Raw genomic sequence first — 121,395 nt, 5'->3', positions numbered from 1 at the left:
GGCTATACCTGCTTCAGGCTATATTGTGCCTGATAAGCCCTTTTCTCCCTGACCTAATCATTTGTCTGACGGTATCTCGTCTGTGAAATTATACGTGCACGCGGACACATTGACAAAATATCAATGCACAAATTGCAACACACGCACATGTATGCATTCCGTACGCACACGCAAACATGCCTGCCCACATTCACATGCATTTTGAAATGACAAAAGTATTAAAACGTACCATTGCCCTATAGCCAGTCTAAAGGGTCATGTGGTTATCCCAGCAGTGAGAATGCAAGTTCCTGCTATCAAACCACTGCATTACAACTACAGTGCCTAGATGGAGGAAGATGGTGATACTATACAGTGCTGCAGTGATCGCCATAGTGATGGGGGGTTATGGGGTTGTTCAATGATCTAAAAGTACAGTAAGAGGCTGTAGGCAGAGGTTCAATGGAACCTAAGACATGGCAATTTATTGAATACAGGGACACATGTCTCTTCATGATATGAATATGAACAGCAAATGAGTATGAATGAAAGCAATATACGACCTGTTATATTGCGAATTAACAAAGATTCGCTCCACATCAGTTTGTTGGTTCAAGGGGCGCCCCTTGAAGCACGGATCAGCGCAGATGTCTGTCTCTACTTTTCCAGAAACTATATAGCACGCTGTGTCTGCATGTGACCTTGCTACGCACAGCTAGTGTGCACACTTTTTTAATAATGGTTGATGCTCTAAAGGTCTACTTTTTACCATCAATAGTCAGCTGAGCTCACATGTGGGGTCAACTGACAGTGAAAGAAGTGAGCTTGTGAAAGGACTCAAAAAGAAAGAAATACTATTGATCTTCACTTGCCACAGTCCTTGTAATCATTGCTAACCACGTTTTCCTTTCTGGCAATGTCTGAGCCATAGCTAGAGTGCTAGACTCAATTGCTTTTATGTAATTTATGATACTTTTCAACCACAAATCAAGAGAAAAAAGGAGTGACAAAAACCTCACAGGGAGGAAATACACATTCCTCATAACATGTATTCATTGGCAAACAGAGGGATGATGTAAGTGAACAAGATGCATAAATCAAAATGACAAAATAAGCCTGTTGTTCTGTCAACATTCTCATTTATTTACCTTTCTCAAAGACCCAAACAACACTTCCTCACTCTACAGCTCTGACCGCCTTTGTATACATTGCTGACCTGAATAGGCTACTTTACTAGCTCAGAAGGCTCCTCTAGCTGTGCATGCCGTTTTTGCATTTTCTATGTGAGCCAAATAAAAAAATCACAGGTATTGGATTTTGGGTTTAGCACTCCACTGGGAATCCCATTGTTAAATCACAATCTCCTTTTCTAAGGAGGTTGTTTTTCACGCACGCACGCACGCACGCACGCACGCACGCACGCACGCACACGCACACACACACACACACACACACACACACACACACACACACACACACACACACACACACACACACACACACACACACACACACACACACACACACACACACACGGCGACTGTGGCTCAAGAGGTAGAGCAGGTCGTCCAATGATCCATGGGTCGGCGGTTCGAATCCCGGCTCCTCCTGGCTACATGTCGAAGTGTCCTTGGGCAAGACACTGAACCCCAAATTGCTCCCGATGTGCTGGTTGGTACCTTGCATGGCTTCCGCCGCAATCGGTGTATGAATGTGTGTGTGAATGGGTGAATGTAATGCACAATCTATGTAAAGCGCCTTGGATAAAGGCGCTATATAAATGCACCATTTACCATTTACCACACACACGCCTCTCCTTTGGGTGTCCTTCACTCTGTCTGTATTATGTTTCCCCACTCTTCCCAACTCATTATCCTGCAGGAGCTTCACTCCACTGGACTGCATTGTCACAACGCACCAAGACGAGATCGCTATGCCTGATGTGCTGTCGCTTCCTCGCACCTCCTGAGCTTTGATATGCAAAACCCTGTTCTGGGTTTCCTTCTCAGGCTGGCCCACTACCGCACAGCTGGCTGCTAATCTGCATTACACAGCGATTGTTTTGAAATTCAGCCAAACGTTCCAGGAAAACACATGCTACTTGAACATCCACCTCGTCTGTCAGCCTGCCAACTCTCCTGTGTAAAAGGTGTTATGAATTTCTGAAACCCTCGGTATCTTCCCAACAGTACTGGGTGGTGTGTGACAATTCAGTTGAAGTAAAACTCTGTAAAGCTTCAATGTTTACAGTCTCTCTATGGTGTAAAGTGGTGGGTCCGGGAAAACAAGATGACACATGACATAAGCAGTATCACGCGACAGGTTCACAAAGTTTATTACAGGGAATACATATAGGGCTGGACACAAGGCGTGATCAGAAGATACGAGACATAGAAAGACAGAACGAAATAGGATAAGAATAAGGATGACCTTACTGTAGGCATCTAAAGTAACAGATGCATCTTGTATCAATAATGCATGCTGTATTAGGACAACAAGATGTGTCTCGTATCAAGTACATATCATCCATGGAAAAATCATAACAGGTTCGCCTTCACATTCAAAAATCTCACAGGAGTGGAGTTAAAGAACTATACTGCCATCCATCCATACAGTGTGTTTATATGCACACAAGAAACCAAGACACTGTGGGTACTCTGGTTAAGGCAGGGAATTGGGAAACACGTTTACATACAGTGTTTCTCTGGTTACTCTAAAATCCCAGTTTTACCATACAATTTGGTCAGATATGATTTTAACGGGTAACCCACCTTAAGTCAGAGCACGGTGGTCACATGAAGAGTTATCTAATGTCAGCCTACTGTAAATCTATAAATAAAGGCAGAAAAAGCCCCCAAAATAACTGAAAGAAGTAGAAGACATATGCAACAGGACAATATGTACTGTGAGTGTGTTCCACATCCAGGTAGTCTCAGGATGTGGGAAATGCCAAGGCTGCAGCCTGTCTGCGGCCCTGGCATTGGTACTATCCCCCCAAAACAGACAGCAAGGTCAAGCAGTACGAACAAATCGCAGCTGTCGCGTGGATAGCCCTCCAGCTTGCGTTCAGAGCAGATGATATGGTATAGGTGAAGAAAACTAGGCTGACTTTGGCATTCGGAGTGAGGAATGATCACCTTGTTGTAGGGGCTGCTGGGTTAGGATGGAAAAAGGTGGGGGATTGGGATGGATGTGCAGCCTGAGGGACAAGGGATGAAACAACAGACAACAATGATGATAACAGGGGGTGAGGTGCAGGCACATGGGTTGGAATGGTCGATATGGCTGAAATGGGTGTTAGACTGGGTGGTGGGGGGGGGAGAGGTTGTGCCAGTAGCTGAAGTTGGTAAAGGTCAGGATGGTTGATAAAGGATAGCATCCGTAGCTGGAATGGAATGTTGGGGACTGGGTGTGGAGAATGATTGAGCCGGAGGCAGCTCTGGAGTAACCTAGCTCTGAACGACATCACCCTGCACATAGGGCAGAATGCTGGCCCTCAGAAGAGGCAGTGACGACGTCAGCACCGGAGAATGGAGCCCTGTGGCTGGGCTCTTTGGCCAGTCGATGTGGATCAGATCCTGGTGCAGGGGTTGATGTGTCGGGAACACTGATGGACATATCTCCGGCATAGAGCAAGACTCATGTTAGAGAAATCAGGGAAGGTATTCTTCTGTGGAGCTCCGGCAACAGGTGCATAAGTGGATGCGAGAGCACAAATAATTCAGGTTTGTATTAGGTTATTGTGTCTGGCACTTAAGTTGAACCCATGATTCCTGAGCAGGGAGATGTATGTAGGCCTATATAATGTATTATATATTCATCTGTAGTAATAGGAGGAGCTAGAGGCATTTAAACCGGTTATTTAAATTATAGCGCAAAAGTGATTTATCTTTTTACATTTCTTAAATGAGAAATGAAATTGGTATCAGCCTCAGGTCTTAAAGGGAATGTGTCTAAGATGGCATATAGTGTAGATAAAATGGAGTATCTGAAAAGTGTTATTTTCTCTTCATTCTTTGAAGAAAGCAGACTGAAAATGGATTTACTGTGCTAGTGTTGTTAATGTTTTCGTTTTATATATATTTTATTTGAATGATTCTTTTTTTTATGTGGAGCGAGAGCTTGATGTCTGCTTGCCTTGAATCCATCAAGTTATAATTGCCCATTTCTGCACATAGCCCACACTATGTCTTTGATTTTGCTCGAGCAATCTCTGTGTGATCACTGTCTGCCTGTCTAGATAGTAGATAGATACCTTTATTTTGGCATTAAGAAGAGGATTTGTAGTGATCCCCAAGGGGAAATGACCTCTCGGCATTGACCCAGCAGCGGCTTGCCCAGAGTGAGCGCATGGGGGAGCAGTTGGGGGTTAAGTGTTGCTCAGGCACACTTAACCAGGCGACACAAAGCCTGGAGGAGCCAAGAATCGAACCGGGGACCTTCTGATTACGATTATTATTTTTTTTTTAACAACTTATATTTTCTGATAGTATTGCTATTGAGTGTTTATAGCACAGGTCTTCCCGTCTACCCAGCTCTTTATTAAACAGATACCTGAAATAGAAAATGTCATGTCAGGAGAGAGTACCCATTTATCAACTTTTTGTCTCCACCAGGCCGAAGGCATGGGGAGAGAGTATGTTTTGCACTCCGTCCGTGTGTCCGTCCGTCCTTCCTTCCGTCCGTCTGTGTACAGCTAATCTCCGGCACCGTTAACCCGGTCGATGCCAAACTTTGCACACACACTCCCTGGATGCCAACGATGAACCTCTGCCCCACATTTTCCAGAACGGCCTGTTATAGCGCCACCATGAGGCAGCTTTTCACATTTTTTACCTAAAACTGCACAGATCTGCGTGAAACGTTGCATGCACACTCCCTAGAGGCCAAGGACAAACCTTTGACCTGCATTTTCCGCATCTGCCTTTTATAGCGCCACCAGGAGGCCGACTTTTGTAAAACACATTTTTTGATATTACTCCTCCAGATTCTGTCCAAAAATCTCACAAATTGTTACACAGTATCTCTATGGTCATGTGCTCAAGTCGGATCTGTCTGATATTTCATATTCCATCCTAATTGGCTATAATTGGCTTTCACAGTTTGCAAGATCTTTCACACATTTTCTTACTAGGCTGAGGAATATATCCCACCCTTTTCACATTGGCCTGTTATAGCGCCACCAACAGGTTGATTTTTGCAAAACACATTTTTGGACAAAATGCCTCAAATCATCCAATTGCCATCAAAGGCGTATGAAGAAATGGCAATCGGTACACATGATCTCTGTAGTCATGTGATCAAGACGAGTCTGTTCGATTTCTCAGATTGTACACTGATTGGCTAAGATTGCCTTCCAAAGTTTTCAGGAGTGGCCCGTTTTGTACAAAATGCTGCACATGTCTTGCTCATCCAGAATTCTATCCTCAGAGATGCTATGAGTGATCTGGCTCTGCATTTCCTCAACAAAATGAAGCAAATTGTTGCAAAAACAAATACAAAAAAACATCCTCCTAAACATTTTGCCAAACATCACACACACTCCTATCCTCCTGGTGGAGACCTGTGCCCGGAAGGGCACTTTTTCTAGTTGTATAGTGTTCCAGTTCCAATTTTGCCTGCTCACTGCTCATCACGCTCACTTGTTTATCCTGTATCCATATGTTTATCCTGTATCCATATGTTTATCCTGTATCCATATGTTTATCCTGTATCCATATGTTTATCCTGTATCCATATGTTTATCCATATGTTTATCCTGTATCCATATGTTTATCCTGTATCCATATGTTTATCCTGTATCCATATGTTTATCCATATGTTTATCCTGTATCCATATGTTTATCCATATGTTTATCCTGTATCCATATGTTTATCCTGTATCCATATGTTTATCCTGTATCCATATGAGTTCTCTCTCCTGATTCATTACAATTGTGATCCCGACAGTGTTACTGAACAAACACGCAATGATTGCAATCAGAATATACAGATATTCAACACTTATTTTTAACCCATTTCAAGGTTTCAAATGTATTAAAATCTTTTGAAAATAGCCGATCTACAAGCTTGTGTTTATGTATGTTTTGTAATAATATTCAAAGTAACTAGTAAACAAAAAAATTCAAATAAATGTAGTGGAGTAAAAGTACAATATTTGCCTCTGAGATGTAGTGGAGTACAACTAAAAGTATTGGAAATTGGAAATAATAAAGTACAAATACCTCAAAATTGTACAGTACATAAGTAAACTCAAAAAAGTACAGTACTCAGTTACTTTCCACCACTGCTTATCCCATATTATCAGTGATCAGTGATCACTCATCTCAAGAAAATATGTAACTGTATTTCTGTCTGGTTCTACAGTATCTGAAAAGTAATTTGTCTTTGTGCAGGAGGTTCACCAAGATCAGATGATGACAAATTAGCTTGGGAGGAAATAACAAATGCAGTCCAGTCAGATGACTCACAAATTCTGTAGACTGAAAAACATTTTATTTATGTAATGTAAAAACAAGTGTGAATATTATATTTAACCATGAGTTCAGGTTCTGCTACATATTGATTCCTGCTCAGCACATTACAAAACCAATAGAGCAAGGAGATATCACAACCCAACCCAGGAAAATTCATGAATACCCTTCCGTGAAGCAAACAACTATACATAGATATTCCTTAAATATTCTATGTGTCACATCAATCACTGAAAATTGTATGCATTCCAACCTGTGAACATTTTCACAGCTTGAGAGATTCATATTTACTGTAAGTAAAACAGAGAAGCATATATAAAGTGGGTTTGTAATGATCTGGGAGAGACTAAAGTGGCAAATGGCCACAGACGAGTGCATATGCCTCGCAGTACGTCAGTACTTGGGCCAAGCAGGCAGGTGGCTCACAGTATGGCTATACGTCAGTACTTTGTCCAAGCAGGCAGGTGGCTCACAGTATGGCTATACGTCAGTACTTGGTCCAAGCAGGCAGGTGGCTCACAGTATGGCTATACGTCAGTACTTGGTCCAAGCAGGCAGGTGGCTCACAGTATGGCTACAGGCTATACGTCAGTACTTGGGCCAAGCAGGCAGGTGGCTCACAGTATGATGATCCCTGGATTTGGGACCATTATAACTTGGTCCCAATTAAACACAGTCAGTCTCTCACTAACCCCAACTGTACAAAATGAAACCAATAATAAAAACTATGAAAAACTCACCACTGTACCTGCGTTGAACATATCATGTCCTGTCTCAAAACAGGGTGATTACTGATTACCTGGGCAAACGCAACTCATACACTACTGAAATAAATGGAATCCAGCCAATTTTTAAAATGGTCAAAGAGTCGCTGCCAATGGGCAAAGACTAAGTGGCTAACCCATCGGTATGGGCCTTTAATCAAGCATGCCTCCTCCAATATGAAGGGCTCTGCAGCGGATTCAGAGAATAGACTCCCCAATGGATCTCTATAGGTCGTTCTCAGACAAGCCCACCTTCGTCGCTTCTAGTCGTCCCGGTTCTCCATACATCTGGCCAGCTCATTGGATCTGCATCTTTCTAGAGTACATCCACGTACGTTAATGTGTGACGTTCTTGTGACCAGTGCCCATGCATGTGTTGGTTCCCACGGTGCCCATGCATGTGTTGGTTCCCACAGCAGTCATTTGCTGGCTGGCAGCTCTTGGTGTCTTTGGCAGTGCCCTGCTAATTTCATTCTCCCGGCTGGGGCTCAACCTTGGCATTCCATCATACAGATTCGTGTTGGTAACATGTGTATACTCTTGCTGATGTTAAGTATACTGCACGCAACATTCTGGTATATCACCCATCTGGGGACTTCTGACTTCTGACTTCTGTATTATTTATTATTTATTATTCTGCAGGGTTGGTTTCAGGGTTTCATTGGATGGTGTGTATTGGTAAATGTGCAGGGGCGCTGTGGGATGCAATCTCAGCAAGCCCTGGTTTCGTTGACAGCTGTTATTGACTATTTCCAGTCATTATAAGAGCGGGTTGTTTCTCCAACACCACAGCTAAATGCTGTGTTTTCTGAAAGGGAGACAGAAAGCATTGGCTTATTTTCCAACCTGACGCTGAGCCAGTGATATGTATGAGTAGCCTGCCTTGACTTAAACTGAGCACCGCAGGGCATTTGACCTGGTGTGAAACATATTACACACAGCAAAAACACACAGGTAACGAGAGAGGATAGAGGTGGGATTTCTAGATTTCACCCTTTGTCAGCTTTCTGATTGGTCCCTGACTGACTAACCAGCAGGCTCTTCTGCCTTGTTCCGCCCTGGTTCCGCCTAGTTTATGTTGAATTTGCTAAAACATCCTTTTTGGAAAAACCTAAAAACAAACATGATATGCCCAGACCATGCTGCACCTGTGATGTTCCTTTTTACTGACAGTAGTTTAAAATATGAATTGAATGCACAGAATTTCAATACGAAGCAACTGAAAAACCTGTTATTTCACTGGTAGTGGATTTTTGTCCAACCATGACACAACAACCAATGGGTGCGAAGAAGGGCAGAACCACGGGCGGGACTTGACAAAGGGTGAATTGATGGACAAGAAAAGCCAAAGAAAACAATTCAACAAGTTTACTGACATATTATACAGTATCTTGCCCTCTTTCTTTCTTTCTTTCTTTCTTTCTTTCTTTCTTTCTTTCTTTCTTTCTTTCTCTTTCTTTCTTTCTTGTCTCTGATGCTAGACAAGGCTGACAAAATTAACATCACTTTGCATTATCCTTTCCCGTTATGTAACTATTAAATAAAAACCAATAATAACCATCATATCAGCGGAGCAGAATCTCAACCAGGTTATGGATGAGAAACAATATCCTCAGTGAGCACAGACTGGAACCCAAGGGAGGTTTTCCTCCTCCCGTTCTCACATTATTATGCGCAATATGTATGAGATGTTATTATCAAGATATTCAAAAGTACCAGTTATTAGAAACATTTTCTACTTTGGGCCCATCATGAAACCCAATAAAATGTCATAGGAAAACCTGTATCCACTTAATTCTTCCAATTTATAAATTATATAACAAGATTTTCTCAGGAACAATATCCTCATTTCCCAATCTCCCTTCATCATAATATAGTCATGAACCATTTTTATACATTTAGTTCATGTCATAAAAACATTTATCACATCTAGTGTCTGAATAGTATTTGAAAAAGCGAACCAAAAAAAAACTAAAAACAGACACAGTTTGACATGCACAGATTATTGTCTTTGTTGTCCAGCTTGTCCAGGAGTAGGCTACAGTATAACAAACACTGGCATCCCTATTTTGGGCATGAGAAGTGTTAGATCAGACCTTTTCTGACCATTAGGGCAATCTGGAATGAGGGAAGCAGAGGCAGGCCAACACAATTGGCGTCATATTTAAGACCTAGGACCGTCCCAGGTTGGGAAGACAACGCCTTGGTAACTTTGGTTCCAACATTAAGAAGAGGATTTGTAGTGATCCCCAAGGGGAAATGACCTCTCTGCATTGACCCAGCAGCGGCTTGCCCAGAGTGAGCGCATGGGGGAGCAGTTGGGGGTTAAGTGTTGCTCAGGCACACTTAACCAGGCGACACAAAGCCTGGAGGAGCCAAGAATCTAACCGGGGACCTTCTGATTACGATTTTTATTTTATTTTTAACAACTTAAATCTTTTCTGATAGTATTGCTATTGAGTGTTTATAGCACAGGTCTTCCCGTCTACCCAGCTCTTTATTAAACAGATACCTGAAATAGAAAATGTCATGTCAGGAGAGAGTACCCATTTATCAACTTTTGTTGAATAGTGTTCCAGTTCCAATTTTGCCTGCTCACTGCTCATCACGCGCACTTGTTTATCCTGTATCCATATGTTTATCCTGTATCCATATGTTTATCCTGTATCCATATGTTTATCCTGTATCCATATGAGTTCTCTATAGTTTATCCTGTATCCATATGAGTTCTCTATAGTTTATCCTGTATCCATATGAGTTCTCTATAGTTTATCCTGTATCCATATGAGTTCTCTATAGTTTATCCTGTATCCATATGTTTATCCTGTATCCATATGTTTATCCTGTATCCATATGTTTATCCTGTATCCATATGAGTTCTCTCTCCTGATTCATTACCATAGGCCTATCTCACAGCCCGCTTTCCACGCCCACTTCCGGTAAATAGTGGTGTCTTTAACATGAGCATTTACACGTTTTTTTCTCTGGAGAATCTAAGTACATTTTCTAATGTAAAAATGTGACAGACCAATATTATTATGAAGCAAACAAGATGGTAAATCAGGTCGAACAGATAGAACAAACCTTACCTTGAGAAAACAAAAGTTGTAGACTTCTTAAATTACCCCTGTTAACATGTAGCGTCTATGGAGTGACGTCACGCTATCACCACTAACCCCGAAAGGGGGCGTATTTAGGGGGGCGGGGAAATTCTGTGAGATAGGCTTATTGTGATCCCGACAGTGTTACTGAACAAACACGCAATGATTGCAATCAGAATATACAGATATTCAACACTTATTTTTAACCCATTTCAAGGTTTCAAATGTATTCAAATCTTTTGAAAATAGCCGATCTACAAGCTCGTGTTTATGTATGTTTTGTAATAATATTCAAAGTAACTAGTAAACTAAAAATTTCAAATAAATGTAGTGGAGTAAAAGTACAATATTTGCCTCTGAGATATGGTGGAGTACAACTAAAAGTATTAGAAATTGGAAGTACAAATACCTCAAAATTGTACAGTACATAAGTAAACTCAAAAAAGTACAGTACTTAGTTACTTTCCACCACTGCTTATCCCATCTTATCAGTGATCAGTGATCACTCATCTCAAGAAAATATGTATCTGTATTTCTGTCTGGTTCTACAGTATCTGAAAAGCCTCAGAAAAGTAATTTGTCTTTGTGCAGGAGCTTCACCAATCAGATGATGACAAATTAGCTTGGGAGGAAATAACAAATGCAGTCCAGTCAGATGACTCACAAATTCTGTAGACTGAAAAACATTTTATTTATGTAATGTAAAAACAAGTGTGAATATTATATTTAACCATGAGTTCAGGTTCTGCTACATATTGATTCCTGCTCAGCACATTACAAAACCAATAGAGCAAGGAGATATCACACCCCAAAGGAAAATTCGTGAATACCCTTTCGTGAAGCAAACAACTATACATAGATATTCCTTAAATATTCTCTGTGTCACATCAATCACTGAAAATTGTATGCATTCCAACCTGTGAACATTTGCACAGCTTGAGAGATACAGAGAAGCATGTATAAAGTGGGTTTGTAATGATCTGGGAGAGACTAAAGTGGCAAATGGCCACAGACGAGTGCATATGCCTCGCAGTACGTCAGTACTTTGTCCAAGCAGGCAGGTGGCTCACAGTATGGCTATACGTCAGTACTTTGTCCAAGCAGGCAGGTGGCTCACAGTATGGCTATACGTCAGTACTTTGTCCAAGCAGGCAGGTGGCTCACAGTATGGCTATACGTCAGTACTTGGTCCAAGCAGGCAGGTGGCTCACAGTATGGCTATACGTCAGTACTTGGTCCAAGCAGGCAGGTGGCTCACAGTATGGCTACAGGCTATACGTCAGTACTTTGTCCAAGCAGGCAGGTGGCTCACAGTATGGCTATACGTCAGTACTTGGTCCAAGCAGGCAGGTGGCTCACAGTATGGTGATCCCTGGATTTGGGACCATTATAACTTGGTCCCAATTAAACGCAGTCAGTCTCTCACTAACCCTAACTGTACAAAATGAAACCAATAATAAAAACGATGAAAAACTCACCACTGTACCTGCGTTGAACATATCATGTCCTGTCTCAAAACAGGGTGATTACTGATTACCTGGGCAAACGCAACTCATACACTACTGAAATAAATGGAATCCAGACAATTTTTAAACAAGCATGGTTTGGAAAATGGTCAAGGAGTCGCTGCATGCATGCCAATGGGCTAGGTGGCTAACCCATCGGTATGGGCCTTTAATCAAGCATGCCTCCTCCAATATGAAGGGCTCTGCAGCGGATTCAGAGAATAGACTCCCCAATGGATCTCTCTAGGTCGTTCTCAGACAAGCCCTCCTTCGTCGCTTCTAGTCGTCCCGGTTCTCCATACATCTGGCCAGCTCGTTGGATCTGCATCTTTCTTGAGTTCATCCACGTACGTTAATGTGTGACGTTCTTGTGACCGGTGCCAATGCATGTGTTGGTAGTAGTGTTATAATGTGTGACGTTCTTGTGACCGGTGCCCATGCATGTGTTGGTTCCCACAGCAGTCATTTGCTGGCTGGCAGTTCTTGGTGTCTTTGGCAGTGTCCTGCTAATTTCATTCTCCCGGCTGGGGCTCAACCGTGGCATTCCATCATACAGATTCGTGTTGGTAACATGTGTATACTCTTGCTGATGTTAAGTACTGCACGCAACATTCTGGTATATCAGGGGCGCTGTGGGATGCAATCTCAGCAAGCCCTGGTTTCGTTGACAGCTGTTATTGACTATTTCCAGTCATTATAAGAGCGGGTTGTTTCTCCAACACCACAGCTAAACCCTGTGTTTTCTGAAAGGGAGACAGAAAGCATTGGCTTATTTTCCAACCTGACGCTGAGCCAGTGATATGTATGAGTAGCCTGCCTTGACTTAAACTGAGCACCGCAGGGCATTTGACCTGGTGTGAAACATATTACACACAGCAAAAACACACGGGTAACGAGAGAGGATAGAGGTGGGGTTTCTAGATTTCACCCTTTGTCAGCCTTCTGATTGGTCCCTGACTGACTAACCAGCAGGCTCTTCTGCCTTGTTCCGCCCTGGTTCCGCCTAGTTTGTGTTGAATTTGCTAAAACATCCTTTTTGGAAAAACTTAAAAACAAACATGATATGCCCAGTCACCATGCTGCACCTGTGATGTTCCTTTTTTACTGACACCAAGTTTAAAATATGAATTGAATGCACAGAATATCAATACGAAGCAACTGAAAAACCTGTTATTTCACTGGTAGTGGATGGAGAGAGAGGATTTTTGTCCAACCATGACACGACAACCAATGGGTGCGAAGAAGGGCAGAACCACGGGCGGGACTTGACAAAGGGTGAATTGATTTGAAAAGGTTATTCTTCTGAATATGAATATTTTACATCACTGACAAGAAAAGCAAAAGAAAACAATTCAACAGGTTTACTGACATATTATACAGTATCTTGCCCTCTTTATTTCTCTTTCTTTCTTTCTTTCTTTCTTTCTTTCTCTTTCTTTCTTTCTTGTCTCTGATGCTAGACAAGGCTGACAAAATTAACATCACTTTGCATTATCCTTTCCGCTTATGTAACTATTAAATAAAAACCAATAATAACCATCATATCAGCGGAGCAGAATCTCAACCAGGTTATGGATGAGAAACAATATCCTCAGTGAGCACAGACCTGAACCCAAGGGAGATTTTCCTCCTCCCGTTCTCACATTATTATGCGCAATATGTATGAGATGTTATTATCAAGATATTCAAAAGTACTAGTTATTAGAAACATTTTCTACTTTGGGCCCATCATGAAACCCAATAAAATGTCATAGGAAAACCTGTATCCACTTCATTCTTCCAATTTATAAATTATATAACAGGAACAATATCCTCATTTCCCAATCTCCCTTCATCATAATATAGTCATGAACCATTTTTATACATTTAGTTCATGTCATAAAAACATTTATCACATCTAGTGTCTGAATAGTATTTGAAAAAGCGATTGCACAGATTATTGTCTTTGTTGTCCAGGAGTACAGTATAACAAACACTGGCATCCCTATTTTGGGCATGAGAAGAAGTGTTAGATCAGACCTTTTCTGACCATTAGGGCAATCTGGAATGAGGGAAGCTCGAGGCAGGCCAACACAATTGGCGTCATATTTAAGACCTAGGACCGTCCCAGGTTGGGAAGACAACGCCAAGACAACGCCTTGGTAACTTTGGTTCCAACAGCCAAGAACCTTGGTGTTGTCCTGGACGTTCAGCTCTCATTCAAAGCACACATTACAGGCAGCGGTCACTCGATCCTGTAGGTTTACACTCTATAACATTCAATGAATTAGACCCTTCCTCACCCAGGAGTCAGCCCAGGTCCTTATCCAGACATCAGTCATATCAAAAGACTACTGTAACTCCCTCCTTACTGGCCTACTGCCGGCATGCGCACTTAAGCCTCTCCAATTGATCCAAAATGCTGCGATGAATGCTATGATGTTTCAAACACTTTATGATTTGACTATTCTAGTGCCTGGAGCAAAACAACCAAAAGGTAAGCACTGACAGTGTGACAACCTTTATCTACCTAAAGCAATGTCCTGCCATTTATCACATCAAAATTACAACTTTCCACATTCAACTGCCTGAAAGTTAAGAAAGGACTCCCCCTCCTACATCAGACATGTTTGTTGATAATTCTGGTGTTTCATACAGAAAGGAATTGCTGGCTGACAGATGTCTCCAGACAATTCATTGTTCTCCGTCAGACACGGCTGGCGTTTACCAGCGGGGGGAGAGATACACAGATGCCTGTCTTGACTTTTAATGAGCCCCTAGAAGAGTATCCATTATCTTAATGCATTTAGTGACTGACAATAATTACCACAAATTGAAAGAAAGTATCTTTTGAATGCATTTGTTTTATTTATTTACTTTTTGTTTGTTGATCATTTATCATAGCATGAGCTACTGTGGTATTGTAATGAAGAACAATAACAGAGGGGGTGCATACTTAGTTTAGACTAGTCATTGGTTAGACATGGGTTAAGGTTAGGTTTAGGTGTGCTGCCCTGTGGGAGGTTAGGGTTAGGGTGAGGGTTTGAGATAGGTTGTAGTTGTAGGACTAATGACTGGTCTAACCAAATGACTAGTCTAAACTAAGTAGGCCTACTGTCTAAACTAAGTACTGCATTAAACTGGACATGTTATGTTTTAAAAGAATATATAGTATTTGTTAAGGTCCTTAAACATGCTCCAAACGTTTTAACTTAAAGTCATAACTTAAAAAATCGGACCGGTCTGAAGTGAGTGGTGCAACAGTTGGTACTCTAAACATAGGGACATTGCGGTTCCTTGGAGTGGTTGTGTAGAGGGTTCAGAAATAGCCTCTATTATAGTTTTGCACTAAAACATACACCCCCCATTTTTAAAGATTTATTAGAACTATTCTAACATTATTGACACTTTTCTATGAGATGCCACATCTTATTAGACTTCCTAGTCAATAGATGGCGCTCATGCGCTTCTGTGAATCATAGAGGAACTGCCTATAGTCTCGGTCCCGCACATGCGCAGTCAGTAATAAACCGCTGCGACCGAGCTACGCAACACTAAAGAATGTGTCCCATTCCTCGTTTTTCACAGATCCACAGCGCATTCAAGCCTGTGTATCGCTTGTGCCGACCCAGACTCCCCTAGGTCTGAGGCCGGTAACAATTGGGGGCTCGTCCGGGATACAGCGCCACCTAGCTGGGAAAGTGGGAACTGCCACGGAGAGAACCTGTGTCTAAAGCTTCAGGGAAGGCTGCATTGCTGTGCGTCATCCAGAGAGTAGAGACCACGGGCGCTAAAGATGGCTACTACCACAACCCCACGAAGGATGCTGATATTCACGATCCAAAAGAGACTCTTAGCTTTGAGTACCAGTCAGCTACAGACTGTTGCCAGTGCTGTTGATGAATACAGAGAAGCTGAGGAGCTTGCGGCTTTGAGTGAACCAGAACTGTATGATTTGATTGTCGACTACCTGAAAGGTGACAAGTTGAAAGAAATGGAGGATGAAGGCATGTCTCAAATCCTTCCCCTCAACGACATGATCGATGACATGTTCCGACTCCTGGATGGAAGAGGTACTGTGGAAGGAGCTGACGTGAGAGTGGTCGAGGCTGCACCCCTCCAGACAGAAGATGCAGCGACTCAACAGACCAGTTCAACTACAGCGACCATGGACAGTCACCTGCTGTCCCCACCCAGGGAAAGAGACATTCACGCACCTCCACCGACTATGGACAGAGACACTAGCACACCAACCAGGAACCTTGCCACTACATCGCCAGCCAGATTCATCACCAACAGTGCAGGTGGTGCCACTCCTGGCCGTGCCAGTCCGTCCTCCAGTAGTGGTGAGCAGGTGGTGAGATTGACTGATGTAGCTGCTCTGTTTCCACGCAGAGAGTTTAAACTTTATGGTGGACAGATTTCTGACACAGGGTCTGAAATGTCATTCAGTAGCCTTTGTAAACAGATGGATGAAGGGTTACATGAAGGGTTTAGTGAGTCAGAAGTTATCCGCACTGTGCTTAAGATAACTAAACCTGGTACATTCAGAGAAATGTTAACTAACAAAGATGACCTTACTATGAGTGAGTTAAAACGGTTTCTCCGTTCCCATATCAGAGACAAAAACAGCACTGAGCTTTTTCAGGAGCTTAGTACTGCCAGACAGCAAGACAAAGAGGGCCCACAGCAATTTTTGTATAGAATCATGGGTCTAAAACAGAGAGTTGTTTTTGAGTCACAACAGCCAGGTGCAGATTTTTGTTATGACAGAAAGCTTGTTCAGGGTACATTCCTTCACACACTCTACCAAGGGTTGAATGAAAAAAATAACCATGTCAGATGTGATCTCAAACCTTTCCTCACAGACTTGCAGGTTAATGATGACCTTCTCCTAGAACAGATCACTAAGTCCACCAGTGAGGAGGCAGAGAGGTTAAGACGCCTTGGTACTGTGGTTAAACCCCGACCAGTGACTGTAAGTACAGCTCAGACTGAGCAGACTGACCAGACTAAACAGACCAAAGTTGACTCTGTATTACAGGCTAACCGTGCTGCCATTCTAGAACTGACCGCACAAGTGTCCTCACTGACCAAACATTTTGCCCAGGTTCTCAAACCCACAGAATCTGCGACTCCTGTGAACCCAGATCCACCCCCGAACCGACCCTCAATTCGACCCCAAACAGCTGAGACCAGGGGCCGATGTCAGGACTGTGTGCAAAAGAACATTAAACATTGTCCTCACTGTTTCATATGTGGTCAGGAAGGACATAGAGCCGTTGGCTGTCTGCAGAGAAAGGCATCGGGAAACGAGAGGAGGTCACTGGAGTGAGGCTGCCAGTGACCGTCGCCAGTAACAAGTCTCCAGTACAGGTTAACTCAGTTGAAACAGTAAACCCAGGAAAACCAACTACTCAGTGCCAGCCAACACCAAGAAAACGTGTAGCACAACTAATTGGCAAGCGATGTATGGTCTCATGTACAATCAATGGGGTCCCTCTCCAAATGCTGCTCGACTCAGGGGCCCAAGTGACTATGGTGGGGAGAGCGTGGGTAGAGGAAGCATTGCCTAGTGTCAAAATACAGCCACTCTCATCCCTATTCACAGATAAACCCCTCAAAATATCTGCAGCAAATGGCACGGCGGTTCCCTTTGATGGATGGGCTTACGTTGACTTACAGATACACAGTGAGAACCATGGACATGCTGACATACAGGTGCCCATACTAATCAGTCAGAACTGTGTTAACTGTCCCCTGTTAGGTAGCAATGTCATTGCAGAGATGATCAAAGAGAACACAGAACAGGTGGATCTGACTGCAATACTGAAGGAAGCCATGAGTGTCAGTGAAAGCACAGTGGAAACCCTTATTTCTGTTCTCCAGATGCTGCCCCCTGATGAAACACCTCCTCAGTACACTGTGCGAGTTGGAAAGAAAGGACTAACTATCCCTTCTGGTCAAATATGTGAGGTGAAGTGCAGAGTCAGAGCATGGCCCCGTGGCGGAACAATGCTATTTGAGCCGAGCCCAGAGAACAACTGCCCTGAGGGTTTAGACCCCTTTCCCACTTTAGTAGATGTCCCCAATGGCTCATCTAAAACCGCCAAAATCCCTATTCAGAATTTCACTAAACATGACATCTATCTGTCACAGAGAACCATTTTAGGCACACTAGAGGAAATTACTGAGGCCAAACCCATTAACCACTCCTCCAACAACCCAAAGCCCATCAACCATTCCACTGTTCAAACCTGCTCCGCTCTGACTCCAGATAAATGGCATCCACCTATTGAATTGTCACACCTCGAAGAGGAGGAACAGGAGATAGCCAGAGACATGTTATACGACGAGTCAGATGCCTTTGCAAAGGATGACTCTGACATAGGTTGCATCCCAAACCTGCAACTCAAAATTAAGCTAAATGATGAGACACCAGTCCAAAAACGCTACAATGCAATCCCGAAACCCCTGTACAGAGAGGTAAAAGAGTATGTGCAGAACCTGCTTGACCATGGCTGGATAAGAAAGTCCACTTCACCTTACTCATCCCCCGTGGTTTGTGTCCGAAAAAAAGATAAGAGCTTGCGTCTATGCATTGACTTCAGGGAGTTAAACCGCAAAACTGTCCCTGACCGTCATCCGCTCCCACGCATTCAAGACCTGCTGGATAACCTGGGAGGCTACTCCTGGTTCTCAATACTCGACCAAGGCAGCGCATACCACCAGGGCTTTGTTGATGAGAGTTCCAGGCACCTGACCGCTTTTAGTACCCCGTGGGGATTATATGAGTGGCTTCGCCTACCCTTTGGCCTTACCAACGCCCCAGCGGCCTTTCAAAGATGTATGGAGGGTGTCTTCGATGGCATGAGGGATGAATGCTGTTCTCCCTATTTGGACGACGTTCTTTGTTTTTCTAAATCATTCCAAGACCACGTGGAGGACCTGAGGCGAGTGCTCCGCCGCCTGCGAGAGCATGGCATCAAGTTACGTCCAAAGAAATGTGAGCTGTTCAGACGAGAAGTGAGATACATCGGACGCCTAGTGACAAGTGAAGGTGTCCAGATAGACCCTAAAGACCTGGAAGCAGTGCTGCAGCAAAAAGAGAGAGAGCCAAAGAATGTGGGAGAAGTCAGAAGTCTGTTAGGTTTCCTAGGCTATTACAGATCCTACATACAGGACTTTTCCAGGATTGCACGGCCACTATTCAAGCTTGCAGAGGGTTCCAGTCTGCCCAACCAGAGACCCGTTAAAGATAACATCAACATTGCACACAAAAGAAAAGTCACAAAGTCTGGCCAGCTCCCCTCTAATACACCTGTCCAGTGGACCCCCGAACACAGTGCTGTCGTCTCTCGCCTCGTAGACATGTTGACCAATCCACCCATTTTAGCCTACCCAGATTGTAATTTGCCCTTTGTGTTAAATACTGACGCATCCAATGAAGGTCTGGGGGCTGTGCTCTATCAGCAGCAGGGGGGGAAACTCCGCGTCATCGCTTATGGATCCAGAACACTCACGCCTGCAGAAAAGAATTACCATCTCCATTCTGGCAAGCTCGAGTTTCTGGCATTGAAGTGGGCCATCTGCGATAAATTCCGGGATTATCTCTACTATGCACCCACGTTCACCGTGTACACAGACAATAACCCCCTTACTTATGTGTTGAGCACAGCCAAACTCAACGCCGTCGGACATCGCTGGGTGGGTGAGTTGGCAGATTTCCACTTCACCATAAAATACAGGCCAGGCAAGTCGAATGCTGACGCCGACACACTGTCACGGTACCCAGTAAAGCTTCATGGTCACATAGGGGAGTACACTGAAACTCTGCCCCCAGATGTAGTTTCCACCATATGGCAGGGGAACAAAGCAGTGGCTGAGAAGGATGTGCCATGGATGGCTGCACTGCAACTCTCTTCTGGTGGTGACGACGATCCACCTGTGACAATCCCCACTATCACCCCAGAAGACATCAGAGCTGCCCAAAAGGAGGATGCAGCAATCTCTGAGGTGATGACATTGAAGAGGAGGGGATGGAACCCCAATGACAAAGACAAAAGACAAATGCCACAAGAGACAAGGAGACTAGTACATGAATGGAACAGACTCAAACTAGACAAAGGAATTCTATACAGGCAAGCAGGAAAATGGAAACAGCTCGTTCTACCCAGTAAACTGAAGTCTACTGTGCTCAAACACCTGCATGACGACATGGGTCATGTCGGGGCTGACAAAGTTATCCACCTGGCAAGGCAAAGGTTCTATTGGCCATTCATGCAACGTGAAATAGAACATTATGTCATCCGCCAGTGCTCCTGTATTAAGCAGAAACGACCCACCATCCCAGAAAAAGCACCCATGGGTTCAATCACGACCAGTGCCCCATTTGAGCTTATTTCTATTGATTACCTCCACCTAGAGCCAAGTAAAGGAGGCTTTGAGTACATTTTAGTCCTGGTAGATCACTTCACCCGCTTCGCACAAGCCTACCCGACTAAGAATAAGTCAGGCAAAACAGCAGCTGAGAAAATCTTCAGTGATTTTATCCCACGTTTCTCTTACCCTGAAAAGTTACACCATGATCAGGGACGGGAATTCGAGAACAATCTATTCCAGCGACTCCAACAGCTGTCTGGCATTTCCCATTCTCGAACCACCCCATACCACCCGCAGGGGAACCCGGTGGAACGCCTGAATAGAACACTGTTACAGATGCTCCGCACTCTCCAAGAGGAAAGAAAAGCTGAGTGGAAAGACCACTTGCCCCACATCGTCCATGCGTACAACTGTACGAGACATGAAGCAACTGGCTATTCGCCATTCTTTCTCCTCTATGGAAGATCCCCACGTTTGCCTATTGACTTAGTCTTTAATCTGAGAACGGAGGAAGAAGTGTCGAGTCGACAGGAGTTTGCACAGAAATGGGCTTCTCGGATGCAGGAGGCTTACAGGATCGCCTCGGAGAATAGCCAGAAGAGCTCTGCAAAAGGAAAAAAATACTACGACCGTGGTGTTAAAGGGATTGCACTTCAGCCAGGAGATCGTGTGCTTGTCAGGAACCTGTCCGAGAGAGGTGGACCTGGCAAACTCCGTGCTTACTGGGAGGAGAAAGTTCACAGAGTCATTGAACGGGTGGGAGATGGGCCTGTGTACAAAGTTCAAGCAGAAAAGGGAGAACGAACTATCCGCGTTCTGCACCGTAACCTCCTGTTATCTGTAAATGACTTGCCATTCGAACAAGATGAGCAACCCTGTCATGCGCAAAAGAAACAGAGAAAGCAGAGAGACAAACAGACTAACAACAGAGAAGCAGCTGAGCAGGAATCGGATGATTCTGCTGAAGAGGAAGGATATTCCTACAACCTCCGACCGTTACCTGTGTACACAAGGAGGACAGTCAGACATCAGGCGCCTCAACCTGAACCACACAGTCATCTCAGAGCTGTAGCACCAGAATTCCAACCTCTGAGACAAACAACAGAACCAGATGATATGCATCGGCAGGAGGAAGCTGTTCCAGTTGTTGTACCAGCATCAGCACAAGCACCAACACCAGCTGACACGCTGCCTGCTGAGAATGTCCAGGAACAACCTGTGATGGATGACAACGAGGGTGATACAGGTCCAGGGGTGCCAGGGGATATGGTTGAACCTGACATAGAGCCACGAGGTGGAGAGGAACTGCCCGCGAGGAGGTCCACCCGGACTGTAAAACCCAGAGACAGATTAACATATGAACATTTCGGACAGCCGTCATACCAGAATTGGAGGCCCGAAGCAAACGCCATGTTCACATGTGTGCCTTACCCCATGACCCCTTACCCAGTCCTGCCCCAAACCTACTACTACCCTACCCCAACTGAATGGACTTATTAGATTTAGGACAGAGGACTTACATATGATTTGACTGACATTCACTGACATTGACTGACAGACTTTGACTAACTCCAATGAACCTCACTAGACACTACACAGACTAGACTGATGACCTTTTTCCTGACTAACTTGACTACTTATTGTTGTTTAGTTCTAGATGTCAGGAGACATCTCTTAAAGCAGGGGAGAGTGTAGAGGGTTCAGAAATAGCCTCTATTATAGTTTTGCACTAAAACATACACCCCCCATTTTTAAAGATTTATTAGAACTATTCTAACATTATTGACACTTTTCTATGAGATGCCACATCTTATTAGACTTCCTAGTCAATAGATGGCGCTCATGCGCTTCTGTGAATCATAGAGGAACTGCCTATAGTCTCGGTCCCGCACATGCGCAGTCAGTAATAAACCGCTGCGACCGAGCTACGCAACACTAAAGAATGTGTCCCATTCCTCGTTTTTCACAGATCCACAGCGCATTCAAGCCTGTGTATCGCTTGTGCCGACCCAGACTCCCCTAGGTCTGAGGCCGGTAACAGTTGCGCCACTCAAAAATATATTAAAGCATTTATTTTTTTCCTCTGCATGTTCTGTATGTTCAGAGTTTCATTTCATTTCATTTCATTTCAGCCTTTTTTATCTGCAAATCTGTTCTGGACGCTTGGCCCTTCACCACGGTTAGGGCCAACCGGCCAAGCACATTTTCTTATCCAGTACAGCTGCATTGAGAAATAGACCATTGCAGTGCACATTTTGGCGATCTTGTAGTGTGGGGTGGGGGGGGGGGGGGCATATGGTTACTACTAGTGAAGTGAACAACTCACTATTTCATGAGTCGATGTGGTCGAGGCTTTTTTTTTCTTCTTTTCTTTTGGTTGCTACGCAGCAGGAGAGGAGAACGCAACTGTGCATTCTTTTAAGCACTACATTTTGTAAATATGTAAATAAAACAAAAGATAACACCACAACTGGCTTTGTCGTAAAACGTATATAAAACAAATGATAACGCCACAACTGGCTTTGTCGTAAAACGTATATAAAACAAATGATAACACCACAACTGGCTTTGTCGTAAAATGTATATAAAACAAATGATAACACCACAACTGGCTTTGTCGTAAAACGTATATAAAACAAATGATAACACCACAACTGGCTTTGTCATAAAACGTATATAAAACAAATGATAACACCACAACTGGCTTTGTCGTAAAACGTATATAAAACAAATGATAACACCACAACTGGCTTTGTCGTAAAACGTATATAAAACAAATGATAACACCACAACTGGCTTTGTCGTAAAACGTATATAAAACAAATGATAACACCACAACTGGCTTTGTCGTAAAACGTATATAAAACAAATGATAACACCACGACTCACTGCGCATCTGTCGTATCAAAACAAAACACACAAGGCTGCTGTCTGTATCAGAAATGACTTTGGACAGGTGGAAAACTTGAGTCCATGGGATACAACCTTGGGTTATATCTTCTGACAGTTGTACTTGAATGTTGACATGAAATAATAATCCTGTTTAGTGTCTCATGAGCGCGAACGTGAAACAATACAGCTTGTACAAGCAACGCTGCTGATCAACGCATGCTGAGAGGCTAGGATAAAGATACCAAGGATTTGACAGTGATGTCACTTTTATGTGACACTGACGGAGCACGGACGCAGTACTGTATGCCATTATGGTCAAAGCTGGTTATAAAGATACCAAGGAATCTGATTACATGCCTGCAAGCGAGTCAACAGTGGATGCTTCTGCAAACATCGGCCGTTAATTGCCAACACGTCATGGCTTCCAGGTCACAGAGCCCACAATGACTAAGGGTAACAACGGGTCAGTCTGTGAGAGCAATAACAGCATTAGCTCTCCACCGCTTCAAACAACCAGCGCACCCCCACAGATCAACGCAGCCGACCTTGTCGAAGCCACACAGATCCAGGCATCATCCAGCGAACAACGGGGGAAAAGATTTTTTTATTATTTACTATTTGTTTAGTCGAGATGAGCATATCATATCCCTAATGGTTACTCTCTGAGTCTCTCTGAGTTACGAATCTGGATAAAGGAACTCTGAGGATTGGTGTTACAGTAGCCTATATTGGTGTAACACCTCAACATGGGCCAGCAGGCCTCAGCGGGTTAATCGAAATGACACGTAACAATGTTATCTTCATCATTAAGCATAAACAAATGCAAAAACAATGTTGGTGTAACTAACAGAGTTGCTCATATATTTTTATATACACAGATAAAAAGAAAGACAAGATCATGGGAGAGTATTTATTGCCGATGCAAGAAAACATGTCGGACGGGGAGAAAATATTCTCAAAGAGTAAACAAATAAGGAGCGCCCCAGAAATGACTGGTCAAATTTCTTGTTTTGGTAGAATGCACAACACAGAACCCCAAAAATGCTGCTTAGTGCTAGCCTGTACAACATATATAGCACTGACGAAGGTCCTAGGACCGAAGCGTTTGCTTTTTAATTGCACTTTGAGCACAGAGCACTTTATGAGCATGATAAAATAAAGAAAAAATATTTTTCTAAGTCTCAGTTTAAGGAGTTTACTTCTATTTTCCATATGGTGAGCGAGTCTTTTCCTGTCAAAGTTTCCCTTATGTTTTTGAGACCACCGCTACCGTAGTCAAGTTTGGAAAGAAAAAAGGACGAAGAACAGTTTTCTCAGTGCTTTAGTGCTGTACTACAGAATGAAATGGAGACATTCAAGTCTGCACTCTAAAGTGGCACATTTTGGCAAACAACAACAAACAACTTTGGGACGTATATTGAAATAAGTATCCAGATGTATAGTATCCAGATGTATTGTAAAACACAGAATCTGTTATAGTAACAACTGAAAACTGTGTGGAGAGATATAGAGATATATGGAGAACCATACTTTGAGCCGGGTGATGACGAGTGAGTCTCATCAGCCATTTAAATGAAACACCAGTCTGAACATCTGATTCATTAAGGCACTCTTTCATTTTCATTCAATTAAAGTCCAAAGGGAGGAAAATATTCACCAATCCAATTTATTTTCTATCAGCCAGATTTAGAGGCTCAGAACAGGGGACGCTTTTTTAATCAGATCCACTTATATTAGCAAAGTGAGAAACCTCAGACTCCAAAAACAAAGCACAGTCTGTGCTTTAGCTAACGCTCTCTACTCTGTCTTGTATTTTTATCAGTACTAGACCGGTGCCCAGCTGTAGAGCACCAGGTCTGTAACGATGGAAGTTGGAGCTCCATGCCCCACCCGGCTACCCATTGTACCCATGTCAGAGTACCTGTTCCACCCATCCGTCTGTGTCCCTTTTATGCCCATATATGGAGATTTCTGTATCTGTCTCTCTGTGTCCCTTTATTCCTATATATGGAGTTCAGGCATGCCCAAATATGAAGTGTTGTGATGTCAGAACAGGCCAGCTCCATATATGGAGATATATGGGTGATCGGGTCCAGATCCCATGCAGAGGCTTTTGTGCTGGTTCTGGACAACCGGCTATCCAACGGACTCGACACCGGGCACTGCACTCCCTGTGGTGGTGTGGAACGCGTATGTCAAATTTGAAGTTGGTGGGGCTAACGGTTTTCGAGTTACGTGGATTACAGACGTACGTACGTACGTACATACGTACGTACACACAGAGACTTGGTGCATTTATAGATAGATAGATGAGAGACAATGCAATATCAATTTGATACTTCTCTCTATCCGGTTATGTCACATTCATGACCTTATGTCAACAATGCAATGACATCCTCTTCTGTTTTGCCCAATGTTGTCAAGAGAGAGAGAGAAGAAAACCAGGAAGAAGATGAGTGTCAGTATATAAAGACAATGATTGAGAAAGACAACCCAGAATACAGCATGAGGAAAAGAATGACGGTCAGGAATGTGAAACCTAGTTTATTGGTGGCACATGCATGGGCGTGTTGCTCGTCGAATTTTCGAAAGATTTGATTGGCATTTTATGCTTTATTTCGGATAGGTGGAGAGAGTGACATGATAGTAGTGGAGGGATACATGCAATACATTATAGGGGTTGTATTAGGTTCAAACCTACGTCCTCATCACACTCTCACAAGGAGCATGATCTGCCTGAGCCACCAGGCACCGCAGAAAAAGGTTTTTAATATGATTGATTAATTGATTGATTGATTTATTGGCTCTAGGAAGGGCAAGGAGGAGAAGAGCAAGACAAATAAAACTACAAAGAGAGGGGTTGAATTTGGTCGATGGGAGACAGTACCGGGTCAGGGCTACCATCACATCTCAGGCTTGCTCTGGAGAAGCTATACATCTGCTATACATCTCTTCTAATGATGCCTGCCTGACCAACAACCGGGAATTAAAGCAGCTAAATAAGCTCAGATATAAATAAATCCTACACATCTGTTGCAATCAGTCATTTCCTGTCTATGAAGACAGACACTAATAGATACAGTTAATGGTGCTAGCTAGCCTTGATGTTTCTGTGTAGGAGTCACCACTGCCCACTCCTGCTACTGAGATCCTGGAAACAAACTGTTCAATCTTCCCACTGGCTGCCATGGACTGGTGCAACCTGACCATACTGTCTTTGTCTTACTCGCCAATTGTCACCCAGGGGGACCGGGCTTTTGCGGCCCAGGCACCTTTGCTCTGGAACACCCTGCCCTTGGGTTTTGGGATAGCAGAGACAGTGTCCTCCTTTAAAAAGCTGTTAAAAACACATAGGCCTATGTGTGTTTTTCCTAATAGTCCAGTAAATTAAGTAAAAAAATCCTCTCAGGTTGGACAAAATTGGATTTTTTTGTCCAACCTGAGACAGGACATTAGGTCTACTAGCCAGGATAAAAAAAATCTACCATAATCTGCTCACTGCTAAATTGTGCTAATTTGATGGCCCTATTGATAACCTATTAAAGGCAATATTTTCTAAATTTCATTATGTAGCATGTGACGTGTCAAACTAGGGGGTTTTCATGATTGGATTAAGGCAAATTTAGGGTATTTGCAGTGAGCAGATTAGGGTAGATTTGTTATCCTGGCTAGTAGAACTAATGTCCTGTCAGAATCAGGTGAGAAACAAAAAAATCCAATTTTGTCCAACCTCTGCCATTTATTTATTGACTATAAGGATACGTGATCTTATAGATCAGCTTTGGTTGCACAAACTTGTTTACCAGCCGACGACAATGCTGTTTTATAATGTCCTATTATTTGTTTTTCAATAGTTTTTTTCTGATGTTTTTTCTTTTTTTTATGTTTCTGATGTTTGTCTTTGATGTCTTTGATGATTGCTGTTTTTTTACCCGTCTGTAAAGCACTCAATACCTTGTAACCCCCACGGCCCCACAGCACTAGACTAGACGCTACATTTCTCTGTGATGGTGCATGCTATAGCTATGTTTAGTGAGTGCAAAATGTATTAGCAGAAACAACCAAAGTAAAACTTATCTTGTTCTGTATAGTTGATGGTCAGTTGAGAACTCTGGACAACCATGTATACCTTTAGGTAAGACCAGGTTTAGGCTATTCTTTCAGTTTTCATTGGGGCTTTGGTCGCTCTGTTATTTACATGAATGACTAAAAGAGATAGATAGAAAGAGAGAGAGAAGATGCAATGTCAACCGGGTCAGCGTCATTATTCCGACTGGCCCCATTACTAACCCTGTCCCGGGCCAATCCTAACTGCACGCGAAGCCACGTTGTCGGACTAATGCGCCGTCGGAATTACGAGAGGATCCCATGTCAACCAATATGTAATTTTATGTCATTTGTAGAGCACATTTCAACAATAAGGCAATAACAGCGTACAAATAAAAGCGTAACACTGTAAATAGAGCATGCGCAAAAGTTGAAACATATTAAACTCAAGCCAAAGCGCGAGAAGAGCAATATGTCCGTCCTCTCTTTGCTTTCTCTTATCTAATTAAAGCATGTTCTTGTTTCAAGGTGCCGAGTGAGTGCCGACCACTGTGTCTGCTGATACAGATGCAGTTTATTGGATTTCTGACAATACTACATACAAGACAATAAAGCACACTATAATAGAAGTAGACCTATTGATTGGGGCCACAGAGATCAAGGTGGCTTCACTCAATGTAGTAGAAAGAGGGGGTTGATAATCCCCCACACTCCTGAGCTGGGATGGGTTTCGAAGCCAACTATCAGTAATTCTGAACATCAGGTTCACTCCATGTTCTTGAGCTAGAGGCATGTTGGTGTAGCCTGGCTACACCAGATATACAACCTGCTCTGACAACTGCACTGCAGTGCCAGTGATCAGCTGCTCCTCTGAACCTCACACACACACACAGATAAATCAACCATCAACATTCAACACTCCTGCCAGGACATCTGAGGACTCTTGAAAGTAATTTCTCTTCCCTGGATACTTGAAGAGGTGTGAGGTAGCATGTCCCGAACTTACCGTGTCACTCACCAGAAAGAAAAATATATCCTAGAGTAGCAACCAACCAATAGAAAGAGCCAATACACAGTAACCGTTATGGAAAGATATTTCTCTCCAGTATGTGGACAAATTGTTACGGCTTGCCTGTCCTCGCCTCCACATCTAGGTGCTGTGGGCCCTCTGCACTCATCAGCGCCCCAAGACAGCTCCACAGCACATCTCAGCACACCTGCCATTCATCTCTAATCACCTCCAAACTCTGGACTGCATGCCTCTCTGCGCCAGAGCGTAACCAGCCTTTCGTATGGTAAAGTATAGCCAGCCACCATTGAGCTTTCCAGTGTTGGCATTCAAAGCCTGTCCTAAACTGTTTCAAGTCTTGTTTTTCAGACAGAACATTCCTAGTCGAAATAGCTGGGAACTCATCATCCTCCATCACCCCCAGGGGTGGATTCTTGGTCTCATACTGTTCTCTGTTCTCACTAGATGCTCCCGTTAGGCTCCATCATCAGAAAACATGTCATCTCCTTCCATCTTTTTTCAACTTAGGCAGATCGCCAACTTCAAACCCTTTCTCACGATGCACGATCTGGAGAAATTCATCCATGCCTTCATCTCATCAAGATTAGTCAACTGCAACTCTCTTTCTGTACTAGTTGCTAAAGTATAGCTCATCCCTCTCCAGACTACAACTTGTCGTAAATGCAGCTGCCAGACTCGTGACTGGCACCCAAAAGTGTGAACACATCACCTCCGTTCTGGTCTCTATTCATTGGCTGCCAGTCAAATTTTGAATCAAAACGGTTTGTTTTTTAAAGCCCTACACGGCCTGGCACCTCCTTATATATTTGAACTAATCCAGCCTCCCGGCTCCATTAGGCCACTCGGATCAGCTGACCAGATGTCCTTAAAAGTCCCACGCACACGACTGAAGTCAAAAGGCGACCGTGACTTCTTGATCGTGGCTCCGAATCTGTGGAACAACTTGCCACTAGCTGTTACGAATGCATCCTCTCTGAACATTTTTTAAATCCAGACTAAAGACACAAATGTTCTCCCTGACCTTTGAAATCAAGATGTCCCACTGCCTCCATGGAGTAAATGCTTGAACTCTTATCTTGTGCTTTTTTAAACCTACATGCTCTCCTTCATTGTTCTCCGCCTATGATTATACATTTTTGTGTAAGTTTATTTCTCTTGTATATTTCTTGTTGTGATGACCCATCCCAGCCTGCTGAGGTGTGTCCCCTTGGGTATAAAAGCAGGCTGGCAGAGCTAGGCTCTCTCTCTCTCTGTCATGTGAGCCAGTTCTGCTGTGCAGCACTTTGGTCAACCCATGGTTGTTTTTAAATCTGGTTTATATATATATGGCTGTCCCTTGCTGTGCACCTGGGCCACACACAATCCATTGATTGTCCAGTGAATAAAAAGCACTGGTGAAATGACTGCAATCTGTTATAAGATCACTTCAAGTTGCCTTACTGCTCTGCTTTCATATTATAAACAGTACACAGTCAAATCCTCAGTAATCAGTTGTACCCAAATGTTTACACAGAGTTAAGGAGTATTTTACAGCCCTGTTTATTTCCCTGTATTTATGATACATGATTCAAGACAGATTAACTGACATTCATAGTTGAAATGTTGGATTCGCCACAATTTCCATTTTGTCTTGAAATGTGGCTTTGCACTGACCGCTGTCCATCATTCCTGTGAGAAAACTATTTTAAGATTTGTATAAGGCCTCTAGAGATAAAGGGTGTCCACGATTCCAATTCACAGCTCAGAGTGATGTGGGGGGAAAAGTTAATGGGAAGAAAGGCCAAACACCTCCACAGTGACTCCACTGTGCGAAGGCGTGCATCTGTGGCGTGTGCGCGTGCGTGCGTGCGTGCATATGTGCGTGTGTGTGTGAGTGTGTATGAGGTGTATGAGAGTGAGTGTCAGGGGTTATCTGCTAACATGAAGTATCGTGGGATGATGTTTTGTCAGTGCATCAGTACATGTAGCACAGGCTGGAGTGTCAGAGATTCACACACTGCGTGAAGTAGCTAACACAATTGTGAAGGAGGTGTCAGCGAATTAGACAAGCTATAGCAATGTGTCATTACAAGTACAGCAGATTTTGTCCCTCTCCACAGGACGGTGTGGTTCACTACATTAGAAGCGAAAGGTTATCTTTGCCTATTTTAGTCAGGGCTGTCGGCGCTCCCCGGGGAGAACATTGGAGCGTGATATTAACAGCATGCCAAGTTGCTCAAAAGCGACTGCTAATGCTAATATCCGAGAGGCTCAGTAGCACTGAAAGCTGTGCCCTAGTTCAGATTCAAAGTAGGCCTGTGCCCACTCTCCAGGCCATCTGACCAGTGGGACGCTAGCCTCGGAAACAGACAGGCAGACAGGCTGCTTCACATTGAATAATCAGTATGTTTTTAGAGGTGAAAATGTTAGAGAATATTATTTAGAATGATGATATACTGTTACTGTGTAATCAAATCATAATACATTGAGTCAGATATAAAAAAAACATGTCTTTATTTAGTGATACTGAAAGGAAACTTTTGCTTCACCACTCACTTACTGCAAGAGCAAAAACACACAAACTAGTGTCAGAATTAAACAGCCAGGGGCAAAGTTGGAAAAGGAAAAGGAAAACAAAACAAATATCCAATTAAATCCTTTAAATGTTATGCTCTGGCGGATATTAAAGTGCAAGTTCACCCTCAGGAATGACAACTGAAAGCAGAGTGAGGCAACTAGGTTGTATATGAAAATGTGACAGGAGGCACATACCTACTCTAGATTCTACTTAATAGAGATACTGGAACAAAGCGCACTGATTAGAAACACTAAATGCTAATTTGGACTATGAGTAAACCAGAACCTTCCATAACTGAAACTTTCCAGAACCTGTGAAGTTAGGGATCCGCACGCAATTCAGAGTGCTTGCGGTTATGGTTAGGTTAGGGTTTGAGTTTGTTTCCAGTATAACCACAACCACCACTGAAGGGGGAGAGACATCATTTAAAAATAAACTAATAAAATAAAGTAAATAGTGAAAATAGCGTGGTTTTAGTTTTAGTTTAAAAAAACTAAAACTAAAAAAAAAGATCGAAATATCTGGGTTCCCAGAGCAGGGCAGAGCAGGGCCCAAATTAGGTTCTGAGAATCTAATGAAAATGAAATCGTAGTGTATGGAAACAAATCCTGTGAAATATGCTCCACAGGACGGCACGTTCGCTGAAAAGTGCCATAATTAGAAAGGGTATACACTGACTTTTAATGTGTCGTTTGCTCTTTCATGATTTATCCTATAACATGGCACCTAGCTGTGCCATCCAAGTGCAAGCCAGGAGCTCAGGGAAGAGATCTGGGGCACAAAATCAATTTCCTCTTTCACCTCCCCAGGACCGGCTGTTCCCCTGAACCACATAACTTGAATCCTGCCATGACCACCTCAATTTAAAAAACTAAACTAAAACTAAATTATACTGTGAATTCTCCCTGTCCTTTTTCAAAAGGAGATTAAATGTGGCAGAAAGGAATTAGAATAGAGAGAAAGATACACTAGAGTTCTATTCTTCCTTAACTCACGGTGTGATATCTGCAAGCATGGTTCCTTCAGCGGGTTTGAGTAAAAGGCGACGCCCCCAGTCCCGCGTGGGAACGGCCCATAGATCCGAAGTCCCGTTAGTCCGAACATGCATTAAGGTTGGCGAACATGCACTGCTCCCGTGCTTGCGGTTATGTTTAGGTTAGGGTTAGAGATAGGGATAGTAATTTCAAAACAATGAACCTTCTGACTAATGACACGGCACCGGCAGGCGTCACACACCCCAAGGCTCCTAGGGTGCGCTCGTTTTACTCCGCCGGCTACTACTAGTAGGGCGGGCCAAGCTCCTAGGGTGCGCTCGTTTTCCTTCGCCGGCTACTTATAGGGCGGGGCCCAAGGAAAGCACCGCCCGTGCGGACGGAGATTTGCCTTCTAATACAAACACAAATCCCAATTCAGCCATCTGCCTAGTCTAGTGGACTACTACGACGTCTTGCAATCCAAGCTTCGCGGATTCAAATCCTCCTGCCACCACTGTTTTTTCAACAACCGCAGACTTTTTTTATTCGTTGGACAAGTTTGCAGAATTACAGTACATTTCAAGCACAACTCAATACAAAGAATGTTAACTGTGAGTGGACGACCCAATAAAGCATTAGGGTCCACCTTGTTCAATTCATCAAAACATTTAGAGACTTTCAAATAGACACTTCTATATAGCCAAAGAACAGAAAAGGAATTCATCATAAAGGAGGTAAAAAGGGAAAAGAAAAATATACAGTGAGGGGAAAAAGGGATGAGGGATGCATTAAAAAGACTGGATTAAGGTTGGTGAGGGATGCGTTGCTCCCGTGCTTGCGGTAATGTTTAGGTTTAGAGTTAGAGATAGGGTTAGTATTCAACAGTCAACACAGAGCTGAACATTCATTTAAAAGGTCGGTAGGGCAGAATTAACGACCCCCCAGAGGGGAATAAATGTCATGGCATCAGTAGCTAAATTGAATATTAGTATAGCACCCTGAGCTGGAGTCGAACCCCGGCTAGCCCCCAACTCAGTAGACAAGGCAAGCAACAAGCCGCGCTAAGAGAGCTAGCTCCCTTGGAGGAGCAAGTTACGGCCGGGTCTTTCGCAGGGTCGTTACACAATTTACACTATATATTTGTGCGTGCGTGTGTGACGATATTTATACTTAGGTCCAAGTTTATCCATTAGAGCAGTGTGTATAATAATTAATAAACGGTATAGTGCTGTTGTTTAAGTGTAGCGAAATTAATAGTACAGGCGAAAGATTAATAGTACAGTGTTGAAATACTCCTGTTTCCTGGGTAGACGGTGACGCGAGCCTTGGGGTGTGTGACGCTAGACTTGGGGTGTCGCCTTTTACTCAAACCTGCTGAAGAAACCATGCTTGCGTGATAACTACACATCAGTCAGTGTCAGACAAGCAGTCAGGCTGCATCGCCATCTAGCAATAAAACATCCAAATTGAATAATCAGTAGACCCATCTTTTTAGAGGTGAAAATGTGGCTGCAACGCAGTCAAAAATGATGATAGACTGTTACTGTCAATAAACCATGATAACTTGAGTGCAGACCTGTATAAAATAATGCATTTTGCTTCACTACTCAAACATTCACAACTAAACTGTCAGAATTAAACAGCCAGGGGCAAAGTGGGAAAAGGAAAAAGGAAAACAAAACAAATATCCAATTAAATCCTTTAAATGTTATGCTCTGGCGGATGGTAAAGTGCAAGTTCACCCTCGGGAATGACAGCTGAAATGGAAAGCAGAGTAACTAGCCAAGGTTGTAAATGAAAATAATACAGGAAACGCATACCTCCTCCAGATTCTGCTTAAGCTAGAGAGGACTGTGTGGCCCCTGACCTGTCTCTGCCACAAAGCCACAAGGCTGCTCCACCCATGAGAGGTGACGAGGGGTGAAAGATGATGGCTCTTGGGTCTATTACGCTGTCACACAACTCATCAATGGAGAGAGAAGAGGCCGGAGCAAGGGCAGAAAGGAGAGGATGGCAGCGGAAGGCGTTGAACTTGACATGCATTGTAAAGGATGAGAGAAAAGATCATGTGGAGGCCCAAAATGTATATTGAGTATGTTGGAGTTACAGTGTAATCTTTTGTACTACAATTTAGACATTTAGTAGAAATTCTTATCTAGAGCGACTGTGAGATCAGAGTAAACTATGAGCCCTATAGTCAACGACAACATTCTCCTTATTTATTGATTACTATTGATTCAGAAATATATCACTGATATTTACCGTATAGTAGCTTCCCCAACGCTAGGCAACGCTCGCTTCTGCTGTGGTCCATCAATAAAATGTTTCCCCGCCCTCCACTTTCATTATAATTGCGATCTTTAGCAGCGTTTTTCTCGGAATTGAGGCTCAGACGGAGGTGATTGAACAGAACGTTGATGTTAGGAGCTCATTAAAATTATTATTATTATTATTACCCTTATTACCTGCGCAAGCAGAGCGTGCAAGTCATGTTTTCAGTCAGGTGCTACCATGCGCGTGTTTGGGGCCAGCACATGTTATGACGTCATATGCTGGCCCCAAGCTGACCGTGCAGGTGTGTTTTTGTCATGCTACGAAGCATATGTCCCATGACGTGATGAAGATATGTACCAATGTTCCTTAGAATGCACGTGATATGATGTCATACGGACATACGGAAGCTGACCGTGCAGGTATGTTTTCCGTGAATCGTGATGAAGATTATGTACCAATGCCAGGGTATAATTGGTTGACGATGGTGACGTAATGATGATAGGTTTCAGTGTCAAGTACATACGCATCAAACCACCCAGCCGATCACATTATACCACCAACCACTCAGAAAACTACATATACATACATATAGACATATACATATAGATATATGAGCATATGACGTGATGAATATATGTACCAATGCCAGGGTATAGTTGACGGTGACGTAACGATGATTTTACCATACTTAAAAATACTACATTTTTTCCTTCAGAAGCAAGGTACGTAGCAAATAGCTAAATCTAATAATTCAATATGTGAGACTAAGATTTGAAAGTTTATAGCGGTCTACAGCACTTGCACGCTCTGCTTGCGCACTAGTAGGCCATTTATGGCCTACTTGTGTGCAACGAGCAAGTAAGCACTCGACAGAGTGCAGTTCTAGTTATTATTGTTATTAGTATTATTATTACCCTTATTATTATTATTATTATTATATTAAAAACAGTTTTAAAATGCTTGTTGTAGTTCCTTTAATGGTAGACTCATACACTAGTAGGCTGTGCAGCCAACAGCATGCAGGGCAGAAAAAAACATATTTGGATGAGCAATTATTATAAGAAGGAATCTGATTTAGACCTCAATAAGTGTCACTATGCATGGCTGTATACCACAGAAAGTCTGTTTGCAGGCAGAGGTGACCAGGTTTATGTTCAGCATGAATCATTTTGTTCATTGTTGTGCCAATGCATTGACCACTCTGGCATAGTGAGAATGACTCACACCTTTACTGTTTGAACTGCCCAGCCTCACAGGCTCTGGTAAATATTGGTATTAGCATTTTGACATTTCCAGTGTATACATGTGTCTTTCATGTGTGATTTGCGCTGTGCAAGAGATTGTGCCAAGAGTTTTGAGTAATTATAATTGCAAGACCTTTTGTCAACAGTCATCATGGTTTTCATTTTGGCAAAAGAAAAAAATCTCTTGCTGTACTGAAATCGTGGAGTTGACCTGAGCAGATGAGCGAGGAGTACAAGAGTTTTCGACCAAAACACCGTCACTAGATTCTTAACATGTTGCCCACCCTTTTCAGAGGGTCTAAAGCTCACTTTTCACTGATCTCATTACAGACAGTGGCATTTCATTAGCCAGGATCTATCATAAACCACCATTATCTCTCCATCTGATGGAGTCGGCTCTTTACAGCCTCCCAGGCCCGCTATAAATGATAGCTAATTTAATCCTGTAGCCCTGTAAGACCCAGGAGACAAGAATGAAGAGGGGGCGGGGCAGGGGTAGTGAAGAGTGATGAAAGTGATGAATTAATCAAATTAATTTTAGAGCATAAGGTGGCAGAAATATTCATGAAAGTAAAGTAAGAACTTCACTTACAGCCTCAGTTGGCTATTGTGGGGGTCTTAAGTGCTGTGGTAGCCTATTCGGGAGCTGGAAGAAAGTAACTGCAAACATTAATTAATCACTAGCCGTTTCCAAGACAACTCTGTATACAGGACTATTTTGCTCTGTCAGTCAAATACATCTTTCACTGTAGCCAAAATAATAACTGTGAGAGACATTTATACAGAATTTGCAGAGGTTCAAGTCTCTTCCCCCAAAATCCACTTCAATTGTAAATGGGACTCGATACACGGCGCAACAAAGTGACGTCCCACGCTGCTGCGTCAGGGCTCTCCAGAGAGAACTATGCTCTGGTGTAGGTGTGTGCGTGATCTCTGAACCTCTCTCTCTACCCGTGTGGGAGGCACTGTGAACAGGCAAGCTATCACCATAATTAACTCAATTACATAGAAAATCCTGCCACACCATTACACTACGCTCTTTAATTAAAGGCGGAACAATGACCCCCACACCCCCTATGATTTATGGGTCCTTCAGACAGTGGAGGCAGATATGTTGATGCGTGGTGGGCTGGCGTCATCCTATGTTTGCCGCTCATAATTAACCACTTAAAACCCCATATGGTTGAGTGCCTCAGTCCCTACTTTATACTATATAGTGTCTTTTCTGTTTTCTGTTATTGCGGGGAATACAGATCGACAGCGAAAGCCTTCTACACAATAAGGATGCTGGGTTTTAAGGCTGATTTATACTAGGTTGCGATCCAGTGTCGCACAGCGCAACGAGTTTTGTGAGCTTGTAGATCTGCTATTTACCGGCAGATGATAACCGCATGTAGTCTCACCATGGCTGGAAACGTTATTGTATACCGATCCATTCATCGCGATAGATGTTGAATACTCAAAATGACACTATTCATTCTCTGAATAAACCTAAAGCACTACATTGGTCATCTTAAAATAAAGTTTTTTGCATCGGGACTACGGATTATGTGACCTCTCCTCCTTTCTGTTCACGTTCATCTCCCATGGTCAGCACCTACCCACTATTGGTGTGCGCTCCTACCTCTTTGTTCATTTGCCGGCACGCAACAATTATAACAGGGCTTTAAGAGCTCACGGAACCTTACAGTGGAAGACACCCAACAGGCTTACCTAGGGGGAGGGGGCAGGGGGGTGCAAGGTTGATGGACCGTGAGAATATGTTCTATAGTTATCATAATATGCTGTCATGCACGGGCTGAGGTTTTTTCCATCTGCCAGCTATCTACAGAGTGACAGCCAATCTATGGAAACCTTTGAAGTGTGAAGAGCCAGTGTTTGTATTGTGTTTAATTATGGCTGCAATGCCTTCTTGTACTTCCATTTTGTGGATATGAAGTCCACCTCACTTCCAAAGACAGCATGGTGGTGCGGCATCAACTTGATCTGGAAGAAGAAAGCCTTGCTCTGTATGTCCTCATGGGACACAGAATTCCTATGGATAGAACATTTTGCTGTGATTGTAAAGCATCATAGTGGCAAAGAATGCAACACAGAATAGTGTACAGTATGTTTTGTGCATTTTCACTCATGGGCACAGGCACGCTCCCTGCATCTACATCTGTCTCCTTAATGGATTAAGCATGTAATATGCATTCACTGTCCAATGTCCATACGTGGATGCCCATAACTCTTCATTTTATCGTCCAATAGGACTAAATACAATTAACCATCGAGACGGCAGTCACATCACGATCTCCCCTCCCACCCACCCTCAACACCCACACTGTCTACTTTTGCAGTCATGGATAATAATCCTTCACTGTTATTAACATCATCAAGAATAGCGGATAGAACGCCGTGTTCCCTCCTCATGTGAGTACGTTAACAGTGCAGGACAAGCTTGTACAATTTAGGCTCTCCCCAAATCGTTTTGATTGATTGATTGATTGAAATATTTATTAACAGTTTGCAGAATTACAGTACATTTCAAGCACAAACTCAATACAAAGACTGTTAACTGTGAGTGGACGACCCAATTAAGCATTACACTTGTTTACAAGAGGGTCCACCTTGTTCAATTCATCAAAACATTTAGAGACGTACAAATAGACACTACTATATAGTCAAAGAACAGAACAGGAATTCATCATAAAGGAGGTAAAAAGGGAAAAGAAACATACAGTGAGGGGAAAAAGGGGTGGGGGGGATTCAGATTTTACGGGGGCCAGTTTCGAATTGCAGTCCGTAGGTGCCCTTTGAGAGTGGTTTTGAAGGAGTAATGGCATTCGCATGTCTTAATGACTGTTGGTAGGGCGTTCCACATTTTGGTGGCATAGAAGCGAAAATAATTTAGTCCCTTGTTTGTGCCGAATCTGGGTTGTACATGGTTCGTTGCACTCCCCATCTAGACAGGTACATGGGTATCTTGGTGGTGTATCGAATCTTGTGGACCAGACCCATTGCAAGATGCTGTACTCTGTCGTCGACCCTAAGCCATTCCAGCCTGTCAAAGTGGGCAGGGGTGAGGTGGGTTCGGGGGTGAGGCCAAGTAGGAGCCTGACCAGTTATTTGCCACTGTATTTTGTGAAACGCTGTGTTTGTAGACATGTTTTCCAGGTGAGTTGTTCCAAGTCAGTTTTCCAAAATTATCACAAAGATGAAGAAGAAATAATTCAATAAAAAAAAGTTCAATGTTTCACAATGGCACTGGTTAATCCATGTAGAGTCTACATTGTAGACGAATCCATGGAGCAGTGCCCTTTAGGCCAGGTGTAGCTAATCAGTGCTGCGGTGTAAAGCTGTGCTAAATGGTACACCGCAGCTATGGCCGCGCCCAGGGCACCCCTCCGTGTCTATAGGGCAGGGGTGCCCGCACTTTTTTGAATTGAGAGCTACTTTCCTACCTGCGTGAGGCCAAAGAAGAACACCTGACTATGGCATACAGGCCCTGTATGCCAGAGTTGGGTGTTCTCGGAGTCGGTGTCTTCTTTGGCCTCACGCAGGCAGGAAAGTAGCTCTAAAGTCAAGAGGGTATAATGGTGGGTGAGAAACCTGCAGCCAGTGGCAAAGCTTAGGGCACTGTGATATACCGTATCCAGCCAGCCAGTGCAAGCATTTGGCAGTGGCATGCATGTAGATCAGATCACCGTAATCCAGTAGTTGAAGGAAGGTACCTTCCACCAGTTTTTTGTTGGCGACAAAAGAAAAGCAGGATTTATTTCTATGGAAAAATCCTAGCTTGTGCTTGAGTTTTCTTTACCAGGTTTTCAATATGACATTCAAATGTTAAAGTTATCAATTAAAATACAGAGGTACATACGTACTGTGAAACTACTTCAATTTGATTGCCCTTTAAATCTCAGAAGGGGAATTGAGAGCACAAAGTTTCAAGCTAAGCAACTGTGATTCCACGACATTGAAAGCAGATACTAAAGGACTGAGCAAGAGTGGCACCACAGGAGTAAATAACAGTATCGTTAACAGTATTTCCACCAAGATTGTTTACATAGATGGTAAATAACAGAGGATCCACTACAGAACCCTTGGGTTACACAACATGCTGGACCATATGCCATAAAATTTAACACGCTTTGTTCCTTCTGAGAGGTAATCATCAAACCACCCAACGGCCTGTTCAGATGACCCAATTAGACTAAGTGTTTGACTGTACTCTGTGCCGTTTACATTTCTGTCTAATAAAGTAGTCAATCAATCAATCAATATCCTCAGAATCTGATGATTGACTGTATCAAAGGCCTTTGAAAGATCAATAAAAGGTTAGTACATTGTACACCTCTGTATTTACACTACCATTACATAATAAACCAGTGACATGACACATGCATGTATCCTGATTACATCATCAGGTGAATAGCATGTCTTTTGAATTCAACACTCACAGTAAAGGTAACTACTGTGATGTAATAGAAAGTGATGATGACCACAATCCACTGTCCACAATGGCAGAAGCATATTGTGACAGTCCAGAGACAGAGAACCATGGCATATGATGAGCCAGGAGCATGTTTGTTTTTGAGTGGCGGAGCTATGTGTATGGGTGGGTGGGTTGGTTGCCTGGGTCATAGCACGAAAACAGCATGGCTGTTTTTCACCACCTAACACACACAAACACAGACGCACATATTAACTGTATATATGATGATTTCGGGTGTGCCAGTACAGTAGAGTGACAGTACAGTACAGTAGAGGGTACAGTAGAGGGACCGTTGCGGACGTGGGGCAGCTTGCCGGAACCGGGCCGGTACCCTGGTTGTGGTCCTGTGGGTCTGGAACTCCTGGGGACCCCCCGGGGACCCCCACCCAGAGTTGCACCACTCACTTCACATGGGTGTGATTTTTTATTATTTAGCTGCTCAAACTGCTGCTTTTGTTGGCTGTCCAGTACTATTCACCACCAACAGCCAATGACACATTCAACTGCATAATCTCCATTCTCAGCGCCCACTCTACAGCAAACAGACTTCCTGGAAAGTGTCTGCTCTCTCCTTTATACTTTCTTGCATGGTCTTTTCTGTTTAGAGAGGGCTTGCTATAGCACTCGAGCTATTGTTGATTGCCAATTAGAGACTGCGGCTGCTGCTCCCATGATGGTTCCAACCAGAAGAGAGGGGAAGATGATGGACGCAATGTGGTGATTAAAGTCCCTTATTCCCTTCCATCAAGCATGCCTGTCTGTAGATTACTGCAGGAGTGACAGCGTGCACATCGTGTGGCACGCCCCCACAACCACAGACAGGCAGGGTCGTTGTCGACCTAACCGCATCTCTGCTATATTAGTATCCGGAGCACAGGAGGAAGACAATCATACTGGCCTCAGGTGAAGCTAATCATGAGCGGAACTCACCACACTGGGAACATGATTGTCTGAGGACTCTGGGGTTACTTTAGTGGGAACTGAGGAATTATACATCAATGACAAACCAGGTATAATGAGAAACAGTGGACCCATATTTCATGAAAACCTACACATGGGATGAGGGAAAAGTGCAGAGTGGAGGATAAAATAAAATAAAAACAGCAAATTATAAATTCAAACTTTAGCAGCTTCAATCTAGAGGGAAGCTCAACAAAGTTGGATCTAAAAAAGAATAGCCTCAAGCAACAAGACACATGTGCAAAACTAAAATGAGAAGAACGTAATACACATAGTACTGATTATGAGGACACAATAACGAAATTAATCAGAATGTACACACAACTACAGCATCCCCGTAGTGTAGAGAGTACAAGTATGCATGGAAAATATACAATCCGTTGCTTTATAACACCACTGCATCAAGCTAAATATAATTGAAAATAACTGCTGGAGGCATTGAGCATTTAGCCAGAGTGACTATAGCCCAGCTCCAGACCATAGACTCTGCCCACTCACTGACCCCCCTGGGCACACTTCAGCGGACAGCCGCGGACAGAAGAAGCTGTGTTTTACGTCATTTCCGAGTTTTTAGACAGCTGGTGGATGGAAAAGAAGCTCCACCTCCGCGGCTGACTGCCGTGGCGGACAGATTCCCGGAAACGCTCTCCTCCGCGGCAGTCAGCCGCGGAGGTGGAGCTCCTTTTCCATCCACCAGCTGTCTAAAAACTCAGAAATTACATAAAAGACAGCTTCTTCTGTCCGCTAAGGTGTGCCCAGGGGGTGTGTGGACTATAGCTTCAGTCTGAAGTATTGTCAGCCTTCTGATTGGTCCCTGACTGACTAACCAGCAGGCTCTTCTGCCTTGTTCCGCCCTGGTTCTGCCTAGTTTATGTTGAATTTGCTAAAACATCATTTTTGGAAAAAACTAAAAACAAACATGATATGCCCAGTCACCATGCTGCACCTGTGATGTTCCTTTTTACTGACACCAAGTTTAAAATAAGAATTGAATGCACTGAATATCAATACAAAAACTAAAAAACCTGTTATTTCAATGGCAGTGGATGGAGAGAGAGGATTTTTGTCCAACCACGAAACGGCAACCAATGGGTGCTAAGAGGGGCAGAACCACGGGCAGGACTTGACAATGGTGGGTGGAGAGGAGATGGGTGGTTTCATGGGCCTGTGGTTGAATATGTTGAATGTTCGGGGAGTGTGTATTGAGGGGTGATGCAGAAGCAGAAGTGCAGTGAACAAGAGCACAAGGAGGAAGGTGGGACATTTTTTATGAATTTACCGTATGGATATCACAGATTTTCAAATATGAAATATGGATCAAAAACGTTTCTATGGCATACTGTAATAATTTGAATCGCTACACTAAATATTATCATTTATTTTCATATGATTGTTATGATTTATCACTCGGTGACACCTCTTCATGACTTGTGTAAGATGAACAAATGCAGTATACTAGTCTGAATCGTATGTAGCATGAACTTTTCACAGATTCCAAGTACCCTGTCAAGGGGGTAAGAGCAGATAATCGAGCTAGAATGCCCCTGAATCGATCATAATCTTTCAGTGGGGACCACCCTCCCCCGACCCCCGAGCCCCCCCATGGTCTTTTCTCTTTAGTGAAGGCTTGCTGTAGCACTCGAGCTATTGTTGATTGCCAATTAGAGACTGCGGCTGCTGCTCCCATGATGGTTCCACCCAGACAGACACACACACACACACACACACACACACACACACACACACACACACACACACACACACACACACACACACACACACACACACACACACACACACACACACACACACACACACACACACACACACACACACACACACACTGTTTTGAAGAAGAAGAAAAAAAAGTGCTTGTAGAAGCAGGAAGACACAAGCCTATTCAACGCCATCATGATTAAGAGCTCACCCAACAATACATCCTCTCAGTGATCTATCACTGAGAGGTGTCGCTACGGTCCACTGATAAATGGAGGTTAGAGGAAACCGTGCAATAAAGATGAGAGAGAGAGAGAGAGAGAGAGAGAGAGAGAGAGAAAGAGAGAGAGAGAGAGAGCCACAACCTTGACCCAAGGAAAATCACCTTCTCGAACAGCACCAACTCAACTTCTTTATATTCATTGGAGTTTCTGAGCTATGGGTTGTTACTGTACACTATTCCATTAAACACACAGTTGTGTTTTTTCCCATGCTTGGTCAGCTCAATCGTTGACCGCATTCACAAAATACACACAAACAGACACAAGGCAAATAAATGATGAATTCAATACTGTTTTGAACTTTGAGCGGCGCCCTATGCCTATGGGACTGAATATATTGGGGCAAAGAGAGATCCTAGTGGTACACAACAATCTGACGTTTCTAAAGTACAGTTGTCCAAATACTATAAGCTTTTTTGTGTCCGGGTAGCTCAGTCGGTAGAGCCCTCGCCTTTGGACCACAAATTCATGGGTTCGATCCCGGGCACCGCCAACTCAGCGTATGAGTAGCACGGGTTGGTGCAGCAAGTCGTGCGGGAAGTACTGGGAGCTGATGGTAGGTGTGGCGCTCCACCTCAGCAATCCATCTCCCAGGGGTCTAGCGCATTGTAACGGGGACAGACTTCCGCGTGTTACTGGCTGATACCGGCGACAATAAGCCACTCCTGACCATCTTCTTCTATATGCTCCAGCCATATGGCTCCATCTCATTTGTAAGTTAACTTTGTAGGTAAGGTAGCCACTTTTGGGGTAGGTCTACTCACTGAGGGGTGAGTCTCATAGAAGACGTATTTGTCCATATGTATACTGTTTATCCCAAAGGTTTGTGTCGTGTATCTGCGGCTAATCTAGCAAATCCCTACATTGATCAGTGTGAAATGTGTGACACTGCTGACAGGCAGAGGAAGTCAATCTACAAATATTTTTCAATTCAGTCAACAACAACTATGTTTTTCTATGAAATGTTTTATCTAACATCCACCATCCCTCCAAGATAAGGCCAGTCTTGAGCCGTACGTACCATCAATATTATGTCAGAGACTCGCAGGGAAGCGATAACGTTACCGGACTCCCGTCTTGTTAGGAAATAATGTGCCCACTTAAAGGACTCATAGGATGCATGATTAACATTGTCACGTTGATCTCTTTCTCTCTCCTCTCTGCTGGGGATGATGAAGTAATAACCATGGTTGGTTATGGTTCAGTAATAACTGAACCATTGTTCAGTCTCCATCCAAACATCCACGCACACCCTTATACAGGAAGGGAGAAGCCCCCTCACAGCAGGACCAACATTCAGAATTCAACATGTTTTTGGAGGTGCGCTCTATAGACGAATCCGTGGAGGCGGAGCGCTTCCCTGTAGTTGCGGTGTTGCTCTATTCAACCGCAGTTATGATTGTCGCGATTAAAGCCAATCGTTATGGAATGTGTATCACATGACTCCGCTAATAATGTGTACCGATTTGAGTGATGGCAAAAAAGATCATGGCAAAAAAAGTGTGTTTTGAAGTCTTCTTTGGCCTACTGGGAGAGTGCAGTGAAGTTTGATGCTGATCAGTCTAGCACGTTACTAGTTGCACAAAGTCACACAGACACAGTGGTTGTGACATAATCTCCGCCTCCCAGTTTTTTGGCCTGTAAACCATGTAAACCATTAACCAGACATATAGGAGAGTTGGCACCGCTCAAAAACATACAATTCCCACAGACCTCTAGCCCACACCAATCGCATAAAGTGGGAACAGTGTTTGAAGGAGAGACTATAATGGCCATTGAAAATGATGGAAGCATCATCCTTAAAGTGATTTTGTCTGGTTTCACACAAATAATGGGGACAGTGTGTTCTGGCGACAGAGAATCAAATATGTTTAAGAAGTTCTGGAGGAGCGTCACAGCCCTGATTACAACTGTGAGAATCAGATCGGCCACAACCCCCACAATAAAACATCAAACCGGCTGATTAGTCTGTCAAAAATGAGGGAGAGAGTGCGTGGGCGGGAGATAGGAGAGAATGAGATTAAATAACATCCTGCGGTAGTCAATTGAGGTGATTGTGCAGCAGAAGAAAAAGAATATCACACCATTAATGTGAAGTGAGCAGAAGGATGAAGAGGGAGTGACAAAAAAGTGCAACACATTAACCAATTCTGGACGGGAACCCCTTTTGGTGTTTTAACTAAGCATTATGTTATACTTTAGCTATTGAAAAATAGCAGATCTACAAGCTCATAGCGCGCCACCGAGTGGCGCGCTACGAGCTTGTAGGTCTGCTATTTTTGAAAAATCGTGAAAATGTGGCACAAATCTTTGAATATATATTCTTTCAGAAGACTTTTTTTTTATTTCTACGTCAGGCCTAAATGAGTTAAGACAGATAATTAGCACATGTCACTGTACGGTCATGGTGCCAATCCTCTGATACGTTCTCTGTATGAGACAATTAACAGACTTGTCACACTTGACCATTGACTGACACTAGAAGACACAGTCAAATCTTGCATCCATTCAGTGGATACTCCGATATTTTATACACACTGACTGTAGGTAAAAGTATCAATATCACATTGTAGAAATATAATGTTACAAGTAAAAGGCCTGTATCCAATTGTTATTTTAAATGTACCGGTACATACGTAAAGTATGTATGCAAATGTACTTGTTTTCCGCCACTGCTTCTCATGTGTTTTGCTAGTTCAAAATCCTTTATTTTGTGAAACGTATCCAGCCAGTAGCCACGGATGCAACAGTCTCGTAGAGTCATTTATACCTCTTGCATGAGCATTACGTTGACTGTTTATGCAAAGTGTACAAATTGCATGCAAATTGAAAGAGAGAAAAGTAGCCAGTTCAAAAGCCAAAGCCATGAACGATATTTGTTAGGAGGTAATTGGACAACTGGTCTGCTGTGGGAAGGCAGAGGCACAACACAAACGAAATCCACATGGCTTCCTGATTAAAGAAAAGATTCCCTTCGGGCGTGTGTACGTTGTAGCAATGACAAAATGTGTATAAATGCATTAATAAGGGTAGGTGACTGACTATGGAAATGAGGTAGCATGTGGTGTTAGAGTAGCCCTAGAATGCAAAGCATGATGTTACATCCAGTGTTGTTTTTGGCAGCAAATTTAGATTTTAGTTGATTTTAGTCATTTCGTTTTAGTCCCATTTTAGTCACCCGGAATGGCTTAGCGTTAGTCTAGATTTAGTCGACTAAATCTACAGTTGATTTAGTCGACTAAAATGTATTTTGGCGGGCCTTGATGACGGCGTAATGACAACTAATTGTAAAATGACTTATAGTGGATCTCTTGTCCACTAGTCCCTTCCTAACATTTAGTCTAGTTTTTATTTGTTGACGAAATTGGTAGGCTATATTTAGTTAGTTACTAATTCTTAGTTTTAGTCATCATGGCTTAGTTTTCATTTAGTGGAAAAAGGTAGTCGACGAACATTTTTCGTCTTAGTTTTAGTCGACGAAATCAACACTGGTTACACCGCAGACATTCTAGGGCTAGTGTTAAAGTGGAGGGTTGTATTCCATCCTATGTAAGGCGCGCACGCACGCACGCACGCACACACGCACACACGCGCACACGCACACGCACACGCACACGCACACACACACACACACACAGAATGGAGGGGGTCGGCTACTGACTTCATAACTCTCTCACACACACACACAACAGAGTTTGTATCTGACACGCACACACACACACACGCGCATAGAGAGAGAGATTCAGCACGCTATAAATTTGAAATAAGCAGCACGATTTGTTAGCACGTACAGAAAAGTAAAGCAGGTAAATTAAGTCGCTCTCTCTCTTACATCTTACGTTAATACCTAGGGCGATCCAATAAAGCTGTTTGTCGATGAGAGCCATGTGTCTGGGAATGGAGAGGGAAATATAGGTATAAAGGATGGAATGTTACCTCCTTTAGTTTTACACCAAGTGTGCATTCAAGTCTGAAGACATTTTACACATCGTGATAAAGCCAGAGTTTCCATTCAACTGACATCATTATTCATTCAACTAATTTAAGCCTGCCTTTGATAAAAGGATTGATATTTACATTTTAATTACAGCACAGTGTTTATAGTGTGTTCTGTGAAGCATGGCTCCCATGCTTCATTCCATGTAAAGTTCACAATGAGCACGGGACTATAGGGCCAAACTAACGGAATCATTGCTTTTTCTGGTGAAATAGATCTTAAATCAGTGTGTGATAAAGTACTTACCACACAGAAAACAGGACCATACATCTTCAGGCATGACATCCCTGTATGTGCAAAGCTGGTCGGAAGGGACAATTGCTAACACGCACTTGACTGCACCAACCTGAAACAGGAGAAGATATCCTTTAGAAAACAAACTCTATTCGTGCTAATGGCCTAGCTCTGTGACTGCTCTTAAGATTTCTTCTTTTCTGCTCATTTGCAAGCCAAATGAACCAATCAGGCTCTGGAGTGGTTAGAAGGGCCTTCAGTAATCAAGCATGAAAACAAGAGTAAAGTGTTTATGGACTGCTCAGGGCCATGCCAGGAGGTACATACTCTGCATAAAAATACTAATAGTGTGTGTGTGTATGTGTGCGTGTGTGCGTGCGCGAGTGAGTGATTGAGTGAGTGAGTGAGTGAGTGAGTGAGTGAGTGAGAGAGAGAGAGAGAGAGAGAGAGAGAGAGAGAGAGAAAGTGAGAGCGTTTGAGCAGGTGTGTGTATAGTCAGAGAGAGACCTGTCTCGTCTTAATGTTCAATAGACAACATGAAGTGAGAGAACATCAGGGGCTGGAACACCATTAATCTGCTCTTATCACACAACTCTTTCTCTCCAGTCTCTGACTGGCCTGAAAACAATCTCAGCTATCTGTAACTCAGGCTAGATTTAAAGTTGCCAAGGCTATCTATCTTAGACTGGTGAGTACAAGTGTAAATAGTGTTCATCGTCAAGCCTCAGTCAGAAACTGCCATCCAATAACTCACCACTGCCTTCCTTGGCAGAACTGATGAGAGAAACAGGCTGAGACAAAGCCACGTGTAAACAGTCTAACCGTGTGTGGTGTGCCGAGTCTGCCGACACGGTGAGGGCCTTTCGACGACAATGCCGAAACACACATGGCCGCTTGTCTAGTCCTGATAAATCTCCATGTGTAATATGAGACGTGTTTGTTGAGTTGTTGTCCCTGGCAATGGCTGGTTCCATATGTTCTGGATTTGTTTACCTAGTCATTATGGCCTCTCCGGTCTATGTGAGTGATATGTCTCGAGCGGCCGTCGTGCCTTCCCTTCACACCCCCGTCTCGGTCATTGACTCCATCGTCACGGGAGCGACAGCCACAGGAGAGAGCTGGGCCGCAGGAAATTAGGACTGTGACCAGATAAGCCCTAATGTTCATCTGATACTGTTCCCTGGCAACCTGTAAAAGCTGAGAAAAGGTACAAAACGAGGATAATGTGTGGGAACATGGAGGCCCATATTGATAACAGAGTGTAATATACTGTAGTGTAACATTGTACAATGGCAACGACACAATATCCTCACCTGGACACGGTGAATCAAGTCTATAGCCACCAACGCACTTATTCTTCTATATCTCAAATATAAGTAACACTATCTGTCTGTGTTTGCTTGCTGTAGTGTTATGCAATGCTCAGCTATAACAGATTTCCACCCTGACACTGTTCCCTTTCTTCTGCCGACTCAATTTCGGCGGCATACATGGTACTTTTGCACTCACTACTAAAATGATTAGTTAGATATGATGTAAATGCAAATTATCTAGCACTGTACACAGAAAAACATCAAACATTCTGGGCACCCGGCCTGGGCCGTGGCTCAGCGGTCCAGGCACCTTGGCCGGTAGTCCGAGTCTGGCAGTGTGCCGCGGGTTCAACTCCCGATCCCGACGGCCTTTACTGCATGTCACTCCCCCATTTCCTGTCAGCCTACTGTCTGTCTCTCTATAAAAAATATAAAATAAAGGCGAAAGCCGCAAAAAAAACATTCTGGGCGCCCGCTGGCTTGCGGTCCAGGCACTGGTATTGCGTGTTCGAGTCCCGTTCATTACAACCTTTCCCCTTATCTCTCTCCCTCTTTCCTGTCTATCTTCACTTATAACTATCATTAAAAGCAAAAAGCCAACAACAAATACAAAAAATACAAAAAAAAACATCAAACATTCAAGAATGGTTTGCAACAACTCTTTTATCTCTCTTGATCTCTGCCATAGTAGCAAAATTGGAAAATATTTTTTTGTATACTCTTTTGTGATTTGGCTGCACAAACTCTGCCTGTTCATACTTCTATTCAGTACGTAGACACACACACACACACACACACATAATTTAAGTAAGTAGGTAGCCTTGGGAACCAACAGTTCCCAGGTCCCTATGAGCCAGCCATGTGGCTCATATAGGTCAGGAGCTTATCTCCTGTTTCTGTTGCGTGAGGCAGTTTGATGTACAAGTACACCCCCTGGACATCACGCTAGGATGATGTCGCAGGGTCTTATCCAAGCAGGGAGGCACTTCCACTGTGTGCCATTATTATAGCCTTTTGTATGACTCAGCCAGGGATTGAACCATGACCTCCCAGTCTCAGAGCAGACACAAAGCAAAAGGCCACTGAGCTGTTGGGGGGGGGGGATGACGATTTGATCACATCAAATAATATATATCCAAGTGTGCCGTGACCTGATATGCACTGTGCAACACTGTTGATGGATCTCTGGGTACTGGACTGATCCAAATATAGGACACATGGGCACACATGTATACACGTATACTACTACAAACAAACTAGACAGAGTGAGTCGAGTGTGTGCAAGAATTGCATCATATGAAAACATCAAATGGGGTCTCATATTATTAGGACTTCAGAGAAGACATATAATTTAGTCCACTTCAAAGAAGCGCACGCATGTGCGCGCACGCACGCACGCACGCACGCACGCACGCACCCACCCACGCACGCACGGGAAAACTCTAATCCTAACCCCTAAACCTAAAATCTAAATGTCACCCTAACCCCAAATTATAAGCCCAACTCCCCAAATCCTTCTAAACCATGGAACAACCATTTCTCTTGCGAGGACCAGGTTATTAATTTAAAATAAATAACACAGTTGACCGATTTGAAAAATATTCAGAAATTAGGTTCCTTGGCCTGCTAGCAGAATGCAGGAGAATACTGATTCTATTATGTATATTAGTTAGTGCAGACAGACACACAATGTATTCACAGGATGAATACATAATCCCCCCCAACCCCGGCATCATAGTATTGATGTCAAAGGCTGGCCTTTACTCCATATTTGGGCTTTCCTAGTCTCTTGAGACTAAAAAATCACACCCGTGTGAACTGAGTGGTGTAAGGTCTTATATAGCCTGTCTGACGTAATGAAATCATGTCTGACGTAATGAAATCACACCCGGGTGAACAGGGTGAACATAGCAACCATGATCATTTTTTCTGCACAGACTAACAAAGCCAGTTGTAGGAGTGGTTTACGCCACTCAATAAAAATGTCTGGGTTTCCGAGACTTGAGACAGACTGTTGACTAACAAGAGGGCACTGTTTTTCCTTTATTTTTTGGGGCATTCCTGACACAGAACTCCATATATGTGCATGTCACAGGAAGACAGACAGGTACAGTTGGAGGCCATCGATATTGTCCTTTTCTTTTTGCTGAGGTTTGCGTGATCTGCGCAAAAGGACAGTTAACCCATTTTGGGCGGGAACCCCTTTTGGTGTTTTAAACATCATGTTATAATTTAGCTATTGAAAAATAGCAGATCTACAAGCTCATAGCGCGCCACCGAGTGGCGCGCTACGAGCTTGTAGGTCTGCTATTTTTGAAAAATCGTGAAAATATTTATTTCAGAAAACTGGAGGATTTAGAAGGATTTTTAAAAATGTTAAGGTCAGGCCTAAATGGGTCAAATGATAAGGGACAATATCGGTGGCACCCAACTGTACAACGGGTCTTGATTTGATCTTAATCTAAATGCAGTATGACTAGCTCTGATCCATAGCTCTAATGCGTTGCATTTAGAGCCATGTTACTCTCAACTTCCGCTGCTCGCATGAATGCAGACCAGCCTCTCCTCTTTAAATGTTTTTTTTTTTTTGTGGCTTTCGCCTTTATTTTATATTTTTTATGGAGGGACAGACAGTAGGCTGACAGGAAATGGGGAGAGAGATGGGGGGGAAGACATGCAGTGAAGGCCGTCGGGATCGGGAGTCGAACCCGCGGCACACTGCCAGACTGGATTGCCAGCCAAGGTGCCTGGACCACTGAGCCATAGCCCAGGCCCAGCCTCTCCTCTTTAGCGTAAATAAAAAGAACGCTTTTGCTACTCACCAAAACAAAGGCGGGTTGTGTCATTAGAAAGCCTACTTTCCTTAGTGGACACACTCTGAGCCCTCCACCACACGTATAAACTGTACTTTTTGGCCAAAAGGGGATTTTGTTTCCACCGGGGAAAAAAATACTTTGTTACTCCACTGCGCCTTCTACCGATATTGCCCAGAGAAATCCCTTTCTGGCCAAAAAGTACAGTTTATACGTGTGGTGGGGGGCTCAGGCCAAGTCAGTGAAGGCTTTATTGAATAAGACATAAAGACAAACTTTCATCCTGTGTTTCTAGCGATAGAATAACCCAGATTTACTCCCTCATTACCGACTGTCTGCCAGACCAGTCCAATATCACTTTCATGTTCTTTCAGTTGAGAATTATAATGACAGACAGGGTTACAACTAACTGCTTAGCTTGAAGCGGCAGTGGCTGAGGAGGTAGAGTGTCAGAGGAGGTAGAGTGGCTGAGGAGGTAGAGTGGCTGAGGAGGTAGAGTGTCAGAGGAGGTAGAGTGGCTGAGGAGGTAGAGTGGCTGAGGAGGTAGAGTGGCTGAGGAGGTAGAGTGGCTGAGGAGGTAGAGTGGTTGAGGAGGTAGAGTGGCTGAGGAGGTAGAGTGGCTGAGGAGGTAGAGTGGCTGAGGAGGTAGAGTGGCTGAGGAGGTAGAGTGGCTGAGGAGGTAGAGTGGCTGAGGAGGTAGAGTGGTTGAGGAGGTAGAGTGGCTGAGGAGGTAGAGTGGCTGAGGAGGTAGAGTGGCTGAGGAGGTAGAGTGGTTGAGGAGGTAGAGTGGCTGAGGAGGTAGAGTGGCTGAGGAGGTAGAGTGGCTGAGGAGGTAGAGTGGCTGAGGAGGTAGAGTGGCTGAGGAGGTAGAGTGGCTGAGGAGGTAGAGTGGTTGAGGAGGTAGAGTGGCTGAGGAGGTAGAGTGGCTGAGGAGGTAGAGTGGTTGAGGAGGTAGAGTGGCTGAGGAGGTAGAGTGGCTGAGGAGGTAGAGTGGCTGAGGAGGTAGAGTGGTTGAGGAGGTAGAGTGGCTGAGGAGGTAGAGTGGTTGAGGAGGTAGAGTGGCTGAGGAGGTAGAGTGGCTGAGGAGGAGGTAGAGTGGTTGAGGAGGTAGAGTGGCTGAGGAGGTAGAGTGGCTGAGGAGGTAGAGTGGCTGAGGAGGTAGAGTGGCTGAGGAGGTAGAGTGGCTGAGGAGGTAGAGTGGCTGAGGAGGTAGAGTGGCTGAGGAGGTAGAGTGGCTGCCTGGGAAGTAAAGGTCTCCAGGTTAAAAGTTCTCCTCCAGAGTTTGTGTGTCCCGCCAACTGCTTACTCTGAGCAAGCCACTGCTGGATCAATGAACAGATGTAATCTCCCCTTTAGGCTCACTACAAATACCCCATTTTAAAATGTACTAGACCAGTGCCAAGTCAGGAACGAATCGAACAAATGCACACCCTGATGATACCCAGCTACCCAGGACATCACCATAAGCCTGTTTAAAGAAGCAACTCTTACAAAGGTGTGCTCGGTTGAGCATGCCTCGGTTGAGGCATGCCCTCGTAATAATACACTGCCTGACGCAATGTCAAACGTCCAGCAGGAGAGCAGCCACCAGAGGCTAGAGGACAAAGTGATGTCATAAGTGATGTGTGCAAGTACTTTCTAAAAAGGTAAATAGCAAGTTGCCAATCTTTGGATCCTCACAGCACTACACCAATTAGTTAAAAGAGCACTTCGCCCACTTGCAACCTTCTCTTCATATAATTGTGTTATGTTTTAGAGCTAAATGTTTGTTGCATTGTAGGTACGTGGCAAGGCGGTAAAAGGTGGACTTCTGTCTTATAGCCGCACGATCAGTGTGGGCAGTCATGGGGCCGGGACTGAGCTAAAACAATAAGAAAAAAAATACATATTTAATGTCTTTGAGCCGGAGCAGACCACAAATGCCAGGGCCGATTTTCTGTGCCAGTCCCACAGTGCACGGTGGACCCACTTCAATGAACTAAATGTTTATAAGAAATGGCACGGGGGCCAAACAGTTCCAAGTTCATCCTTGCAGGCAGTGACAGTAACAGTACTGTAGCCTACCTGTTAATGTTTTTGGGGAGGTATTGATGATTTTACCAGCGTGAAACTTGTACAATTAATTAACTACTCACCTAATGCCGCCGTGGAGTTTCCACCATGTTTAATATACTTCCAAGGTGTGTACAAGTCAACGATGCCTGGTTTTCATATCGTAAATATATGAACTAAGCATGTGCTTAATCCACCACCACCACTTCTTGTTTACTACAGCCGACATCACACAACTACTAGCCTGGGCATCATTTAATTTAGGGTATATGATCCTGTCGGGATCGATTTTTCTCAATAAAAGCTACAGGCTACGAGAGCTTTTATTGAGAAAAATCGGTTTGAGGGAAAAGGAAGTTGCCGCCTGTTGTTCCTGCCTGTCGACTACAAAACAATACTACAACATGACGTAACGATATCATCCGCTCCCGACAGGATCATACGGACTTTTGAAACAGAGACCAGGCTTTCCTCCGAGGTGGTGGAAAGCCTGGTGAGGCGAGGTTACACAACCATATATATCTATGTACACAACTACTGTATTGGCAGTTGTTGGCTACAACCGAAACGGACTTCCTCTTCCTCTTCAAAATAAGAGCCACTTGTAATGATTAGTCAACACTAGTTTTATTTGAACTTACAGGATGTAGATTGACATGTGTAGCACCCTGCTGATATAATGCTTTGAATGGGCCCGCACTGCCTGGCATACAAAGTGCAACCTGAACCAAGTAAAAGGTTTGTGTCGTGACTATATAACGCTGTGTGATCGTGATCATCTAGAAACTATAGTAAAATACGCACATCACTTCATGGAGGTGCTGGGTTCAAAAAGTAACATAGGAAAAGAGAAGGGAAGCCGCACACTCATATGCTCCAAAGGATACATTTATTGACGACATTCCGAGCCAAGGCTCTTCATCTGGTCAAACTCAAGATGTCAGTGATCCACCCACTTAAATAGACACCCACGGGTCACGTTACTAGTCAGTGGGTGGAACCAACACAACATGGTCATTAGATCAATGAAATATCATTAAATATAGTGTTACACATTTCTCAAATCCACAGCAGTGGAATAAGCAAAAGGACATCATGATTATTATAGAATCTAGGATAGTGATTCACATAATCAGATCGTGATCATCTGACAGGCCGCGGTGAAGCCACACCTCTAACCCCCCCCCCCCCCCCCCCCCCCCTATGCATTATGCATATGTAACAGATGTGTAAATATGCATACTTTCAATGTGAAGTTCGCCAAAATAGTTTCCTATGTTTTCCAATATCATGTACACTCAAAAGAGTAAACAGTGACACCATGTGGTCAGGGGAGGCTTATACATGCTGACGTGTGGCTTGTCTCTTCACTTTATGTTGGGCTCTGAAGAGACAGGTATGTTGTGATCTCCACTCCTGGTTAACATTGTCTAATGTTGTATTTTGTGCATTACTATGCCTAAGATGTTCAAGCCAAATCAACAAGAGAAGCATTACTAGTCGTGAAAACAATTTCTGTCCTACATTTTGCATGTAGAATCTTTGTTGATAGTAGCTAGCCACATTAGCTTCCTATGCTAACAGCTATCACTGTGCTATGGAATGGAAGTTCACTGATTTCTATGTTTGTTAATGGGTTTGTAGGAGCTGGAGAAAGCATGACAGATCTGACCTGCCTCTGACAATATTATTTGTGTGTTTTACTCAGGTATGTGAAGTGTACAATTATTGTGTTTATTGTTTTATTGTTCTGGTATATACTGTAGTCAATTCATGTCATTGCAACACTGGTGTTAATCACATTATTATTGTTGTCATTAGTAATGTTGGCTGTTCAATGAATATGACAAACAAATGTTAAACAGTCACTTTATGTTGGGCTCTGAAGAGACAGGAGCTGGAGAAAGCATGACAGATCTGACCTGCCTCTGACAATATTATTTGTGTGTTTTACTCAGGTGGTCTCTAGTAAAAACACTGAATCCAGACTGTGATTGTGTCTGCTGCATTATTGCTGGGAACCAGAAGATAGGGGTTACAATGGTGCCGTGACCCAACAACAATTGGACACTGGACGGAGACAACCTCCAGGGGATGCAGCAAGACTTCACAGCGACCCCATACACACTGAACAGTATCAGGTTTATTTCAAGAAGGGACAATCTGAACACAACGCAGTCAACGCACTGTACGCACAACACAGTATCACTAGTGTGAATTGTGGTTATTATTTTGGATCATTTTCTTTTGTTTTTTTTGTTTTAATGAGAGTCTTTACTTCTGCATGTTAATGATGGCAGAAGGGTACCATAAGAGTACTGTTTCGGGTTATGGTGGGGCTAAGCCCAAAACCTCAGTGCACTTTACTGGTGACAGGCCTACATCAGATCACAACACCGTTGATGCGGAACATTATGTGACTATTGATATGACAGGTACTTTTCATGACTCTCACGCTCCATCCCATACATCTACACCCAGACACGTGCATAGTTATCGAGACGGCACATCCAGGGACACAGTGAGTGGGTTGAGCAGTGGGCATGACAGACGTGGGGTGCACACAGATAACATGGCTACAACCAGTGGGTTAAGCAGTGGGTATGACAGACGTGGGGTGCACACAGATAACATGGCTACAACCAGTGGGTTAAGCAGTGGGTATGACAGACGTGGTGTGCACACAGATAACATGGCTACAACCAGTGGGTTAAGCAGTGAGTATGACAGACGTGGGGTGCACACAGATAACACTGTTACAAACAGGCTATCATCACCTGCTCATGCTGGTTTCGTTCATGATAACACTCACAATGCTGTTTTGGACCTGTCAAAAATGAATGTTGTTCTGAGATCTGATGTTATAGAACCACCAGTGTTTAGGGGGGATGGGTCAGAGAAGTGTGACGTTCAGGAGTGGGTCGAGAAGATGGATTTGTACTTGAGAAGGAGAAATGTTGACCTCATTGATTGCTCAGATGAGATAATGAGCAGGCTTATGGGCAGGGCGAAGGATGTTGTAAAGATAGCTTTACGCAGCGACCCTGCACTTGATCACATCCGCAGACCTGCACTGATTTATGACATATTGAAGCAGCATTTTAGTGAGGTGTCATATTCCAGTGTACCACTAGCTGACTTTTACGGTACAGTACCGAAACGCAACGAATGCCCAATAGATTACTGGGTTCGATTGAACAAAGCTGCGGACGCGGCAGACGAATGTCTCCGACGGAGGCAAGGCAGGAGGATGGACAATTTGAGCAGTGAGGTGGCCCTGCTGTTCATCCGCAATTGTCCTGACCCACACCTGGCCTATGTGTTCAAGAGCAGAGCAGCTGAGTACTGGACCGCTAAGGATGTACAGGAGCGGATAGACGAGTACCAGCGTGAGAATAGGTCCAGGCTCACTGTCAATTCTGCAGTGCATCATGATGTCAGGCAGAATACTGCTGCTGTGTCTGACACCAGCCGGAGTGATGATGACTCTACTATGCAGTTCCAGTCTTTCAAGCAGAGAGCAGTTGAGCTTTGTAGATCTCCTGAGCAAAACGCAGGAGATAATGCTAGCATTGCTCGTATGACTGATATGCTGTCTGAGGTACTTACAGTTCTCAGGGAGAAGGATTGTTACAGGCCACAGCCTCCGCAGGCTGATCGGATTGCAAATAGAGGAAATACAAACAGTGATCAGGGCTGCCGCATCTGTAAGGATAGGTCACACACAACATTCATGCACTGCAGGACGGACCGCTTGTGTTTCGGATGTCACACGCCTGGACACGTTCGACGTGACTGCCCTGGGGCGACGTCTCAGCGTCAGGCAGTCAGCACAAATGCACCCCCAGCGGCGGGAAACTCGAACGCCCGCATTTGATGAGGGGGAGTGCGGGCACTGAAGAGACTACCCTCAGTGCGACACCGGATCATGACTCACATTATCTGTGCCTTGCTGACAGCCCTTCCCAATCACAAATAGTTGTGTATCAGAACATACAACGTGTCAGTGGTTCTGACAGCCTTTTTTACACTCCTGTTGAGATCAACGATCATGCCACAGTTACTGATATGCTGGACACAGGCTCATCAGCATGCTCAATGAGTGAGGCAGTAGCCGAAGAGCTTGTTGCGGCTGGGGATCTGCATGGCGCTGTCAAAGACAACCCTGATGTTGTCATCATTGGATGTGGGGGAAAGCGTGTCTATCCCAAAAGTGTCTGTGATCTGAAACTGACAGTGTATGGCTGCCAAGTAGTTGTTCCCACCCTTGTGGTTGCTGGCCAGAGTGACGACTTGATTCTGGGGACAAATGTGATTAAGTATGTAATCCATAGGCTTAAAGAAACTGGCAAGTACTGGGAGATGGTGTCCAGACCGTACGGTTCCGGTGAAGAGGTTGACGACTTCTTGGCGATGCTGGCAGGCATACATCGGTGGAAGGGTGATTCTTTCCCGGACGTATTGGGTACTGTAAAACTCAACCAGGCTGTCACGCTGTTACCGGGTCATGAACACTTAGTGTGGGGCAGGCTACCGGAAAAAGATCGTGGTCCTCCAGGCAGCACTGTTGTGGTCGAACCCACTGGTGTTCGTTGTGCTCCACGGGGCATCTTGGTGGGCAGAGTCGTTGTTACACTGCAAGGTGACGGCTGGGTGCCCCTCAAGATTGTGAATCCCAGTGACAAGGCCATTACTCTGAGGAGGAACACTAAGGTGGCGGACGTTTACCCCTGTTTGGCTCTCGAGGATTTTGCTGACAAGACAGCTGATGCTGTTGTGCTTTCCTGTAGCCAACGAGTTAGCAATGATCAAGTGAGCATGGACTCATTACAAGGCAAGCTGAAGCAACATGGATTGGAAAAGGTTGACCTGGAGTCGTGTGAGGTCTCGGACCAGTGGAAAGAAAGGATGTGTGACCTTGTCACCAGCTATGAAGATGTCTTTTCAAAACATTCACTCGACTGTGGGGAAGTAAGGGACTTTGTTCACAGAATCCACCTTGTGGATGAGAGGCCTTTCCGTCTTCCATACAGACGGGTTCCACCTGCTCAGTACCAGAAATTGCGTGCAACCTTGAACGAGATGGAGGAGGAGGGCATCATCCGTAAGTCGAACAGCGAGTTCGCTTCCCCTTTGGTGTTGTGTTGGAAGAAGAATGGTGACCTTCGGGTCTGCACAGATTTCCGGTGGCTAAATGCCAGGACGGTGAAAGACGCCTACCCCCTGCCACACCAGGCTGACTGTCTTGCCGCTCTGGGTGGCAATGCATTCTTCAGTACGATGGATCTTACCTCAGGGTTTTATAACGTCCCACTGCACGAGGACGATAAAAAGTACACAGCCTTCACCACTCCAGTGGGGCTCCATGAATACAACAGGCTTCCGCAGGGTCTATGCAATTCACCCGCTAGCTTCATGAGAATGATGACAAACATATTTGGAGATCAGAACTTCCTGTCACTCCTCGTTTACCTCGATGATGTCTTGGTGTTTGCAGCATCTGAACAGGAGGCAGTAGAGAGGCTGGAGATGGTCTTTCAGAGGCTGAGGACCCACAATTTGAAGCTCTCACCAAAGAAGTGCCACTTCCTGCGAAGATCGGTGCAGTTCCTTGGGCATGTGATCAACGAGAGAGGCGTGTCTACTGACCCTGCAAAAGTTGAGTCCATAGTCAAGGTCACCTCCGCCGACCTTATGTGCCCAGATGGAGTCACTCCAAATGTCAAGAAGTTGCTGTCCTTTCTGGGGCTTGTTATGTGGTATCAACGATTTATTGAAAACTGTTCGGCTATTGCGAAGCCACTGTTTGATCTCACCACCGGAGGAAAGAAAGGCAGGGGGACAAGGCCAAAGAAGAATGTCTCCCCCAGAAAACTCACCGCTGCAGACTGGACCCCGGCATGCGAAGTTGCCCTACGGGAGCTCAAGGAAGCTTTATTGGAGCATGTCATGCTGGCGCACCCTGACTTTAGTCGTCCGTTCATCCTATCTACAGACGCCTCCTCAGACGGTTTGGGTGCCGTCTTGTCGCAAGTTGCCCCTGGTGAGGAGAGAGCCCGCCCTATTGCTTTCGCTAGCAAGTCTTTGAATAAAGCCCAGGGCAATTACCCTGCTCATCGACTGGAGTTCCTGGCCTTAAAATGGGCTGTTACCGACAAGTTTAGTCATTGGCTCAATGGACACAAATTCACTGCCTGGACTGATAATAATCCACTCACGCACATCCTGACTAAGCCGAAGTTGGATGCTTGCGAGCAGCGATGGGTGTCTAAGCTCGCAGCCTATGATTTTGATATCAAGTATGTCCCGGGCCCCAGGAACACAGTTGCCGATGCTCTGAGCAGAAAACCATTTGTGGGGGAAAGGATCAGCCATCGCCTGACTAGAGAACCCTATGACGCTCTACTGGCTGAGGCGGAGAAGCTAACTGGTTGTGCAGTCCAAGATCTGTTCAGGAGTGCTAGTCAGAATGTTCAAGTTGTGGGCAGAAGAGAGGGGGCAGATACGAGGGGCATGGTGTCAGAACAACTGAATGTTCCAGGGGCCATGTCTAATGCCGAAGTTTCTGCTGTGCTCCACAGCCATGTTGATTGGTCCACAGGTCCATGGACTAGGACCATTCCTTTAGCGTGTCACGTGCAGCAGCTAATGGATATAGGCCAGGATGCGTTACCGTCATACACACGTCAGGAGCTAAGTGCGAAGCAGTTGGAGGATGATGATCTGAAGTGTGCAATTGCCTATGTCGAACGGAAACGCAGACCATCCAGGCGAGAGAAGGCTCGGGAGACCAAGGGTGTTCTGAAGCTGCTCAAACATTGGGATAAGCTGTTGATGGAGGACGGTGTATTATACCGTGTCTCTAAGGACCCATTGACAAAGAAGAAGAGGTTCCAGTACATTGTGCCGTCATCTCTGAGAGGAGAAGTCTTGAGAGGCTGTCATGGAGAGGCGGGCCATCAGGGACAATACAGGACACTGTGCCTTGTGCGTCAGAGGTTTTACTGGACTGACATAGAATGTGACGTGAGGAACCACGTGAGGACATGTGCCCGTTGCGTCGCTGGAAAGACACCAGAACCAGAGGGGCGTGCGTTGCTGGAAAGCATTAGAACGACGGCGCCATTGGAGCTGGTGTGCATTGACTTCTGGTCTGCTGAGGATGCAAACGGGAAGAGTGTTGACGTTCTAGTCGTGACGGATCACTTTACAAAGCTGGCGCACGCATTTCAGTGTCCCAACCAGACCGCCAAGTCTGTTGCAAAGAAGTTGTGGGATGACTATTTCTGTGTTTACGGATTCCCTGAGCGTGTCCATTCAGATCAGGGGGCTAATTTTGAAAGTGAACTGATCAGTCATCTCCTACAACTGTCAGGGGTGAAGAAGTCCCACACTACGAGCTACCATCCCATGGGTAACGGTACGACTGAGCGCTTTAATCGCACGTTGGGGAATATGATTAGGGCCCTCCCTGCACGCCCCAAACAGGCCTGGCCTCAGATGCTCCATACGCTGACGTTCATGTACAACTGTACGGCTCATGAAACAACAGGATTCCCACCTTTCTACCTGATGTTTGGCAGGGTCCCTCGCATCCTCGATGTTGCGTTTAAGAGCGTGTTGAGAGACTGTGCTGAGGTCCCTTACTCGACTTACATTAAGAGTCTGCGAGATGATCTACGAGAGGCCATCGTCCTGGCTGAGGCCCACACGACCAAGGAACAAAGGCGTCAGGCTGAACTGTACAACAGGAGGGCTAAGGGCTCCAACATTGACGTGGGTGACCGTGTTTTGGTGGCGAATAAGGGCGAAAGGGGCCGGCGCAAGTTAGCTGACAAGTGGGAAAGTACGACCTACACAGTGGTGGCCTGTGACCCACAGACTCATATATTCAAGATCAAGAACTCTGTGACTGGCCAGGAGAAGGTGGTTCATCGCAACCTTTTGCTCTGTGTGAACTTCCTCCCACTTGCATGTGATATGGACGATATGGACGGTGATGACAATTTGAGTGTTCTTTCGGGGACCGAGGATTCAAGTGGTCAGGAGGATTCTGTTGTGGGATCTCTGGACGTGCGTTGTGAGGACTTCATCGCTCTCATTGGTGGGGAGGAGGCCTCTGAGTCTCTCCAGGACGGAGAGGACACGGACTATGAATCAGATGGACTGGATGACTGTGCCTTGGATGAGGAGGATGTACTGGAGGATCGGTCGGACGATGTGCAGGACGAAGATGAGGTCTCTGTGATGGGGTCGGAGGGCCAGGCCCCGAGTGATCTCGGTGATAGTCCGTTGGTGGTCAGAGTGCCGGATGTACCTCCACCCTCGAGTCAGTCTCGCGATGCGGCCAGTTCAAGGACGACCAGTGTGGGAGGTTCCCAGGGACATAGTGTTGCGCCTGTTGCCCCTGACCTTGATGTGGCTAGATCCAGAGCAGGCCGCATCATTAAGCCCGTCAGTCGTCTCATACAGGCCATGAATAGCATGGAGTTCATTCCCACACACGGTAGTGTGACTCCGGGGGTTTAGATCCTCCGCGGAACCATGTTCCTTGGTGTTTTGTTTTGGTACAGAAGGGGGGTAGAACGGGAGGGATATTTTTCTTTTCCCGGTACGGTCGATTGTACTTCTGGGTGCGAGGGAAATGCAAGGTGAAGTGTAAATGGCACTTTATTTGGTTATGATTGCAATTTTCTTTGTCAGTTCTGTACTGGAACAGCTACTTAGTTGACCTTTAGCAATCGTGTATGCTATGTGAGCATATTCCCAGTTGTCCTAGTTTGTACATTGGATTACCAGTAGTTCTATGTCGTTCTCTGAGTTTATATTTGTATTTTGGCGAATTCAAGAGGGAGGAATGTAACAGATGTGTAAATATGCATACTTTCAATGTGAAGTTCGCCAAAATAGTTTCCTATGTTTTCCAATATCATGTACACTCAAAAGAGTAAACAGTGACACCATGTGGTCAGGGGAGGCTTATACATGCTGACGTGTGGCTTGTCTCTTCACTTTATGTTGGGCTCTGAAGAGACAGGTATGTTGTGATCTCCACTCCTGGTTAACATTGTCTAATGTTGTATTTTGTGCATTACTATGCCTAAGATGTTCAAGCCAAATCAACAAGAGAAGCATTACTAGTCGTGAAAACAATTTCTGTCCTACATTTTGCATGTAGAATCTTTGTTGATAGTAGCTAGCCACATTAGCTTCCTATGCTAACAGCTATCACTGTGCTATGGAATGGAAGTTCACTGATTTCTATGTTTGTTAATGGGTTTGTAGGAGCTGGAGAAAGCATGACAGATCTGACCTGCCTCTGACAATATTATTTGTGTGTTTTACTCAGGTATGTGAAGTGTACAATTATTGTGTTTATTGTTTTATTGTTCTGGTATATACTGTAGTCAATTCATGTCATTGCAACACTGGTGTTAATCACATTATTATTGTTGTCATTAGTAATGTTGGCTGTTCAATGAATATGACAAACAAATGTTAAACAGTCACTTTATGTTGGGCTCTGAAGAGACAGGAGCTGGAGAAAGCATGACAGATCTGACCTGCCTCTGACAATATTATTTGTGTGTTTTACTCAGGTGGTCTCTAGTAAAAACACTGAATCCAGACTGTGATTGTGTCTGCTGCATTATTGCTGGGAACCAGAAGATAGGGGTTACACATACTGTACCTTCCCCATGTCTGTCAAATGTGTATATGAATACAAACATGGTCATCTAGTCCTGGCTATAGCTTGCTCGTTATCATGTGTTGCATGTGCATATTGGGATGGTGAAGAAGATGCTAAACTGAATATGTCCACAGGGGTTCAGGGCAGGCAGGGAGGTAGGCTGTCAGCCCCCATCAGCTGCGTTGCCTCTCTGACTCAGCAGCAGAATATGAATACAGGGCACAGCTGGGGGGGGGGGGGGGGGGGGGGGGGATAGTCAAGGATAGGTCGTCATGTTGTTTATGAGCCGCTGTTGGCCTCTGTAAACTGCACTCACGCAGGGCCCTGCCTGAACTCTCAGGGAGGCCGGGGACTCCCTTTGTGTATGGATAATAATCATTATTATTATTATAATTTATTCCCCACTCCTTGGGGTGTTTTTTGTAACTGTGTATAACTCTGCATATATACTGCATGTGTAATGAGTATACGTGATATATTCGTCCTCTGCATGCATTCACCCATCATATAATTACTAGTAGCAGTGAGCAGCCATTCTAGGGCGCTCGGGGAGCAATTAGGGGTTAAGAGTCTTGCTCAGGGACACACATCGACACATTTCTAGCCTGGCCTGGAATGTGACCTGCAACAACCAGAGCCTCTGGCTGCTCAAGCCAACCACTCAGCTATGGCCACCCCATAATAGGGGCAAGAAGACAAGGTGGCAGGACATCACTGAGAAACAGTGTAACAACAGGAGTTCATTTCTTACAGCCCATGGCAGTAAGACATTCAGCAGTATGTCGTAATTGACACAATCCTACTTTGCTCTTAAACACGGTCTGCCTCTGTCATATGTTGCATTTGAACCACACTACTGGGGAAAAAGACAAGATTTTGCCCTGCAGGATCATTCAGGAATTTCACATTTAGTCTGAGGAAGGGGTGAAGGGAAGAGGAAATGGGGTTAGCTTAGCTTGGTTAGGTTAGCTATGTTTTGTCTCAGTTTCAGGAAAGTGTGTTCCATATACCCAGGAGATAATATTTATAATAGACAGAATAGAAAGCTGACGACAACCACACTTAAAGGACCACTTCACCACTTTTCAACATCTCTTCATATAATTGGTCCTCACTAATGTTCATGATAAAACACCACCTTTTGTTCCTACTCAGTCTGTGTCTCATAGGAGGGCTTTGGGCAGTTCGGACACCCGTCCACCAGTGACATCATCATTAGGCAGATTCTTTTTTAAACAAGATTTGTTTTAAAATATATTTAGATTTTTATTATCGTGAGAACGATGGCTTCAACCTTTGCATTGCAACTTTTCAGGAAAAGAAAGCCTGCCGTTTCTATTAGCTTGGATTCACCATCGATGATGTCACTAGTGGACGGGTTTCTGAACTGCCCACAGCCTTCCTATGAGACACAGACTGAGTAGGAAAAAATGGTGGTATTTTATCATGAACATTAGTTAGGACCAATTATAGTAAGAGAAGTTGAAAAGTGGTGAAGTGGTCCTTTAAGCCACAACCACGTGGAGAACCTCCTCCATAACAGCACAAAGATGAATGCTCTTAATCACTTTAAGTCCTGCAAAGCTCCTGAACACAAATCATCTCTCCATCTGGTTGTCTCCTGCTCCATCTGGTTGTCTCCTGCTCCGTCTGTGATTGTCTGACAGTGTTCCTTTTTCATTAGTTTCCCAAGATATGCCAAGTATTAAAGTATCTGCTATCTCCTACAACCTTCAGCATATAAACTGTGAAGCAGCCTTCACCTTCCCACCAGTGCCCTCTCCATCTTATAGTCTAGCAGCAGAGGCCCTCGGATTTTGAGATACTACCCGAGTTAGAAACAAGCGAACCATGTTTTTCTGTTTTTGTTATTAGAGGGGCGCTAGCCGGCCCTCCTATGCCCAGCTTTGAGTGTTTGTGTAAACATAAACATTGAAGACAAAAGTGTGTAAACACTGAAGTCAAACGTGTGTACTGTAAACACAATCTGGATGAAATATGAGAAATCAAACAGACCCACCTTGATCACTTGACTATAGAGATCATGTACTGCACCGATTTACGTGAGATTTGGATAAAATCGGAAGGAGTAGCCTAATATCAAAAAATGTGTTTTACATAAGTCAGCCTCATGGTGGCGCTATAAAGAGCAGATCGTGAAAAATGCAGGTCAAAGGATTTTCCTTGGCCTCTAGAGAGTGTGCATACAAAGTTTTACACAGATCGGTGCAGTTAGGTAAAAACACGAATGGGACAGTAATAGCTCCACCATGAGGCTGATGTGAACATTTTCAAGTAGCATTTCTTCCTGGGCCTAAAATATACCTCAAATTGCACTCTGCGTTCATGATTTGAGGCATTTTGTTCAAAACGGACCAATCATGCAAACTTTGGAAGGCAATCTTAGCCAAAGGGGATTGAATATGGCGAAGCGGACAGGTCCGTGTTGATGACATGACTATGGAGATTTATGTGTATTGTGTATACCGATTCGCATGATGTATGGATAAAATGTGCACGGGTAATGTAAAGAAATGTGTTTTGCAAAAGTCGGCCTCGTGGTGGCGCTATAACAGGCCGTTGTGGAAAAATGGGGTCAGTGGTTAGTCATCCAGGGAGTGTGTGTGCATAGTTTGGCATCGTCCGGGCAAACAGTGCCTGAGATTAGCTGTACACAGACGGACGGACAGAGTGCAAAACGTACTCTCCCCATGCCTTCGGTCTGGAGGAGACAATAAACAAAAACAGGAGACTGAAATGGAAAACAAACACTGTGTGTGTGTGTGCGTGTGCGCGCGTGTGTGTGTGTGTGTGTGTGTGTGTGTGTGTGTGTGTGTGTGTGTGTGTGTGTGTGTGTGTGTGTGTGTGTGTGTGTGTGTGTGTGTGTGTGTGTGCACTAGAAAGTCAAATAACAGTATCAGACACATCTGGTGACACATTTTGACATTCTGCACAGCAGGTGCAGAACTCCATACAGGGAAGGCCAACGGAGAGGAGAGACACTTTCCACTCTCTACAATTTTCATCTTTGTAGTACAAATGAGTAATGGCTCTCACCTCTGTAGGTGCGGGGGAGGGGGGTTCTTAATAGGACTGCATGCTTCAATCGCTCCATCTCTGACAATCCATCCCTTGTCGATAGGACTCTACACCGTGGGTTTAGGGATGCGACTGTGGCACCATATCGCTGCTCTAATAGGTCTCTACACCGTGGGTTTAGGGATGTGACTGTGGCACCATATCGCTGCTCTAATTGGACTCTACACTGTGGGTTTAGGGATGTGACTGTGGCACCATATCGCTGCTCTAATAGGACTCTACACCGTGGGTTTAGGGATGTGACCGTGGCACCATATAGGACTCTACACCGTGAGTTTAGGGATGTGACTGTGGCACCATATCGCTGCTCTAATAGGACTCTACACCGTGGGTTTAGGGATGTGACTGTGGCACCATATCGCTGCTCTAATAGGACTCTACACCATGGGTTTAGGGATGCGACTGTGGCACCATATAGGACTCTACACCGTGGGTTTAGGGATGTGACTGTGGCACCATATAGGACTCTACACTGTGGGTTTAGGGATGTGGCTGTGGCACCATATAGGGCTCTACACTGTGGGTTTAGGGATGTGGCTGTGGCACCATATAGGGCTCTACACATTGGGTTTAGGGATGTGACTGTGGCACTATATCGCTGCTCTAATAGGACTCTACACCATGGGTTTAGGGATGTGACTGTGGCACCATATAGGACTCTACACTGTGGGTTTAGGGATGTGACTGTGGCACCATATAGGACTCTACACTGTGGGTTTAGGGATGTGACTGTGGCACCATATAGGACTCTACACTGTGGGTTTAGGGATGTGGCTGTGGCACCATATAGGACTCTACACTGTGGGTTTAGGGATGTGGCTGTGGCACCATATAGGACTCTACACTGTGGGTTTAGGGATGTGGCTGTGGCACCATATCGCTGCTCTAATAGGACTCTACACCGTGGGTTTAGGGATGTGACTGTGGCACCATATCGCTGCTCTAATAGGACTCTACACTGTGGGTTTAGGGATGTGGCTGTGGCACCATATCGCTGCTCTAATAGGACTCTACACCATGGGTTTAGGGATGCGACTGTGGCACTATATCGCTGCTCTAATAGGACTCTACACTGTGGGTTTAGGGATGTGACTGTGGCACCATATAGGGCTCTACACATTGGGTTTAGGGATGTGACTGTGGCACCATATAGGACTCTACACTGTGGGTTTAGGGATGTGACTGTGGCACCATATAGGGCTCTACACTGTGGGTTTAGGGATGTGACTGTGGCACCATATAGGGCTCTACACATTGGGTTTAGGGATGTGACTGTGGCACCATATAGGACTCTACACTGTGGGTTTAGGGATGTGGCTGTGGCACCATATAGGGCTCTACACATTGGGTTTAGGGATGTGACTGTGGCACCATATAGGACTCTACACTGTGGGTTTAGGGATGTGGCTGTGGCACCATATAGGGCTCTACACATTGGGTTTAGGGATGTGGCTGTGGCACCATATAGGGCTCTACACATTGGGTTTAGGGATGTGACTGTGGCACCATATAGGACTCTACACTGTGGGTTTAGGGATGTGACTGTGGCACCATATAGGGCTCTACACATTGGGTTTAGGGATGTGACTGTGGCACCATATAGGACTCTACACTGTGGGTTTAGGGATGTGGCTGTGGCACCATATAGGGCTCTACACATTGGGTTTAGGGATGTGACTGTGGCACTATATCGCTGCTCTAATAGGACTCTACACCATGGGTTTAGGGATGTGACTGTGGCACCATATAGGACTCTACACCGTGGGTTTAGGGATGTGACTGTGGCATGTTCAAATGCATCCTCTATCTGTTGTTGATGCAATTATATGAACCTCAGTTCATCCAAGTTGGTGCACATTTGTCCATTTTCATTTTTGCCGAAGTGCATATACTCTCTTGCTATACCGGCAAGGAATTTTCCAAGCATGCAGAAACTCCAAAATGGGCCAGATCTTTGAACTAGCTGAGATGCATGGGTCTTCAGTTTGTTGAAGGCTGTAGTTTTTCCAGTCTGGCAGTGTGCCGCGGGTTCGACTCCTGATCCTGACAGAATTTACTGCATGTCACCCCCCCCCCCCTCTCCATCTCTCTCCCCATTTCCTGTCAGCCTACTGACTATCCCTCTATATAAAATAATATATATATAAAATAAAAAGGCGAAAGCCAAAAATAAAATAAATAAATAAATACAAATAAATGAGCAGTACTTCCACATCTGTATCATCACATCGCACAATTATGCGAGGATACGCCTGATGATGTATGGCTTATTTAGATCATTATTAAACATGTTTTATTATTTTATTTTTATTATCGACATGCGAAGGATTTAGCATCCTGTAAATTAAACAATAGCTAATACACCCATTACATATTTTTCCATAAATGTCTTCTACAAATTATCACCATCATGGATTTGTGTGTTAACCTGTAATGGTTTTTTTTTTAATGGAAACTGAAAATGTATTGTAGCCTCCACTCGTGCAAACGCACGCACGCACGCACGCACGCACGCGCTCACAAAGCAGGCCACATAACAAAGTGATGCAGGGCCAGTCAGGGCAACTGCAAAATACAATGTTCCTTTTGGTTCACCGAGCACATTGGCCATGCCAGCCACAGCTAAACACACTACTAGCAGCATCGAAATAGAACACAATAATACGATGAGTCTTCTCATCACCCACAGAGAGGGGGGCAACATTGTTCCTTAGCCTAGTGTAATGTATTCCATCATAAATGGTAAATGGTGCATTTATATAGCGCCTTTATCCAAGGCGCTTTACAGAGATTGTGCATTACATTCACCCACATATTCATACACCGATGGCAACGGAAACCATGCAAGGCACCAACCAGCACATCGGGAGCAATTAGGGGTTCAGTGTCTTGCTCAAGGACACTTCGACACTAACTCTGGGGGAGCCCGGGTTTGAACTGGCAACCTTGCGGTTGCCATCCAGGCACTCTACCCCTGAGCCACCGCCGCCGCATTTGCTCATTAACCCATCATAATGTTCAGTTTCTACTATTTGTTTAGACAAAAATCGCTAGTCTATTAGGTGTTCTCAGTGTTTACCAAGTGGACCATCTTCAAATTGGTCTATTTTGTTCATGGCTCATTGGGGAAAACCCTTCAGTCTTTTTTCCATCATCTATTTGGGTATAATTCTCCGGTCCATAATTACTAATTACTAACACGTAGCTCAAATCACCTCAGGCCTGTACGTCTCAAACTCAGTTTAATATAGGCTCCAGACTAGGGTCTAAAATATCAAATTCTCTGCCTTTACATCTATGGGAGTTGTCTTATCACCAATTCAAAAAGGTTCTAAAATCACTTCTCTAAACCACCAAATACTTCCCATATGGTGTGCCAAATTAACCGGTTTTGTAACTTAGATTTTTACTATTGTGATTTGTTCTGCTGTTTTCTTTTCTTGTTATGTGTGACATGTCTGGTGTTGTGTTTGTAGTGGATCTGCATTTTCAATGTTGATGTAGTTTTGTCCTGTGAATGTACAGATGTTCTTGGAGAAGGCCACTTCTTAAACCCCTGGAGGGTTTTTAGGCATTCTCCTTCAGATTTTTTATGGACTTGTGTATCATTTTTTAATGTTTTTGTGAGTGAAAAATAAACAAACAAACAATGCTAATGAAGTTAATGTTGTCAGGGAGGCACTGAGAGAAAAATACATATACGCAACATACCGCAAACCATTTATTACTGGCAGACATGCACAGTAGGCTTTATGTGTAATAGGATCCTTGCCATTTGTAATGAAACAAAAACCATGCACTTGTAGCATAATAAGTTTGCAGCTGTATGCACCAGCCTATTGAATAAGTGTTTTATTTCCCGTTGCTAGGGGAACACCCATCTAAAGCCAGGTGGATGTGGTGCCAATAATCTCCCCTCTCTCCTCCACTGAGGAGATGTTGGTGTGCTGTAACAGTAAACACTCAATGGGGACTTTAGAAAAAAACAAGGACCTGATCAAAAACATCACCAATATCAATGTGTGCGTGTGCGACCGTGCGCGCACGTGCGTGTGTCCACTTGTGTGAGCCACACGCACTTGGTCACAGTGGCTCAGGAGGTAGAGCGGACGCTTTGGAAAGCCAGTTCAATTCTTAATGATCAAATAAACTACCTGGGTGGATGTCCACAAAATGACTGCTGCACATCCAGGTGGATGTCAGGTTATAGTTTGTCATGATGCTCAGCTCAACAGTCACGGTTAGAATGCATATAATTTGTAAAACATGTTAAAACTTGTTTACCAGACAAGTATAATATAAAGTTAGTTTACGTCTAGCTGGCTGTGCCTCCGCCAAATTCAATATGCTGAAAATAGCAATTTTCTGAACACCAGTACTCCTAGGTTCAGGCAGACGGCGGATGCATGGGGCGAATTGTGGTCCTCTTGACCCCTAAATTGTGGTGTGCGGCTGATTTGCAAACAGCACACCCCCTACTGCTCCTCTCCTCCCACACAGGCACACAGCAAAACCTCAAAATACCAAACACACGAAGGCGGGACAAACACAGCACTTTGCCTCCGGAAATGGACTAGATTTATCCATTGGCTGCATGCCACACACCTCCATCTGTCCTGCAATAGGGCAGAGAGTATACAAAGTCAATTTGAGATCTATTTCTTACACTCAATGAGTTAAATTAAAGTCATCATGTGAAACAATGTCAATTAAATGTTTGATATCTTTCACTGGCATAGTTTTTGTGTTTGTTGTGTTTTCTGACAGCTTCTCTATACAAACAGTTCTTAGGGTCTGCCCCCAACACTCACACCAAAATTATATTGGAAATGTATTAATAAAAAAAATAATTAATTGGAAAAGTATTAATTTAAAAATGCATTCATTTTAAAGTTAATACATGACATTTCTGATTCCAAAATATTCGTTTTGGAGTGGAATTTCCATGGAATTCTGGGAACAGACGCTGTAACGGAGCTACCATGAGGTGTCGCCGAACAAAATAAATGTTTTGCATTATGACTTGGGACTTTACTGTGTTATTCTTCTTGGTTTAAGTAATTGTAATTGGCTTATTGGCTAATATATCACAAATAAAATGTCAATAGACAGAAGAACAATCCTGAATGCTAATTATTATTGCGACCGCTAGGTCGCAGTTACTATATATACGTGCAGGAAGCATGTAACGCAGGAAGCAGTCACGCAGGAAGCATGTAATGCTTGCATCTCTTCATGTAATGCTGCTGCACACACACACAGGCCACACACGGGCCACACGCCACACACGGGCAACACGCGTTTTGCCACTACACACTGCCACCGCCCACTACACAAAGTGTCAGCTCCAGAAAGTGTCAGCTACAACAGTGGAGCGCTAAGCGTCTAAACCAGGAAATGTCGCATCACGACTTTTGCTTATACGCACACACGCACGTGCGCACACACACACACACACACACACACACACACACACACACACACACACACACACACACACACACACACACACACACACACACACACACACACACACACACACACACACACACACACACACACACACACACACACACACTTATTTTTCATTTCCTGTTACAGTATGAGGTTTCCTCCCGACAGCAGAGATATAGAATGTCAAATTTGAAAAAGAAGGAATGTGGAATAATAAGCGGGTTCAGTTCTTTGGCACTCATCATTATGTAGCACTTAATGGGAGTTTTACGCTTTGTAGATGTGGGACAGATCCATGTGCGCGACCCATTTAGGCTCATCCATCTCATTGCACCAGGCCACATGAAAAGGAATAATGACTATGTTTCAGACACCCCACTCCTGTCAGCACAGTAACTCTTCTACCATTATACCAAAGAATGAATATCGCTAGATAGCATACAAGTATATTTTTCATCTGCACATGTGCACATTTCTTTTCAATGGTACTCAGCAAGACGAAGGAGAAGACGAAGACACAGACAAAGACAAAGAAGAAAGAAAGAAAGAAAAATAGATATCTTAAGGATGTTTATACAGTTTGTTCAGCGGTGTACTGTATAAGGATGTGGATATATAGTAGAAGTACACTATTGGAATAATGGTGTTGATAAGATTTTCATTAACTGTGGTGAAGATGAAGATGAGGAGAAGAGGAAGACGTGTCAGGCATTAAACTGGCAAACTGACTGTGAGTCTGACTGACGTGCAAAGAGCCCCATTACTCTAGGTTGATGTGAGTGAAGGCTAACCTCAACGGGTTGTTGGAAGAGAATGCATGGCTGTACTTTTCACTTCCCACTGAAATGACGTACTAGTCAGTCAGTTTTTCTATAGGTTCACTTAGCCTATAGCCTCCAAATGCGCGTGAGCACGTTGCTTTTAGCTGTCACAGATAATCCACAAAATGTAATTGGTATTACTGTACAAAGACTGCTGTGCACCAGAGATTCTTAATGCCCTTCATTTCCATAATGGCACACGCTGGTAAAAAATAATTCACCCCAAAATTGGCTTGATGAGTTAATTGAGGGACACTTTTCTTCTCTCTTTAATTGCTTTGAGGAGCTTGTGATGCCAAGCCTGACATGTGTTATGATGCTCATGCTGTTTTGTTCACACTGGTCGTTGTGGCTCCCAATGTTGAAGCAAGTGGGACTGTATTTTCAGATCTACTGTAATAGGTTATGTAAGTTGGGTAATGGCTTATAAGCCTGCTTTCCATGTTCTAAGCATTAACAGTACAGGATACCAGAAAAATGTGCGTTTGGCGTGTGCTAGTGCGTGTGGCGTGCGTGCGTGCGTGTGTTGTGGGGCTGCTTAAGCAGGCAGCAAAGCTGTGCGTCACGAGACGAGACAGAATCTAAAAGACACGATTACCTCAAGTTAATGTATGCATTGCCACAATTTAGTACCTATCTCTTCCTACGATGTCAGCCTGTCACGCTCACGATCATCACATACCCAATCCCCCATTGCGGTCCCCATCACCCACACCCACTCATCTTCCACTACCACCCACTTTAGAGAAGGGAAACAGCAAATCATACAGTCATTTATGCAGCAATCTGAGTATAATGAGGCAACAGTTGAGCTCTAAACTTGTGCTATGCACCATTTATCAACAAAATACAAAATCATTTGGGCCATGACCCAAACAAAATTCAATCAAATCAATAATTCCATATGCACACACTGGCTAAATAACCTATAGCGTCAAATACATGTCAAAATAAAATACATCACGTATCAATGGTTACTGTTATTAGCATAGTCTACTGCACAATGCATATACAGCAGTTTGCTTTCTTCCGCAAATGTGCAGGACTTACATTTGGTGTCTGCATATTATGGCTGCAATTCATTTCCGCTCTTCCCTCCTAAAGATATGCAAGAAGAAATGAGAGAAAAAAAATCACTGTTGTGAGACACACTTTACACAAAAGCAAACGTATGCACACCACACAGACACACTACGCACTGATCGCTGGTCGCTTTACCCCCCATCTACGGTCCCTATTGAACACCACCACAGGTGGGAAATTACATTTGCATTATCTGAACTTAGATGTGTCCATTACGTCTGCACATCAGAAATGGCACAACAGGGAAGGGGGAGTCTGCCATAATGGATATCGTCATGATATCCAATTAGCACATAGAAGTGAGCTACAGTAATTGCATTAGATTAGAAGAATCACCAGGCAGTGAAAATGAAGATGTACAGTATTCATATGGAAATAGAGCTTAGGTACTAGGGAATTGTAGGGACTTAATTTGCTCCACACACTAGACTCAAGCCTCATACATATGGGCCACTGATGAGAAGGGGGAATCTCCAGTGCAAACACTGGACACTGCATTATTTACCAAAAATATGACCGTATATACCTTTTTTATATAATCAAAAATTGTAATAATAATAATAATGGCCATCTCTTTCCTAGTGTCTATGGCAGTGACCGGCCAGCCTCATTCTCCTGGCTGTCATCTTCTCACTCACCCTTGGTAATCCCCCATACAGATGCTTGTTGGTAGTGAGCTCATTTTGGTTTATGCTTAGATTTCCATACGGCCATGCCATTCAGAGGCATAATGCCAAATCTTGCTTTCTTTACTATAAATAAGGTACATGTCAAAATTACCCATGAACCCACATTCTGTTGTTGATAGAGATTAGTGGGCGTGAATCTCGTTTGTGTCCGAGCATAGGCATGGTCTGGGCATGGTAACGTCCCGCCTGCCTCCGATTGGCCTACCGACACTGCCCGTCTTGACTGTCCTCCGAGATGCGGGTTACTCCATGGTGGGAAAATAATACAAGAGAATGACAGCTTGGCACGCGCGACAGAATGCGAGAATGCAGCCTTGTAACGAACTTGTAAGTTGTATTTTTGTAAGAGGCAAACTAATATTGTTTATGCCGTTTGCTTTGATGGAATAATTGATTGAACATGTCATGTAGTACATGCACCCAAATCAAAGTACACCGTAATAGGATTTGATTTGGGTGTGTTCTAAATAAAGTGTTTGTGTTGATTGTGTAATGTATTTGTATGTGTAAGTAAACGTGAAACATTGTACTGTAAAAAGGTCTCTTTTCCCTTCACCTTTATCCTTTTTAGTATATTATTAGTTTACTATAATTAGATTAATACACGATAATCACTAACACTTTATTTAGAAGTTCACACCCAAATCAAATCATAGTGCAACGTACACGTGTGTTCAATCAATTATTCCATCAAAGCAAACAGCATACCGGTAAACAATATTAGTTTGCCTCTTCTACAAAAAGAAAACGTACAAGTTACAGACAGTTCTCTTGTATCATGTATCATACATGTTACCATGCCTATGCTTGGACGCAAACGAGATTCGCGCGATTGGCGGTCCTGGAGGATGTATGTGATCATCTGTTTTCCTGGCGTTTAGCCAAAGACCATGCATGCAACCTTGATGGACTAAGTTTCCACTCTGGCTGCTCAACATTATCCGATAGCAGGCAGATGTCATCCATCCATCTGGAATATGTCTATAATGACATGCCCAAAATTAGGATGTCAGGGTTAGTGGTTAGAACAATTCCTTGTCGTTCCTTCGGTTGCTTGGTTTAGCTACAGACTAGAATAGATATACTACTGTAGACTATTGCTCCCCAAAGGCAGAAATTCATAGTCTCACCGGGGCAGGAAATGCGGTTTAAAATAGAGACAAACAAGAGCCACCATCACACAACTGTACACTATAAAACAGAGATCACGCTACATACAGTCCATCACAATTAGACAGCTGTTTCAATTGATATTCATGGCAGTGCATGGGGTGAAGGACGTCCTAAGACGCTCAGTAATACCTTTGTAGTATAAAACAACCACTAAAAGGTCTCCTCTGGCTTATAAAAGACCTGTGAGCATACAACACGCAGACCCTGCTCTCCCAGGCATGCATTGCAGATTATCCATGCATCGCATGACGAGACTGGAAAAGGTCATAGAGACTGATTAGTTTTTAACACTTCTACATCTCTGCACCTGCCATTGAGAACGCTGGATGTGTTTGCATACACAAACACAGGCTTATCATCAGAAATGTTGCACTCTTTCCACATTGTGCAATATTTGTTACCAAGCAGCATTTCAAGCTATAATTAAATACGATGAATACGCTTATCAAATCTGTTACAAATCAAACCACTTCTCCCACTCCTTTCTCCCTCTACACCAAATCCCTTTTCCGAGCCCACACACGCTGAGACGCATGGTGAACTAAATTATATTATGTTAAACTATTCTCCAAAAAGTTAGTCTCTGAATCCAGTCCAACTCAGCTGAAGGCTGCACAGGCTTCTGTTGAAGCCAGCCTCTTTGTATAGTGGAGCTCTTCCCTGTCTGTGTCTAGCAGAGAGCTTAGTTCCGGTTACCAGCCTGCCAACCCAGAGCTCAAACATCAATACTTGATTGGTGTCCAAGGCTGCCCACAGCTACGCAGCTCAACCAGCTGGTCATGGGAGCTCCTGCATGGGGAGAGCCAGAATGGAGTGAATGGAACAGACACTCCAAATAACTCAAAGAACACCGCATCTAGAGAAGAAGCAGCCACGGATAATGTGCTCAAAGGCTCTGTAAGCCTTTAGTGGCACTGTGTGGGTAGAAGAGGCACCTTTCTCAAAATAGACACCAAAAGACTGTCGAGACTTGTCTGCGTGTCATTCCATTTGTTAGTTTTGGTTTGTTTGTTAAGTCCCATGGTGTTCTAAATGTGTTCATTCACATGAGAGATGGGATGAGACAGCATCGTTCAGAAATGTGTTTTCTTCCCTGCCACAAAGCAATGTTGCATTACATCTCCTAGGACCGAGGAAACATTGAAAACCATCACACTGTGGCATCCTCAGAGAGAGCATTGTCTTTAGTTGACCAGGAAGGCTTCCACTTCTAGTCCCATGTTAAGTAACTGCAATGTGACGGGTGGTCTGTGTATTTTGTGAGTGTACGCACGCACGCACGCACACACACACAATGGTCCACTGTGTGTTCCCGTGCTGTATGCATGCGTGCTTGTACGTGCATGTGCATTTGCAAACAGACTGGCGCAGGTGTGTTGTTGTGGTTGTAAAGGTGTTTACAGGATTGTATAAACCTGGCACACACACTCTTGGTAGAGAACCAGATAATTGCTGTGAAATTTGAAACAGCAAGCGGATATCAATTTGTGCTGCCAGCTCTGTTTGCATCTTCTGATCTGGGAAGGTACCGGTACGTGTCTTGCGTCTCAGATTTGACTAATCAACACAGCTGTGTTCCAGGAAACAGAAGCCCATGAAATTTAATTAGGCCACAATACAGAGAATCTCCCTCTATGCATGAACAGTATTCCAAACGTAAAGGAGACCAAGACCTTTGGATGTAAAAAAAGTACAGGAGTATATATAAAACATAAAAAGGTACAGGAGTACATTATACTGTGTATGAGGTACAAATACGTTAGTCCGACGTACTAAGAGTCCGACGTACCAAGAGTCCGACATACGTGGCCAGTTAAGACACATACGTGGCTGGTTAAGACTCACCCGTGGCTTCCGCTGTATGTAACAAAAGTACAGGAGTATATATAAAACATAAAAAGGTACAGGAGTACATTATACTGTGTATGAGGTACACGTTAGTCCGACGTACCAAGAGTCCGACATACGTGACCAGTTAAGACACATACGTGGCTGGTTAAGACTCACCCGTGGCTTCCGCATGCGGTTAGGGTTTTGGGTAGGGTGTCAAACTATTGCGTGTCGGACCAAAGATATGCACCCCCCCCCATTGCCCTGTGCCATTTCATACACACACACACACACACACACACACACACACACAGCCTCACACTGACATACTGTAAGATGGAGGGTGGTAGGATGTGCCTCCTGGCAGGGATTTGCAGTCCACTGAGCGCACCTTTCTAGTCTCCCTCTGTTTCCTCTATTCATTCATCTATGTCTCCCCTCTCTGGGATGTGTCCTCATCAGCACTCCCTGGAGACTTTGACAAACCACCCATATATCCCCTGAGCCTCTGGACTCAGCTTGCCAGAGCGAGCGACATCAATACCAGGAATACCCTCAGGGGAGGTATATTCAACTCAGTCATGAGTTTTACTTATGACTGAGAAAGATACTGTATGCTGTGCAAAAGGATATACTGTAGGTATGATGAATAGAGCTGCTATATTATACATCAATCATGCAATACATATTTCTGTTGGAAACAAAGTCATGTATTCATTTCACAGCAGGTGGTTGCTACTGTGACAGGCATATATGGCTGAAATATTATACCGGTAGTCAGGCACACTATTCATGTGATACAGAGATGGAGCCCCTCTGCTCCAATGGGCCCTGTGCACCTGAGTCACTATATTTCAGGAAAGCTGTGTCACCCCAAAGGGGTAGGGAGATCCTAACTTTTCTCTTCCAGCTTATTTGTTGTCAATACTGTGGAAAGCATGATTCACCCAATAGCATGCAGACGTGATCTCAGACAATGATTAGCAATTACACAGTAAGAGGAAGGCTAGTATTGTATTGAATTTTATTGTATTTAATCAGCATGAAGCAGGAACATCATTACAACTAATGAAAGAATAAGACAGCACCCCAAATTGACTTTTTAATTGCCACCGGGACGTTTCAGGCGTGATAGCCTTCTTCGGAGTGTGTATGGCAATTTAAATTCAACCATCAATTGAGGTTCATTATAGATGTCCAGATTGTCCACAACTTTGCACAACATCATTACAAAGAACTAAATATTTCCTACACTTCAGGGACTGCTTGCAAGTGTTGATGTCAAGCCACTGAACAATCCAATCCTTGAGACCTGGATGGAATCCATAATGTACTTAGTTGTTGTTGAGGGGAGTATTCAAACACTAATTTCAGTATTCAAACACTAGTTTGCACTCTTGTTGTGTGTGTTTTTGAGTGTGAATATCTTTATTCCACCCAACACAATGTGGCCGAGCTAAACATACATGTGCCAGGTTCTGTCAGGGGCCTGCTAGTCCGTAGCTGTGCTACTGAATCAGTCGGCAGGGGCATTCAGAACGTGTATGTATACCATACACGTGTAGACCATATCAAGCCTTCTCACCCTCCCAATTGCTTACAATCTGCATTGACTAATATGGTGGAGTAAAACTGGACATAGTGTACTTTTCAGGAACATTACCTGTAATAGAAATTAACTTGAAACTTGTTAAACCTTTCCTTCACTGGTTTCGCCAAACGTTTTGACATCCTTTCTGCAACCATTGTTCACAGACAGACCTGTTCATAGCTCTTCATCTACCATCTGCTCAATGCCTCCGTCTTGATATCTTTACTGCCGAGCAGTGGTTGTACTTTTTTATTGTCTGTGAAATCTTCAGCACACTGGGGGCTGAATAGAGGGAGCCTTTTAATTATCATGGCTGAGCGGGCAGCATGAACAACAGCACCATGCTGTCCCTGGGCACAACGACATTATCCATCTTACATCCCACACCTTCTCTGCTATTCAATAGTAAAGCAGCTCTGGACAGGCTACATTTCCTACCGTATCAACTGTTAACAGAAGCCCAGGCTCCGTTGCAACCCGATTACATTTCTACACATCCAAGCTCCATTATAGGGCTAACAGCATTATGCCTACACTCTCTCCCTTTCTTAGACACTTAAGGTGGTTGCACACTGGACGCGTTTTTTGGAAAACCCAGACGGAAAAAATCAGCTAAAAATCTGAAAAACGCGTCCAGTACTGTGAAGGGGACCTTTTACAGTACATTCCACAACATCCTTTCCAGCACTTCCATCTCCAAAAGATGATGCTTTATCGGTTTGGTGATAAGCAGTTTTTTCGTAATTACAGTGCGATACAAGTGAGTAATTTTGGTAATATAGATGTTCTGGCCCACATGAGCCCGGTATGTTAATTAAGACCTAGATCTCCCACTTTGGGCCACAATAGCTACTGTCATCCCCGAAGCAATTTATACAGGGAGGGATTCCTAGAGGTCAGCTGAATCCCCCACTATAAGCCCAGTCAGCTGGACACCTCAAACCTCCCTGCAGTGGCCTTAAAGGGACATTTCACCACTTTTCAACTCGTCTTCCTATCATTGGTCCTCACTAATGTTCATGATAAAATACCACCATTTTTTCCTACTCAGTCTGTGTCTCATAGGAAGGCTGTGGGCAGTTCAGAAACCCGTCCACCAGTGACATCATCGATGGTGAATCCAAGCTAATAGAAACGGCAGGCTTTCTTTTCCTGAAAAGTTGCAATGCAAAAGTTGAAGCCATCGTTCTCATGATAATAAAAAACGAAATATATTTTAAAACAAATCTTGTTTAAAAAAAAATCTGCCTAATGATGATGTCACTGGTGGACGGGTGTCCGAACTGCCCAAAGCCCTCCTATGAGACACAGACTGAGTAGGAAAAAATGGTGGTGTTTTATCATTAACATTAGTGAGGACCAATTATATGAAGAGATGTTGAAAAGTGGTGAAGTGATCCTTTAAAGGGACATTTTACCGCTGGAAGAAACTGCAGTCACTCAATGTCAATAGTATTTGTAGTAGATAACAGTAGCACAATTTGAAATCTGTGTGTTTGACTAGGGTTTGAATGCATTGCTGAATTCCTACAATGCCCATACTGCTTTAGTGCACTTCCCCACCTTGTGGAGAGGGGGAGGTGTGACTTTGTAGTCCAGGAAGAAAGTGAGACCACATTTTCATGACAGGTTTTTGGTCATGAACATGGCGTCATGACTAAAATATAATTTAAAAAAAAACATATTGCACACATAAAAACCCCAGGAAAGTGTTTCTTGTGTCCTAAACATCATTAAAATAAGCTCTGGTTAAAAGGGGTGAAGTGGCCCTTTAAGCCCAGCTCACACTAGGACTTTTTAAATCTTCAATGATTTGGAAAGCTGGCTCCATCATACACTAGGAGAATCTTATACGATTCTATCCTCTATAACCGTCCTAAACATATGCACACACTACAAGATTAAAATATGGTGCATCACACACTACATTTTATTAAGCCCCCCAGTGTGCTGAATCTTTTATTAAGATTATTGATTCTTTCTGTAAATTTGTTTTTATTACTGAAAAATTGACAGTTTTCTTTCCTTTTAAAAGTTCAGTCAGTAGAGCCCATCACACACTACATTTTATTAAGCCCCCCAGTGTGCTGAATCTTTTATTAAGATTATTGATTCTTTCTGTAAATTTGTTTTTATTACTGAAAAATTGACAGTTTTCTTTCCTTTTAAAAGTTCAGTCAGTAGAGTCCTCTTTGATCTGGAACAAGGGGCTAGCAGGATATATACAATCACCAGTAGGCTAATCATTCAGCCCCTTTCTGGACTTTGCATAATCCTGTGTTGATAGCTTCTAGACATATAAATAGCACTGCTATTTATCTGTCCAGATCAAAACCCACACTTTGACCAGTGGTGGTGTGACAGAAGCTGCTGAGATTCGATCTGCTGCTACTTGAAATTGGACACAGTAGGAACTTTCTATCCAGTTTTTCTGCACTATCTTGTACTTCTGTCTTTATACTACTATTTCTGTCTTTATACTTTATACTATTTCTGTCTTTCCTACTATTTCTGTGTTTCTTTGTCTGTTCCAATCTGTCCTCTTTGATCTGGAACAAGGGGCTAGCAGGATATATACAATCACCAGTAGGCTAATCATTCAGCCCCTTTCTGGACTTTGCATAATCCTGTGTTGATAGCTTCTAGACATATAAATAGCACTGCTATTTATCTGTCCAGATCAAAACCCACACTTTGACCAGTGGTGGTGTGACAGAAGCTGCTGAGATTCGATCTGCTGCTACTTGAAATTGGACACAGTAGGAACTTTCTATCCAGTTTTTCTGCACTATCTTGTACTTCTGTCTTTATACTACTATTTCTGTCTTTATACTTTATACTATTTCTGTCTTTCCTACTATTTCTGTGTTTCTTTGTCTGTTCCAATCTGTCCTCTTTGATCTGGAACAAGGGGCTAGCAGGATATATACAATCACCAGTAGGCTAATCATTCAGCCCCTTTCTGGACTTTGCATAATCCTGTGTTGATAGCTTCTAGACATATAAATAGCACTGCTATTTATCTGTCCAGATCAAAACCCACACTTTGACCAGTGGTGGTGTGACAGAAGCTGCTGAGATTCGATCTGCTGCTACTTGAAATTGGACACAGTAGGAACTTTCTATCCAGTTTTTCTGCACTATCTTGTACTTCTGTCTTTATACTACTATTTCTGTCTTTATACTTTATACTATTTCTGTCTTTCCTACTATTTCTGTGTTTCTTTGTCTGTTCCAATCTGTCCTCTTTGATCTGGAACAAGGGGCTAGCAGGATATATACAATCACCAGTAGGCTAATCATTCAGCCCCTTTCTGGACTTTGCATAATCCTGTGTTGATAGCTTCTAGACATATAAATAGCACTGCTATTTATCTGTCCAGATCAAAACCCACACTTTGACCAGTGGTGGTGTGACAGAAGCTGCTGAGATTCGATCTGCTGCTACTTGAAATTGGACACAGTAGGAACTTTCTATCCAGTTTTTCTGCACTATCTTGTACTTCTGTCTTTATACTACTATTTCTGTCTTTATACTTTATACTATTTCTGTCTTTCCTACTATTTCTGTGTTTCTTTGTCTGTTCCAATCTGTCCTCTTTGATCTGGAACAAGGGGCTAGCAGGATATATACAATCACCAGTAGGCTAATCATTCAGCCCCTTTCTGGACTTTGCATAATCCTGTGTTGATAGCTTCTAGACATATAAATAGCACTGCTATTTATCTGTCCAGATCAAAACCCACACTTTGACCAGTGGTGGTGTGACAGAAGCTGCTGAGATTCGATCTGCTGCTACTTGAAATTGGACACAGTAGGAACTTTCTATCCAGTTTTTCTGCACTATCTTGTACTTCTGTCTTTATACTACTATTTCTGTCTTTATACTTTATACTATTTCTGTCTTTCCTACTATTTCTGTGTTTCTTTGTCTGTTCCAATCTGTCCTCTTTGATCTGGAACAAGGGGCTAGCAGGATATATACAATCACCAGTAGGCTAATCATTCAGCCCCTTTCTGGACTTTGCATAATCCTGTGTTGATAGCTTCTAGACATATAAATAGCACTGCTATTTATCTGTCCAGATCAAAACCCACACTTTGACCAGTGGTGGTGTGACAGAAGCTGCTGAGATTCGATCTGCTGCTACTTGAAATTGGACACAGTAGGAACTTTCTATCCAGTTTTTCTGCACTATCTTGTACTTCTGTCTTTATACTACTATTTCTGTCTTTATACTTTATACTATTTCTGTCTTTCCTACTATTTCTGTGTTTCTTTGTCTGTTCCAATCTGTCCTCTTTGATCTGGAACAAGGGGCTAGCAGGATATATACAATCACCAGTAGGCTAATCATTCAGCCCCTTTCTGGACTTTGCATAATCCTGTGTTGATAGCTTCTAGACATATAAATAGCACTGCTATTTATCTGTCCAGATCAAAACCCACACTTTGACCAGTGGTGGTGTGACAGAAGCTGCTGAGATTCGATCTGCTGCTACTTGAAATTGGACACAGTAGGAACTTTCTATCCAGTTTTTCTGCACTATCTTGTACTTCTGTCTTTATACTACTATTTCTGTCTTTATACTTTATACTATTTCTGTCTTTCCTACTATTTCTGTGTTTCTTTGTCTGTTCCAATCTGTCCTCTTTGATCTGGAACAAGGGGCTAGCAGGATATATACAATCACCAGTAGGCTAATCATTCAGCCCCTTTCTGGACTTTGCATAATCCTGTGTTGATAGCTTCTAGACATATAAATAGCACTGCTATTTATCTGTCCAGATCAAAACCCACACTTTGACCAGTGGTGGTGTGACAGAAGCTGCTGAGATTCGATCTGCTGCTACTTGAAATTGGACACAGTAGGAACTTTCTATCCAGTTTTTCTGCACTATCTTGTACTTCTGTCTTTATACTACTATTTCTGTCTTTATACTTTATACTATTTCTGTCTTTCCTACTATTTCTGTGTTTCTTTGTCTGTTCCAATCTGTCCTCTTTGATCTGGAACAAGGGGCTAGCAGGATATATACAATCACCAGTAGGCTAATCATTCAGCCCCTTTCTGGACTTTGCATAATCCTGTGTTGATAGCTTCTAGACATATAAATAGCACTGCTATTTATCTGTCCAGATCAAAACCCACACTTTGACCAGTGGTGGTGTGACAGAAGCTGCTGAGATTCGATCTGCTGCTACTTGAAATTGGACACAGTAGGAACTTTCTATCCAGTTTTTCTGCACTATCTTGTACTTCTGTCTTTATACTACTATTTCTGTCTTTATACTTTATACTATTTCTGTCTTTCCTACTATTTCTGTGTTTCTTTGTCTGTTCCAATCTGTCCTCTTTGATCTGGAACAAGGGGCTAGCAGGATATATACAATCACCAGTAGGCTAATCATTCAGCCCCTTTCTGGACTTTGCATAATCCTGTGTTGATAGCTTCTAGACATATAAATAGCACTGCTATTTATCTGTCCAGATCAAAACCCACACTTTGACCAGTGGTGGTGTGACAGAAGCTGCTGAGATTCGATCTGCTGCTACTTGAAATTGGACACAGTAGGAACTTTCTATCCAGTTTTTCTGCACTATCTTGTACTTCTGTCTTTATACTACTATTTCTGTCTTTATACTTTATACTATTTCTGTCTTTCCTACTATTTCTGTGTTTCTTTGTCTGTTCCAATCTGTCCTCTTTGATCTGGAACAAGGGGCTAGCAGGATATATACAATCACCAGTAGGCTAATCATTCAGCCCCTTTCTGGACTTTGCATAATCCTGTGTTGATAGCTTCTAGACATATAAATAGCACTGCTATTTATCTGTCCAGATCAAAACCCACACTTTGACCAGTGGTGGTGTGACAGAAGCTGCTGAGATTCGATCTGCTGCTACTTGAAATTGGACACAGTAGGAACTTTCTATCCAGTTTTTCTGCACTATCTTGTACTTCTGTCTTTATACTACTATTTCTGTCTTTATACTTTATACTATTTCTGTCTTTCCTACTATTTCTGTGTTTCTTTGTCTGTTCCAATCTGTCCTCTTTGATCTGGAACAAGGGGCTAGCAGGATATATACAATCACCAGTAGGCTAATCATTCAGCCCCTTTCTGGACTTTGCATAATCCTGTGTTGATAGCTTCTAGACATATAAATAGCACTGCTATTTATCTGTCCAGATCAAAACCCACACTTTGACCAGTGGTGGTGTGACAGAAGCTGCTGAGATTCGATCTGCTGCTACTTGAAATTGGACACAGTAGGAACTTTCTATCCAGTTTTTCTGCACTATCTTGTACTTCTGTCTTTATACTACTATTTCTGTCTTTATACTTTATACTATTTCTGTCTTTCCTACTATTTCTGTGTTTCTTTGTCTGTTCCAATCTGTCCTCTTTGATCTGGAACAAGGGGCTAGCAGGATATATACAATCACCAGTAGGCTAATCATTCAGCCCCTTTCTGGACTTTGCATAATCCTGTGTTGATAGCTTCTAGACATATAAATAGCACTGCTATTTATCTGTCCAGATCAAAACCCACACTTTGACCAGTGGTGGTGTGACAGAAGCTGCTGAGATTCGATCTGCTGCTACTTGAAATTGGACACAGTAGGAACTTTCTATCCAGTTTTTCTGCACTATCTTGTACTTCTGTCTTTATACTACTATTTCTGTCTTTATACTTTATACTATTTCTGTCTTTCCTACTATTTCTGTGTTTCTTTGTCTGTTCCAATCTGTCCTCTTTGATCTGGAACAAGGGGCTAGCAGGATATATACAATCACCAGTAGGCTAATCATTCAGCCCCTTTCTGGACTTTGCATAATCCTGTGTTGATAGCTTCTAGACATATAAATAGCACTGCTATTTATCTGTCCAGATCAAAACCCACACTTTGACCAGTGGTGGTGTGACAGAAGCTGCTGAGATTCGATCTGCTGCTACTTGAAATTGGACACAGTAGGAACTTTCTATCCAGTTTTTCTGCACTATCTTGTACTTCTGTCTTTATACTACTATTTCTGTCTTTATACTTTATACTATTTCTGTCTTTCCTACTATTTCTGTGTTTCTTTGTCTGTTCCAATCTGTCCTCTTTGATCTGGAACAAGGGGCTAGCAGGATATATACAATCACCAGTAGGCTAATCATTCAGCCCCTTTCTGGACTTTGCATAATCCTGTGTTGATAGCTTCTAGACATATAAATAGCACTGCTATTTATCTGTCCAGATCAAAACCCACACTTTGACCAGTGGTGGTGTGACAGAAGCTGCTGAGATTCGATCTGCTGCTACTTGAAATTGGACACAGTAGGAACTTTCTATCCAGTTTTTCTGCACTATCTTGTACTTCTGTCTTTATACTACTATTTCTGTCTTTATACTTTATACTATTTCTGTCTTTCCTACTATTTCTGTGTTTCTTTGTCTGTTCCAATCTGTCCTCTTTGATCTGGAACAAGGGGCTAGCAGGATATATACAATCACCAGTAGGCTAATCATTCAGCCCCTTTCTGGACTTTGCATAATCCTGTGTTGATAGCTTCTAGACATATAAATAGCACTGCTATTTATCTGTCCAGATCAAAACCCACACTTTGACCAGTGGTGGTGTGACAGAAGCTGCTGAGATTCGATCTGCTGCTACTTGAAATTGGACACAGTAGGAACTTTCTATCCAGTTTTTCTGCACTATCTTGTACTTCTGTCTTTATACTACTATTTCTGTCTTTATACTTTATACTATTTCTGTCTTTCCTACTATTTCTGTGTTTCTTTGTCTGTTCCAATCTGTCCTCTTTGATCTGGAACAAGGGGCTAGCAGGATATATACAATCACCAGTAGGCTAATCATTCAGCCCCTTTCTGGACTTTGCATAATCCTGTGTTGATAGCTTCTAGACATATAAATAGCACTGCTATTTATCTGTCCAGATCAAAACCCACACTTTGACCAGTGGTGGTGTGACAGAAGCTGCTGAGATTCGATCTGCTGCTACTTGAAATTGGACACAGTAGGAACTTTCTATCCAGTTTTTCTGCACTATCTTGTACTTCTGTCTTTATACTACTATTTCTGTCTTTATACTTTATACTATTTCTGTCTTTCCTACTATTTCTGTGTTTCTTTGTCTGTTCCAATCTGTCCTCTTTGATCTGGAACAAGGGGCTAGCAGGATATATACAATCACCAGTAGGCTAATCATTCAGCCCCTTTCTGGACTTTGCATAATCCTGTGTTGATAGCTTCTAGACATATAAATAGCACTGCTATTTATCTGTCCAGATCAAAACCCACACTTTGACCAGTGGTGGTGTGACAGAAGCTGCTGAGATTCGATCTGCTGCTACTTGAAATTGGACACAGTAGGAACTTTCTATCCAGTTTTTCTGCACTATCTTGTACTTCTGTCTTTATACTACTATTTCTGTCTTTATACTTTATACTATTTCTGTCTTTCCTACTATTTCTGTGTTTCTTTGTCTGTTCCAATCTGTCCTCTTTGATCTGGAACAAGGGGCTAGCAGGATATATACAATCACCAGTAGGCTAATCATTCAGCCCCTTTCTGGACTTTGCATAATCCTGTGTTGATAGCTTCTAGACATATAAATAGCACTGCTATTTATCTGTCCAGATCAAAACCCACACTTTGACCAGTGGTGGTGTGACAGAAGCTGCTGAGATTCGATCTGCTGCTACTTGAAATTGGACACAGTAGGAACTTTCTATCCAGTTTTTCTGCACTATCTTGTACTTCTGTCTTTATACTACTATTTCTGTCTTTATACTTTATACTATTTCTGTCTTTCCTACTATTTCTGTGTTTCTTTGTCTGTTCCAATCTGTCCTCTTTGATCTGGAACAAGGGGCTAGCAGGATATATACAATCACCAGTAGGCTAATCATTCAGCCCCTTTCTGGACTTTGCATAATCCTGTGTTGATAGCTTCTAGACATATAAATAGCACTGCTATTTATCTGTCCAGATCAAAACCCACACTTTGACCAGTGGTGGTGTGACAGAAGCTGCTGAGATTCGATCTGCTGCTACTTGAAATTGGACACAGTAGGAACTTTCTATCCAGTTTTTCTGCACTATCTTGTACTTCTGTCTTTATACTACTATTTCTGTCTTTATACTTTATACTATTTCTGTCTTTCCTACTATTTCTGTGTTTCTTTGTCTGTTCCAATCTGTCCTCTTTGATCTGGAACAAGGGGCTAGCAGGATATATACAATCACCAGTAGGCTAATCATTCAGCCCCTTTCTGGACTTTGCATAATCCTGTGTTGATAGCTTCTAGACATATAAATAGCACTGCTATTTATCTGTCCAGATCAAAACCCACACTTTGACCAGTGGTGGTGTGACAGAAGCTGCTGAGATTCGATCTGCTGCTACTTGAAATTGGACACAGTAGGAACTTTCTATCCAGTTTTTCTGCACTATCTTGTACTTCTGTCTTTATACTACTATTTCTGTCTTTATACTTTATACTATTTCTGTCTTTCCTACTATTTCTGTGTTTCTTTGTCTGTTCCAATCTGTCCTCTTTGATCTGGAACAAGGGGCTAGCAGGATATATACAATCACCAGTAGGCTAATCATTCAGCCCCTTTCTGGACTTTGCATAATCCTGTGTTGATAGCTTCTAGACATATAAATAGCACTGCTATTTATCTGTCCAGATCAAAACCCACACTTTGACCAGTGGTGGTGTGACAGAAGCTGCTGAGATTCGATCTGCTGCTACTTGAAATTGGACACAGTAGGAACTTTCTATCCAGTTTTTCTGCACTATCTTGTACTTCTGTCTTTATACTACTATTTCTGTCTTTATACTTTATACTATTTCTGTCTTTCCTACTATTTCTGTGTTTCTTTGTCTGTTCCAATCTGTCCTCTTTGATCTGGAACAAGGGGCTAGCAGGATATATACAATCACCAGTAGGCTAATCATTCAGCCCCTTTCTGGACTTTGCATAATCCTGTGTTGATAGCTTCTAGACATATAAATAGCACTGCTATTTATCTGTCCAGATCAAAACCCACACTTTGACCAGTGGTGGTGTGACAGAAGCTGCTGAGATTCGATCTGCTGCTACTTGAAATTGGACACAGTAGGAACTTTCTATCCAGTTTTTCTGCACTATCTTGTACTTCTGTCTTTATACTACTATTTCTGTCTTTATACTTTATACTATTTCTGTCTTTCCTACTATTTCTGTGTTTCTTTGTCTGTTCCAATCTGTCCTCTTTGATCTGGAACAAGGGGCTAGCAGGATATATACAATCACCAGTAGGCTAATCATTCAGCCCCTTTCTGGACTTTGCATAATCCTGTGTTGATAGCTTCTAGACATATAAATAGCACTGCTATTTATCTGTCCAGATCAAAACCCACACTTTGACCAGTGGTGGTGTGACAGAAGCTGCTGAGATTCGATCTGCTGCTACTTGAAATTGGACACAGTAGGAACTTTCTATCCAGTTTTTCTGCACTATCTTGTACTTCTGTCTTTATACTACTATTTCTGTCTTTATACTTTATACTATTTCTGTCTTTCCTACTATTTCTGTGTTTCTTTGTCTGTTCCAATCTGTCCTCTTTGATCTGGAACAAGGGGCTAGCAGGATATATACAATCACCAGTAGGCTAATCATTCAGCCCCTTTCTGGACTTTGCATAATCCTGTGTTGATAGCTTCTAGACATATAAATAGCACTGCTATTTATCTGTCCAGATCAAAACCCACACTTTGACCAGTGGTGGTGTGACAGAAGCTGCTGAGATTCGATCTGCTGCTACTTGAAATTGGACACAGTAGGAACTTTCTATCCAGTTTTTCTGCACTATCTTGTACTTCTGTCTTTATACTACTATTTCTGTCTTTATACTTTATACTATTTCTGTCTTTCCTACTATTTCTGTGTTTCTTTGTCTGTTCCAATCTGTCCTCTTTGATCTGGAACAAGGGGCTAGCAGGATATATACAATCACCAGTAGGCTAATCATTCAGCCCCTTTCTGGACTTTGCATAATCCTGTGTTGATAGCTTCTAGACATATAAATAGCACTGCTATTTATCTGTCCAGATCAAAACCCACACTTTGACCAGTGGTGGTGTGACAGAAGCTGCTGAGATTCGATCTGCTGCTACTTGAAATTGGACACAGTAGGAACTTTCTATCCAGTTTTTCTGCACTATCTTGTACTTCTGTCTTTATACTACTATTTCTGTCTTTATACTTTATACTATTTCTGTCTTTCCTACTATTTCTGTGTTTCTTTGTCTGTTCCAATCTGTCCTCTTTGATCTGGAACAAGGGGCTAGCAGGATATATACAATCACCAGTAGGCTAATCATTCAGCCCCTTTCTGGACTTTGCATAATCCTGTGTTGATAGCTTCTAGACATATAAATAGCACTGCTATTTATCTGTCCAGATCAAAACCCACACTTTGACCAGTGGTGGTGTGACAGAAGCTGCTGAGATTCGATCTGCTGCTACTTGAAATTGGACACAGTAGGAACTTTCTATCCAGTTTTTCTGCACTATCTTGTACTTCTGTCTTTATACTACTATTTCTGTCTTTATACTTTATACTATTTCTGTCTTTCCTACTATTTCTGTGTTTCTTTGTCTGTTCCAATCTGTCCTCTTTGATCTGGAACAAGGGGCTAGCAGGATATATACAATCACCAGTAGGCTAATCATTCAGCCCCTTTCTGGACTTTGCATAATCCTGTGTTGATAGCTTCTAGACATATAAATAGCACTGCTATTTATCTGTCCAGATCAAAACCCACACTTTGACCAGTGGTGGTGTGACAGAAGCTGCTGAGATTCGATCTGCTGCTACTTGAAATTGGACACAGTAGGAACTTTCTATCCAGTTTTTCTGCACTATCTTGTACTTCTGTCTTTATACTACTATTTCTGTCTTTATACTTTATACTATTTCTGTCTTTCCTACTATTTCTGTGTTTCTTTGTCTGTTCCAATCTGTCCTCTTTGATCTGGAACAAGGGGCTAGCAGGATATATACAATCACCAGTAGGCTAATCATTCAGCCCCTTTCTGGACTTTGCATAATCCTGTGTTGATAGCTTCTAGACATATAAATAGCACTGCTATTTATCTGTCCAGATCAAAACCCACACTTTGACCAGTGGTGGTGTGACAGAAGCTGCTGAGATTCGATCTGCTGCTACTTGAAATTGGACACAGTAGGAACTTTCTATCCAGTTTTTCTGCACTATCTTGTACTTCTGTCTTTATACTACTATTTCTGTCTTTATACTTTATACTATTTCTGTCTTTCCTACTATTTCTGTGTTTCTTTGTCTGTTCCAATCTGTCCTCTTTGATCTGGAACAAGGGGCTAGCAGGATATATACAATCACCAGTAGGCTAATCATTCAGCCCCTTTCTGGACTTTGCATAATCCTGTGTTGATAGCTTCTAGACATATAAATAGCACTGCTATTTATCTGTCCAGATCAAAACCCACACTTTGACCAGTGGTGGTGTGACAGAAGCTGCTGAGATTCGATCTGCTGCTACTTGAAATTGGACACAGTAGGAACTTTCTATCCAGTTTTTCTGCACTATCTTGTACTTCTGTCTTTATACTACTATTTCTGTCTTTATACTTTATACTATTTCTGTCTTTCCTACTATTTCTGTGTTTCTTTGTCTGTTCCAATCTGTCCTCTTTGATCTGGAACAAGGGGCTAGCAGGATATATACAATCACCAGTAGGCTAATCATTCAGCCCCTTTCTGGACTTTGCATAATCCTGTGTTGATAGCTTCTAGACATATAAATAGCACTGCTATTTATCTGTCCAGATCAAAACCCACACTTTGACCAGTGGTGGTGTGACAGAAGCTGCTGAGATTCGATCTGCTGCTACTTGAAATTGGACACAGTAGGAACTTTCTATCCAGTTTTTCTGCACTATCTTGTACTTCTGTCTTTATACTACTATTTCTGTCTTTATACTTTATACTATTTCTGTCTTTCCTACTATTTCTGTGTTTCTTTGTCTGTTCCAATCTGTCCTCTTTGATCTGGAACAAGGGGCTAGCAGGATATATACAATCACCAGTAGGCTAATCATTCAGCCCCTTTCTGGACTTTGCATAATCCTGTGTTGATAGCTTCTAGACATATAAATAGCACTGCTATTTATCTGTCCAGATCAAAACCCACACTTTGACCAGTGGTGGTGTGACAGAAGCTGCTGAGATTCGATCTGCTGCTACTTGAAATTGGACACAGTAGGAACTTTCTATCCAGTTTTTCTGCACTATCTTGTACTTCTGTCTTTATACTACTATTTCTGTCTTTATACTTTATACTATTTCTGTCTTTCCTACTATTTCTGTGTTTCTTTGTCTGTTCCAATCTGTCCTCTTTGATCTGGAACAAGGGGCTAGCAGGATATATACAATCACCAGTAGGCTAATCATTCAGCCCCTTTCTGGACTTTGCATAATCCTGTGTTGATAGCTTCTAGACATATAAATAGCACTGCTATTTATCTGTCCAGATCAAAACCCACACTTTGACCAGTGGTGGTGTGACAGAAGCTGCTGAGATTCGATCTGCTGCTACTTGAAATTGGACACAGTAGGAACTTTCTATCCAGTTTTTCTGCACTATCTTGTACTTCTGTCTTTATACTACTATTTCTGTCTTTATACTTTATACTATTTCTGTCTTTCCTACTATTTCTGTGTTTCTTTGTCTGTTCCAATCTGTCCTCTTTGATCTGGAACAAGGGGCTAGCAGGATATATACAATCACCAGTAGGCTAATCATTCAGCCCCTTTCTGGACTTTGCATAATCCTGTGTTGATAGCTTCTAGACATATAAATAGCACTGCTATTTATCTGTCCAGATCAAAACCCACACTTTGACCAGTGGTGGTGTGACAGAAGCTGCTGAGATTCGATCTGCTGCTACTTGAAATTGGACACAGTAGGAACTTTCTATCCAGTTTTTCTGCACTATCTTGTACTTCTGTCTTTATACTACTATTTCTGTCTTTATACTTTATACTATTTCTGTCTTTCCTACTATTTCTGTGTTTCTTTGTCTGTTCCAATCTGTCCTCTTTGATCTGGAACAAGGGGCTAGCAGGATATATACAATCACCAGTAGGCTAATCATTCAGCCCCTTTCTGGACTTTGCATAATCCTGTGTTGATAGCTTCTAGACATATAAATAGCACTGCTATTTATCTGTCCAGATCAAAACCCACACTTTGACCAGTGGTGGTGTGACAGAAGCTGCTGAGATTCGATCTGCTGCTACTTGAAATTGGACACAGTAGGAACTTTCTATCCAGTTTTTCTGCACTATCTTGTACTTCTGTCTTTATACTACTATTTCTGTCTTTATACTTTATACTATTTCTGTCTTTCCTACTATTTCTGTGTTTCTTTGTCTGTTCCAATCTGTCCTCTTTGATCTGGAACAAGGGGCTAGCAGGATATATACAATCACCAGTAGGCTAATCATTCAGCCCCTTTCTGGACTTTGCATAATCCTGTGTTGATAGCTTCTAGACATATAAATAGCACTGCTATTTATCTGTCCAGATCAAAACCCACACTTTGACCAGTGGTGGTGTGACAGAAGCTGCTGAGATTCGATCTGCTGCTACTTGAAATTGGACACAGTAGGAACTTTCTATCCAGTTTTTCTGCACTATCTTGTACTTCTGTCTTTATACTACTATTTCTGTCTTTATACTTTATACTATTTCTGTCTTTCCTACTATTTCTGTGTTTCTTTGTCTGTTCCAATCTGTCCTCTTTGATCTGGAACAAGGGGCTAGCAGGATATATACAATCACCAGTAGGCTAATCATTCAGCCCCTTTCTGGACTTTGCATAATCCTGTGTTGATAGCTTCTAGACATATAAATAGCACTGCTATTTATCTGTCCAGATCAAAACCCACACTTTGACCAGTGGTGGTGTGACAGAAGCTGCTGAGATTCGATCTGCTGCTACTTGAAATTGGACACAGTAGGAACTTTCTATCCAGTTTTTCTGCACTATCTTGTACTTCTGTCTTTATACTACTATTTCTGTCTTTATACTTTATACTATTTCTGTCTTTCCTACTATTTCTGTGTTTCTTTGTCTGTTCCAATCTGTCCTCTTTGATCTGGAACAAGGGGCTAGCAGGATATATACAATCACCAGTAGGCTAATCATTCAGCCCCTTTCTGGACTTTGCATAATCCTGTGTTGATAGCTTCTAGACATATAAATAGCACTGCTATTTATCTGTCCAGATCAAAACCCACACTTTGACCAGTGGTGGTGTGACAGAAGCTGCTGAGATTCGATCTGCTGCTACTTGAAATTGGACACAGTAGGAACTTTCTATCCAGTTTTTCTGCACTATCTTGTACTTCTGTCTTTATACTACTATTTCTGTCTTTATACTTTATACTATTTCTGTCTTTCCTACTATTTCTGTGTTTCTTTGTCTGTTCCAATCTGTCCTCTTTGATCTGGAACAAGGGGCTAGCAGGATATATACAATCACCAGTAGGCTAATCATTCAGCCCCTTTCTGGACTTCGCATAATCCTGTGTTGATAGCTTCTAGACATATAAATAGCACTGCTATTTATCTGTCCAGATCAAAACCCACACTTTGACCAGTGGTGGTGTGACAGAAGCTGCTGAGATTCGATCTGCTGCTACTTGAAATTGGACACAGTAGGAACTTTCTATCCAGTTTTTCTGCACTATCTTGTACTTCTGTCTTTATACTACTATTTCTGTCTTTATACTTTATACTATTTCTGTCTTTCCTACTATTTCTGTGTTTCTTTGTCTGTTCCAATCTGTCCTCTTTGATCTGGAACAAGGGGCTAGCAGGATATATACAATCACCAGTAGGCTAATCATTCAGCCCCTTTCTGGACTTCGCATAATCCTGTGTTGATAGCTCCTAGACATATAAATAGCACTGCTATTTATATGCCCCAGATCAAACAACACTCTGACCAGCGGTGTGACACCTTTTTCGGTCACTCACTCTCTGTCTGTCTCTCTCTTGTAATAACATCTACATCTGTTTATTGTTCATTTTCTTCGGACACTCTCTTTTAATAACATCTACATCTGTTTATCGTTCACTCCTTCGGTCACTCACTCTTTCTGTCTGTCTGTCTCTTTAAAACTTCTCTGAGCTCTCTTAGTTCCTTTCCTCTCCTCCCGTCTGTCTTCCCTGTGCCCCCACGCTATACTCTGGCTCACGACTGGTTAAATCTCCATCCTCATCGAACAAACTCTCACAGGCTATCTAGCATAGCCTAGTGCCAAAGCAAAAAGACCCGGACATCCAGAGACACATCAAGCGAAGAAAAACCACCTCCCAGGGTTTTGTATCAACCTTTTGTATCATCCTTTTTCACTACATATTATTGTCATTTATTGTTATTATTATTATTATTATTTGTAATTATTAGTATTATTATTATTATTATCATTATTACTACGGTTTTTGTTCTATTATTATTACTACCACTATATATATATATTACCTATTTTTCTCTGTACAATGTGTTTTCCCACCATCCCCATACTTTCCCCCTCATGCCGTCCTAGTCACTACTTCCCCCGTCTCAGAAATCCCTCAAATCTCATCTATCCAGCTCGTTCACCCAGTCACCACATGGTGGTGGAGGGAGGCCTCTGGAACTGCCATGCAGCTACCAAAAAGAAAATGCCTGAATTCATTTCAGGCCACGCCTCCCTCAAGTCTCTGCATTTCCTTGCTCTGACTGAAACCTGGATTACCCCAGACAATTCTGCAACCCCGGCTGCCCTCTCTGTTTCCCACAAGTTTACCCACACCCCTCGCCCAACAGGTGCAGGGGGTGGCACAGGACTACTAATGTCCCCCAAATGGAATTTCCGTGTCTTAAATCTCTCTCACCTTTCTCTGTCCACATTTGAATTCCATGCTATCTCAATATCACAACCAGTCCCCCTCACCCTCATTGTGCTCTATCGCCCCCCAGGAACTCTTGGGAACTTCCTGGAAGAACTAGATTCCCTGATTAGTTCATTTCCGGAAGATGGCACCCCCCTGATCCTACTGGGCGATTTCAACCTACCTACAGCAGAGAAGTATCTTCCCGTTACATCCCTTCTGGCCTCATTTGACCTCTCACTATCTCCCTCCCCTCCCACTCACAAGGCTGGTAATGTTTTGGACCTTGTGTTCTCCAGAGCCTGCTCTCCCTCTACACTCTCTGTTACTCCGTTAATTAGGTCTGACCACCACTTCATAACCTTCTCCCTCTCTCTCTCCACCCTCCCGCCTAAACCCACTAACCCTCCTAACGTCACCACCCGACGCAATCTCAAATCCCTAAACCCCTCCTCCCTCTCATCCTCTATTCTCTCCTCTCTACCCTCCCTGGAGTCCTTCCTCTCTCTCTCACCTGACTCTGCAACCTCATCCTTCTTCTCCGCTATCTCATCTGCATTCGACCAACACGGCCCGCTCTCATCCAGGCCAGCTCGCTCATGTCCACCGGCTCCCTGGTTATCTGAAACTCTCAGATCTGAACGAACACCTCTAAGGGCAGCCGAAAGGAAATGGCGCAAGACAAAGCTACCTGATGACCTATCCCACTTTCACTCACTCCTCTCTGCCTTCTCCCTCTCACTAACCACTGCTAAAACCTCTTTCTACCACACCAAAATCCAATCCTGTACTTCTAACCCAAGGAAGCTCTTCTCCACTTTCTCCTCCCTCCTTAAGCCCCCTCCCCCCACCCAACCTTCATCCCTCACTGCTGATGTTTTTGTCAACTACTTCGAGAAGAAGGTTGACGATATCAGCAGCTCCTTCCCCCCCCTCCCCCATAAAGTGGCATCTGACTCAACCAACACTAACCCCAACACACCACGCATGTCCTCCTTCTCTCCTCTTTCCCCAGACGAGGTCCTACAACTAGTGACTTCCACCAGACCTACCACCTGTCCTCTCGACCCTGTCCCGTCTCCAATCTTCCAGACCATCGCACCTGATCTGCTCCCCTTCATCACCTCCATCATCAACACCTCAGTAACCTCAGGCTGCGTCCCATCTGCCCTCAAGTCAGCCAGAGTAACACCACTCCTCAAGAAACCAACCCTTGACCCCTCAGATGTCAAGAACTACAGACCGGTATCACTCCTTTCATTTCTATCAAAAAGCATTGAACGTGTTGTCTCCAACCAGCTCTCTCTCCATCTCTCACATAACAACCTGCTAGATCCCAACCAGTCCGGATTCAAAAAAGCCCACTCCACAGAAACTGCCCTGCTGGCAGTCACAGAAGCACTACATGCTGCCCAGGCTGCTTCCCACTCTGCAGTCCTGATTCTCCTAGACCTATCAGCAGCATTTGACACAGTGAACCACCAGCTGCTCCTAGACACCCTAGCGGATCTAGGCATCGGCGGGACGGCACTAAAGTGGTTCTCCTCTTACCTCACCGACCGGACCTACCAGGTCTCCTGGAAAGGTCTGTTATCATCCCCCCGAACCCTCCAAACTGGGGTCCCACAGGGATCTGTACTTGGTCCCCTCCTTTTCTCACTGTACACTAAATCCCTTGGCACTATCATCTCTGCCCACAATATATCCTATCACTGTTATGCCGATGACACACAACTGTTTCTATCCTTCCCCCCCTCTGCCACCCAGGTGGAAGAGCGCATCACTGCTTGCCTGGCTGACATCTCACAGTGGATGTCCTCCAACCACCTCAAGCTGAACCCAGACAAGACTGAGCTTCTCTTCTTCCCAGCTAAGTCCTGCCCGATGCGGGAGCTAACTATTTCCGTAGACAACGCCCTGGTAACGTCTGTCCCAACAGCCAGGAACCTTGGTGTTGTCCTGGACAGTCAGCTCTCGTTCAAAACTCACATCACAGCTGTCACTCGATCCTGTAGGTTCACACTCTATAACATACGACGAATTAGACCGTTCCTCACCCAGGAATCATCCCAGCTCCTAATCCAGACAACAGTCCTGTCAAAACTTGACTATTGTAACTCTCTCCTTACTGGCCTACCGGCATGTGCACTGAAGCCTCTCCAACTGATCCAAAATGCCGCAGCTCGCTTGGTCTTCAACCAGCCAAAATTCTCACATGTCTCCCCCCTGCTCCGCTCCCTGCACTGGCTCCCGGTCGCTGCCCGCACAGAATACAAAACTCTGATGTTGGCATTTAAAGCAACCAAAGGTATGGCTCCCCCATATCTTGCCAGCATGATTGAACCCTACAAACCCTCCCGCGCACTCAGATCAGCCAACGCAGGGAAGCTGGAAGTACCCTCACTAAAAACGCCGGGACAACGCTCCACACGTCCCAAACTCTTCTCCCTTCTGGCCCCAAAACTGTGGAATGCACTTCCCGTTGCAATCAGAACTGCAGCATCACTCCCGATCTTCCGCCGTAGTCTGAAAACCCACCTTTTCAGACTCCATCATGGCCCATAGCACTTACCCTACCCCCTTAGACAGCACTTCTTAGACTTATATAGCATTTGAAACAGACTTATAGCATGTCATGTAGACAGCACAATAAGTGCATTGTATGTAGTCATAGCACTTCATAGTATATATGTACAGCATAGTATAGCACATATGTGTAGTTTATATGTATAGTGTCATTATATAGATATGTTCTAGTTATAGTTTATATGTATAGTGTCATTATATAGATATGTTCTAGTCACGGTCTTAGCTTACGCATGTTTCGCGATAAATGCATTTTGTTACATATGTGATGTATTCCCATGCTTTTTGTTCTTGCCTATTGTAAGTCGCTCTGGATTAAGAGCGTCTGCTAAATGCCTAAATTGTAAATTGTAAATTGTAGAGCAACATCATGTGATCTCATCTCACGTGATCACATCATGGGGAAGCATATTGTAAAGAACAGTCAGAGTCGGTTAAACTTGCATCAGTAAAGTCGAGTTCTTGCCACATATCGACAAGCCCCGGCTGCCCAATTACCACAGGTTGTTTTGACCGGTCGCCTTGTCAAACATCCTCTCATTCACATCAAGCCAGTTACTCATCTCGGTCATACACACCACTCCTGCCGTCCCACTCTGATAGCAGTAGCAGTACAATGTTATCATCGAGAAATGTTTTATCAAACATCTCTGACAATTATCAGGACAGCCCTGTCTGCCTCTGCCCTGATCATATGTGAGCAAATCGGGAGTTTTAACATTGTCTCTTTTCAACCTCTCACTATATAGGAAAATCTTCCCAGATAATCACTCCCAATCAGGCTCGAATTCCAACAATGCTTTGGTTGTTTTGACACCCAAAATCGTCAGTTTTCATTTGAGTTATATTATGTTGACCTCTTAAGGGCCCTACAACTTCATTTATTGAAATGTTTTGTTAATGATTTGTTACTTTTTTAAATTAAACAAACTTTGAGTTTGAAACCTGTGTTATCCTTAAGCCTTGACTGCTCGGTCCCTCACACCATCTGAAGAGAGCAGAAGCGGGAGAACAAGGCAGAGAAAGTGACAAGGAGGAGAATGAGGAGGATACAATGAGTAGAAGTTTCAATTTTCCGCCTCTCATCTTTTGATCTGCGCTCCCTCCATCTCTCCCTCTACACTTGGTCACAGACACAGTTCAGTAAGTTCCGTCGTCAGGCTTATGCCTCCAGAACAGATGAGACAGTTCGCTTCCCTTGTCAGGCGTGTGTCTCCAGAACAGATGTGATGTATCAAGGCACACCTGGGGTGTAAGGTCACATTTCCTGTGTGTCGGTCGGTTTGAGAGAAGATGTGACAACTGCCCAGAATGCCAAACACACAAGCTGGAATCAGAGATACTATCGCTTCCCTTAACCAGATTTTACTTTTACAGCAAAATGTTATTTTCCGGGTGAAAGAAAAGTTGATCGTCCGTCTTTCCCCTCTATGGTCACTAGTCCACACAGCGTTTGTTTACTTCCGGTTCACATCTCGGGTACCGTGGGGCCACTATTATCAGGAGCTGTCTTACCCAAAAGAAAAACAAATTCACACACAGAAGGCAAAGGCTACATATTTTCCCTGACTACTGCTGTACTGCAGCGTTCTCCAAGACACGTTCATCCAGCACAGAAGTAAAATACATTGGGAGCGAAATATGGACTCATTGTTTCCAGATGAGGATCACTTTCCCGGGCCAAGAGGAAAGAAACTTCACCGATGTAGAAGAAGTGATGGACTATGCAAAAATGTGTAACATCAAGAAACTTATATGAATATGGTAGGACTTAACCTTGCACAGAAACTAAGCCACACGTTCAAAATATAACCAATGCCAGTTGTTTGAATCAGACTCTGTAAACATATCTGATTGCAACCGCATGTCACTCAATATCCCCATACATGGGAATGCCCCCATATATGGTGCCCGGGTCTCGTGACATCACCAGGGATGGAGATCCCTGATGTCATCGTAAATGCGACCTGCTGTTGCAATTAAGCCCATACAGTATATGGAGATCCCTGATGTCATCAATATTGGCCAGCGACTCTACATCTGACCTCAAACCTCAAACCCTTACAATGCACTTTTACAGCGGGAGAACAGCGGCGAGCAACACTTGAATTTCATTGGCTATCGCCCAATCGCCCACTATCGCTGGACGACGTCGCCCAAAAGATGAATTATTTTCATCTTTTCGGCCGACGTTACTCAGCCCACTTTTCGACCTGTTCGAACTGCTATTGGCAGCTATCGCCAGTAGTTGCCGGGTCCTATTGACAAATGATGCACTTCCGTAAAATTCGTCTGGCTACTGTAGCCCACTGTTAAAACGTACTGTAAGATTTCCATTGATATATGCAGCCACGCTCGGCAGCTGGCGAAAACTAGAGTTCTCAACAGGCCCGAAAATTAAGGCCCAGCCCTCATCACCCTGTACACTCAAGACACTGCCCCCGCTGCCACCCTTAGATCTCCATATTTGATCTGACCCCCCATGCCAAAGCGCCAGCGCTCGCCCAGCAGTCTGCCATCAACGAGGCGGATGCTTCTCGCCCTTAGGCGTCTTACTGGTAACGTTTTAAGCTAGAGGTTGTAGATGTGACATTAATCAAGATTGAGCAACTACATTGCCTAGTTTGTACCTAAAATATATAGACCATTTACAGTACAAACTAGCTACCAGACATGAGCATCGAGTGTCTGTACATCCCACAACCATATCTGTACTATCTCAACAAGCACGTCCTCCGTCTTAGCATGATTGACACAAAGGGAGCAGGGTTGCCAAGTCTGCTTACTTCCCACGCACAACTTTTTTCGTGGGTTCGTGGGTTGCAGTTTTTTGGGCTTGTTTTAAAAATGTGGTTTGTTTTGAAAATCAAACAAGCCAACATTTCTTTGATACATTTATTTGATATAATATATATAATACTAGAAAAAGTGCCCTTCTGGGCACAGGTCTCCACCAGGAGGATAGGACTGTGTGAGATGTTTGGCAAAATGTTTAGGAGTAATATAAACATGTTTGCCTTTGATGGCAATTGGATGATTTGAGGCATTTTGTTCCAAAAATGTGTTTTGGAAAAATCAACCTGTTGGTGGCGCTATAACAGGCCAATGTGAAAAGGGTGGGATATATTCCTCAGCCTAGTAAGAAAATGTGTGAAAGATTTCACGTAAATTGCATGCTGCGTTCATGATTTGAGGCTTTTGTTCAAAACGGGGCAATCTTGCTAAACTGTGAAAGCCAATTATAGCCAATTAGGATGGAATATGAAATATCGGACAGATCCGACTTGAGCACATGACCATAGAGATACTGTGTAACGATTTGTGAGATTTTTGGACAGAATCTGGAGGAGTAATATAAAAAAATGTGTTTTACAAAAGTCGGCCTCCTGGTGGCGCTATAAAAGGCAGATGCGGAAAATGCAGGTCAAAGGTTTGTCCTTGGCCTCTAGGGAGTGTGCATGCAACGTTTCACGCAGATCGGTGGAGTTTTAGGTAAAAAATGTGAAAAGCTGCCTCATGGTGGTGCTATAACAGGCCGTTCTGGAAAATGCGGGGCAGAGGTTCATCGTTGGCATCCAGGGAGTGTGTGTGCAAAGTTTGGCATCGACCAGGTTAACGGTGCCGGAGATTAGCTGGTAACGGACGGACGGAAGGACACACACACGGACGGACACACACACACACAGACGGAGTGCAAAACATACTCTCTCCCCATGCCTTCGGCCTGGTGGAGACAATAATATAAATAATATACTGTACTATAAATAAGTAATGGGGGAGTGTGAATCACATTGAGTGACAGAATCGGTCTGGTTGGCTAAAGTATGTGTGTTATCTATCTATAATTGCACCAAGTCTCTGTCTGTCTGTCTGTACGTACGTGTGTAATCCACATAACTCGAGAACCGTTCGCCCCACCGACTTCAAATTCGACACACACGTCCCCACAGGGAGTGCAGTGCCCGGTGTCGAGTCGGTCGGACGGTTCTCCAGAACCGCCACAAAAGGCCTCTGCCTGGGCTCTGGACAGGGCCCCTGCCCAGGGTCCATATATGGAGCTGACCTGTTCTGACATCATTCTGACGTCTGCATAGACTCCATATTTGGGCATGCCTGATAAAGAACTCCATATATGGGCATAAAAGGGACACAGATATAATATCTGGGTGGGGCATGCATTTCCAACTTGCATCATTGCCCAAGGGCACCGCTGTATAGAGGCCCCACGGGCACTGCTCTAGTATTATAATAAATGACCAAAATATTCATTATTATAGACATACATAGTATATATAATGATAAATGCATCAACTCGTTTTATTTATACTTGTTTTGGCTTGTTTTTCGAGGGGAGATTTGCCTTTCTCTCGCAAGAGTTGGCTTTGTTTTGGCTTGTTTTTGGAGGTGGGTTGCACTGAAAGGGAGAGTACTCTCTGTCAAAGCATATTAGCTCTACATAATATTTGACTGAATGAGTGCTTGGAACACACACAGTAGTACATGAAAAGCGATACATCTGGGCTTGATGTTGACAGATGTAGCCCAATCAGCAGAGTTTGTTTGTTTGTTCGTTTGTTGTAAAGAGACAAGAGCTCTCTCCTGCTCTCAGCTTTTCTGTCATGCACATTGGCCTTAATTATTTTTGTTTGAATGCATTTTCAAGCAGGGACGGTGGACTGGTGGATGCTTAGCCCCCCCTAAACCCCCCTCCCCATATTCCCTATTGACTGACTTCTATGTAAACCAAACTTCATTAGCCCACACTCTAAATAACCAGCCCCCCCATAGTCCCCCCGGTCACCATTTTCTGAATCCGTCGCTGTTTTCAAGCCAATTTCTAAACTTCTATTTCGTCCCGGGTGCCTGACTCGGGACGAGTCAGGCACCCGCGACGATGGGCACTCGTTGCGACGACACAGACAGCCGTCGAAGCGACCCGTCGCGGTCGCAAGTGGAGCTCGCTGTCTCTCCAAATATGTGCTATTAATTAATTATTTTAGACTAAGTGCAGCGTTTGACAAAATAGATACAATCTGGTGTTGCATCACACTGCACTTGGAAGAAAATCACCTGCAAGGAATTTCTTGACATAAAGTAGCTCATTTTTATGAAACAAACACTTTGCAGATCAGCTAAATGAAGTGCATACATATCTTAGCCAGCTCCTGGATTAGCTACAACAGCTGGCAGTTCAACATCACCATTCAACCAGTTATCCTAAGCATGCATTCCTAACTATTTCAGCTAAGAACACAAAGTAAGCAAGAGACATTAAGTTTCCTTATGGTTTTGAGTCACAGCTTGCAGTTTGTGAAATAATAGAGGGCACCCGACCACAGTCCAACCACTAAGTCTCATCTACACCACAGCACTGTTTATTTCCATTGCTATAGAAAAGATAAACAGGCCACAAGAATGGAAGCAGCACTCTCCTGTACCTCTACTTTGCCTTAATATGACTCATCTAGTCACCCTCAGTATTATCTTATTCCAATTTTTTGAGTGGTGTAAACCACTCATACAACTGGCTTTGTTGAGTGGTGTAAACCACTCCTACAACTGGCTTTTTTGTGCAGAAAAAATGAGCATGGTTGCTATGTTCACCCTGTTCACCCGGGTGTGATTTCATTACCTGGCTTTGTTTGTGCAGAAAAAATGAGCATGGTTGCTATGTTCACCCTGTTCACCCGGGTGTGATTTCATTACGTCAGACATGATTTCATTACGTCAGACAGACCTTACACCACTCAGTTCACACGGGTGTGATTTTTATTAGTTTACGTGTCTGTCTGTTCGTACCAAAAAATGAGCATGGTTGCTATGGTCACCCAGTTCACCCGGGTGTGATTTCAGCTTTGTTAGTTTACGTGTCTGTTCGTACCAAAAAATGAGCATGGTTGATGCTGATTGGTTGATGCTGATTTCATTACGTCAGACATTACGTCAGACCACAGCTGATCAGGCTATATAATACCTTACACCACTCAGTTCACACGGGTGTGATTTAAAATTAATTGGCGCTCACAGCAGCAAAGACTACTGAACAGAACTGGAGTCATTTCCCAGTCTCATCTTTCCAAAAGACAAAGCTAAATCCATCTGAGGATGACCCTCACCCCTCAAACAAACACACAATCAATGTTTACCAATACACAGACTTATTTCCCCTGGGGGGGAGACATTTCCTCTGAGAGTTTCCCTGATATGATATTAAGCACATTCCAATTTACAACAGTGGGAAATCATTATTTCTCATGCATGTGCACGTGTGTGTCTTGCATAACAACACCACGTTGAAATCAGAGGTGCCATTTATCAATTGAGTCATGTGGATGCAATGGGTGGTGTGATTATGTTAGCCTCAGGCAGCCTCTTACAAATAATATTCAGTGCAAACTGCGCGCACACAAGCATATTATTCATCATTAAACAAGCCGACATGCTTCGTAAAAGGCTTCATGACACCCTACGACAAAGACAATCACTATGTGCACATCCTTCATGGGATAAACATTAAATAGTACACAATGTGTTCTGTCACACATTCTCATTTAGTGGTGCACAGACATGCATAAATAAGCACACAAACTCAAACTCATGCATACAAACTGAGCATAAAGCGTGGCACTTTGGTCTGCTCCGACGGTACTAGAACTGTGTGTGTGTGTGTCTGTGTGTGTGTGTGTGTGTGTGTGTGTGCTCATGAGAGAGAGTGTGCGTACATGTGTGTGTGTGAGATAGAGAGAGAGAGAGAGAGAGAGAGAGAGAGAGAAAAAAAAAACTCTGCTGCGCTCTGTTAAGGGAGTAGGCGAAGCAAAGGGGAACAGAGGTGATGCAGGCTTGAGCAAGGGCATTTCCCTGCTTCAAAAAGCAGCTCCATGCTGCATTTCATGTCCTGGAAGGCTGGGCTTCACCTCTACTGAGTGTGACGAGAGGCAAATGGAATTCAACTTGACCCAGAACATTATACTGTGTATTATACTGTTTCTGGCTCAGACTCATAGCTCAGACTACAGGATTGCATCCTCTTTTCAGCCTCTGCTTTCATGTGGAATAGAAAGTACTGGGGACATTTATCTATTGACTGAAGCCTAATGTTAGTTGTACAGCTGTGATTTCTGACAAGCAACAGCCATACAATGTATTGAATTGTATTCATTTTGCTTCAACAGGTATGTGTTGACCAACTATACTTATAGTAGTACACTTATTGGAACCTGCCGATAATTAAGCGTCTTTGGGTACTCAGAAAAGCGCTATATAAGTTTGAGATATTAACAGCAACAAAAAAAAACATTTCCCTTGGGACACAGCCTGGGTTAAGATTAAGGGTTTGAATCCAACACAATGCCTCCGTTATTGGCTGTGTTTGAGGATTCTGTCGCTGGACTTGTGACTCCTGGGCCTGGCCTGGGCACCTGTTCGTCACTGTCAGGTGTACATATTACACTCAACCTGATGTACCACCTGGTAGAGTTCAGCAGCAAAAAAAGGTACTGCTTCCCAAGGGAATTGACAGAAATAATAAATATAGGAAGAAATTTGTTAAAAAGAATTGGAACAGTTGGAAGAAAAAATAAATCCCTCTCTCTACCACACTACTGCATATCGGCACACGATCAGTTCTCACTGTCTCCGACTCCTAGCTGCCTTTATATTTCTCTCCTTTTGCTCAACAGTCCCACGCCTTCCACCCTCCTCTGCCACCTCCTCTGCTCTTAATTCCCTGCTGAAGTACCCACACTCTGAAACCTCTTTCCTACTGATCCATAGGTCACCATTAAGTAGTGACTGCACCTGCCTCCAGTGAGCCTTGTAATCGAACCACACGGTTGTAATTAACAATGTGTCTTAATTGAAAAAAACCCATCATTCATCAAAGGTGGTGTGCTTCCACAAGAGCAAGATGTTCTCAACTGATTAACTGTCCGCGGGCTGCAGTTCCCAAACACATCTGGATGAATGGATACATTGATTTGACCGAATCCCTCGTTTAACTTGTTCCGACCAATATCTATGGTTGATGTATGGTTGTGGTGATCAGCACAGTTTAAAGGAGCATAGGGCAGATCAATATGTCACATATGCTCACAGTAATCACATTATCATTATGTCATTTAGGAGAGATGTGGGTCATACAAATTACATCCGTGACGGAGCCATATGTACTGAAGAATATACACACATTAGGCTAGCAGAACATATTTCTAAGGTAATATAGCAATTAGGTAATGATTGCGATGACCATCGTAGTCATAAGTCATCGTCCTCATTGTCATCACTATAATCACAGCTGTGATAACATGGTTTTGTTCATCATGTAAACCTCACACAATGTAACTGAATAAACCAAATAGAAACAGCACTGACTATTTTAGTGACCTTAATTTAAACATTTAATGTTTGAAATTACATGGAAAAACAATTACTAAACTGAATTCTAGATTAATGTTAGCACTTGGAACACCAGCCTTGATGTATTGTGATATTAAACTGTAATCTTTCACTCACCTTTAGGCTGTTTATCGCTTTATTTAGCTGCCGACAGCCAGAAAGCCCAGCAGGAGGAAGAGTTCTAAGAGAGCCCAGAAGAGAGGAACGCAATTAATAGATGGATAAATACATTTATATTAGTGGAACATAGCAAAGTGGCATTTCCTCATCCCCCTCACCTGAGCCAGATAGCAATCTCTCAATATTTTCAAAGAAGAATTAAGAATTTGTTTTGAACCAAAAGGGTTCCTAGATTGAATACATTCTGTGTAGATGTAGAATAGATCATTACAGAGAAACTGGTGATATGGCAGGGTTCAAGTTGAGCACAACTGTATTTGTGTGGTGAAATGTAGCATATGATATATGGTATAGCAGAAAAATATAGTTAAGTCTTACTGTTGTTGGATCTGATCTGACTTTGCATTTTCTTTCCATACAATATGTTGATGTTGGACACAATTTACTGAACTTAACAATTTTTTACTGCTATATCGTATACCTCACCTCACCACACAAATATACAATTGTGCTGAACAATCTAACTTCTGGAGTGAAGGAAGTTACCATTTTAACATAAAGCATAATTTATTTAAAACTGCAGAAAAGAAAGAACTCTTATTACAGCCTGTTCATGCTTTTCATTATAGCCAGATTGGGAATTACGTTAAGGTACCGCAGACTACCTGACCTGCAATGGAAGAGATAATGCCATACTGTACAGATACATAAGAACATGTTCATTTTAATCATCACATGTAGGTGATAATGGGATGTGTGTACAGTATTGTGTGTGTACGTTTCTGCATGCAGGCATGCGTTTGTGAGTGTGCGGTGCAGAGAGTGACACATTGAGTCATTGGACCTGGGGAGGCCGTGTCAGGGGCCTGAACAGCTCATGGCTCTGTAAACATAGACAAATGTGCCCTACAGGAGCGCCGGCCACCCCACAGCTCCACTATGCCTCAAACTAATGAATTTTTAAAGACAGCATCAATCAAACCACAGGCCGGATCAATACAGCAAAGAGTGGATTTCATCAGTGGTGTGGAGCAAGGGTTTGGTACACACATTGCTTCCAGTCGGGCTTCCTTGTCAAGTGTCACTTACCCATACTATCCAAGGGGGGCTGAAGATGCGTCCTCTCTGTGGGCTGACTGACCTACATGGTTGATTAACATGCGTAATAGCCAGTCAATCAGAGCATTAATTGCCAGAGTCTTCATGGATCATCAGCAGTATAGAATCATTTTAGGAAAACAGAGGTCAAATCACCAGACTGCAAGTAACTGACTGCCAGCTAGAGCTACTAGCTATGCCACAATACATTTCCGTTTTTTTGTTAAAAGTTTAAAGCACTATATTCTGATTTGCTATATAGTGTTTGTTCAATAAAATGGGTCTCCCCATTTTATTTTCGGGGTCCGTTGCTATAATCACAATTTTCAATTTTCAACCAATCAGTAGAGAGTACGGTCTGTTTTATCAGCTTCATTCGTTCGAGTTCCAAATTTGTTTGCATCACTTCCAATTTCACTTGTTTATCCTCTACTCGGCATAGCATGAGTTCTGTCCCCTGATTGGATAAAATTGGTATCCAGACCTGAAAATGCATTTTCTATTTTTGTTAAAGACCTGGATAGACAGGGAGACCCATTACCTGGATAGACAGGGATACCCATTACCTGGATAGACAGGGAGACCCATTACCTGGATAGACAGGGAGACCCATTACCTGGATAGACAGGGATACCCATAGCCCGTCTCCGGACCCCCCGGGTTGAGCTCCTTTGGACCTACATAAAGTCATCAAAATGTCAGAAACTTTAACGTAGGGTTCCGAAAGGAGCTAGGATACCCATTACCTGGATAGACAGGGAGACCCATTACTGAACAAACTCTCAATGATTACACACTTAGCCTACCCTACCTTGAAAGTTACTACCTTCAACAGGTGTTTTGATGATGCTACTGTACTGTTTTATTTTTTGGGAAACAATGTAATTGGATGAAGATTAGTCATAGAATCAAAGTATGGGGATTAATTGATTCTTATTGTGAGAGAAAAGACAATGGGCTACCCTGTCCGTTGTGCAGTGAATTGATATCATAACGAATTGAACAGAAGAAAAGCAATCCTTATAATTAAATTAGAATACAATTAGAGATGTAGAGAGTAATTTGAGGCAACATCAAGGATGATAAAGGAGCAGAGATACACAGAAGGGAAAATGGAATGCGTTATAGGTGAAAACAGAGCGAGGACACAGATGGAAACTGGGCACAATCATTTGTCAGCTGTGTCACACGCACGCACGCGCGCACACACACAATCAAGGCACTGTGTCGGGGCCGGGGGTCATGCTCCCGATTCCCACCTCTCAAAGTTCCTATACTGTACATCTCCACAATGCAGAACTATAAAGATTATTTTTTTGTTTACCTGCAACCATAGGTTAGACCTGCCATGGTATTCATTGTGTAGATCCCCTCCTTTAAATGTATAATTATCCACCTGTTTCTTAAGGAACTTACTGGGGAAAAACACAGGAAGTGAATGTGTCCAACACTTCCTATTCAGTTGTCACAGCCTGTGTTGCCATGTCTGCTTATTATAAGCGACTTTTGGCTTGTTTTTTTGTCTCTTGTAAATATTGGTAGTTTCCGATTGTGGGTTTTTTGGGCCTGTTTCTAAAGTATACAGTAGTTGCTTATTTGGGCTTGCTTTCTCATGTTTAAACCAGTGGTTCGGTTCCCTATTTTCAAATATCCAATGTTTCTATTTGCAAAATCTGGCAACACAGGTCACAGCAGCAACAGCAAGTCAGCAACCAAGATGGTAATAGCAAGTCAAGTCAAGTCAATTTATTTATATAGCACATTTAAAAACAACAGCAGTTGACCCAAAGTGCTTTCCAGAGAACAGGTAGACCGTAGTCTATCCACAGTGCAATAGTAGAACATGTAATACAATCATAAAACAGGCCAAGCAAACAAAGTGTAGGTGCAGCTACAGAGAAAGCCTGATCACCTTTGGTTTTCAGATTTGAAGGGGGGACTGCAATGAGTTTGAGAGTGGAGGATCTGAGTGTCCTGGTGGTAGGGGGAGCTGTTATTAGTTCAGAAATATAGGAAGGGGCAAAGCCGTCAAAGAGTAGTGATTTTAATTGAATGCGGAATTTAACAGGTAACCAGTGTAGTTTTGCCAATGCAGGGGTGATATGATCTCGTTTTTTTGTTCCAGTAATCAGTCTGGCAGCAGCATTTTGGACCCTCTGTAGGCGGGAGATGGCGGAGTGGGGCAGACCCAAATATAGAGAGTTGCAGTAGTCTAACCGGGAGGTGATAAATGCATGAGTGACTGTGACTACTGTAGGTCTGTATGGGTTAGAATGGGTTTTAGTTTGGCTATGGTTCTGAGCTGGTAAAAACTGCCTTTTAAAACATTACTGATTTGTTTGTTAAAATGTTGTGCTGTGTCAAAGACTGTGTCAAAGACTCCCAGGTTTTTAACAGAGCTTTTGGAGTTTGACATGCTATCTCCGGTTCAGGATTAAGGATAAGAAAAGGCCGCACACACGTAGCCACGATGCTGTATATTTATTGAAAAGAAACCAACGTTTCGACCTTTCTGCCTTCTTCATTCCCTGAAGAAGGCCGAAAGGTCGAAACGTTGGCCCAGTCCGCACGCAAATTAACAATTTTACTGTGTACTCAAAATGCATTGTGTAAATGTTATGATGTCATACAAATTATATAATTATTGGTGAATTATTGTAATACAATACATTAAGGCCTGGATTATCATTAGTAAATTCAATAATATATGATGTAGGTTATTTTGAAAGGAAATAATTAGGCTACTTTCATCATCAATATTGAGGTTATTTGTACTGTCAAAAGTTAGAAAAATATGCTTATCGGAGCAGAGGACTCCACAGGTCAGGTAGTAGAAGTCAATTTGCGTGATGTTTGGACAAAATCTGTAGGAGTAATATCAAAAAACGTGTGTTGCAAATATCAGCCTCCTGGTGGAGCTATAACAAGCTGATTGAAAGATTTAAGGCAGAGGTTCTGCTCTGGCCTCCAGTGAGTGAATGTGCACGGTTTCACGTTGATCGGGCCAACAGTGCCAGAGATAACATAAGAAAAAGCGGCGATCATTGGCGAAAATTGTCTTTTTCAATACTTGACAGGCCAGAGAATCCTAATCGTGGGAAACACGCACACAGCATGAACCTTTCATAAAACTAGCACCATCAATGAAAAAAACACTCATCATAAATGGTGTTCATGTTTGAATATACAGTATAGTATCACTACTGGGCTTATTATGTGAAGTGATTCACTCAAAAAGGTTACATTTGATTGGCTGAGCACAGAATGTGATGTATGATGATGTATTACGAAGAGCGCCCCTCACTTCACACAAGTGTGATTTTTTAAACCTTTTTGAGTGCTCGGATCGCTGCTTTTTCTTGTGCTATAGTCCCTTTAATCCTTGAAGCACCATCCGTACTTTGTTAACTGCACCTCCACTGAGCACCTAGTTGATTTATTTTTTTCGCAGCACCAGAGATAAGCTGTAGGCCTACACAGACGGACACACAGACACACACTTGACGGACAGGGGCGAAAACATAGCCTCAGCCATCTGAGCCATGCCTTCGGCCTGTCAGACACAAAAATGCATGGAGATAGATTCTGCATGGTGGAGCATTTTTCACAGCTAAAGGAACAAAAGAGAAATGAGCTTTTGCGCCTGTCGTAGACATGCGCAGAACAAGTTCAGTCAGGGAACCTCAGTACCGCCTCAGCATCACGCTCCCATTCACATGATTCACTCAGCCAATCACACACTCACTCCATCTTCATACCGGCTACTTTAACCGGAGGTTTGCATTCCTCCTTCTGCTTGCTTGCTCGCTGCTGCTACCGTATACCTGCGCGCTGCAGTATACAACTTGCTTGCTGCTTCTGTATCAGCGTGCCGCTGTATACAAACCTTCTGCGTCTGCGCAATTCTACTGCTGCTGACGTTGCTTTCACGGTTTTCCACGCAAACCTGGTAAGTCAGGGGGTTTGAATTGGTGGGAAGAACGTGCACTGCTTTGTTCACCGACGGAACCTAGATCAAGTTGAAGCTGCTGCTTAAATGTTCTCTTCTGTTGCCATTTTATCGTTGTGCCTCAAACACCGAGATCGCATTTGTTAGCCAATGAATGTCACGTTGGGTCTGTCCTGCTCACAACACTAGTCAAGGAAGCAGCCTTACCTGCTATCGAGTTGCTCTGCTTCTCCGCCGTTCTTCACATGTAAATCCAGGCCAATGTTTTATAATCATTCAGACAGCGGTCACGTTTAGTGCGCATTCTTGTCTTGACTGCCTAGTAGTAGGCCTACTAGTCAATATGTGGACGTAATATGGATTAAAAGTATACACTAGTCTGCGTCTGCGACTAGTTTGTCCAGAGGTAAAGTAGGAGGAGAGTGGCGACACGCTTGATCTCCAGTTCCAACATCGTTCCTATGGCTGGAACTATCCCGTTGAGATAGAATGAGCACTTCCGCATTCCATTGTTGCCACGTAAGTCGCCACCATTACTAGATTACTCTGAGTATGTCCGCATCGCGTCTGTCAGGCATGTTGCCACGTCTGGTCATTATAAGCATCTTGGGCTTGTTTTATTTAAGTCACTTGCCGGGTAAACGTCGTTGTTAAACCCACGGTGCATTTGAAGCACCCTCAGTCTAATATGTTGTTAAAATTATTGACGTTGTTTGGACTGTTTTCATAAGGATTCAAGATTGTTTTTGTGGCTTGTTTTCGCGGACCTGGCTGCTTGTCTCTTCCAATATGGCAACTCAAGTTTTCTGATCAGAATGAAATGTCCAATGCAGCGTCAGTCAGAAGTAAATGGAGTTGACCAGAGCAACTGAGGGAATAGACGTTGCTAGTTTGCTTAGGCCCACATGGCTGCTGGGTCCCAAGGAATATTCAAGTGTGAATTGTACCATATCATGGGCCTAGGGTGGGCAGAGCCATGCCGGATATCTTTGGCTGGAGGAATCAATATAATGCCAAATGATTCATGCTAACTATATAAACTAAATGATCCTGCTGTTTAAAGTAAAGGATTTACTTGGCTATAAGGTGGACGCTTGCACATTCAGGAATCACAACAATATTTTTGATTAGTATTATGAGGTCTTTAGGAGGCTAATTGATAGGGGATTAATGATCAGGAAGATCTATTGCAAACTATTACCAGTTGTCAAAGCGCAGTTCAATATAAGTGGTCTGCAGCTAGAGGATTTTAAAAATGCCCAGAAAAGCACTTTGGCTTGGTTACGTTGGGGTCCTTCTTTTCAATTAATCAGATGCAGAAGTGCTCACGGATGGTTAGAAAATAATTATATGCTCATGCTCATAATTGGAGAAACAAGTCTATGGTACGGACGCACGGGATATAGGCCTATGCAGGCGCTAAAGTTCTTACAACGACAGTGGGTGCCCCCCCCCCCCCTGCCCTGCCCCCAGTGCGGGAGCGCACTCGTCCTCTTGTTGCATTGCACAGTGCGCTCGGTGCGCTATTTCTGAACGCGTCCATTGTGTCAGTGGGTGCTTCAGCCCTCAAGCACCCCCGGACTTAACGCGCTGGGCCGCCTATGCAAGTATGCTTGGAGAAATTGGTGGCATAGGTTACAGCAGAGCCATCTAATAGAAGAGTTACGATGAGGGGGTAGAAACCGAGCGCTGTTCATGCAGTCTGAAAGGCGGACAAGCAGAGTTTGAATACATTGTTTTCAACGAAGTTTCAGCGGCGCAATAAGAGCTATTTTTAGGCACGTGTGCAACATGACAACTGTTTTTAAAAGTATTATTCAGTGATGACTAAAGTCCCTAACGTGTTTGTCGTATGGTTACTACAAACAATCTAACATATAGGGATTCAAGATCACTAAAGCTGGGCTGTTGCATGGGTCCATGCATTTCTGCCTACTTCGGTCCTTCTACCCATTTGTAGAAGAGCCGTGCCATTCTTACCGTCTTACTCTATGGCTCTGTTTTTCAGGTAAGTGCATATGGCGCGCCAGGGAAGTGTTTAACATTAAAATAAACGTCTTTAAAGACAGGAATTGGCTCATTGCTAACATTTCTGCTATGCTTAGCCCAGAAACAGGTGTGGTGTTTCTCCTATGCTCAGCCCAGGAAAAGAGGTATGGTGTTACCGCGTTGCTAACACTGCTGCTAAATGATGACGATTTAATTCTATTAGCGTTACGGCTTAGATGATACTACACTATGACTGAAGCTAACTTGCTTTTAACGTCAACTTTAGCTATATCCATGTCATTTTAAAGTGATATTCATTCATAGCCTGACCTCCTACTGCTTCTGTTTTCCATTTCCTGAGCGACAGGCCTTTATGGTGATCATACTGATGGGATGAACCTTGGGTGCTGGGAAGGTCCTTCCTGTGGGTTGCCGCATACAGTCTTCATCGCAGCTGCGGCCATTACCGGATAGGCTCACATTGGCGGTATTCGTGGATTTGCTGCTACCGAAACCACGAGGCAGGTCATCAGTTAATCAATCTGCATCTTCACATAGGCTGCATTTGTTCTCTTAGTTTTCAATTCTATATTCACACGCAGTCGCTCAGCCACTTAAGTAGTGTTTCGGCCGAAACATCTGTAACATTAGTTGTTGACATGGACGCAGCTCCTTTTACGGTTGGGAAGAGTACGAAGGGAGATGGGTTGCAGATAAATGGCTGAATTCAATATTTGCCGGCAGATAAGTCTTCTGTGCTTGGAGCTACCTTATAAGCAGCGGTGGCTTGCTTTTGGTCGGATAAAACCGGGAATGGGAAACGGATCCGTCATAATGAATGAATCTGCAATCACCCATCAATAAGGACGCTCCTCTGTTCCATCTATCAACAGGCTACTCAGTGGTATAACGTGGACCTGTGTTATGGATTATTTCATTCTAAGACCTGTTTTTAATTCCAGGTTTGTCAACGTAGAGATGCTTGTCCTGTTTAATTTCATGTTCTAGCCCAGAGGCCATGCTGATGGGTTCGAAGTAGCCTGGTAACTTTCAATCAAACCATGCTAAACTATTCCTGCCTTCTCTGCAAGCTTCAGCCAAATCGGCTTAAAACCTATGACTCTGCAGGGTCCTATTCATCTTTCCAAGTTGCTTTCTGTGTATCCTATTTTGTAGTGCTTTAGTTAACTGTTTTAATCTCAAAGGCATTATAGCTGACGTTCAGCTTTACTCCAGATCATTCAGTGAGTAATCTACTGGCAATACTTTTCAACTGGTTCTCAACTCAATCTCAAGGGTTTCAGTCTTACCTTACATAGATCTCATACAATCAGATGTCTCACTTCCTTCTATGGGTTTCTAAGATGTGGCGAATCCTATATACATGATATTTCCACTTCTGACTTTGCTTGGATGCCCACCATAAAATCACTCAAAACAACTCATTTCATTAAGGTATATCTGTGACAGCAACTAACACTGGTCTTTGTCCTTTCTCTTCCATGCCTCGTTTTCTGCCATGCTGTCCATCCGCAAATGTCATGAGCCCCTGTTCATGATGGATTCCGGGAAGCCATATCCGGTCCTTGGTTCTGCAAAAGCTGCATTTTCTGTGTCAAGGCCGTGGGCTGCCTCCTGATCGCTACACGTCACACTCTTCAGGATCGGCGCAGCTACCACAGCAGCACCAAAAGTTCCAAATGCTACACACATGCTACATATATTCTTTATTTAGCTCCCTATGCTGCAGGGTATTATAAATACTCTTTAACTGCTTCTGCATGCTTGCTATATGCGCTGTGCCAGGTAGCATAGTTTACTTGCTGCCGCTTTTATGATCATGCCATATGCACTGTGCCAGGTGGCATAGTTTACTGCTGCTGCTCTATGATCATGCTATATGCGCTGCGCCAGGCGGCATAGTTTACTGCTGCTGCTCTATGATCATGCTATATGCGCCGCGCCAGGCGGCATAGTTTACTGCTGCTGCTCTATGATCATGCTATATGTGCCGCGCCAGGCGGCATAGTTTACTGCTGCTGCTCTATGATCATGCTATATGCGCCGCGCCAGGCGGCATAGTTTACTGCTGCTGCATGATCATGCTATATGCGCCGCGCCAGGCGGCATAGTTTACTGCTGCTGCTCTATGATCATGCTATATGCGCCGCGCCAGTCGGCATAGTTTACTGCTGCTGCTTTATGATCATGCTATATGCGCTGCGCCAGGCGGCATAGTTTTCTGCTGCTGCTCTATGATCATGCTTATATGCGCTGCGGCATAGTTTACTGCTGCTGCTTTATGATCATGTTATATGCGCTGCGGCATAGTTTACTGCTGCTGCTTTATGATCATGCTATATGCGGCAGCGGTGGCCGAACGGATAGCGGCGCGGTCTAGATACCGGAAGGTTCCCAGTTCGAATCAGCCGTCCGACACGTTAAAATTACCACCGCTGAAATGCCCTTGAACAAGGCATCAACCACTACGATGAAATGTGTTCTATGAGCAGGGCCTAGCTGGAAACAAGTTCTTGAGCTTAGCCCAGATACCCTGGGTAAATATAGATTTCATTTCATTTCATTTCATGCGCTGCGCTTTCTGCAAGGCTCGCTAACTCTCAGCTCCAGGTGGTAGGCTACTGGGTACTGATTTCAGATTTCAGGAAACAACAGGTGCTCTGTTGTACACATGTATAGCTTAGGGTTGGTGTGGAATGATCTGCTTTTTGGGGGATTCGGATGTTTTGCGCTGTGTTTTGGGGGATTCGGAGTCCCTTGGTCGGGACTGATGCGCTTGATCTAAGTACCTAAAAAGCAGATCCAATACATCGCCAAACCATAATGAATATACTGTATTGCTCATCTATATTCAATAAATATATATTACATCCTCCTTGAGTTGTCTGACTGAAATGAGCTTTTGCGCCTGTCGTAGACATGCGCAGAACAAGTTCAGTCAGGGAACCTCAGTACCGCCTCAGCATCACGCTCCCATTCACATGATTCACTCAGCCAATCACACACTCACTCCATCTTCATACCGGCTACTTTAACCGGAGGTTTGCATTCCTCCTTCTGCTTGCTTGCTCGCTGCTGCTACCGTATACCTGCGCGCTGCAGTATACAACTTGCTTGCTGCTTCTGTATCAGCGTGCCGCTGTATACAAACCTTCTGCGCACCCACCTCCACCCCAGCTACCACCTGTCGTTTTGGATCTACTGTTTAGGTACGGGGGATTCGGAGTCCCTTGGTCGGGACTGATGCGCTTGATCTAAGTACCTAAAAAGCAGATCCAATACATCGCCAAACCATAATGAATATACTGTATTGCTCATCTATATTCAATAAATATATATTACATCCTCCTTGAGTTGTCTGACTGAAATGTTTATTTTCCGTTTTTCTTCAAAGAGAGGGATTTTCAACCATCCCCATGCACAGTGGTGTGACAAAGTGGTACAAAACAAAGGCTCCTTGGCTAAAAGCCTGGTGGATTGTTCAGATATTCAAGGGCATTCTTCAGCAGAGCAACCCCCTGCACCCTAAAGGACTCACAGATTTCTCAGTCTTCCTCTCAGCCGCTTATGCAACTGGAAGCTATGTTCTGTGTAAGCCTATAGGCACTGCAGGAACAGAAAAGCTGCAAAGATTCAGACAAAATCCTTCGTCTTTGTATTTCTATATCCATTTTCTCTGATATTGATGGAGCTCCCTTTTGAAGTCGATGCTCACAGAAAAAAAATGTTTTCTTTTTTAATACTTGACAGGCCAGATAATCCTAATCGTGGGAAGCACGCACACAGCATGAACCTTTCATAAAACTAGCACCATCAATGAAAAAAACCCTCATCATTAAATGGCGTTCATGTTTGAATGCACATAACTGGGCTTATTATGTGAAGTGATTCACATGTGATCCACCATTTGTGATTGAGAGAGAGAGAGAGAGAGAGAGAGAGAGAGTGTGAGTGTTTTGATTGATTGATTGATTGAAGAATTTATTAACAGTTTTGGAGAATTACAGTACATTTCAAGCACAACTCAATACAAGACTTTTAACTGTGGACGACACCATAAAGCATTACACATGTTTACAATAGGGTCTACCATGTTCAATTCATCATAACATTATGTGTGTGTTATTATTAGTGTGCGTGCGTGCGTGCGTGCGTGCGTGCGTGCGTGCGTGCGTGCGTGCGTGCGTGCGTGCGTATGTGCGTGCGTGCGTGCGTGCGTGCGTGCGTGCGTACGTGCGTGCGTGCGTGCGTGTGCTGCTATATCCATATTGACCAAAACCTCCAACCTCTGCCATCTGTTGTGGAGACTGGAGAGATACCCCCATGCATTTCCAGGCTTTGTCATCCCTCCCTCCCTGAGACCATATTGGAGTTGCACGGGGCCACATATGTCAGGAAGGGCCACAGGCACAGTAAATTAATCCACTTCCTTGTACTTCATTCATCAGTGAAAAGGCAGGCAGCCCAAAATGCTGATGATTAGTCATATTGCTGCTATTCCAAGAACTGGAAGGATTGTTACTCAGTGAAAATCAGCCGTGACCGTGATTAATGTGCACTTCTGTCTCAGTGTGTTTAAGTGCAGAACCAGGGAGAAATGGTGTTAACAGTATCCGCCAACCATTTCTCACACACCCGAGCCTCCCTCTTAAATCATTAATCCATCATGAACTATATCCGAATGAGAAATTAAATAACAGGAGCAAAAGGAAACCATGAGTCACTTATTATCACTGTTGACACTAGTGACACCAACGTCTTGCAGCTGGAACACAGGTTTACATATCAAAGGCTCTGAGGAGAAGACAACACCTGGCCATTTTCTGTTGCTATTCAATCCACAGCTCTGATCACAAATGATGCCCAGCGGACAGCTAGTACACAGCATGACAGCAAGCACTGGGCGTACAAGAGCACTCCCAACATCTAGTATTTACAATGAGGCATAGGGCGCGTTCGGAAATAGCGCACTGAGCACACTGTGCAATGCAAACTAATGTACTACTGTATTTCCGAACGCACCCATAATCAACTGCAATATATTGCAGTTGCAATATCTTAGTATAATTTGACATTGGATATCGCAATTATTTAATTATTTTAGTGTTATTTATTGTTGTTCTAAATTTTCCAATTCATTTTTAATTACTCTGTAATTTATTGTAGAAAGGGCCATGGGACTTTTTTTTCTCCTCATAAACCATACACCTAATGTGTACTGTATGCATTGTTTGTTTTGACAAGATAGCACAAACATTTTAACTGTTCTGACTGAGGCACCCTGCTTTCAAGCATGGCTTTGGGATAAGGAGTGTGTAATTATGTCCACTGGTTATTTCCACTAGCTGCCAACAAGCAAAGTGGATGTGAGGCAAAACTGTCAAACTTTAAGTATCAGGAAACCTATGCAACAGGTGAGCATGGGATCTTCAGCGTGGTGCTGCAGTGGCTGATGGGCAGCAATGTAAAGTAACTATAAGTACAGTTACTCAAGTACTGTACTTACATGTCCTGTGGTTTTACCATTCTGGAAAGAGGTACTGAGGAAACTTGGAGAATGGCTGGGACTGATACTACCAGTATGCCCAAGGCTTTGTCTCTTGGGAGATAGAACGTTGTTGCCACAACCACAAGGGGTCACCAAGGCACAACGTGCATTAGTGACTGCAGGTCTTATTAACTGCAGCCAGGTTGATACTGAGAAACTGGAAGAGCTCGGCTACACCAGAGATCACAGACTGGACCCAACTTATGAGTGAAACGGCATCTTTCGAATACTCATTATTGCCAGGAGGAACAATGTCAAAGGAAAGTTCCATGAAATATGTGACTACTTTTATTTGTATATTAAAAAGGATTGCATTAACAATTTGTAAGTGTAATACATTACAGATGATATAATCACTAACAGAATGTGGAGGGGTGTTGTCCATTTGGGGTAGTTTTTGACTGCTAGTTGTGTTTTGTTTTATGTTTGTTTTTTATTTTGTGTAAGTCATGTGGTATTTGTATGCCTTCGGCCAGTCTCACTCACGCGCGCGCAGTGAAACGGGGTGTGGCCTAAAATGTGATGTAATTTGCATCACCGTGAATTGTTGCGCAATAACATGGTATTTCATGCAAATGCAAACTGTACAGTAATTATGACAGTTGCATGGATGAAACATTGCGTTATGTCTGGACAGGCATGCAGGTATTGTGCATGGAGAGATTTGTGCAAACAGTGTGGTTTGGTATAGGAGAAGGCGAACGGAAGGCGAACAGATAAACGGGCTGTGGCAAGATGTGAAGTTAGAAGACTACTAGCTACATTGTAGATTTTTGAGGGGCGCAATCACCTGGCTTTTGAAATGATGTCATATGGCAGCCAAGTCTATGAACCTTTAATGTTTGTTTAGAGCACTTTTAACTAAACTTGTTTGCCAGCCAAGTCTATGGACTTTTAATGTTTGTTTAGGGCACTAAATGACATGTGGGGCGTCATGTGGCCAATATAAAGTACATCTTGTGCCTGGTTTCGTTTTATTCAATAACACTGCATCCATGTCTCGTAATGTGAATCTGCAATCATTTGGCAGCCACGGTGGACGCCCCTCAATTCACACGAGTTTGATTTTTATTATTATTACAAAAACATACATTAGTATTAGTTGACTTCAGCGATACACACACTTCGACACTTGTGAGCTTTCAGATCTGCTATTTTTCTACATTTTGTAACCTGAAATGGGACTTCCTGCATAATGAGTACTTTTACTTTTAGTAGCCTACTTTAAGTACACTTACAAGTTGTAACAGAGTATTTCTACATTATAGTGTTGATGATACTTTTGCTTAAGTAAAACATGTAAATACTTGTTCCACCACTGGGTATTATAGGGTGTTAGGCCTAGTACACACAGTGAGTACACACAACAACACAATTTAGAATGAGTATAGTACAGAATGTGGTTCCCAAAACCTATACATCTAGGAATGCTGTGTTATCATAGGGTTTATGACCTCTCGGAGGAAACTTATCTCACTATGCTAGGACCAACATTGTTCGCATACCATTATACCTTTAAACGAAGTAAGACCTATCTTTCCTTTGGATAAAAAAACTGTAGGCCTATGTACTGCAGTCTGAATAAAACAATTTAGTGCATTCACTTTCTCTCTCTCTGTGTGTGTGTGTGTGTGTGTGTGTGTGTGTGTGTGTGTGTGTGTGTGTGTGTGTGTGTGTGTGTGTGTGTGTGTGTGTGTGTGTGTGCGCGCGTGTAGTGTGTGTGTGTGTGTGTGTGTGTGTGTGTGTGTGTGTGTGTGTGTGTGTGTGTGTGTGTGTGTGTGTGTGTGTGTGTGTGTGTGTGTGTGTGTGTGTGTGTGTGTGAGAGTGAGTGTGCGTGCATGCGTGCCTGCGTGTCCTACACAAATAATGATGTAGCCCATAGATATATATAAACTCTAGATAGCTCACCCGCGCTGTTGGCCAATGGAGAGTGACGTCGTTACGTGGCGGCCATCTTACCTCGGGACACATAACATTGTGTCTATGGGGCATGTACTCTTAAATGACCATAACTTGCTCAATTTTCAACCGATTTTCAAACGGTTTGGTTTGTTATAAACGTCAGAGACGTCCGCATACTTATATGCTTTTATACGACGTTCATATAAAAAAATTAAATTAAGCAGATAAGTGTCCTGAATCATAGCCACGTTGACAACGTTTGTAATAAACCAACCCGTTTGTAAATCCGTCAAGATTTGAGCGAGTTA

General features: G+C 43.4%; 1 long non-coding RNA gene across 1 annotated transcript; it reads right to left on the bottom strand.

The window, feature by feature from the left end:
* Nucleotides 1-46,878: 46,878 nt before the first annotated feature.
* Nucleotides 46,879-107,781, bottom strand: LOC306936849. Its single transcript, XR_013791551.1, has 4 exons — nucleotides 107,670-107,781; nucleotides 106,578-106,641; nucleotides 47,860-48,063; nucleotides 46,879-46,978 (listed from the first exon to the last, which is right to left on the bottom strand). It is a non-coding gene; the product is annotated as an uncharacterized lncRNA (long non-coding RNA).
* Nucleotides 107,782-121,395: the final 13,614 nt, after the last annotated feature.

Source organism: Electrona antarctica (assembly GCF_951216825.1).
Source record: "Electrona antarctica genome assembly, chromosome: 14".
In the NCBI taxonomy this organism is placed as follows: domain Eukaryota; kingdom Metazoa; phylum Chordata; class Actinopteri; order Myctophiformes; family Myctophidae; genus Electrona; species Electrona antarctica.
The sequence above is the reverse complement of the archived record's forward strand: the minus strand, read 5'-3'. Positions and strand labels throughout refer to the sequence as shown.